At 42.0% G+C, this 144,179-nt stretch overlaps 3 protein-coding genes and 1 pseudogene across 7 annotated transcripts in view; 3 read left to right on the top strand and 1 right to left on the bottom strand.

Moving 5' to 3' along the window:
• The window catches only part of zcchc7 (zinc finger, CCHC domain containing 7), a 51,627-nt gene extending 31,870 nt beyond the window's left edge, over positions 1-19,757 (top strand). The window contains exons 7-10 of the mRNA XM_084003629.1: positions 2,822-2,857; positions 16,541-16,636; positions 16,752-16,869; positions 18,002-19,757. Coding sequence (XP_083859755.1) covers positions 2,822-2,857; positions 16,541-16,636; positions 16,752-16,869; positions 18,002-18,609 — 858 coding nt within the window. The 3' untranslated portion in view covers positions 18,610-19,757. The remainder of the gene's footprint in view (positions 1-2,821; positions 2,858-16,540; positions 16,637-16,751; positions 16,870-18,001) is intronic.
• Positions 19,758-29,986: 10,229 nt separating this feature from the next.
• On the bottom strand, positions 29,987-50,372 carry LOC311011446 (tubulin beta-1 chain-like; annotated as a pseudogene). The gene is made up of 5 exons (XR_014599429.1): positions 50,316-50,372; positions 32,004-32,039; positions 31,357-31,429; positions 31,132-31,241; positions 29,987-31,038 (listed from the first exon to the last, which is right to left on the bottom strand). The product of XR_014599429.1 is annotated as a tubulin beta-1 chain-like (transcript).
• A 9,986-nt stretch (positions 50,373-60,358) lies between these two features.
• pgm2 (phosphoglucomutase 2) lies at positions 60,359-69,685 on the top strand. 2 transcript variants are annotated; one of them, XR_014596771.1, is made up of 14 exons: positions 60,359-60,552; positions 61,542-61,709; positions 61,886-62,077; positions 63,412-63,495; positions 63,667-63,860; positions 63,989-64,178; positions 64,276-64,373; positions 64,792-64,972; positions 65,295-65,388; positions 66,491-66,620; positions 66,718-66,910; positions 68,067-68,200; positions 68,582-69,336; positions 69,383-69,685. XR_014596771.1 is itself a non-coding variant. In XM_084004846.1 (13 exons), the coding sequence occupies exons 1-13, from the start codon at positions 60,430-60,432 to the stop codon at positions 68,682-68,684; spliced, it is 1,884 nt and encodes a 627-aa protein (XP_083860972.1). In that variant the 5' UTR covers positions 60,359-60,429; the 3' UTR covers positions 68,685-69,685. The 2 variants fall into 2 exon arrangements, 1 of the variants encoding a protein (XP_083860972.1); XM_084004846.1 differs by having other exon boundaries at positions 68,582-69,685.
• Positions 69,686-70,300: 615 nt separating this feature from the next.
• Positions 70,301-141,700, top strand: tbc1d1 (TBC1 (tre-2/USP6, BUB2, cdc16) domain family, member 1). 3 transcript variants are annotated; one of them, XM_084004843.1, is made up of 23 exons: positions 70,301-70,458; positions 70,908-71,557; positions 103,786-104,370; positions 108,519-108,608; positions 108,709-108,813; positions 110,760-110,892; positions 111,529-111,620; positions 113,417-113,533; positions 113,778-113,900; positions 114,148-114,296; positions 114,885-115,142; positions 118,710-118,826; positions 119,043-119,156; positions 119,342-119,475; positions 127,342-127,524; positions 130,466-130,627; positions 131,493-131,651; positions 133,909-134,009; positions 134,177-134,320; positions 135,345-135,504; positions 136,615-136,784; positions 140,091-140,267; positions 140,357-141,700. In XM_084004843.1, exons 2-23 carry the CDS (start codon positions 70,952-70,954, stop codon positions 140,645-140,647), a joined length of 4,170 nt encoding a protein of 1,389 aa, XP_083860969.1. In that variant the 5' UTR covers positions 70,301-70,458; positions 70,908-70,951; the 3' UTR covers positions 140,648-141,700. The 3 variants fall into 3 exon arrangements, with proteins under 3 accessions (XP_083860969.1, XP_083860970.1, XP_083860971.1); XM_084004845.1 differs by lacking the exons at positions 70,301-70,458; positions 70,908-71,557 and adding an exon at positions 79,834-80,012; XM_084004844.1 differs by lacking the exons at positions 118,710-118,826; positions 119,043-119,156 and having other exon boundaries at positions 70,304-70,458.
• The last annotated feature ends 2,479 nt before the right edge of the window (positions 141,701-144,179 follow it).

The raw sequence follows: 144,179 nt of genomic DNA, 5'->3' as shown, positions 1-144,179 counted from the left end.
TCCGGTCAAGCTCCGTCTCTTCTTCTCCGTTTTTGGTGTATTTTTGTAGCAGAAACAGCGCCACATATAGGCCTGGAATATGTACTGCCTCACGCGGAGTCCTTTACAGTGGAATCGTGTGGACGCAGATTTTCCTGAAGCGCCGCTAATGAAAAACGGAGAAAAAAATAACGTTTTGGTAGGTGTGGGCGGCCCCTTAGCCTGGCTGGCTTCATGGCTACATCCGCTATAATCAGCAAACACACGAGTCATGGCGCATTCTCTGTTCTCAATAAGACCAAACTCCATATAACTGTTGTAATGTTTTCTCAATTTAGCTGTTTTGGCTCTGATCCAAGTATTTCACCTTGCTGGCCAGCTAGCTAGGTGGCTAAAAATCCAAGCTTAGCAGCAACAGGAAAGGTCTGAAGTAACTGATTCATGACAGATTATGTGTCACAAGCATATCAGAGTTTCTATTGGTCCAAGTCTAAGGTGGGAGCAATGGACACATTATTCTTCTTTCATTGTTTTATTAGAAGGTCCCCATCCGTAGACATGTACTTTTAAATGATCCAGAACACTTTTATAATTTAAACATTATTTCACGGACCGCTGGCAGAGTGCCACCCCCAACTTTGAGAATCACGGGTCTATTTGAGAACAAGTGAATGCAACACATTCTAATGGGGCCACAAAACACACCTATGATATGTCATGAGTTGGGTAATGTAGTTACACGTTTAATGCACATGTGCAAAATACATATAGGAAACCCATGAAATACAACTCAATCATTACTAAAAGCAATTAGTCAATCATGATATGAAGACATAGTGTCCATAGTAAAAAGGAGGGAAGGAAGCATTACGTGAGAGTAAGACGGCTTTGAATGGATCAGCTTCGTGCTGCTGTTTCAGCGAGGACGGAGATTGTATGTGTGTCCGACTTTGGTGAGTAAGAACTGAATTAGTGCTGAATGTAAACATGATGCAGCATCAACCACTGTTATAACTGAATTATACTGTATGTACTTTTATGACGCCACCCCTCTTTTCTCCCCCGTTTCCTCTCCCCCACTTTCTCTCTCAGTAATAATGAGTGACCAGGGGTCAGCACACGCTGCTGTTCACATTAATTGATACACTTCAGCAATTACAGCTTAGTTATGTCTCTGCCATGCTGCATATTCCAGCTGTGGGCTTGCGCACGCGTGTGTGTGTGTTTGTGTGTGTGTGTGTTGATGTGTGTTGATGTGTGTTGATGTGTGTATGTTGGCATTGAAGGGTGAATCTAATGACCATCAATGACAATTATCCCACCGCAACGTTCATTACCTTGCCCATTTACACTAATGCCATAGAAAACCCTGTGTGCATGTAAGCGCTTGCCTGTGTCCCCCTCCTCACCCCCCCTCTCTCTCTCTCTCTCTCTCTCTCTCTTTTTCTCTCTCTCTCTCTCTCTCTCTCTCTCCCTCTCTCCCTCTCCCTCTCCTCTCTCTCTCTCTCTCTCTCTCTCTCTCTCTCTCTCCCTCTCTCTCCCCGCCAGTCAGTCATGTACTGTGCTCTGTGTAATGGATGAGTAACCAGGTGAACACCAGAGGGAGAGGGGAGACCAGGACACACACCCCCACCCCCCTCCCCCCGCTCTCTCTTGTCCGTTCTTCCTCCAGATCTTCATGTTCATCTTGTTCTTCCTCTCTCTTTTGCATATTGTTTTGAACAGCAAACAGAAGGGCAAAGTTGTGTTGTGTTATTGTAATTACCCTTTTCTTGGAACGCACAACTTTTATTTTTTTCCTCACACTCACAAATTATACTGTATGTGTTGCTGTGTGTGTGTGTTTGAGAGAGAAAGAGAGTCAGGTCTCTGTCCCCTGGGCCTTTCTGTGTCTCTCATTAAAGACAGACGGTTGACGGAGCGCGAGTGTGTCGCTCGCCTCGCCTGTCGCCCTCGACAACAACACACTACCCCGGCGGTCTGGAGGGAGAGAGCTGGTGTGGGTTTGGGGGGGGGGGGTTGAAGAAAAGAAAGCTAGATGAGAGGTGGAGTAGGATACAGCTATCGAAATTTATATTCGCCCAGCTCTGTATTCAAATCTAAACAGCTCAGATTAAGCCAGAAGAAGTGCCTAACGTTCTTTAGAGGCTTAAAGATCGGGGCCTGAACAAGCACTTTCGGCCAAATAGTCACTTTTTTATGTGACAAGAATTTGCATATCATGCAAATATTAATAAGGACTTTAACGTATGCACGGGAAAACTAAACGTAGCCTTCCTCACAGGACAGGCTTAAATCTCCCTCTCCTTCTTCCTCCTCCTCTCTCTTGTCTCTCTCACTCAGTAGGTGTGTAAGTAGATAAATCGTGTTGCCTGCGGCGACTGCGGCATTTTCAATTTCCCAGTGGGAAGTGGCGGTGGTTGGGGAAGGATGTCGGAACGCTTAAGGAACAGCGTGGCGAAGCTCCGGAGATAATGCTTTAGCCACACCGGGACAAAACAACTGACTGCCTCACTTACTGACTGTTTGAGTGACTGACTGACTTCAGAGAGACACATGGAAGGGAAACAGGCTGTGGCTGAAGGTTTAGGGTAGGCAGAGAAAGAGAGGTGGCCTGTTCTCTTTTAGCCCTCTCTCTGTCCTCTCTTTGTTAGTCAGCATCCGCCTCAATGTTTTTCTCTTTATTAAAGAAGAAATATCCTGTGTCTCTGAGAAAACATACACACTGCAGGTTGATTTTAGACATTTTTATTCCCCTTCTTTTTAACCTGCTTCATTCCTTTGATGTGTGTGTGTCTGTGTATTTGATGACCATATCATGTGTTTTCTTCTCCCTCCTCAGGCTTGTCCAGAGATCTGGAGACAGTACCACATCACGGTGAGTGTCTCACCATACAGCTCACACTTTCTGCTTATCAGTGTGTGTAGGGACAGGTGAATGCTAGATGGAAACACAGGGTCCTCCAAAATTAATATGCCAATAAAAGGCCCTTGTTTTAAAGTTATTTTGAGCCTTTTATGTCAGTATTTGGACACGTGTTGAACTCTATTGAGCAGGACCGCAAATAGTTTATTGGGTTGGGACAGATAATGTTACGGGTGGCAGATATAAAATATCTATTAAAACAAACTTGATGTTTGATTCCTTTAAGATATCTACATATGTCCTAGTGGAGGAGCAAGTGGTCTTTACTTTATAATACATACTCATAGTAACTTTTTAACATTAGGATGTGAAAGGTTTAAGGGTTCAGTAACGGGCAGATCTGGATGAAGGGCCTTCTGTAGGTGGATCAGGTACCTCTGATTGGACAGGAGGAGGTACCCAGAACACTGCATAGGTTGTAACACCAAAGTATATCTCCATGATAATGTATGTGTAAACAGGGCAAAGGAGGGCAAAAGAGAGATGACAAAAGGGTCACCTCAGCTTGTAATGTAAAAGCTCCATTATAGATTCATGGTAAATGATGCACATTCATGATAGCATAGTATGACATTAACCCTGATACAAACTTAAAGTTTACCACTGAGTTTACAAACAGTTTGTACACAACCTGTGTCAAATTTAGCAAATCCCCAGCGGACGTAGTAGTTCTGCTCAGAGTCCCAATTAAAAGCAGAGAAATGTAAAAGACGAAGGTGGTAGTGGAGGTTGGAGGGGGGGGTGACTAAGCCAGCAGCACACTCGCCCTGCCCCACTTACAGCCGGGGACGCTTCTTAAATCTTTTTCATGCAGAACCTGCCTCATCAGAACGGAAATATCTTACAGAATAACCAAAAGTATATCCAACAACATTTTTGTCTGAACTGAGAAATTACCTTTTTAATTATTCACTCAGTGAACAGTGTTGTAATTTTCAGATTATGGTCCACTTGTGTGCTAGCCCACACACACACACACACACACACACACACACGGTGGTGTATTCGTAGGTTTAGGCTGCATTCATCAAACCAATCTCTGATGACACCAGGATGTTGGCTGATGACCTTCACATCACTTTCTCCTCATGCTTTCTGAACCAATTAAGAACCACCATCATTTTTACTTTACGCATGTGGATTTTCCAAAAAAGCTTCCAGAAAGAAAGTATTTTCCATGAGCATTGTGAAGGCACCACACGATCACTCAGAATCAATAAGTCAGTTGTGATTGGTATTGACATTGCCCTGTAGCAGATGAGTGAACCATGGTGGAAAAAAACATCTCAAAAGATTAAGGAAGTGCCCTGAGTGATGGGAGCCTTTATTTTATTATTTGGTTTCATTTTTAATCTGTGTGTGTGTGTGTGTGTGTGTGTGTGCAGAAACAATGTGTCAAAGAGTAGAAACTGTGTGACAGTCACATGGGCCATATGTCAGCGGGGATGCATTTGCTTATTTGTGTGTGTGTGTGTGTGTGTTTATCCAAAATCTGAAAATATAACTAGTTTCCTTGGGTTTGTGTGTGTGTGTGTGTGTGTGTGTGTGTGCATTTGAGCGAGGGGGTGATATAGACCTCAGCCTAAGAGAAAAGAGCAGCTTGTTTGTCAATTAAAAGACGTGATAAAGCATGAAATGGGCTGCCAACGCCACTCGGGACGAGGGAGCGAGAGAGAGAGGGAAGAAGAGTGTGTGTTTGCATATATCTTGGCGTGTACTTTGTGTGTGTGTGTGTGTGTGTTGGGGGAGGTCTGTCACTCTCCTCTATGGAGATTAATTAGCAGGGGCTGTCTAATGAAAAGGCAGCATCGTTAGCGCTGGGGTAGCACGGCGGGAGAGACGGAGGGAGGAGGAGGGAACAGGACAGAGAAGTTCCAGGGGAGACGCTGGCAGAGAGGATGGAAGTTAAGTTTAATACTTGCTTGTGTGCTGCTGGGAGACGCTGTATATTTTATCGTAGAGTTCTGCTTTTAACCATAAAAGAAAGGAAAAGATTCTGATGAAAGTGCGCCGGGAAAATTCTTTGGTCGCCTCGCAAGATGATGAAACCTTTTCTCTTTTTGTGTGTGTGTGTGTGTGTGTGTGTGTGTGTGTTTGCATGTGACAGCGTGCTTTAACGGGTGGAGGATTGTGACCCAGGTCTAATTGAAGTATTTAAGCCATTTAAGCACTGGGAACAGAAGGTCGTTACAGATCCAAACCGGCATGGGGGTTAGGGGCTCGCATAGACACAAACACACATGCATACACAGGGCTCCTTCTGTTTAAGACAGCCTCATTTTATTCATGATGCTGCTTATGACCCTGAACTCCCCAATGTGAGAGTGTGTGTGTGTGTGTGTGTGTGTGTGTGTGTGTGTGTGTGTGTGTGTGTGTGTGTGTGTGTGTGTGTGTGTGTGTGTGTGTGTGTGTGTGTGTGTGTGTGTGTGTGTGTGTGTGTGTGTGTGTGTGTGTGTGTGTTTGCTTTGGGAGATGTGACTCTGTCACCTTCCGCTGGGCTCAGCCAGGTGTGAAAAGGCATTCTGTCAGACCTCCCTGCTACTGGGTCCATTTATCCTTCGTGTGTGTGTGTGCGTGTGCGTGCGCTGGGTCCGTTTATCTTATGTGAGTGTATGTGTTGTCTGCTTGCACCTGGCCCTCAACTAACAAACTCCTCCAAACCACACTGTATAGACCACAAAGCCCCGGGGTATTTACTGAGAAAGTAAGATACTGACACACATGGGCACACAAATACCCACACATACTCCAACAAATATATATAGTGGGAAGTAAATGGCGTAAAAAGCCATCCACAACATTTTCATCTGGTCTGTGTCATATGGTTTTGAAGACATTTCTTACATTTTAACAGTAATATTTACACCAACGAGATTTGCTTGGAGGAGCAGGTTTACCTCAGCACCTCTTCCTCTGTCTCTTTCTCTTTCGCTCACCCACTCAAACGTCTACGACTTCTTTCTTTTACATACAGTTCCTGCCTACGTACTTCCATCTTTGTGTTTCTTATATTTCTCTCTCAGTGCTACACAAAATCTAATTTACCCCCACATCACTGTTCGTGGGTGTGTTTTTAATACATTCTGGCTGGTGTTTTTTGGAGAGTGAAAATGTTTTGATGTACATATTTCTACCAACACGATGCTGATCTACCTAAAACCTGCATTCTCTCTACTGGGCATCAGGAGGCGACTCCTTTGGTTGAAAAAGAAGTCTGATTGCATGGAAGTCTATGAGAAAATGACCCTTCTTCTCTCTTGATTTATTATCTCAGTAAACATTGTAAGCATGAGTTTATGGACTCAATCTAGTTTCAAGTCTTCTTCAATCCAGCATGATGTTCATTTAGACAATGATGGTCCATTTAGAGTCAAATAGACCAGAAAGCAGGGGATGCTTTAGGGGTGGGACTAGGGTTGTCACAAGAACCGATACTTCGGTACCAATTCGATGCCGACACGAAAAAAATAATTCGATACTTGCTTTTTTCTGGTAACGTCAGAACCGAATATACAACTATTCACTCGGCGAGCCGTGTCGATTCTTGGCGGAACTGACGGGGGCAGTATACGTGTGTGAGCAGCACAGAGCAGTAAGCGGCGCTGAAGAAGAAAACTTGCCGTCTTCGAAAAAAATGGCTTCAGCAGGTGGGAGCGAAAGCACAACACGTCGGCTCGTCGACAAGACAGGTGCGAAGAGTCGCGTGTGGAAATATTTTGCGTTCGAGGCGGATGAATCCGGAGCAATTCTTGATTCAAACAAGCCGACATGCAAAAAGTGCCTCAGAAGTTTTCAGACCAAAGGAGGAAGTACGTCAAACCTGGCCAAACATCTCGGCTATAGACCACTGCTGTTCTTTTTTTAATGTAAAATAGTTGACTATTGTTATTTATGACCATATTTATAAGCACAGTATTGTTTGTTTTTATACTGGATGGCTATAGGTCTGTTGGCAGCTGGTACAGCAATTTAAATTCTGTGCAAAAAGATCTTAAAGCACAGTGGTGTTAAATACTTGACAGTTTGAAGCAGTTTTCAATAAATTAGTGAATTTAAAAGTACATGGGTCCTGTTGTTTTTTTTTTTAAATTGTGGTATCGAATTAGTATCGAGAATCGTGGAAATTCACAGGTATTGGTATCGACTACTGAAATTCTGGTATCGTGACAACCCTAGGTGGGACTACCTGGTGATTGACTGGTCGCTACCAATGCAATTAGTTACTAAGATACTTTAACACGTAGCTGTAAAGTTGACCTTGAATTATGAAGCTAACTTTGTCACAGCTTCACACCAGAAACCAGATGGATCCAGATCCAGTAAAGTTGCCCTTCTGATGCTGATCAGAAATCCCCCATTGCTCCTCTGCAGTCCAAATATGGTCTATTCAGTTCACTGACCAAAATTGCCAAACTCCAGGCTTCAAAACCGTAATCCACAAACCAATGGATGACATCAGGATGACTACATCCACTTCTTATCTCCTATGATTTCTGCCAGCCAACCTCATCAGCCAACTGTTAGCATTTTCCGTCATTTCCAAGAATACTTTTCAGCACGCCCAAACTCACACTTTCCATCTGAGATGGGTATGTGCATTGCATCCTCCTCCTCTGCTTTAGATTTCTACTGATTATCATTAAGCCAGGCCTCTTTGACTTCTTTAATTGTCGTGTTAGAGATGGCTCAAAATGTTTCTGCTCTTGCAGCATTGCACGTGAGAGTGACGTCATGTTGGCTACATTAAACCAATCAATAGCAGGACTACAAAAGAGAAACTGACACCAAAGTGTAGCATAGGGCTGCATTCAACTATTATTTTCATTATTGACTCATCTTTTTTTCAATTAGTGGTTTTGCCTGTAAAATATTAGAAACGATTGTAAAATACCCATTTCATGTTCCCAGTGTCCACGGTGACATCTTCAAATTGGCTGCCCAACAAACAGTCCAATCCCCAAAGGGATTCAATGAAATTCAACTGAGAAAAGCAGCAAGTGATTGACGTTTCTGCTTGACAGAAGACTTTTTAGACGAAGCATTGAAAGGCAAAGATAACTACTTTTATTATTACCAGCCAACAACACAGGAAAGAGAACGGTGACAGAGGACAGAGGGAGAAAGCAGAAATGGAGGACTAGAAAGGAGCAGTAGAATGAAGTGTGAATGGATGGATGGAGGACGCTGAGTAGAGGAAGGCTGAGTGACCTGCTGTCCCCACACAGGCTGCATAAATGTGTGCATTAAATCGTACAACACACACAAGTCACAGTGACTTTTTCCTCCTGTTGTGTTGTCAGGACCCCGCTGTAGTGGCTTAATACCAGAGCGCCACCCTGTGGCTGCAGCAGGAAGTGTGGGTGCTCTGTTTGATTAGCATGGATGTTTTTAAAGTGAGAGTTTAACTCCTTTTGGTCCTTAAAACATTGAACATCTAATCCAATGTTTTAGACATGCCAGCAGTACGTAGGAGAGCGAGGAGGAGCCATGTGACGGACTTAGGAGTAAGGTGCTCCTCTTGTGTGGACCGGAGACAGAGAGGGGAGGACAGCTGGGGAGGGGTGTTGTTGTAAGAGATTCAGAAGGATGGGAGGGAGGGAGGGAGGGAGAGAGAGAGAGAGAGGGACAGAGAGAGAGAGAGGGACAGAGAGAGAGAGAGAGAGAGAGAGAGAGAGAGAGAGAGGGGGGGGCGGTGGGTGGGGAGGGGGACAAGGAGGGGATGAGTGTATTAAAAAGGGTGAACGAGTGAATCGGACACACAGCAGCTGATTGGTACAGGTATATCAGTGTGTGAGCATTGATTGGCCTCTCTTTAGATAGTAGTGGTGACACCTGTACGTGTGTGTTTATTGATCGGCCCAGAGTGTGTGTGTGTGTGTGTGTGTGTGTGTGTGTGTGTGTGTGTGTGTGTGTGTGTGTGTGTGTGTGTGTGTGTGTGTGTGTGTGTGTGTGTGTGTGTGTGTGTGTGTGTGTGTGTGTGTGTGTGTGTGTGTGTGTGTGTGTGTGTGTGTGTGTGTGTGTGTGTGTGTGTGTGTGTGTGCGCGCGCCGAGCGGATTCTCCTCTCCATGGTATTAGTGTGTGTATCGATCTTTTCCTCAGGGACAGGTGTGTGTGTGTGTGTGTGTCTATGAAAAATAGCCCGTGACCTTTTTGTTCACCACAGAATTAAGCCGTTTTAAACTCCTACTTTCGGTCGCCCTCTTTCTCAGCTCACTGCGCTTTTCCCTCCCTTTTCATTTAGTATGTTTTATACCTTTTTGTCTCGCCGTCTTTCTCCAGTAGGTTTTTTTGCCTGTATGCTCAATTCGCACATGCCTTTGTTAGCCCAAGGTTAGGACATTTAGTTCCTCAAAATCCTCCTCTTTTCCTGTAAGAAAATACATTACCATTTTTCTTTAGAAACATAAAATAAGAATGACTTAAAAATGTTTCAACAAAGTAGGCCTCTTGATTTTGTCCATGTTCGTTAAAGCTCATGCATTCTGTGCTTAAAAGTATTAGAATATTTATTCTAAAATTGGGTTAGGGTTAGGGGTTATGACCTTTGCAAATAGTCATTGAGTATCACAACAAAATAATTTGCAATGTCGAGCAACGTTCACGTTCTTTTGTAAAATGTACCGTCCTCAGATAAAGACACTTTCAGACCTTTTTGCCTGATATATTTAGTCTAACTGAGATGTAATTTAATTTTAAAGGGATCGACATTCATTAGAACGGTTTATATTTGGGATATTTTTGAGAAATTGTTTTTTTCTGAAATTTCAATTATTTGGATTATTTCCTTAAATACATCCTGGATGTTCGGAGTAATATTGTGATATGAAGTATTTGCATATGTATTTGTTAAAAACAACAAAAAATACAACCCTGTATCAGAGCATGCTCTCTCCCATGCTGTTGACATTTTTACGATTTTAATTCACTCAGAGAAACTTTTTAATGTTTCTTTTAAAATGTTGGGTTTTCTGTGTGAAAGTATCATATTGTGGATGAATTAGGTTTAGCTGCTGGATGTTCTTTTGCTTAACTGGCATGGGAATAGAGAGGAGTTTGTTTTATTGGTACTAGATAAATATTCCCTGCATTATAGGATAGTTTGATATCAGGAACAGTAAATTATTTGTGACATTAAGTTTAATTGTTAAATGTTTGATTCTTTGTACGGAAGATCTCTGTGAATGTGTCTGTGGAGCGCATTGTGTTCCAGTTTCATTCAATGACCGGCTGCAAAATAATAGCTCTGAGTCCAGTTCTGGTGTCATATTGAAGCTGAAAATGTCCGTCCTCTGCAGGACGAAGTGTTAAACTCACTGGATACTTAAAAAAGAAATGTGAATTCCAATAGAAACAATTAGAGTTTGTCCAGCTGTTTTATTGTGTTAAATACAAGTTAATGTTAATGACAGAGGGCATCTTTTCTTGCCTGAACTAGTCTGACAAGCAGTCGGAATCGACCACAGGTGAGGGTGTTGTAGGTCCCTTTCAGAACGCTGTGTCAGGGTGCCCCTCAGTGGTCAAACATGGAACTGCACGCTGATCACACCATGATCAGAGTTTGCTATGCACATACATGGTAACTGTACATCTGCAGGAGGCTTTATGGTTTGTAAGCTGCAGTCTCACGTGGATGTTAAAGAAGCTTCATCCCTTTAGAATAACAGCAGTGGTGTCATTTAGAAAGTGGCTGAATAATATGGCAGTAGTTGTGGATTTAAAGTGATGTGCTGTTTGTATGCATCAATCATCAGGAGGCACACACATTGATACAGTCCTTCCATTTAGAGGGGATTATTTGCAGAAAAAGATTTGGAAAAAAAACATCACAGTGCTGTCTTGTTTCTCGTATATTTTCCTACTACATAGACATAAAATAAAAGTAAAAAGTAATGTAAAAAGCAAAATTGGAAATGAAACAGCAGCATGTGTGTGTTTTGTTGTCTACTAGTAGTGATGTCATCATACAATCATACTAATACTATCAACAACAAAACAGAATACTGCAGCTGAATGAGGAACCAAAAAAGAACAACCACATAATGTATAAACAGAAATAAACGAATTGACTAAATTGACACAATCCATGGAGCCGTGATCAAAATCAAGATTGGAATGAAACTCGTCCGTCCGGTGACATCTGTGTTGAGAGCCAATCAAGCTTATTCACATCTCCTTCCCTTTTCTTTCTGACAAAACCTCCAAAAATGACCCATAATTCAAAGAGTAATGATTAACACCACTCGTAACTCTTCTGTTCTTTCTGCTGAACTTGAAATCAGGTTTAAGGTTGAGCCTTTTATTCCACTTCTTGTTCTGTCCTTCCTTCTGTCTGCCTGACCTCTTTTTTTCCCTCTCTTACAAGAATGGGCTCAATTCAAACAGCGCTCTGTAAAAATAATTTAAATCCACATCTATTCAGCGGGCTGTTTTTGCTGTCTCATCATTGTACAGCGCCGACTCTGCGGTCTCCTCACCTCGGCCATGTCAAAAGGCTCTCGTCTCTTTATTCTCCCTCAGACTGAGACACTGAGGCGAAGGAGGCAGGCCGGTACACTCGTAACAAGACATGGCTTTTGTATGTTTTCAAGCTCGCTCTATTAACGACGAGCAGCCATCAAGAAAGAGAGTCTTGCAGGTGAAGGAGAGGTGGAGTGCAGAGCGTGGCACGTAATGACACTTAATTTGTACTCGCACATTAAACTCAAAATAGTGAGTTCAGGTCTTTAATGTCTCTTGTTGTGGCATGAAATAAAAACAAACTCAACAGAGACAAAAAAAATGAACTAGTGCTGAGAATTAGTTTTAATCAGCAACTATTTTGATTATCAATTGATAATTTTTCAAGCAAAAATGCCAAACATTTGCTGGAACCAGTTTCTTTCTTTCTTTCTTTCTTTCTTTCTTTCTTTCTTTCTTTCTTTCTTTCTTCTGAATATGTTGTTTTTGAACAGTTGATCGGACAAAACAAGCAATTTGACAATTACACTGATTAATCTGCAGATTATTTCCTTGACTGATTATTTAATCAAAGATGAAAGTAATCATTCGTTCCGTCGCTATACCAAATAATTGCGTATTAAAAAAAAAAAAAACTGCAACCATAATAAAAACTATATATAAGAGCGCTTTAAGAAAAAGCTAAGAGGAAACAAAAAGAAAAGAAAACTGAAATGTTCATTTAGGGGTTTTGGTACAGGTGTCTGTCGACACGAACTATATGCAAAACCATAGGAATGTACTTACAAATGCGCATGCACACACACACACACACACACACACACACTCACACTCACAGGTGCAGTGTTATCAGAGGTCTTGCAGGCTTTGCTGCTCTTTGTGTCTTTCCGCTTAGCTGGATGGTGTCGATTTTTGTGTGTGTGTGTGTGTGTGTGGGGGGGAGATGTGATTTGTTGGCTGAGATGTAAAATCAGGCTTAACATCCTGACCAGAGCATGAAAGTCCATCTGTGTACAGTATGGCTAAATCCCCGTCTCTCATGTCCGTATGCATTGTCTCTGTCTAATTGCTGGATGACACATTTCCATGAACCCCACCGGCGACAACAGAAAGGAGTCTGAACTCTGCAGCGAGCCCGAAGAATAGCACTTGAATAACTTAGACCTAGATTTGAATAGATTAGCTTGTATCCTCTGTTCCGCCTTCCACGGTGTGACCAGATTACCTCCAGTCGCTGCCCTAAAAGGGGGATTTTCCTGGAGAGGTGGCAACCCACTGCTGTTCACCCCTGCATCACATTATCATTGCATTCCAGGAGCATTTTCTCTCTCTAAAGAGAAAATCAGGACTCCTGCTGATTGTCTCCAGACTGATTGACTGACTGACGGGAGGAGATAGGAAGCGCCTCTGGGAATTACGCCGTGTGTGAGTGTGAGTGCTTGCAGGGCGCGGGGTTAGGGCTTCGGTCTGAGTCTTTGTGAACTGGCAGACACAAAGGGGGCAGGAATCACATCTGGTTATTTGGAGGACCCTCCCTCCTCCACTAAGTGCACACATGCACACTTCCAACTTAAAGAACGATTGATTTCTCTCTCGTTCCCGTTCAAGCAACGTGTTTGTGACCGCCAACGCTGTAATGAAACTCTTTACAAATTCTTTCTTTTTGGACATTGCACAATTCAAATCCCATGGATTCTCCTTGAGAAGATGTTCACCTTACAGCCTTTTCTAATCAACCCCCCTCCCTTCCCGTTAACCTCATGTGTACACACTGGCATGTTGCACACCCACACACCACCAGGGTTTGTTTGTTTTGGTATGAGCCCAGTAGTCTTGTGTTTTGTTCCTCGGCTGTTTTTTATGATAAAGCATGCAGAGTTGGTCCCCTGTGGTTCCAGTAACATATGCAAACCTCTCCCCATTGCTGCAATAACATATGCAAAACAGCGCCGCTGGCCCCGGCCCCCACCGGCTCCCACCACCCGTTACTGTTCAGGTCCCACTCCCTCTCCTCTAACACACACACACACACACACACACACACACACACACACACACACACACACACACACACACACAAGCCTGTTTGCTTCTCGGATTGTGTTTGATAACTGTGTGTGTGTGTGTGTGTGTGTGTGTGTGTGTGTGTGTGTGTGTGTGTGTGTGTGTGTGTGTGTGTGTGTGTGTGTGTGTGTGTGTGTGTGTTCCTTCAGATTGTAGTCTGTAACAGTCTGAGCTTTGTGTTGGCCAAAGGATTATCACAGCTTTGCCACCAGCAGCTAAGGCAAGGAGCAGAGGAGAGCGGGGCTTAGAGAAACACAGTGTATGTGTCGGGACAACTGTGGGAAAACACGTGTGTGTGTGTGTCTGTGTGTGTGTGTTTGACAGAGAGAGAGTGAGAGAGAGAGCGCTCATGTGACTGTGTGTGCATGCATGAGAGGCCACGGATGGCTGGTTGTCTGTGTCCACCCAGCGAAGCCCTTAGGACCTTCTCAAATACCCTCCTACACACACACACACACACACACACACACACACACATCCTAAACCGTCAGTCCTCTTCCAGCTTCAGCCCCATTCTTTTTGTCTGACTGGCAAAGTGTCTCTGAACGGCTCCTGCTCCTCTTCATGTCACATCAGCAGGAAGTGGATCAGACTCGGATCCCTCCTGCTGTCTCTGCACTCAGAGGGCCCTTAGTTAAACACAGACCGATGCTTTAACGCAGCCTCCCGTGCTGGGATTTGTCTGTGGAGCAGCTTTATGAATGGAGAGGTTAGCAACTTTTGGGACAGCAGGAAAGCATGTCAGTGGTCATAAACTAGTTAGAAAAAGTATGTAATATATAGTAAAGGTTTGTAGAAGAGGTTTACAGAGGCAAACATGCAAATGGATAAAAGTCCAATTGGTAAGCTTTATATGTAATCTATGCATGTATATATTACCGTAATGTTTCAGTGCACTTCAATCAAAATGCTTCTCTTTTTCTTCTCCAAACAAAATTGGGTTGTGATAAGTTATTAAGTATGGAAAATAAGAATTTTCCAAAAGGGTTGGTGTGTTTTCTGCCTGCAAAAAAAAGCAATAAATATCTGAATGTTCCAGTCCAGCCAAACTGCTTCTGTCCCTTTTAATGTTTACCAAACATGTGCAACGCTTTGAATTCCTTCCAGGAATAATGTAACGGGGCATGTTTGAACAATCATCACATCTGGGGCCTCTATTTCCCCAACACTTTGCCCCCACCTTTACGTGCGGGCGTTTCAAACGGCTATAAACACTTATGCTTTGAGAGGTGGTCGGACCTAGTTTCATGCATAATAGAAGGAACATTAGAGATGATGACAACAAACGTAACAAGAGGAGCATTACTGATCTGCAAACCGCAGGGTGCTCTCCAGCAAGAGAACATGTGATAGTAGAAGTGATCCCATCAGATCTCAGATCTACAATGTTGAACATTTGATGCCTTGCAACTTTGAGTGAAAAGACTTCAATGACAGAATCATCTGGAAGCTCAGCCAGCCAGCAGCTCATCCACATGATGACGTTACATGTCCAAGCTTCTTAATGGTGTCAACGACTTGCTGTAAAAATACAGTAAAGTGATGCGTTCACTTCACAAATATAATGAGAAACTGATTGCGTTGGATATTTAAGGAGATGCAGTTGCGATGTTTTAGTGCCATGAGAGTCAAAGCTAAACCTCAAGGATAAAGATTATTTAAAAACCATCTAATAACATACTTGTGTTGACTTTCTCTGCACAGACTCTGGGACTCGTCTCAGAGAAAGAAAGCGAAAGACACCAAACTGATAGGATCCCACAGGCCCCTCGCCCTGTTTGCAATTTAGATGTCTCCGATAGGAAGCGGCGGATGAAAACAGAAAGCGGGAACGAGAGAGGGATGAAGGTTCATCCAGTTAATTAATATCGTAGGAGGCAAACAGCTCCTCCTCACACGCGTACAGATGCACGTTCACGCCAGGTTTTCAGACAACCATCACAGGTTGATGGGATTTCATTCCTTTTCTTTCTTTTTTTCACCTCGTGTGCTTTTATCCCGTCTATGTGCTGGATCAGAGTAGGTGGAGATAACACAAGCCCAAGGTCAGGGAGGGAGAGACAGAGGGAGACCTACAGCCAATTTACATGAAAGATGAATGGGGGGGGGGGTCTAGAGAGGGGGACTGTGATCTCCTTAGGGTGCACGTGTGTGTTTGTTAGTGTGTGTGTGTGTGTGTGTGTGTGTGTGTGTGTGTGTGTGTGTGTGTGTGTGTGTGTGTGTGTGTGTGTGTGTGTGTGTGTGTGTGTGTGTGTGTGTGTGTGTGTGTGTGTGCACGCACGCACGCTTGCAAGAGGTCTGTGATCTCCTGGCCTTTGTGATGGAGATGGGCCCGGCCGGCCTGACCCGATAATGACGCGATGCTCTAATAGCATTCATCCTTTCTGCTGCAAAACTACTCAAGCGGAAAAGAGAGAGAGAGAGCGAGGGAGGGAGGGGGGACGAGTGTGAGGGGTGGAAGGGTGTGAACAGAGAAGAGAGGGAAGAAGGGAGAGGAGAAGAAAAGGAGGGGAGGGGAGCTAAGCTATGTTTAAGAAATGACGTGGGGCACAAATCATTTGTAATCTCAGAATCAGGGTTGAGAGAGGAAGGAGGGTCCCTTAGGTGTGTGTGTGTGTGTGTGTGTGTGTGTGTGTGTGTGTGTGTGTGTGTGTGTGTGTGTGTGTGTGTGTGTGTGTGTGTGTGTGTGTGTGTGTGTGTGTGTGTGTGTGTGTGTGTGTGTGTGTGTGTGTGTGTGTAACATTAGCAGTAAATGCACTGTGCCTGTGTCTCCTCTCTCTTTATCAGTGTATATTTGCTGTGGGTGCTGGAGCATGGAAGGCTTTCAGAACACTGGCCCAGAGGGGACGGGAACCTGCGTCCAACACACACACACACACACACGGTTACTTATCATACAGGGTCATTACAGGCCTCTAACTGTAGCCCCAGTAATCACCGGTTTATATCAGCACCCATATTCTCCGTACAATACGCTGCAGCTCGTATCGACAGAGAGCATGGGAATGAGAAGAGAGAGAATGTGAGACAAACGGGAGGTTAAACCGCCACATTTTTTAAAGGGAAAAAAACCCATTTGATTTTCTTGTAACAAGCTCTCTGTCTGTATTCAGACGGAGGAGGGTACTCCTGTAAGGCAGCAGAGAGAAGACTGGCCTCGAACCAACGGCTACTGCTACAACTGCTCCAGGAGAGGACACTTTGGTCACGTGAGTACCTCACTCTGTCTTATTGTTATTTAAGTGCCCTTCATTCAAACGCCCTCTGGTCTCAGAATAAAACTGGAAATAAAAATGCTATCATGCCTTTGTGTGTTTTCTTCAGGCGTGTAAATATCCAAGGATGTTCAACGGGACGTATGCCAGCACCCCGTTCATCAACCACTACGACACCAGGAAGGACATCAAATCCAGAGATCACTGGGCAACGTCAAAGGTTAAAGGTAAGTAACACGTAAGACACAAGTATGTGTCCACTTCTCTCTGATCTGTGGCCACTGTAATGGGAATTTTGGATGTTTGTAATTTATAATCAGAATATTTGTCAGGCTGACTCGATCCGCATCTCCTCATCTGACTGTTATGCTATGACGAAAATGAATGTCTGTTTGTAGATGATATGAACATGAGTGCCACATTGACATAAGATAATTTCAGGACTATGACGCCTGTGTTCTGTAAATCTTGACCTTGCCTGTACATCTTGTCTTTGTAAGATAGGACATGATCCGTCCTTTGGTTCCTCCTCCTTAAAAGGGAGACTGTTGTTGGACTCAGGGTCGTTCCTGCTGATTCTGAACCTTTGTATCAGAAGGCAGGGGTGAACAGTCCCTCCTCTGCAGATTAGAATACTTAGTGGAATAAACCTCGGAGAAAAAGCTGATCCTGGTTGTTGATCTTTATTGGGCAGATTTATTTTTCCACAACACCTTCTAGCTGTATGAAAAGCTGTTTGTGAAGTACAGTCGTGGAAGAAGTATTCACATCATTTACTTGAGTAAATATCCCAATACATTCATGCAAACATACTCTCATTGCAAGTAAAACCACTGCATTTAAAGTCCTATTTAAGTCAAAGCACAGCATCATCAGCAAAAACCCTATTCGAAATGTGTTTTCCTTACATTAATGTTCCCTTAAATATGAAACCTAAACTTCTGCTGACTGTATTTGTGTCACATTCCTCTGTCTGTCTGCTTCTGAGATTAATGTTATAGATTTGGTACGGCACAAATTCAAAAGCAAATGTCTTCGACGTAAATGGTAAAACGTATTGAAGGGGAAATAGTCTTTGACAAAACACAGCAAAGACACGTGAACCCTCCACTGCAGAGTACGGTTGGGTGGGTGTTCCTATTTGCATATCGTCCAAAAGAGATTTCTAATCTCAATGAGTCTTTTTCCTGGTTAAATAAAGGTTAAATAAAAAAAATAAAAAAATACTTTATAGCAAACACTCCTGAAATATAACATTACCAGCTTTGCGTTAACTATCGATATGGCTTTTGCCATACATGACTTCATGACTGAAAACTGACGAGGTAATTAAAGTCTTTGTGTTTCTGTTTTCCCCAGAACTGAAGAGACGTGGCTTATTTCCTGCCAGTTCTCAGACCTTTCTCACTCCGGGACCGCCAAAGAAGAAACAAAAGATCAGCCATCACAAAAGCAACCATCATCCCAACCACACACCTCACCAGAGCCATAGCAACCACAAACGCAGCCACATCTTTTTTCATGACGAAGACGTCGTCTTCAGGCCCGCAGCACCCAAAACAAATAGGTACAACAAGCACCGGCAACAGGAAGGCAGTGGCAATGTGAAACCCTGGAAGCCCAAGAGACCAGTTCCCAGCTCCAAAGACCCTCTTCCCCCAACCAAAGTCATCGTGGATGAAGCAGCCGACTTCCCCAGAGGAGGCAAAGGAGAGGATGTAGAGAGGAAGAGGAAGAGGATGGGGAAGAGGAAGGGAGTTCCTTTAGCGCTACCAGAAGGACACAGAGAGAGCAGACCAGACCGTCTCTGCTGGACTGTAACTGGAGAGATGAAGGGCTCAACGTCGAAGCAGCAGAAGAACAGGAGAAACCGAGCCTGGAAGACGGCCAACAAAAAGCTCGCTGCACAAATGTACCCAACGGATGAGAACCTGTTTATCATCAAACAGAAGAAACGCAAAAGATAGCATCGGTTGGTGTGAGGTGTAGGCGTCCTGGTTGTTGACTCAAACAGCTGACTGCTGCTTTATGGGGTCGCAGGCCTTTTTGACTGAAGACGCTTTGACATGTCACAGTAGGAAGAGCAAAGATGTAAGTCGTTAAGCGAGTGAAGGCTGACTTTTTTCTGCTTCTTCTCACTGGGACTGTGGTGAAGAACTTTGTGTAAAGAGACGTTCAGGTTTTTCAAGTCTGTTTTTAAGTGATAGTTAGGTGAACATTGTTAAAGGAAGGGTTCAAATTTGTCCAATCTGGTTCCAGGCACTAATCAAGTGAACGCTGGAACTGGTTTTTCTCGCTCCTGTTCACACTGATCCCACGTTGAGATCTCTTCTTAAAACACTCTAAGTGGAAGTGATGGGAGGCAGACTTCATAGTCTGCAAATATGTATTCAACAGTTTATCCGAAAGTTATGCTGGGCTTCAGCAGTACTGGATGTTTTTCAAAATGACAGTCTTTTTAGTACAAATCCCTCTCTAGGATATCTCCACATGAGCTATGCAGGGATTCAAAGAAGAGGGGATTTTGTCCTAAGAAGAACTTTAAGATATCCACTTGATTTGCACAAACCGACATCGGCAGTGCTTTAGAAAGAGATATTTAAATGTCCAGGAGGGACCATTATAAAAAAGCTAAATCTGTTTTAATTTTCATATGGTCAGCTACCTGTCAATAATCCTGACAAACTAGGAATATTGTGTTTATAATTGTCAGTTATCCATGTGATTTTCCTACTGTGACGAGTCAAAATGTCAGCCGATTAAAAAAGTGTTTATTATTTGATGCAGGAGTCTGGGCACCTTTTCCCCCACAGATTCGCCTTGTGGTCAGTGTGAGAATTAAAGGCCATACTCAAACCGAGGCATCATTTTCACATCTAAGTCACTCTTAATATATTTGGAGATTTTTAATGAAGAGCCTATAGTTAATACGATCACTTTAGTGGTTTTTCAAGGCAACGTGTTTTCTCCACAGGTCTGAGCATTCTCTCTTAAATATTACAGGATGACTTGCATTACTAATGGGAATACAGAAATAATAAACTCATCGATTTTATTTTGGCACATTGCAAAATTCAATAAAAAAACAGGCTCTGCCCTTTGAAGTACAATTAGATTCATGTCTCATGCCTCTGACAATAATTGTTGCTGCTGTTTGCAGATGGAACCAAAGGAGGTTTTTTAATCTTGGAAATGGTCCTTTTTTCATTTAGAACTGAAAAAATTAACTTTTATCTACACTTATAATTATCTAAATGAAATGTAAAACTACTGTAAATACCTCTATAACACACGCTTGAAGATAATCTGTGGATTATTATCAAACACCAGTTTGTTGGTTTCTAGATAGAATGCATCACTGACAGTATTAAAACCCCTTTGACCATCCACTATTTAAATTCAGTTCTGGTTACAATGTGATGAGGTAACAACAAGAATCTGAAACTCTTACTTGCTACATGAATACTGAAGGCTCTTAGACTAATACAACTTGAACGTTGATTCAGGAAGAGAAATCAGATTTGTGCTTAATTTCAGACCTGTTCACGCTGATTTATTCAGTAACTCTTCCGTAGTCATTCACATTGCTTTTCTGGTGCAATTTATGTGGATGATAGATTAAAATCATTTGGTTCCACTCCCTAAATGTCTCTTTTTCTCCCTCCAACTAGAACTAGAAGAATAAGGTGTACTTTCAAGAACAAGTGGAAGTTCTGTGCTGACAGCAGCACCTTAATTAAGAACTTTATTAGAAGCAACCTTCAAAGTAAAGTCAGGAAACTGTCCAAAGTCAGTGTGGCTCCTACTGTTCAGGAGCAGCGGTTACGGCACGGTGACGATCAAGAGGATTCATTTCTCACATTGTAAAGGCCAAATAAGAAAATCAGCAAATAAGTCCTTATTTAATGAAAAAAAAAATCCATAACAGTTTTGTTGAGAAACACAATGAATCTGCTTATAATGACCATAAGCAAGTAGAAGTATTTTACTGTACAGTGAATTCCAGCTCAAATAATGGAAACATTGAAAATATCCTTCAAATGCAATACATGTTTTCCTGTTGACATTTTCAATGTATCTTGTTCAGATGACCCGGACTAAGGTCATGTCAAATTCGATGCGTTCATATACATTGCAACTCGTGGTAAATATCCTCATAACCTCATCCATCTCACTCCAAACTAAATTGAAAAGTTGGCTGCCCTGTAGTATTAAGTGGCATAGAATGGACATTTCACAGAAATACCATGAATTATGAACTATGAAAATGAAATACCGGTACTGTGTAAATACAGTACTTTAATGGGGGAACACGGGGTGACCCTGCTATAATACATTACCATGATAAAATAAAATTAAACATTATATATAACACTGCACCTGCAATTTGCTCAGCAGAGTGAATTTCTATAGTAAAAAAATATCAGTCAGCGTCGTTATGTGTGGAGTTAGATTTGTGTCTTTATTACATGCGAGAAAATAAATTATCTGAGAAAAAAAAATGTTTGAGAGAAAAAATTATCACACTGAGAGCAAAAAAAGCATTTGATGAGAGAAAAAAAAATATTTGAGAGAAAAAGTTTTCATACCAATAGCAAAAGATAATATTTGAGACTAAAAAAAGTTTTGAGAGAAAGTATTTTCTCATAGAACATAAAAAAATATTAATTTTTAAAATTATTTCTGAGAAAAAAAAAATCTCTCTAAAAATATTTGTTTTAACTCTCCAATATAGATTTTTTGCTATCAGTGTGAACATATTTTCTCTCAAAACGTTTTTCTTCTCGCTCTCAAAACCTTTGCTCTCGAAGCAATTTCTTGCTCTCGAAGCAATTTCTTGCTCTCGTGTCAGGATTTTGCTCTCGCTGTGAAAATGATGTCAGGGGCGGGGCCACGTTCCTATTGGCCGGTCGGGTGAGCCCCGTCTTGGGAGTCTTGGGAGATCTACTCAACTTCCCCAAAATGCATTGCGGCTCGTCTGACTTCTGAAAAGTTTTGGATAATGGCCGACGATTGCGACAGCCCGACACAAACCGCAACACGATTTTTATGTTTCCAGCTGACTTTTAAATCGTATTGATAATGAACGTTACTTTATTGTTGTTGGAATTGTACGTTAACGTTACGAATCGAAGGTCCTGCTAGCCGGCTAGCCTACAGACGGTAATTTACCATAGAGGTTAGCGAGCGTAACCGAAGCGGCAAATGTGCCGTTTTTGAAACCTTTATTTATAACTTTTCCATTTTTATACAGACATAAAAAAAATTGCGTGAATCATAGTTTCAAGTGTATCAGGTAACTTTAACAAGCCGTGCTGAACAGTAGCACGTTGGGCATGTTTGTACAAAGAAAATCTGAATAGAGCATGATAAATGGAGAATGCATATAATAAATAAACTAAATAACCCCCCCCCCCCCCCCCCCCCCCAAAAAAAAGGAAAAGAAACACAGATAGACACAAAGGCTGCAGTTTACATATCACCAGTGTTGTATAAAGTACCCAAAAGCCATACTTGAGTAAAAGTAAAAGTACCTTACTGGAAAATTACTCAAGTAAAAGTGAAAGTTGCCTGCTAGAATATTACTTGAGTAAAAGTAAAAAAGTAGCTTGTATTTACTGTACTTAAGTATCAAAAGTAAAAAGTACTGTTAATAAAACGCAATCAGAAATTTGCCCACTCACACACTCCTTCGTGGCCACAGGTAATACTAAACATAGCGATTTCAGCTGCATGATTTAAAAGCTAACTTATTAATAACACTACCACTATGTAAATTAGTCTGACTGTCATCATCAGCTGGTTTGCTATATCAAAACTCGGACTCTCCAAACACAGGTACGGTCTCCAATAACACCAGAAAAAGACAGACAGATCATTCAATAACCCAGGAGTTCAGTTTTTGGCTAGCAGAGGCCAAGCCCACTCACGTTAGACCACGGAGACGCTCAGGGGCCGAGGGGCAGTAAAAAACAAAAACAAACAAACAAAAACGTAATCCTCGACTGTATAGTTTCACTGCGTGGAACAACACACTCTTTGCTTCACCATTAAAGTCTATTGACAGCAGGGCCGGAGTGGGACTCATTTTCAGCCCTGGAGTTTCATACCTCAGACCGGCCCACTTTAGATCACGACCTATTATATTAAAATAATGTAATTATAACTTTACATGTTAAGCATACAATAGCGCACTGTTCTCTAAAGCCTTGTAATTCCGTGTATTTTCACACAGCCTTGTGGGCACAAGTGCCCATAGTTCGGCCGTGTTCAGCTGTCTGTTTCCCGGCTGGTTTGCGTGCGGCGCGTCTTGGCGTTTCGCGTTCGACGGAGAGTCCGCCTGTGTGGACTCTTGTGGACCTGGGCGGGCCTGTGTTTTAGTGAGGACCGCGGGCTTTTCACCATGGTCTGGGGGCATCAGGGCCGAGAGTTCGGCTGGGTTCTTGTGTCTATTTACCTGCGGGAATCCCCGCGACGCATACACGTGATACCCACTCCACTCAGTGCCATGACTGAACACCGGCACAAAAATAAATAAAAATAATAATTGAACACCGGCCCTCGCGGCCCAAAAGTCAGACCGGCCCACTGGGAATTGTCCCGGTCCTCCCGATTAGCCACTCCGGGCCTGATTGACAGTAACACTATGCTGGTTGTTTCAGCAGCAGGTTCAGTCACCGATTCAGTCACCTCCTCCATCTCTGACATTTTGCTTCTCTGTCTTCCTCCTTCTCTTCAAGTAGGCTAACATTAGAGACCCGACTTGTCTGAGACTACTACTAGCATGACAATGCGACCATTAATTTGAAATTTGGCCGCTGATTTCATCCGCAGTACAACGGGGTAAACCAATGATAACGTCTTGCGGTCTGTATCTCCCAACATCATTGGCTACTAGTCCCACTACAACAAAACAAAGATTGTCCATTGGCTGTCACGTTCCTTCTTATTTTGTAACGAGTAACGAGGATGCTCAGGTAAATGTAACGGAGTAAAAGTACTGATTTTTTTCGGAAAATGTAGTGAAGTAAAAGTAAAAGTCGTCAGAAATAGAAGTAGTAAAGTAAAGTACAAATATAAAAAAATACTACTTAAGTAAAGTAACAAAGTATTTTTACTTCGTTACTATACAACACTGCATATCACATATGCGTACTATTGCACAGAATAACAAGCAATCGGGACTAGCAATACGAGATCAAACCGTGGCAAACGACAATTTCTTAACATATTCCACAAAGGATGACCATGTCTTATAGTATCTTTTTTGTGAGCCCTGTAAACTATATCTTAAGTTTTCCATCTGTAAACACATCATGACTTCTCTCACCCACTGGATAAAAGAAGGAGGCTGCGCATCTTTCCATTTTAAGAGTATTAACCTTCGGGCCAGAAGAGATGAGAAGGCAACTGCATTTGCCCGATATGAAGTTATGCCGTGTTGGTTTGGGATAACACCAAACACTGCCGTTATTGGATTAGGATCAATTGTCTTGTTGCAGACAAAAGAGAAGGCTTCAAAAATTAAGTTCCAGAGCCTATTTAAGGCACTACAGGACCAAAACATATGACTCATAGTGGCAGGGGACTGTCCGCACCTCGGGCACCCGTCATCAGAAGTATTGTATATATTTGCCAATTTAGCTTTGGTTAGATAAGAACGATGAAAGACTTTGAACTGTATTAAACAGTGCCGTATACAGATGGATGTGGAGTGAATGCGGTGGATACTAAGGTCCCACACATCATCTGAGATCTGTAAGTTCAAGTCTAGTTCCCATACATCTTTGAGCTTGTCCAGGGATTCAGGTCTTATATGGTGCAGTAAGTTGTATATTTGAGAGATTTGACCTCTGGCAAAAGGTCGAGGGTGCAGACCATCTTCAAGAGGACAAGAGGGAGGTAGGGTTGGATAAGTTTTAAAGTGTTTCATTGCAAAGCTACGGGCCTGTAAATACCTAAAGAAGTGAGATTTGGGAATATCAAAGTCTTTAGTTAACATTTCAAATGATAAAAATGACCCTTTAACAAACAAATCAGAGAAAAATACAATTCCCTTCTCATACCATGTTTTGAAACCAGAATCACTCAGAGCCGGCAGAAAAAGTGGATTTGACATGATAGGAGAACAAGTAAGAGACTGTTTAAAGCCAAAATTCCGACGACATTGAAACCAAATATTAAGAGAGCTCTTAACCACCGGGTTTTTAGGACTTACATTATTGGTAATTGGTAAATGTGCCGTTTTTACCGACGTTAACTAAGAATATAGTGCTTATGTTAAACCGTGGTTATATATTTACTAACGGTGGTAAATAACGCGGTGCACCGTTCGTTAAAGGGACGGATGCAGACACCGAGCGCCTCATCCGGTGGAGGGAACGATGAGGAGACGTTCACTGGCAGGAGGGATGCTGCTCTGAGAGGCTTCACTTAAAAAATGTGGTGTTAAATGTTATAATTCTCATATGCAGGGCTTAACTACTACTGTTGCATATTAAGCTACTCAATGATATAAGGTTGAACACCAGCGTATATAGATGGGAGATGTCCTGCTCTCCTGAGATGTCTACCTGAAACGTTCTGTTGAACATGAATGAAGTTGTCTTTCTTATTAATAATCAGGCAAAGTCAGTGCTGGGTAATATCTACAATGTGTTAAAACATCAGAGTCCATTAAGTTTATCCCATGTGGAACAGTATTACTGTCCATATTCTAATATATGAGTGAATACACTGTAAATTATTTCCCCGTTAATTTACAGTAAAATACTGGCAGCTACAGTTGCCAGCATGATACTGTTATTCTACAGTGTACCTACCGTAATCTAAAACAACAGTTTATTACCGTAAAAAATATTACGGTAGTGTACTGTAGAGTATACTATACTATACTGATATTTTTACAGTAATAAACTGTTGTTGCAGTTTTGATCTAAACAATGATTACGATAAGTGTTTGTATGTAGTATATGTTGTTTATAGGAACTGACAGTGTCAGCACTGAGGGAGGAGAGGTCACTGCTGCACACTGGAAGTGTTTATGGTCATCGATGAGGTGATGGAGCAAAGACCTGCTATTACCCCACTACACCCCATCTCCTCAGCCATGATGCCAACCACTGCAGCAGGCTCTCTCCTCCAGAGCAGGAGGGAAATAGACCTGCAGGCCTAAAACATGAGTCAACAATTATATATATTCAGATATTTATTATTTAGATTTGTACACAACCTAATAATTGTAAAACATTTAACAGGAAACATTTGTCTGTAAGAACTACTGTGTGGTATTACTTATAAACTGCACTACTGATAAACACAAATAAAACCTCAACAATAATCATGTTCTTGCAACACAGGGATCTGGACATTTGGAGCGGACACCGCAGCTACGAGCCTCTGAGGATGTCCCAGGACTGCTGGAGTGGCTCGTTGACTTCGTCGCTGTCACCCCCATCACCACCGTGGAACTATGGACATGGAACCCATCTGTTCTGTTAGTAAGCAGTGGACGAGGTTCTCCGTGGAACACCTTGAAAGACAGAAGTCCTTCCTTAAATCCCCTTCCCAAAGTAGAGGCCCATCGGGGGAACATGAGGATTGACCTGCAGTACGGCCGTCTGGCACCAACCTGTAACAGAAAACATCAGATATTACATTTATTCTGAATGCTTTCCTATTCATTTGTTGATAAACTACTTATTTCTTCTTATCATACACGTATTGCAACCTGTATATATAACATGGATTATTTGTCTAATAAATTATTCACTAATATCCAAATATTTTTACTATCAATAGAAATCATAACGGAATAGAAATAACTTTGTCCCCGAGGGGAAATTTGCCTTGGGCACAGTGCTATATTTGTTGCTTCACAGAAACAACACAAAAAACAATTATAAAAACATCTCCAAATATGGAACACAATACATTTTAACAGTTTAGTTGTTCAACAGCTTGGTTGAAGTCAGGAAAAATGATAACTTCAGTCAGTATGATTTCTATTGATAGTAAAAATATTTGTCAGACAAAATAATTATTTTTACATTGATTCAGCACAGTGTTGCCAACACAATGAGAAAAGGGAGAAGGTGTTTTAAATGTACAACTACTCCAAAGACCACTCGGTAAGACAACAGGCAGATGACAAGGACCACAAGACAGACCAGTGTCTTTAGCGCCCCTAGTGGTTGTGACCACTGGCCGTGCCAGAGACCAGCTGGTCCCGACCACACGGATCTTCATAATCAATAATAATAACAATATTAATCATAATAATTCTATTTTATAGACAAAAGATTATGATCTCTGACATTTATCCAGCTGACAGTGCTGCCAAAACGAGTGTAAAGGGGAGAAAATACTAAAGCTGCTTCACAGACCACAGGTACCACAGGGCAGATCACTGAGGAGCTGGTCGGGACCAGTATCTTTAGCGCCCCTAGTGGTTGTGACCACTGGCCGTGCCAGAGACCAGCTGGTCCGTGCCACAGAGCTACTGGTCGCGACCACTGAGGAGCTGGTCGGGACCAGTGTCTTTAGCGCCCCTAGTGGTTGTGACCACTGGCCGTGCCAGAGACCATGGTCCCTGGACAGACCACGGAATCGGCTACAACCCCTGGTGCGATTCAGTTACGTGAGAGAAGATGAGGACGAGATGTCAATAAAGTTAAAAATAAAAAAAATGTAGTATGATATGTGTAAACTTCCATGTGAACAGCAGCATACTCAAACGGTCATTTAGTAGGCAGTATGCAGTACATACACGTTGAGTATGTAGTAGGCAGTACGTTAGTATGGCATTTCAAACACAGCCCATGCCTGTGAATCGACAATGGCGTAATGATTCAGTTCGACTCCCAAGACGGGGCTCACCCGACCGGCCAATAGGAGGCTCGTCGGGCTCACCCGACCGGCCAATAGGAACGTGGCCCCGCCCCTGACATCATTTTCACGGCGAGAGCAAAATCCTGACACAAGAGCAAGAAATTGCTTCGAGAGCAAAGGTTTTGAGAGCAAGAAGAAAAACGTTTTGAGAGAAAATGTGTTCACACTGATAGCAAAAAATCTATTTTGGAGAGTTAAAAAAATATATTTTGAGAGAGATTTTTTTTTTTCTCAGAAATAATTTTAAAAATTAATATTTTTTTATGTTCTATGAGAAAATACTTTCTCTCAAAACTTTTTTTAGTCTCAAATATTATTATCTTTTGCTATTGGTACGAAAACTTTTTTTCTCAAATATTTTTTTTTTCTCTCATCAAATGCTTTTTTTGCTATCAGTGTGATAATTTTTTCTCTCAAACATTTTTTTTTCTCTCAGATCATTTATTTTCTCGCATGTAATAAAGACACAAATCTAACTCCATAGATTGTTATATGCACCTTCAAAAGAGAGAAAGAGACAGTGTCATAAATCTAAGTTTAATAAACACACTGGACAACACACACACACAAACACACACACAAACACACACAATATTTGGTTTAATGTCACAGACAGTGCCAACGTTGACCTACACATAGGTTACTTAGTTTTATTTCTGTATTCTGTTTAATTTAATGTATTAAAAGTATCAGTTTCATTAAAAACAAAATTTGCCGGCCAAGAGAGCTTCAAGCAGAAAAATGCGAAGCTTGGTTCACCTAAATATTATGTTGCATTTGACGTGCATAAGGCTAATTGTAAACGTATTATAAGTCAAAAGTTTGTAACGGGGGTTTGTTTTTTCTGTTTGTAGCCTATTGTTGTCTGCTGCAAATCTCTTTTCAATCAAGACTGAAGAGTCGCGTATGGCGTTGCCTGTCTCTGTGTGCTCATGCTCGATGACGCTACGCTCACTTCTATACGACACCAAGGCCCGCCCTACACGCGTCAGCTCAGCCGTTTATTGGGTCGTTTTTGGAAACATCATTTGCTGACACAGTTTTGAACCAATCAAGTGTTGACATGCCTATGCACTATTGGTCTGATCCGCCTGTCAATCACGTTTATTTTAACATGTAATATTAATTTTGAGCAAGTTTAAAGTTCAATACAACAGGATTTAAAATACAATAATCCTTTATTTATTCCACAACAGGGACATTTGTGGGATTACAGCCGCAGGGAAAGGGTAAATAATAAATAATTAAACACGCAAGAAATACAGACCATAACATCAAACAAACAATATGAACACATTTAAACATACATTCAGGTTTAAACTGGTTTTAAAATTAATCCTTGTCGGAGCCACCCAGCCAGTCTTCATCTTGAAAAACTGCTCCATGGAGTTGAGTGGCGAATACAATTTACAAGCAAGCACACACGCACACATACACAGATAAATGAGAGGTAGTGCCTCCATTAATACTTTACTGCTCCAATGTGGTGAAAGACAGAAAGTCTGGCAGCATTTTCAAAGGTCCAGTTTACCCAAATAGGAAAAAGGACGTTCAGGTTTCTCTCCATGCAGACCAGCCAGCCTCCACCCAACTACAACGGAAGCCAATGGCCTTTTGTTCGTGGCACACACTAGCTATTAAATGTTAAAACGGCCACTTTAACATTTTAAGGATATCTTCAAACTGAACTTTGACTGGAAGAAATAACATTTTAGATATCTAGAAATACGATTTATACTGGCAATAATGTGTTTCTCTATTGACATTCTAACTAGACGACAATTTTGACAGGGGAAATGTCATTATATCTAAAACTAAGTATATGTAGTATCCAGATTAGAGCAGACTGGCATGTACTCCATATCTGGGTCCATTAAGACACGTCAGACTAATTATCAACATCTGTATGGTTTTTTGGGGGAAGGTGTTGTAGACTCCAGTACAAAAAAACACTTAATTTTAGCATTAATGCTCAAATACAGCACACCATACCAGCTCATGCACTGATTGTGTACATTTCAGTATAAGAGCTGCATATTGTTCAAGATAGGAACACGTACAGCTGCCTGGGGCACAGCTGCATTTAGGCTTTCATTACATGGTTATGTTCCCATGCATTTTCTTGTCTGCATGACTTTGCTTTATTGTTTATTCTTTTTAACTATTGTGCACACTTACTAAGGAAACGTTTTGGATAAGAAGACATACCTGGGGATAAACTCCTTTTGGATTCTAGTTCTGGCATTTTACAGAAAATCTCACCTGACAAAAAAAAAAAAAAAAAAGTTAAACATATTCTCTGGGTGGAGTCTATCACATAGGATTATCTTTACATTAAATTAGTAAGCATCTTCATATATGCAGTCATAAAAACCAGGACGGCAGACTCAAATATGCAGAATTTTAATAAAACAGAAATATAACAAGAACATTAAAACAGATTTAGTCAAACACATTTAGACCAGCTCATCGTCACCCTCTTCATCGAACTCGCCCTCCTCCTCGGCGGTGGCATCCTGGTACTGCTGGGACTCGGACACCAGGTCGTTCATGTTGCTCTCCGCCTCGGTGAACTCCATCTCGTCCATGCCCTCACCGGTGTACCAGTGGAGGAAAGCCTGGCACCTGAACATGGCTGTGAACTGCTCAGAGATGCGCTTGAACAGCTCCTGGATGGCGGTGCTGTTTCCAATGAAAGTGGCGGCCATCTTGAGACCACGGGGAGGAATGTCGCAGACGGCGGTCTTCACATTGTTGGGGATCCATTCAACAAAGTAGCTGCTGTTCTTGTTCTGCACATTCAGCATCTGCTCGTCTACCTCCTTCATGGACATGCGACCACGGAAGATGGCGGCCACGGTCAGGTAGTGGCCGTGGCGTGGGTCACAGGCAGCCATCATGTTCTTGGAGTCGAACATCTGCTGGGTGAGCTCTGGCACGGTGAGTGCTCGGTACTGCTGGCTGCCTCGGCTTGTGGGGGGGGCAAAGCCCGGCATGAAGAAGTGCAGACGGGGGAATGGCACCATGTTGACAGCAAGCTTACGCAGATCGGCGTTGAGCTGACCTGGGAACCTGAGGCAGGTGGTGACGCCGCTGGCTGAGGTGGTTGAGGTCTCCGTATGAGGGGGTCGTGAGCTTGAGGGTACGGAAACAGATGTCATAAAGGGCCTCGTTGTCGATGCAGAAGGTCTCGTCTGTGTTTTCTACCAGCTGGTGGACCGACAGTGTGGCGTTGTAGAGCTCAACAACTGTGTCCGATACTTTTGGGGAAGGCACCACACTGAAGGTGTTCATGATGCGGTCGGGGTACTCTTCACGGATCTTGCTGATGAGCAGGGTGCCCATACGGGAGCCGGTACCTCCACCCAGGGAATGTGTGAGCTGGAAACCCTGAAGGCAGTCGCAGCTCTCTGCCTCCTTCCTCACCACATCCAGGACAGAGTCCACCAGCTCTGCACCCTCTGTGTAGTGACCCTTAGCCCAGTTGCTGCCAGCTCCACTCTGGCCTGCAAGAGACGAATCAGGTTAAGCTTCACACAAATGCAAATTATGGGTAGCAGATTCAACAGTCTCCAAAGATGCAGAAAAAAAAAAGTTACCCAATACAATTTGTCTGGTCTGAAGAGCTGGCCGAAAGGACCAGACCTCACGGAGTCCATGGTACCCGGCTCCAGATCAACCAGCACAGCACGGGGCACATATTTGCCACCTACACAAGAGAAGTTATGGTGAGCAAATCTCTCAGAAAATATCATGTAGTTCATGAAACTCAAAAAAAAATATTTCATAATTAAAAAAAAAAAAAAAAAAAAGCATTTACGGACCTGAGGCTTCATTGTAGAAGACATTGATCCGGTCCAGCTGCAGGTCGCTGTCACCAGTGGCGCCGCCAGCCGGAATCCTGTACGTACTGTGCGTACTTTTTTTGAAGGTGGGCTGGATATTTAAATTTCAGCGGTGACACCAAACAACGTCTGCCCAAGCAAGTCAGAGCTTTTCTTTCGCTCACACAGTGACCTGGAGAGACGCAGCCGCATTTGAGAGGACGATCGCGCGTGTGTGCGCAATTGCGCATAGCGTGTGTTGGCCCCTCTCCACTACACAATACAGCTCGGCTCTAGTCTCGTCACCTCTCTGCTGCTGAGCACTGTGGGCCGAGCCGATGCATGTCTCTCTCCCCGGGCTGAGTTATCATACCCTACTGTGCGTGTGTCCAAGCGTGTGTGTGCGTGTGTGGAGTGCTCACAAGCGTGCGCTTGTGTTTAGGGCGGGGATGGAGGGCACAAAAAAAATATTTGCACCGGGGCCTATCACCATGATATACACTACTGATTTCACTGATACTGAAAACATTCGATTTTGTCTTAAAAAAGTATTTTTCCATTTGTTGTTGTATTTTGCCGTTTCTGTGCGTACATTGAAATTGAATCCTTGCGGCGCCACTGGCTGTCACCATGGTAAGTGCAGTTGGATCAATACCATGCTCGTCACTTATCACCTCCCAGAACTGTCAGAGAGAGAATGCAAACGTTAGCTCTTCACTCCAACAGGCAATGTTCAAAGCAGGGCATGAATAAGTCTATATGTCCAGTTACTTTAACTAAATTGCTAAAGTGCTAAGAGAATATGGCAGTTAGCACTTTAGTTAAAGTAAGAGAATATGGCAGTTTGTGGAGAGAACGCACTTTAACAGACAACACTATAATTTAAAGCATATTCCCGCTGTGCTGCTTCGGCGCGCGCGGCCAGGCCCCCTATTGGCTGGAGGTCACGGGTTACGATTTGAAACATCTTACGTCGCTAAGCGCCAAACGGGTAGGCCCCGACTGACAACCGCCATTTACCGGTCTAAACACGGTGTTTCTTCTCATTACTGTCATATAACGTGAAAAATCGTAACGAACCCGTTTTCCTTCCACTGAAAATGCTCACTTCTCTTTTTCGCATTGCTGCAACGTTACTGGACGAACAACGGTTATCAAGCTAAATCCGTTAACAGTTTCATATTTTACATTGCTACAACAAAAGGATAGACGTTAATGAAGAAATACATACAACGTTTTTATTCGTATTTAATTCCGACACATGACCGGATTGAAGACTAAATGTGTCCTCCTTTCCCCCGTATTCGGAGGATGCACCGCTACTATCCTTCGCGGCCTCCCATATCCCAAGATGCTTTGCGCGCCGCTGTTCAACCAACAATGGCGGCCAACAACGGCAGCAGCACCGGCACCAGCAGCAGTGCCGAGTACCATATTTAAATGTAAGTAACGGGTTTTTGCTTAACGCCGGACATTCAAGGGGCCTTAAAACATATTTGAGTGTTAAAATGCGTGAAGTTAATAATGCTAATACGTGTAGCCACCGGAATGTAGGGCCAGCTACGTGATGTAGCTGAAGGCTGTTGATACGAGGAGCTCAGTTAACGTTAGCCTTTAAATGTAACTTAAGCCTAAAACCCTTCACTTTCAAATGTTACAAGCTCCGATGGTAACTTATATCTTATTGTAACCGTGGAGCTGTTAAGTTAATTAGGATCATTATTACTGTTAATATCGTTATTATATCGTACAATCATTTTGCATGTTGACATAACTGGAAATGTGCTTCACATGTCGTTTTGTTGTAGGGAGCAAGGAGCAGACTGAGGATTTGATCAAACTCCAGGATGAGAACGACCACCTGTTGAGGCCAAGAACACAGGGCCACCGACAGCAGCAAGAAAGAGGAAAAGAGATGAATGCTGGATTTGATCAGGGAGGACATGAAGTTACAGAGGGAGAGCGAGGAAACGAGAGAAAGAGAGAGGATGGAGAGACTTTTTAGTTTATTGGAGAGAATGGTTGAGGGGCGTTGATTTTTTTGGGGGGTGGTGGATGTTTTTTTTCTGTTCTGTGTAAGTTATCGTCAAGGAAATAACTGGCAATGTTGCTTCTTGTTGACGCTCTTTATTTCCCGCTCCGCTGTCACCAACAGTAGTAACTTTCAACTCTCCGACGGAACTCAGATCAGTGCGCGGTGCGCATACACAAAACAGTCCCCTGGATACCACACTCATATGACATCTCCTCTCTTTTGAGTCATAGACATAAATGTACACAAACAATAACCAAGAAAACCTGCAGTGTCTCTTCTCCTAAGAATTATACAACTGAGGCAGGTAATGATGAGAGAAAATAGCAATTAACCTAAGTATGATTACAGTGTAGGTTAGTGGAACACTCTGTAACTTAACATGTTTCACTTGTCAGCCACTTATAAACAAGGCAAAAGTGCTGTAACACAACAGGAAGAATAACATTAACAGTGCACATCTGCATTCAGTCCCTTCTTTCATTCTTTCTCTATTTCCCTGAGGTTATGGGGTAGACTGCCCATTCACCTCCATAGCTGCCGGAGATTATTCTGCTCCATTGTTGGCAAGCTATGTGTTAAGTACATACAAAGTCTTTAAATCTGTCAGGTGGACGGATGACTCTGCCACTGGAAGTCACCCGAGCCTGATCATGTCCCCCAGGCTCCGCTGGAACAGTCTCTCTGACAGGTGAATCTGGATGTGAGCACAGGGGTGATGATGGTTGTTCACTCGCCTGCATGCTCTCTGTCTCGTCTGGCTGTTGAACTGGGTGAAAGGTTGGGCGAAGGTGGCGCCTGTTCCTCCGCAGTGTTCCACGGTCTGTCTGGATCAGGTAGGACCTTGGTGTTGTGTGTGGTTGTTGGACTGTCCCTGTTGTCTCCCATTTTGACTCCCTGTCGAGTTTAACCACTACTCTCTCCCCTTTTCTGAGAGGTGGGAGTGCTCTGACACCGTGGCGCCTGTTGTAAGTGAGTCTGCAGTTCTCCTTCGCCTTGGCGTCAGCTTTACGCACCTTTGTGAAGTCAGGCCACTTTGGGGTGAGGACTTTGTCAACTGTGGGCACAGTTGTCTTAATCTGACGGCCCAACATGAGCTGTGCAGGGCTGGCACCTGTGGCTTGTAGCAGTGTGGCTCTATAGCTCATAAGAGCCAGGAATGGGTCGGCCTGTTGAATAATCTTTTTCGCCGTCTGAACTGCCCTCTCAGCCTCACCGTTGGACTGAGGGTAGTAAGGGCTGGAGGTGATGTGTTTAAAATCATATGTAACAGAAAAGCTTTGAAACTCCTTACTAGAAAACTGTCGTCCGTTGTCTGTGTGTAGCTCATCTGGACACCCCCACCTGGCAAAGATGTTCTTCAGTCGCGCACAGGTGGTTCCTACTGGTCATGTTGGGTAAGTGTGCTATTTCCAATAGCGAGAGAAATAGTCAACGACAATCAGGTAGTTTCTCTTTTCATACTCACAGATGTCGGCTCCGACCTTCTGCCCTTTGAGGTAGCTGTGTTGTCATCAGAGGCTCCTTCCTCTGCGTCGGTCTGATTTGCATGCATTTAGGGCACTTTGTCATCGGTTCTTGGATCTCCTTCTCTAGTCCGGGCCACCACACACTCATTCGTGCCCTCTCGCGACACTTAGTGATGCCCTGGTGCCCATCATGCAAACGGTGGAGTATGTCACCTCTCATACTGTGTGGGATAACAATTCCAATCTCCATACAACAGAAGTCCCTTTGAGGTTGACAGGCTGTTACCCCATTGGTGGTATGCTTTGGCCTGTACTGGGACGCTGCTCACATGCTTTGGCCACCCATGTGTCACCAGTTTACTCACCACCTGCAGGTCATGGTCAGTGCTCGTTTTCTCCGGCACGTACTCTGCAGTGGTGTTGTACCTCATCAGACGCATGAGCAGGCGTTGGCACCTCAGGGGAACCATGTCAAGGTCTTTGTTGTTGATAAGTGGGGCTAGTGGTTTGTGGTCTGTGTGCACTGTGAAGCTGTCTAATCCATACAGGTAAGTGGAGAATCTCTTACAGGCCCAAACGACTGACAAACACTCCTTCTCTATCTGCACGTAGCGCCGTTTTGCATCGGTCAATGTTCTGGAGCAAAAAGCTACTGGTTTCAGTCCCTCGACATGGCGCTGTAGCAGCACGCCACCCAGCCCGAAGCTACTTGCATCTGTGCTCACTATTGTGGGTTTGTTTAAATCGTAGAATGCAAGTGTGGGTGCTGTAGAGATGAGTTGTTTCACCTGGTTGAAAGCGTCGACTTGTGCTGCGTCCCAGGTCCATACCGCGTCAATTTTCAGCAGGTCGTTGAGGGGTTTTATCACTTCTGACAGGTTGGGCAGGTATCTACCCAAATAGTGAACCATACCCAGGAACCTCCGGAGGCCTTGCATGTCATCTGGTGGCTGTAGCTCTGTGATGGCACTTACTTTTGAGGGGTCGGGGCGGATGCCCTCTTCATCGATGAGGTGCCCCAGGTAGTTCAGCTGCTTTTGGCGCAGGCGGCACTTTCTGTCATTGAGCTTCAAGCCTGCACTCTCCAGGATCTGCAGGACATTCTGGAGTCTCTCTTCGTGCTCGTTCTCATCCCTACCGTGGACGAGAATATCATCCATGTACACCTCAACCCCTTCCTGGCCTCTGAACAGCACCGACATCTCCCTCTGAAAAATCTCCGGTGCACTGGAGATCCCAAACGGGAGCCGCTTGAAGAAGTACCTCCCCATGGGAGTGATGAATGTGGTCAGCTAAGCCGTTTCCTTCTCCAGCAGGATTTGCCAGAAGCCACTAGCTGCATCGAGCAGGGAGAACACATGGGACTCTGCCAGCCGTGGCAGTATGTCATCTATAGTAGGTAAGACATATCTCTCCCTTTTAACTGCCATATTCAGTTTCTTTAAGTCAACACAGATTCTCACATCAGCTGTTCTTTTGGGGACCGGGACCATCAGGGCACACCGCTCTGTTGGTTCTGTTACTTCCTCAATGACGCCGCACTTCACCATTCTCTCCAGTTCAGCTTTAACTTTGGGGAGCATGGGTGCAGATACTCTCCTCGCAGTGTTCACGCTGTACGGTACAGCATCGTCTCGCAGGCATATTTTAACAGGTTTTATCTTCAAGAGGCCCAAATCTGTATCAAACGTGCTTTGGACTTCGTCCACTCTTTTCACCAGCCCCATGGCCACTGCGACTGCTCGGCCTAAGAGGTTACTGCAGTTTTGTTTTTTTTACCACATGTATGATGAACTTGTATTGCCGGCCTTTGTACTTTGTTAAAGCTGTGAGCTGTCCTAGACCATCAAGTTTTCCCCCTGGGCTGTCAAAGTCCATGTCATCGCTTGCTAACTAGGGCAGGTGATTGAGCTTGTGGTAAGTTTCATCTGATATCACACTGGTATCAGCGCCCGTATCAATCTTGAAGGTCACAGGAGTGTTTCTGATGGCTAGTTTAACAGTCCATGGCATATTAGTGTCTGCAATGTAGGTGTACTTTGTTTTGATCTCACCTCGAAAATGTCTGCCACTGTGGTCAGCCTCCTGCCCCACTGTGGTTACCTCGTTCACTCTGGCGGAACGACACACAACAGCGAAGTGTCCAGTTTTACATAACGTTCACTTTAGGTATGAAGTAGGTGTTTAGTTTTTTCCAACACAGTCTCATAGTCCTTATCATCTTCATCCTCCGCGAACACAAACGTGTTGAACACTTGCTCGGCCTCTTTGCCGAGCGCATAGAGCAGCGTGCTAACCTGCACGTCCCCATCTTCCAGGTTTAGCTTTGTAGCCATACGGTACCTTTGAAACCGCTGCCGCCACTCCGGCCACTGCTCCGGTCGAGTAAAGTCCAGTTTCTCGGGAGGATGAAACTTTGCCATGATCCACGTCCTAGTCGCTTTACTTCTGACACCATGTGTAAGTTATCGTCAATGAAATAACTGGCAACGTTGCTTCTTGTTGATGCTCTTTATTTCCCGCTCCGCCATCACCAACAGTAGTAACTTACAACTCTCCGACGGAACTCAGATCAGTGCGCAGTGCGCATACACAAAACAGTCCCCTGGATACCACACTCATATGACATGTTCGATTAAGTTCTGTGTTGATTTGTAATTTAAATTGTTAATTAAAAATATTGTATTGTTCCATTTTCTTTTCCAAATATTGTATATAGGTAAATTAAAATCTTATAACCTTGTAACATTATCTGTTCCATTTCTTATTTACAACAAAAGTCAACTTTTGAACTGCTTTTCAGTGACAAAAAAAAATATTTTTTGTGTAATTAACAAATATTTACAAAGTAACAATAACTATTGACAAGTGGGTGTTCTTAACATGTAGAACTATTTACAAAAGATCAGCAGAAATAACTATTTACAGAGAACATATATACAGTATCGACTGAGCAGGAGTCCCTGGTGGTGCTGCTGGACTGGATGGGATGCCACAATAAGGACCCTGGACTCTTCTGGCTCTGAGTGGGACATCATCTGGAAGGTGGGGGGTGTGGGATGCATGTCTCCACTGTCCACCACATCGTCCATCATCGGGGTTATTTACAGGGTTCGTACACATTTTACTATTCAATTTAATCACTTTATAAGCCAAGCATTTCAACTAAAATTCAAGCACTTTTTAGACCTTGAAAAACAGCATTAAAGTTACAGCATTTTCAAAGATTTTACATTTTAAGCACCTGTACGAACCCTGTATTAAGTCTTATGGTTAAATGACATTATCCATGTCAATCTATACTTAATATGGCTTGTCACTTAGCGGTATCATTTATTAACGGGTATATTAATTACCACGTACTACGCTAGCTATATATGAACATTAATATGGGTTAAAATAACAGCTTTAACGTTACCTCCCCACGGCTCTCCCAGCCGGAGATAAACAAGCCGCCGGTGTCGCCGCAGCCGCTTCTCCTCTTGCTCAAAAAAAAAAAAAAAAAATTATATATATATATATATATATATATATATATATATATATATATATATATATATATGTTAAAACTCTGGCTCCATCATGTTCGTCTGTTGTATTTTTGTTTTGACCGGTGTTTTTCCCGGGCTTGGCCGGCAGAAGTGATGACGTCGCGACGCAATCAGGAAATGCTCCGTAGGTTAGACCGTCCCATTTACCGACGGTTGACTCAGCCTTCCGAAGGTGTTGCCTCCGTAGACCGCGTAGGCTGGGTCCTCCGAAGGCTGCAGACCCTGAATTGGGACACAGCTACTTTCGGAATTAAACGAGTCTGTTAGATTGTGTGTTCTCATATATTTGTGTTCTATGCTTTTATTTTGAAGCTGCATGTTCAGTGAAGGTCATGTGAGCCTCTAAAGCAAATTAAAGTTAAGGGCGCGTTTTTGTGTCTGTCTCTTCCGCCCTGTTATTTACGGACTTTGGCTGATATGATGAGATGTAAATAAATGAACGAAAGAAGAGATGGTGTTGATTTTTCCCTCCTAAGATGACAGAAGCGGCAGAAAACTTAACAGGTTATGGGCCCAGGCGCAGTACGGGAGGATGGCAACAGAGACTAGTTTTCGACGAAGACGAAGACAAATACGAACTTTGGGAGGTAAAGTTCCTCGGCCACATGAGAATACTAGGGCTGAAAAACGTGATTGTCGGCACTGATAACGTCGACGCAGAGACTATGCAGAATGCTACGCAGAGCTAATACAGTTCCTCGACGACCGCAGCCTGTCGTTGGTGATGAGAGAAGCCTCAGACGACGGCAGAAAAGCACTACAAATATTACGGAACCACTACGCCAGTCAAGGTAAACCCAGATTATCGCCTTGTACACAGAATTAACGTTGCTGAAAAAGGAACCAGAAGAAAGTGTGACAGACTATATAATCCGGACTAAAAAGATAATAACGTCATTTCGAAGTGCAAAAGAAGCGATTAGTGACGGGTTTATAATCGCCATGATATTGAAAGGACTCCCAGAGTCATATAAGCCATTCGTTGTACACACAACACAAAGCAGTCAAGCGATGACTTTTATGCAGTTCAAACGTAAACTAAGAAGCTATCAAGAAACAGAGAAATTTGAAACAAAGATAAGTCTGACAATGTAATGAAAGTGGACGTGTCGTCCGTGACTTGCTATGGATGTGGAAAACGCGGCCATTTTGCACGAGACTGCCGCCAAAAAGCAGCCGCAACTCCGATCTCCGTGGTCAAATCAGCCGTACTTAAATTTCGAGTGTACAAGTATTCTCAGCATTGCGGTAAATGCGGAGAAACATCGCATAACTTCCGGTTTTCAAAATAAATGTATTAAGAACAGTAAGCTATATATCGAACTTAAGAACCATTGAAAATAAAATGTTACATTAAAGTGTTTCATGCGCCTATGATGAATAAAAAACACTTGTTATCATGTGTTTAACTGTACCAATAAAAATAAAAATGCTTGATTTAAAGTATAGTTGTAGTCCTCTATGTGTAGAAGTCAAATATACCACCCATAGCCAGGAATTATTGAGCAAAGTGTTTTTACAGTAGCTCAAATATGGGCAAAGATGCAATCTCAGGTATAAATATGGGACTTTTATTTTGGCATTTCTCCACATTGGTGCAGTAAAACAAATGATAACAAGTGTTTTTTATTCATCATAGGTGCATGAAACACTTTAATGTAACATTTTATTTTCAATGGTTGGTAGGTTCGATATATAGCTTACTGTTCCTAATACCTTTATATACCCAATGTTTCTCCGCATTTACCGCAACGCTGAGAATACTTGTACACTCGAAATTTAAGTGTGGCTGATTTGACCACGGAGATCGGAGTTGCGGCTGGCTTGACCACGGTAAATATTCATACCTCTACCTATTATTCGTTAAATGTAGGACTTTTACTTTGTAATTTCTCTTAATTGGTAGAGTAAAAATGCTTCATGTTTGGTATGTATGTAGTCAGAGATGTCCTCAACTCAAATCAATCAGTGTCATTCTGGAATTATTGAGCAAAGTCCTTTTACAGTAGCTCAAATGTGGTCAAATATGCAATCTGCATGTATAAATATGGGAATTTTATATTTGAATTTCTCCACATTGGTACAGTAAAAATGCTTAATAATAAACATACTTGTAGTCAATTATGTATAGAAGTCAAATATACCACCCATAGCCAGGAATTATTGAGCAAAGTGTTTTCACAGTAGCTCAAATATGGGCAAAAATGCAATCTCCAGGTATAAATATGGGACTTTGTTGTTTAATTTCTCCACATTGGTACAGTAAAAAGGCTTGATTTAAAGTATAGTTGAAGTCCTCTATGTGTAGAAGTCAAATATACCACCCATAGCCAGGAATTATTGAACAAAGTGTTTTTACAGAAGCTCAAATATGGGCAAATATGCAATTCTCCAGGTATAAATATGGGACTTTTATACTTGAATTTCTCCACATTGGTACAGTAAGAATGCTTGATTTCCAGTATGTATGTAGTCAGAGATGTCCTCAACACAAATCAATCAGTGTCATTCTGGAATTATTGAGAAAAGTATTCTTATAGCACCTCAAATATTCATAATTTAACTTATTTTTTGTTAAATGTAGGACATTTAATTTGTAATTTCTCTTAATTGGTACAGTAAAAATGCTTGATTTTCAGTGTGTATGTAGTCAGAGATGTCCTCAACACAAATATATCAGTGTCATTCTGGAATTATTGACAAAGGTGTTTTTATAGCACCCCAGACATTGATAAATCAACGTATTCTGTAAAAATGTAGGACATTTACTTTGTAATATACCTTAATTGGTACGGTAAAAATGCTTGATTTCCAGTATATACAGTAGCTGTGCAAGCGCTTTAAATTTGTCCAAACATAGAATCTATTGGACTCTAAACACATGGATCAGCGCATGAAAAGAGGAGCGAGGGAGTTGGACACCCTAATTAATTTTTTTCCCTCTTTCTCTCTGACAGTATATAGGGAGTCTGAGATGTCCTGAACACAAATCTATCAGGCATTTTCTGAAAAAAATATTAAATTATCTTTTCAGCAACACACATAATGAAGAATTTGCTCACAATGAAGTGCCAATTTCCTGTGAATTTATAAGAGACATAGACAATATGTTTATAGTTAATGTGAATAAAACCTTAAATTCATATATAAAAATATATTTGCTTCTTATACAGTTTGTTTGGCTTAATTTTGAAACCGGAAGTTGTTATTTTTCTTCTTTTAATATACGATTTGTTTAGCTTTTATTTTGAAACCGGAAGTTGTCGCTCTTGGTTCCTTCCGCTAACTTTGTAAAGTTCGACGCTCACTCCCGATCTGGGCAATCTGCATGCGTCTACCGTCAATGTGAGTATATGGGGGCACTTCCATTTTAGTGTCGGCTGGCTTGACAACGGAGATTTAAGTGTCGGCTGGCTTGACCGCAGTAAAGTGGTGCAGCTACCACAAAAGCTCAACACACAGCGATTAGATGTGCAGGATGAAAAATATGCACAAAGATGATGCAAAACAATCAGCAGAGAAACAAGAAGGCCATGAAGGAGAACAAACCTACGTATTCAAGATTAGTAAAGAGCTCCTCCCATCTCCAAATGGACTGATGGTGGACTGTGGAGCAACATCCCACATCATAACAGAGGAAAGTAAATTTACGAGATTTGACAAGAGTTCATTCAAGTTCATTCATTATTAGTTTGTGAAGCTTGAATTACTTTTAAACTTTTAAAAAAATCTTTTGGACTAAATAAATAAATAAAATCCAAATAAAACACCAAAATCTAATTGTTTGTGAGGCTTGGAACACTTTTAAACTTTTTTGGGCTAAATAAATAATTAGCCTCCAATGAAATGACATGCTTTTAAATGTTCTATTGCATGGGGTTATAATGACAAAACAATCTTAACATAGCCTACAATGAAATGAAATGGTTTCAAATGTTTTATTGCACAGGCTTTCACTTTCTGCCTTTCAAGCCTCCTGAAGAACTCGTCCATTTCACTGAAACAGACAAAAATGATACTACTGGAATAATAATACTGGAATAGAAGAACCATCAATGTATTTAGAAATTCCTACTTCTCTCCTCTTACCTTTGATGGATAACAGGCCCTGCCAGGAAGACCTGCTCTGTATATCCTTAAACAAAAGAACATATTTGAATTGAATTACTAGTCAGTCCTTGCTGACATATTTTCCTGAGACATTATTCTTTCATTTGGTATGCTGTTTTTAAAAATATAATGCACTGATCCTACAATATATAAAAAGAGTCTGAAAAGTGTGACAACATGACCTGGGCTTCCCTATCAGGTAAGAAGACAAGAAGTCAAGAATGTCCTACAAGAATGTGTTCAGACTTTACCTTGATAATTAACAGCTCTGTTAAAATGGGACTGTAGGTGGGATTCTACATTTGCTCACCTTTGTTGGCTGAAACGAAGTTGAGCTGCAGAATGGGCAATGGACCCGTTTGCAGCATGTCCTGCATTGCTCCAGTTGGGGCAAATTTTGCCCATGCTGGATTGTTATATGCACCTTCAAAAGAGAGAAAGAGACAGTGTCATAAATCTAAGTTTAATAAACACACTGGACAACACACACACACACAAACACACACAATATTTGGTTTAATGTCACAGACAGTGCCAACGTTGACCTACACATAGGTTACTTAGTTTTATTTCTGTTTAATTTAATGTCTTAAAAGTATCAGTTTCATTAAAAACAAAATGTGCCGGCCAAGAGAGCTTCAAGCAGAAAAATGCGAAGCTTGGTTCACCTAAATATTATGTTGCATTTGACGTGCATAAGGCTAATTGTAAACGTATTATAAGTCAAAAGTTTGTTTTTGCTGTTTGTATTGTTGTCTGCTGCAAATCTCTTTTCAATCAAGACTGAAGAGGCGAAGACGCTGTATGACGTTGCCTGTCTCTGTGTGCTCGTGCTCGATGACGCTACGCTCACTTTTATACGACACCAAGGCCCGCCCTACACGCGTCAGCTCAGCCGTTTATTGGGTCGTTTTTGGAAACATCATTTGCTGACACAGTTTTGAACCAATCAAGTGTTGACATGCCTATGCACTATTGGTCTGATCCGCCTGTCAATCACGTTTATTTTAACATGTAATATTAATTTTGAGCAAGTTTAAAGTTCAATACAACAGGATTTAAAATACAATTAAAACTGCATAGCAGTGTCGTGACGGGCCCTCGCTCATATGCGGTCGCGGACACTACCCATGGCGCGGCCGCCTCTCGTGGCTCAAGTCGAGACACAAGCGGTTGACACCGAAAGGCATCCGTCTCTCACGTGCGGTCGTGGAGTGCCTGCATTCACACGGCAGCGTGGCAGCCGCCTACCTGTGCAGCAGCCACCTCCTCGTGGCGTAAGTTTAGACACAAGCGATTGACATTCAAAGCCATCTGTCTGTCACGTGCAGTCGTGTCGTGGCTGCATTCACAAGTGAAACTACATTTCAGTCACAGAGCTCACACACATGTCTATGCCTTTCTGACATCTCTCCTCCTCCCCCTAGTGTGACCTCTCCTCCTCCCCCTGTGTCCTCCTTACAGGCTGAAATGAAAGGAATTAGTTAAAAAAAATCAGGTGTGGCTTTTACTTGGAAAAAGTCACAGAATCAATGACATTTCCTGTTGCCAGTAGGTGGCGCTCTGACTGTGAGTGAATATCAAAGTGCAGATGTGTTCAGGAAGGAATTCTTATCAAGTGTGCACAGTTTGGAGCAGATCAGAGAAGAAACACTGAAGTTATAATAGTTTGGATGTTTATGGCAGAGTTCAACTGACAGCTGTGTGAGGTGCATGTGAAGTGTGGCATCTGTCCTCCTCCCTTTGTGTCCAGGCTGAAATGAGAGGAATTAAAAAAAAGGAATTAAAAGTGGCATGACTGTTGATCTGGTGTAAAGCAGACTGCAACTGCATGTGAGATTCACAGATTCTCCATGTGTCACTGATAGATCTCTGACTTCCCCTGGTGGTCGCTGGCCCCCTGTTCTCTCCCACCTATGTTCCTGAGTGAGGATTGAGTGAGAAACTGGGCTGATTTACACACCTGGCTAAAAACATTTTTTTACCTACTTTATGATGAATTTAGGCGGTGGGTCCAAGAGGCTTTTTTGTACATCTCCACTTGGGCTATCTAGGAAAAAATATTTCATGCGTCTACGCCCAACCTAGAGGGGGGGCTGTTGCTCAGAAAAAGGGCATAAAATTGGTCACATTTCATTTTGCCATTAGGTGGCGCTCTACCTGTGAGTTAAAATTGCAGTGCAGTTGTGTTCAGGACGTGACTCTTAACAAGCATGAATATTTTGGAGCAGATCGGAGTAGAAACGGTGTTATAACAGCTTTAATGCCAATGGCAAATGTTGAAAATAGTAGCGCAGTCATGGCGCCGCCGTGGCCACGCCCCTAGACTTTTGGAGCATTTTGATGAAACTTGACATGTATGTTCTTTGTCAGCTATGACAACATAGGTTTCGGGTTTCGTAATTTTTGGGGCAAAGGTTATAGAGTTATGCTAATTGCATTTTTGTAGCCCAACCCTCTGATGTTCATTGGCCAATATCTTCTGATTAAATGCATGTTTTCAAAAGTTTTTTTTACCCCAGCTAGGTCTAACGAGTATGCGTACCAAATTTCGTCCAAATCGGACGAAATTCAGGCCCCCAAAACGCAGGTTGAAGGCGTGAAAGAATGATAAAAAAAACACTGGAATAACAATAGGGCTTCGCAGCCCGACGTTGTCGGCGCTCGGGCCCTAATAATCCTTTATTTATTCCACAACAGGGACGTTTGTGGGATTACAGCCGCAGGGAAAGGGTAAATAATAAATAATTAAACACGCAAGAAATACAGACCATAACATCAAACAAACAATATGAACACATTTAAACATACATTCAGGTTTAAACTGGTTTTAAAATGAATCCTTGTCGGAGCCACCCAGCCAGTCTTCATCTTGAAAAACTGCTCCATGGAGTTGAGTGGCGAATACAATTTACAAGCAAGCACACACGCACACATACACAGATAAATGAGAGGTAGTGCCTCCATTAATACTTTACTGCTCCAATGTGGTGAAAGACAGAAAGTCTGGCAGCATTTTCAAAGGTCCAGTTTACCCAAATAGGAAAAAGGACGTTCAGGTTTGTCTCCATGCAGACCAGCCAGCCTCCACCCAACTACAACGGAAGCCAATGGCCTTTTGTTCGTGGCACACAATATCTATTAAATGTTAAAACGGCCACTTTAACATTTTAAGGATATCTTCAAACTGAACTTTGACTGGAAGAAATAACATTTTAGATATCTAGAAATACGATTTATACCGGCAATAATGTGTTTCTCTATTGACATTCTAACTAGACGACAATTTTGACAGGGGAAATGTCATTATATCTAAAACTAAGTATATGTAGTATCCAGATTAGAGCAGACTGGCATGTACTCCATATCTGGGTCCATTAAGACACGTCAGACTAATTATCAACATCTGTATGGTTTTTTGGGGGAAGGTGTTGTAGACTCCAGTACAAAAAAAAGACTTAATTTTAGCATTAATGCTCAAATACAGCACAACATACCAGCTCATGCACTGATTGTGTACATTTCAGTATAAGAGCTGCATATTGTTCAAGATAGGAACACGTACAGCTGCCTGGGGCACAGCTGCATTTAGGCTTTCATTACATGGTTATGTTCCAATGCATTTTCTTGTCTGCATGACTTTGCTTTATTGTTTATTCTTTTTAACTATTGTGCACACTTACTAAGGAAACGTTTTGGATAAGAAGACATACCTGGGGATAAACTCATTTTGGATTCTAGTTCTGGCATTTTACAGAAAATCTCACCTGACAAAAAAAAAGAAAAAAAAAAAAAGTTAAACATATTCTCTGGGTGGAGTCTATCACATAGGATTATCTTTACATTAAATTAGTAAGCATCTTCATATATGCAGTCATAAAAACCAGGACGGCAGACTCAAATATGCAGAACTTTAATAAAACAGAAATATAACAAGAACTAGAGCTGTGTTGAAAAAATCGATTTTCCGATTTTTAATCGATTCGCATATTAATGACCGATTATCGATTCGTACGTCCAAAGATCGATTTTTTTTAATTAAAATTATTTTCTACATTTCCCTCAGTGAACTTTTACCCCCGCCGCATCACTAAATGCACGCAGGCGCGCTCACTAAATTCACGCAGGCGAGCTCGGTCTAAAAATAACTCGAAAACAATCATGGCGTCGGACAGTGATGGTGACGTTAGCCGAACACTTAAGACACCTGAGACACTGAAGGCGCCGATTTGGAGGAATTTCGGGTTCCGGGAAATAGAAGGGACCAACGAGCTGGACAAAAGTAAAGCGGTCTGCAAAAAGTGCGGAATTGAGGTAAAGCACTGTGGTAATACCACCAACTTAAAGAATCATCTGCGGCGGCATCACCCTAACCTGTCCTCCTTGGGGCCGCAGCAGACGAAGCTGGACATGCTGTCACTACCAATCAATTCGGCACGTTCCCAGAAAATAACTGAGGCGATTGCGGGCTTCATTTGTAAAGATATGCAGCCGTATTCCGTCGTTGAAAACGACGGCTTCAGGCAGTTGATGAAAGTCGCGGAACCTCATTACCAAATGGTGTCTCGCAAGCGAATATCAGAAAATGTGATACCAAACATGTACCAGTCCGTGAGGGAGAAAGTCAAGACACACATTCAGTCAGCAGAGAGGGTGGGGGTTACCACTGACACGTGGACATCTGTAGCTACGGAGTCGTACATGAGTGTCACCACACACTTTATTGACGCCGATTGGAATTTGACCTCATATGTGCTACAGACAACCGAAGTGCAAACGGACCACCGCTCAACTAGCCTGGCCGAGATGCTGACAGGTGCGATTGAAGAATGGGGGCTGATGAGCAAAGATCCGGCTATCGTAACAGACAACGCCTTCAACATGGTGCGTGCTGTTGAGATCATGGGGCTAACGCACGTTGGCTGCTTTGCACATATCATCAACCTCGCCTCACAAGCCGGCCTGAAACTCCCAAATGTCGCACGCCTGCTTGCGAGAGTGAGACACATTGCGAAGTTCTTTCATCGCAGCACCACAGCCACCCGCGTCCTCAAAGAAAAACAGAAACTACTTCAACTCAAACAGCACAAACTAACAATTGATGAGATAACCAGATGGAATAGCGCACTTGAAATGCTGGAGAGATTTCTCGAGCAGCAGCCTGCGATATCTGCCGCCCTGCTCCCCCCCGAGGTTCGCCGTAATGAGAGAGACCTCTGCACTTTGAAGGAGGACGATATCACAGATGCGGAGGATGTGGTTAAAGCTTTAAAACCCATGAAAAGAGCGACGCAGGTGATGTCGGAGGAGAAGACTCCAACGCTGTCAGTAATTGCACCTCTGCATTCTCTGCTTATCATGGAGATGACGAGCCAGCCAGAGGACTCCATGCTTATTAAGGAGATGAAGGAGGAGATAAAGAAAAACCTGCAAACGAGGTAAGCCTATGCTATGGGTGTGGGAGAGAAAACTTATGAATTGTGTGAGTGAGAGGAAAGTGACAACTTGTGTGTGTGTGTGTGTGCTGACCACTAGTGTGTGTGTGTGTGTGTGTGTGTGTGTAGTGACAACTAGTGTGTGCGTGTGTGTGTGTGTAGTGACAACTATGTGTGTGTGTAGTGACAACTTGTGTGTGTGTGAGAGAGAGAGAGAGAGAGAGAGAGACTGTATTAAAGGAAACCTAATGTAAAAAAAAAAAAAAACATTGTCCTGTGATGGCATAGATTGAATTATGTGTGAAATGTACATTTCAGATATGTGAACCAGAAGGATCTGTTGCATATCGCCACCGCTATTGATCCACGCTTCAAAGCCCTTCCATTTCTCAATGAAGAGGAGCGAGAGAGCACCTTTTCCAAGCTCAGGACTGAAGCAGTCAGTTACCTAGAATGTAAGTAACAAGATGAATTGTAATTGAATAATTTATTTTGTACTAATTGTATACTGCTGTAGGCTACATTCCACCACACTCAGTAATTTGCTATGCATGCCCTCTTTGTATGTTGCCCTGAATAAAGCTGTCTGTAATGCTAAACGTAATATAAAAGAAGCAGAACCCCTGTGAAAAAAATATGAAGCAACTCCTCTCTTACTGACACAGCTCTGTCTGTACATTTTCTCTCTACTCTCTTCTATGATGTCCTCCATTTATTGTCCTGAATTATCTTTCTTGAAGGTAGATTGACCCTTAACCTTTTCATCAGTCTTCCAGCCATCAGTAACTACCAATACTTGTAAGATTTGCTGTTTAATATTGATATAATACTAGTTTTAATATGTTGCTTCTCTACACAGTCATGAAGTGAAGGAAACGGTTCAAATACATTTTTCATTTTTAATAACATTAACCCTCGGATCGAATCGAAATCGGATAGAATCGGAAATCAGATCAAAATCGGATCGAATCGGATGGAATCTGAGAAAATCTGAAAAAATCGATTCTGAAACTTAAAAATCGGAATCGAATCGATTCTTGAAATTTGAATCGAAACCCAGCTCTAACAAGAACATTAAAAAAGATTTAGTCAAACACATTTAGACCAGCTCCTCGTAGCCCTTTTCATCAAACTCACCCGCCTCCTCCACGGTGGCATCCTGGCACTGCTGGTACTCTTGCAAGAGCAGGTCGTTCATGTTGCTCTCCGCCTCGGTGAACTGAATTAAGTCACAGCAATTTACTGTAATTTCAGCATGTGATATTACAATGCATTGTTGTAAAAGCACAACTGTATACTGTAACTTTACAGCTTCCATGGCAACGCAATAACTGTGATATTACAGTACATTACTGGGGAATTACAACCTTTTGCTGTACATCATTTCAACAAGGCCCTGTACTTTTACAGTGTGTACTGTGAATTCACAATAAATTATTGGATAATTTTTGCATGACTTTCACAGTAAGGATTAAAGCAATATACTGTGATTTCAGTATTGTGATATTACAATGCATTGTTGTAAAGCACCCCCCCAACAAACAACTCTGAGGTAAAGTCAGTGTTAGCCCAATGGCATATTTATTAACAAATAAATATTTTTCAACGTACAGCAAATGTCAAGAAATTCAACTTCCTAGTCAAACTTTCCAAAGCCATCTTAAAATGCAGAGAAATTGTGCAGAAACAGGAGGGTCTTGCCCCCCCCGCACGCCGTCACTGAGTTAAAGTAAGAGAATATGGCAGTTTGTGGAGAGAACGCACTTTAACGGACAACACTATAAGTTAAAGCATATTCCCGCCGTGCTGCTTCGGCGCACGCGGCCTGGCCCCCTATTGGCTGGAGGTCACGGGTTACGATTTGAAACGTCTCGCTAACCGCCAAGCGGGTAGGCCCCAACTGACAACCCTTACAAACCGGCCCATTTACCGGTCTAAACACGGTGTTTCATCTCATTACTGTCATATAACGTGAAAAATCGTAATGAACCCGTTTTCCTTCCACCGAAAATGCTCACTTCTCTTTTTCGCATTGCTGCAACGTTAACGGTTATCAAGCTAAATCCGTTAACAGTTTCATATTTTACATTGCTACAACAAAAGGATAGACGTTAATGAAGAAATACATACAACGTTTTTATTCGTATTTAATTACGACACATGACCGGATTGAAGACTAGCCGAAAGAGAAGTCGTTCAAATGTGAACGTTCACAAAGGGGCGCATTGATATTCATGGGTGTGGTTCCTGGGGTTCTGTGGCACGTACGGGAACTAAACGCCGGTCCGGAGAGAAGAAACTCGGTGTTTCGGAATTAAACGAGTCCATTAATAAATAAAAATGCTAAGAGAATTTTACTGACCTTAGCTCCGATGGAATTGCCGCATTGGCCAACTTGCAGAGTCACTAGCTCCCTCATTTTTTTCCAGCTTGAATGACGTTGGCGGACGTTGACGCACTGGCCGACTTGAACGTTCACAATCTCCCTCATCTTAGGTCCAATAATGGCGTTGCCTGTCTCTGTGTGTACTCGACTCGGTCTCGACGCTCATTTTTATATGACAGAAGGTCCCACCTTCTTTCTTGTCAGCTCGAATGTTTATTGACTTATTTTCGGAGGCATCTTTCACTGACCAATCAAGTCTTGACAAACGTCGCCGTGGCTTTTTTGGGGGGTTCTGCCAAAGGGCAATTTCATTTTTTATCTACTGGGAACATTTTTTCTCTTCAATTGTTTTGCACCCTGTTGCGTGGCCCGCGGGCCGTTTTGCACTAGTTTCGCATTCATTCCGTTTAATCGCATATTATTTTGAATGAGTATCCGTCATATTATACATAATTTGAAAACTGAGATGTGTCGCCGGCATGACAAGTACACTGCAAAATTTTACGCTGTGAATTCACAATAAATTATTGGATACATTTTGCATGACTTTCACAGTAAGGATTACAGCAATATACTGTGAGAGGTAGTGCCTCCATTAATACTTTACTGCTCCAATGTGGTGAAAGACAGAAAGTCTGGCAGCATTTTCAAAGGTCCAGTTTACCCAAATAGGAAAAAGGACGTTCAGGTTTCTCTCCATGCAGACCAGCCAGCCTCCACCCAACTACAACGGAAGCCAATGGCCTTTTGTTCGTGGCACACACTAGCTATTAAATGTTAAAACGGCCACTTTAACATTTTAAGGATATCTTCAAACTGAACTTTGACTGGAAGAAATAACATTTTAGATATCTAGAAATACGATTTATACTGACAATAATGTGTTTCTCTATTGACATTCTAACTAGACGACAATTTTGACAGGGGAAATGTCATTATATCTAAAACTAAGTATATGTAGTATCCAGATTAGAGCAGACTGGCATGTACTCCATATCTGGGTCCATTAAGACACGTCAGACTAATTATCAACATCTGTATGGTTTTTTGGGGGAAGGTGTTGTAGACTCCAGTACAAAAAAAAGACTTAATTTTAGCATTAATGCTCAAATACAGCACACCATACCAGCTCATGCACTGATTGTGTACATTTCAGTATAATAGCTGCATATTGTTCAAGATAGGAACACGTACAGCTGCCTGGGGCACAGCTGCATTTAGGCTTTCATTACATGGTTATGTTCCCATGCATTTTCTTGTCTGCATGACTTTGCTTTATTGTTTATTCTTTTTAACTATTGTGCACACTTACTAAGGAAACGTTTTGGATAAGAAGACATACCTGGGGATAAACTCATTTTGGATTCTAGTTCTGGCATTTTACAGAAAATCTCACCTGACAAAAAAAAAGAAAAAAAAAAAAGTTAAACATATTCTCTGGGTGGAGTCTATCACATAGGATTATCTTTACATTAAATTAGTAAGCATCTTCATATATGCAGTCATAAAAACCAGGACGGCAGACTCAAATATGCAGAACTTTAATAAAACAGAAATATAACAAGAACATTAAAAAAGATTTAGTCAAACACATTTAGACCAGCTCCTCGTAGCCCTCTTCATCAAACTCACCCGCCTCCTCCACGGTGGCATCCTGGCACTGCTGGTACTCTTGCAAGAGCAAGATGAACGACCTGGTGGACACCAGGTCGTTCATGTTGCTCTCCGCCTCGGTGAACTGAATTAAGTCACAGCAATTTACTGTAATTTCAGTATTGTGATACTACAATGCATTGTTGTAAAAGCACAACTGTATACTGTAACTTTACAGCTTCCATGGCAACGCAATAACTGTGATATTACAGTACATTACTGGGGAATTACAACCTTTTGCTGTACATCATTTCAACAAGGCCCTGTACTTTTACAGTGTGTACTGTGAATTCACAATAAATTATTGGATAATATTTGCATGACTTTCACAGTAAGGATTAAAGCAATATACTGTGATTTCAGTATTGTGATATTACAATGCATTGTTGTAAAGCACCCCCCCAACAAACAACTCTGAGGTAAAGTCAGTGTTAGCCCAATGGCATATTTATTAACAAATAAATATTTTTCAACATACAGCAAATGTCAAGAAATTCAACTTCCTAGTCAAACTTTCCAAAGCCATCTTAAAATGCAGCGAAATTGTGCAGAAACTTGCGAGTCAACTACCTGTCTCACTATGATGGCCAGTCAATAGGTTTCCTCAAAAGGGCTCACATGAGGGTTCATTGTTGTCCGCTCCTTGGTCTTTGAGCCTCTTCCAGGATTGATGCCCAGGAAGCACCTGTTAATAAGCAAAGATAGTTTCAGTTTTAAATAGATTTATGGATGAGTTCGCGAGATCAGGATGGTCTCACCAGGCTAGCCTCAGGTACCTCCATTGTCAGCAATTTAGACCTCAAGACAATCATTGAGTTGGAAGCCTGTACTATAATGTGAATTACAAGGTTAAATGAGATCTTTATACAATACCTTTGAATGAACTCCAGTGTCGCGATCCAGCAGCAGGATACTCGAGGTTGAAGACTTAATAGCTGCTGAAGAAAGCAGCTACTCCGTGTAAAAACAAAAGGTGTGGGCCCATCACGACATGTCCCTCGATGGATATCAGCCATCCAGAGGGCTTCATCATGTCACCTGAAAATGAATAGATACAACATCATGTGTTATGAGCACTTTGAGATCTGCTTCAGATACAAAGGGCTATACAAATGTAATTTGTTATCATTATTATTATTTATTGTGGTGATGTAGATTTCTAGAATCAAAACAAAATACTGAGTTAGAAATGTCGATACTAGATCCAAGTAACGTTACCTTGAATGATCAAGCAGGAGGTGCTGGGGCGTTCTGGAGTACTAATGTCCACAGCAGTGGCACATGGCTGTAACATAGTAACACAATAGCATGGATTTAACATTAAAGGATAAATATTGTTCATTGTCAGAGGTAGTAAATCATAAAGGGTCATAAATGGCGTCTAATGTAATCACTCATTTTACATTTTAAATATTTGAATAAAAAATCTTTACATTTCAAGGATGTGTCAGGGGGTAGAGCTGATGGGTCAGGTGGTAGAGCTGATGGGTCAGGTGGTATAGGCCCAGCAGCCTGCAGGTAGGACCTATGCTGCCTAAACATATGAATTAGCAGTCCTGTGTGTTTTCTGTAGCAGTCAGGCACCCCACACTGGTAGTAATAATAGGGGGCGTTAGTATGCTGTTTGCTGAACAAAGTTATACACATTCTCATACACATGCTCACATCCAACCAATTTACAGTGGAACATTGTGGGGCATTATATGTCGTCACCGACCTAAACTATTTCTCCTCACTCATAGCCTGACACTGAACAGGATAGTTAGCCTCACCATCTGATGACCTAGAAAAAAAAACATCTGATGACCTAGAAAAAAAAGAAACTAGTGCAAAAAAAAAGAAACTGCGTCAGTAAATCACCACCACAATCGTCCACTCTTATTTGCTTTTTGGCTATCACAAATAGCACAATAACACATTTCGCTCTGTTGACACAATCGCTAACTAGCCGCTATGCATCAACCACCGCTAATGTGAACGTCAAATTCAGCCTGCCGTCTGCGTGCGCACGACACAGGGAAAAAAAAAAAAACCCAATCACCATAGGAACGTTATAAACAATATTTCTTCAGATGATTGATTGTTAATGTCTTAGTGTCTTGATTTGTTCTATATTTGTTATAGTTTTTAATCCATAAATATTTCGAGGGGAGGGGGGGCAAAAGGGGGGGCGCAGCCTTTGACAGGAGGGTCTTGAGACCCTGCTTGCCCCCCCCGCACGCCGTCACTGAGTTAAAGTAAGAGAATATGGCAGTTTGTGGAGAGAACGCACTTTAACGGACAACACTATAAGTTAAAGCATATTCCCGCCGTGCTGCTTCCGCGCACGCGGCCTGGCCCCCTATTGGCTAGAGGTCACGGGTTACGATTTGAAACGTCTCGCTAACCGCCAAGCGGGTAGGCCCCAACTGACAACCCTTACAAACCGGCCCATTTACCGGTCTAAACACGGTGTTTCATCTCATTACTGTCATATAACGTGAAAAATAGTAATGAACCCGTTTTCCTTCCACCGAAAATGCTCACTTCTCTTCTCTGCAACGTTACCGGACGAACAACGGTTATCAAGCTAAATCCGTTAACAGTTTCATATTTTACATTGCTACAACAAAAGGATAGACGTTAATGAAGAAATACATACAACGTTTTTATTCGTATTTAATTACGACACATGACCGGATTGAAGACTAGCCGAAAGAGAAGTCGTTCAAATGTGAACGTTCACAAAGGGGTGCATTGATATTCATGGGTGTGGTTCCTGGGGTTCTGTGGCACGTACGGGAACTAAGCGCCGGTCCGGAGAGAAGAAACTCGGTGTTTCGGAATTAAACGAGTCCATTAATAAATAAAAATGCTAAGAGAATTTTACTGACCTTAGCTCCGATGGAATTGCCGCATTGGCCAACTTGCAGAGTCACTAGCTCCCTCATTTTTTTCCAGCTTGAATGACGTTGGCGGACGTTGACGCACTGGCCGACTTGAACGTTCACAATCTCCCTCATCTTAGGTCCAATAATGGCGTTGCCTGTCTCTGTGTGTACTCGACTCGGTCTCGACGCTCATTTTTATATGACAGAAGGTCCCACCTTCTTTCTTGTCAGCTCGAATGTTTATTGGCTTATTTTCGGAGGCATCTTTCACTGACCAATCAAGTGTTGACAAACGTCGCCGTGGCTTTTTTGGGGGGTTCTGCCAAAGCGCAATTTCATTTTTTATCTACTGGGAACATTTTTTCTCTTCAATTGTTTTGCACCCTGTTGCGTGGCCCGCGGGCCGTTTTGCACTAGTTTCGCATTCATTCCGTTTAATCGCATATTATTTTGAATGAGTATCCGTCATATTATACATCATTTGAAAACCTGAGATGTGTCGCCGGCATGACAAGTACACTGCAAAATTTTACGCTGTGAATTCACAATAAATTATTGGATACATTTTGCATGACTTTCACAGTAAGGATTACAGCAATATACTGTGAGAGGTAGTGCCTCCATTAATACTTTACTGCTCCAATGTGGTGAAAGACAGAAAGTCTGGCAGCATTTTCAAAGGTCCAGTTTACCCAAATAGGAAAAAGGACGTTCAGGTTTCTCTCCATGCAGACCAGCCAGCCTCCACCCAACTACAACGGAAGCCAATGGCCTTTTGTTCGTGGCACACACTAGCTATTAAATGTTAAAACGGCCACTTTAACATTTTAAGGATATCTTCAAACTGAACTTTGACTGGAAGAAATAACATTTTAGATATCTAGAAATACGATTTATACTGGCAATAATGTGTTTCTCTATTGACATTCTAACTAGACGACAATTTTGACAGGGGAAATGTCATTATATCTAAAACTAAGTATATGTAGTATCCAGATTAGAGCAGACTGGCATGTACTCCATATCTGGGTCCATTAAGACACGTCAAACTAATTATCAACATCTGTATGGTTTTTTGGGGGAAGGTGTTGTAGACTCCAGTACAAAAAAAAGACTTAATTTTAGCATTAATGCTCAAATACAGCACACCATACCAGCTCATGCACTGATTGTGTACATTTCAGTATAATAGCTGCATATTGTTCAAGATAGGAACACGTACAGCTTGCCTAAATGGGGCACAGCTGCATTTAGGCAAGACTAGCCGAAAGAGAAGTCGTTCAAATGTGAACGTTCACAAAGGGGCGCATTGATATTCATGGGTGTGGTTCCTGGGGTTCTGTGGCACGTACGGGAACTAAACGCCGGTCCGGACAAGAAACTCGGTGTTTCGGAATTAAACGAGTCCATTAATAAATAAAAAGGCGAAGAGAATTTTACTGACCTTAACGCCAACGTAATTGCCGCATTGGCCCACTTGTACGTTAACAAGCTAACTCATGTTTTCCAGTTTGCGAATGACGTTGGCGGGCTCAACGCTCATTTTTATATGGCAGAAAGTCCCGCCTTCTTTCTTGTCAGCGCGAATGTTTATTGGCTTATTTTCGGAGGCATCTTTCACTGACCAATCAAGTGTTGACAAACGTCGCCGTGGCTTCTGTCTAAAGGCAATTTCATTTTTTATCTACTGGGAACATTTTTTATCTTTAATTGTTTTGCAACCTGTTGCGTGGCCACGGCCCGCCGTTTTGCACTAGTTTTGCATTCATTCCGTTTAATCGCATATTATTTTATCTTTTTTTGAATGCGTATCCATATTATACATCATTTGCAAGCTGAGATGCGTCGCCGGCATGACAAGTAATAGCAAATGAGTTGCTTATTATGTCCTTTATAAAAAGCTGTTTATTTATTAGTATATGTCAGATAACAAATATCGAATACCCAAGAATGCTTGGTCAAATGGAATTCCCATCTTTTCCCAAAGTATTTTGACTGTTCTTATACCTGATAATAACCTGATCATTCTCTATGTAATATGACATTTTTTATGCAAAACTATTTTCAATCAATTGAATAGGTAAATTTACTATTGAAATTGGTGAAATTGTGTTGTTATATAGCTATCAGCAATAGCTGGATGTAAACAGTGGGGAAACCTGTGGCGAAAATCTTATGAGAATAAGAAAAAAATAACTATAATGCTGTTATGAAACTTTTATATCGTACAGTATTTATGCTCCTTCCTCTCACCTTCCCTGACATGTTCTGGTAGGCATGTTTCTCCGCCCCTCTGTTGTGAAAGGCCGCTTTGATGATATTTTCATGAAACTGGAAGTCAAGACAATGCAAGATTATTACTGCAAAGAAAGTCAGTTTGTCTGTTGCTTTGTTTGAGATAAGTTAACACAGAAAAGAAACAACAGAAATGAGGACGTTGCCTCTATTTCAGGGGACTTAGAGCATTAACTTCTGCAACGTTACTGCGGAGCGCCTCGTTCTCCTGCCTCAACTGCCGGATGGTCTCTCTGTTTTTTATCATGCTGGACTGAGAACATTCATTCTGTGCAGTCCTGTCGTCCTCTGGTGGACACATTTAATACATAGAATAATACGTCTCATATTTACTAAACAAGACAGCTAACTGCCGTTTCTAGTTACAAGTCTACAGTGGCTAGTTACGTGGTAGCCTAAAAATGGGCACAAGCTAGCGCCTTTAGCATGAACTGAAACCAACGCGTCAGGTGAAGAAACTCACCCAAAAGTTGGATTTTACGCTGCATCGCCGTTGTTTGGTCATGAAGCAAAGGTTTCGTTGCGTCGGCACTGGTACTGGCTTACTGGCACTTGTGCGCAAAGAGCAAAGAAAGTGTGCCAACCGTCGGTGTTAGCTTGACCTGAACGAAGACTTGTGGTATGCTCCAGTGTTGCCTAGAAACATGTACGCTCGCACCAATGCGAGACTCACAATTTCACATGTATGTGCTTTATTATATAGAATAAACTATAGCAGTAACGTAGGGCCATGTAACGATTCTTGGTTACAAAATATTTCCTTTCACCGCTAAACGCAGTAGGCTACATTTATTTCAGAAATATGTTTCAAAACTACCAACGTATATTGCTTTTATATAGACAGTACAGGAAGAATGAGTAGATCAAATTATTTTATATTATATTATTTTATATTAAATATTAAAATGTAGAGATTTGTCAACCTGGAAACGGCTCAAATCATGTGTAGAAAATGTATTTTGAAATGACCTGAAAGTATCCAGAGGTTACTAAGCTATTAAGCTATTACGATCTGAGAGGAATTTGCATGTTAAAAGATACGTGAGGATCAATGTAATACAAAATAGTTCAGTTAAAGGTACATTTATGGAATAAATGAATGAATGTGGAGTTTCACGCTAAATTTCACACAAATACCATAAAATGCAACTGTTTTCATTGTCTTTATTCCATGAATAAGCTGATGTTTGTAGATATTGTTATATTAATATAAGTTATTGATTGTCTTTTATATTATTTTCTGATTTTTATTTATTTTTTTATTTTACTCTTTTCTTTATTTAAAAACACTACGGTAACAAAAAAGAATTAAGATGTGATTCCAAATCTCAAACTGACAGAGAACCTTTAGGTACCACAGGATTAACAACACAGAAATCTCTTAACAGATGGATATAGTAGATTTTTAAACATCAAGTCTCAGGTTTACATGTTTATTCATAAGATCACATGATAACACTAAGTGTACAACTCCATTCAGAATAGATGCATATAGATGTTTGAAATAGATGTTTTCCTCTTGAGCAGAGCGTAATTATCTACCACCCTGCCAGTGGCGTCAATTCAGCCAAAGCTATGGCAAGGTTACTAGTCACATGACTTAACTACTGTAGAAGAAAATGTGTTACCTTACAATTCTTATTTGTATCTCATATAATGTTCCTTTCTCTCGGAACATCAAATGTCCTGCTGAGCTGTTTTTCTATTGTGTTAACCCTTGCCGTCTTGATGAAAGGACTCTTTGATCTTTCCCTGTTCCTGGACTGTCTCCGTAACATTTGTCTCACATACATTGATCAAGGCCCGATGAGTGACCCCTGTAGTGACATCGTCTAGCTGTCCCGAGAACGGTCACACCTTGTAGACATCCACAGATGTCTCTTCCTCTGCAGAGAGACATGTGTTGATTCAGTGCAAATCCACTCATGACGCCTTCCCTTTTGTTCCCCCGAATGTTCTGTATAAATCCACCTCGGCCAGGCCATTCGACAGACGGGATCTTCATGGATACACTGTGAATTTCTTTTCTCCACTGTCAGTGATTAAACCTCATTTGAACCAGCCACAGAATTGGACCTGAAGAGTTTTCTTCTACACTACAGTATCAATCAATATACATGCCCAGCATCATAACAAAAGTGACAAGTCTGCTATGTAGCTTATCTGTGTGGTTAGGAAAATTGGAACTTTTTCAAATGCAGTCTCACTCACATTCCGCTAACATAACTATGGACACAAACACTTAACTTTGCACGTTAATCAATCAATTCAGTCAAATGCGCCATTACGCATCCAGCGGCAGGGTTAGAGAGCAGTAATAGCCTTTCTGACAAACACAATTTCACTCATTCTGTTCACTTCATTCACTATTTAATTGCAACAATATCACGTGAACATACCAGGTCAACTTAAAACTGTTAAAGTCCAAATGCAAAGAGGAGAGGGAGGGAGGGAGAAGAGGGTGCTGAGTGGCTAACAGCCTCGTTAACAGCCTGAATCCCGCCTTCACTACCTGGTCCTCCTCCCTCCCCTGCTGGGGAAACATTGGACCCATCACCTGCCTTTTTTTTGATAAAAAAGATTCTAAAGTTATCTGCTTCCTTTTCATGTTAGTTAATTAGCAAAACAAAAACGCAATAACAATAATGACCCAGCTCTGACCTCCGTCGTCTCGTCAGGGGGGGCTGGGAGATACCACATTTCAAGATATGGAGGGGGGATACAAGTGTTGGGAAAGATAATATCTAGAGAAATCGATTGTGTTGTTCTGATTTTCACTTGTAGTTAATTTATATGTATTAAATAATAGATTAATCAATACAAATTGACACAGAGTAATTCCATAAATGTATGAAAAAAAAACGAATATTTACATTTTCCCCTGGAGCCAAGGTGTGGCAGCTGCCATACCTTGGCATACCCAATTGACGCCCCTGACGGGGGGGAAAGGAGGCCAACTGGGGAGGGATCGCTCTCTCGGGACACAGAGTAGACCTACATAATACAATTACAACAAGGACATAGCAGGCGCGTCGCTGCATGCACGCTTCCATCGCTACTAGACGTTAATAAACCTTTGGCTATACTTCCACTTGTTGAAACTCTTCTTATTCAACTTAACACATTTACGGCAACCCGTGAAGGCAACAAGCTGAGCAGCTGGTGACGCGTTACGTCGCCCCGCCCCACGGACAGCCAAGCGGTCACAACTACAGCTGCATTTCCTCTCGTGTGTTGTGACTCAGACGTGTCAGTGTGCGAAGTCTCCTCGCATGACCACCGTTACCGAGCCGGCAGCGTCTTCACTTCAGAGAAGGGACATGGAGAAGGACTCGTCCGCCGCGGGGGACCCGGAGCTGGACCAGGCTGTCAGGCTGTGGCTGCTCTACGACAAGGTAGGCGGACAGCTAGCGAGCTAGCTTACTGCGCCGCGGCAGTTTGTTACCTGGCGATGTGGAAGTGAGTCAGTGTTGGGTCAACAGCTTCCCCTCATTATGACAGTGTCATAACGTAGGAAGGGTACTTTATGCAAACTATAATGTCTTTTCTAGAGCTACAAATACATTTGGGAATTCGTCGCCAATAACTAATGCCAATTAATTTCTAGTGTGACCAGGAAAGTCTGTTCACTCGAACATGCAAAATGTGAGATTTCTCTCCAGGCGAGTCTCAGATGAATACACTCATAATGAATATTTGCTTGTTTTGAAAGGGAGCAGTTCTTCAAGTCTGGTGACCTTCTTAGCTCATGATTAATACCAAATATTATTGTTCTCTCCAGGGTGCTATTTGGCTGTAGCCTGTAAAATAAAGCATTAAAGGGCGAGCGGTTTGTCTTGTATTTACATTAAACACACATAAAAGCTTCACACGCCTCCACATTTCCTCTGCCATCCATCTAAAGGACGATGGACGTCCTCCATATAGACTGACATACTACTGATCATTTGTAATTTATCGCCCTGTAAGCAGACTAACATGCATCCGGCCACCTGACCAACAAGTCATTCATGGTCCTAAAGAGACATGGGATGCCACTAATCAGGTCACATTGGAAAAGGGACCCTGTTCATTAGTCTTCACATAATTGCATTAGGATGGTTTTCTCAGTGGCTTATCTGAAAAGGAAGCCTCATGGACCCACTTGCTGTAGTCATTAAGTCATTTTAAAATGTCAAACAGCTAAAACGTCACTTAATAACAGACAAAAAACTAGAACCACTAAGAAGTGACGTAAACGTTAAAAAAAAAAAAAAAATCATGTTGCCTTTGCTTACATGATTTCCAGTTGTAAACTCCACATTACATTTTTTTAATAAATGTATCTAAATGTTGACTTTATTCCTGTGTATAACAATGAGGGTGTGTTTTTTTTCTCCCCCAGAACCCCAAAACCCTGTCCATGGTCCAGGACCTGGTGAGAGAGGGAGGTGTGGAGGCTCTAAAGAAATGCTTCTCCTCCAGGATGGAGTTTGGTACGGCAGGTCTGAGAGCAGCCATGGGCCCTGGCACCTCCTGTATGAATGACCTCACTATCATCCAGACCACACAGGTGCGTTATTAGATCATAAACTACCTCGTGTTAAGCACAAAGTCACATGCAACATTACTGATAGACAGCAGTAGGATCCCTATGTAGATCGACTTCCTGTAACTACCGTTAAATGTCCTACACCTCATGTTAAACACTATTTCCTTTTATTTCCTTAAATCTTTTCACCCTGACAGGGTTTCTGTCACTACTTGGAGGAGAGTTTTGATAACTTAAAGGACCGAGGGGTGGTCATTGGCTACGACGCCCGGGCCCACCCTCCCAGTGGGGGCAGCAGCAAGCGCTTCGCCAGCCTGGCCGCAGCTGTGTTCGTCGGCCGAGGCGTGCCAGTCCACCTCTTCTCTGACATAACCCCAACTCCGTTTGTGGTAATCACTTTAACTTCTGTGTCCTTTTATTCCTTACAATTACATTTTAAACAGGCTTAATATCACATTTGTTGGGCAAATTTGTGACAGAAACTACATTCTTAAGTCTGATCAGTTGAATGGTGAAGCAGGTGATAGAAGCTAAAGTGCAAATTCACACTTTGTATGTCGTAAGTTGCATAACGCTTGTAGGATTCACCGGGTTACCCTCAGTTTAAAACCTTGACCGTTCACACGTCTTAGTCTGTACACATGGACCACATCGGGTATTCTTTAGGGCTGTATCATTTAATGAAGCATCAAATGTCTCATATTTTATGATGCCATCATGCTAAAGAGAGAGAGATTTTGTGTTATTGTGGTTATATAAATGTAATATATGGTGATAGACTGCTCCGTTAAAACAGGTACGTGCCTCACTTTGAGATGTTTTTTTTTTTACCACAGTGGAAATGTTGTTTTTGAACGTCTAAACGCCAACAAATACAGACTGAAGCTGAATATTCAATTCGATAAAATGCGTTGTGGATTATATTTATATTTCTCTTTTTCTCAGTACATTTTGAATTTTCGACTTTGATATGCTCTTGAGTTATTGGAAATGTTTGTAAGTCTGTACCAATTTAATTCTACAAATAATATAATACTTATAATATTTGTGTAGCCTAATCTATCTGCCGGGTTTGAACATAATTAATACAATAATGTTATGAATTAATTTTCCAAGCTACAAACTCGGCTCTAATATTTTTTACAAAGATTTGATCTTGACACCAGGTACTTAGTCACACATCCACGTAAAAGTAGTTTCCACGACAGTGGGGACACAACTTTTTAGGAATGAATGCGTGCCGTTTTTTTCTGGCCATTTTGAACCTGGCGTGAGCCACAGCCACAAACTGAAAAATCCATTCTGAGGCCATTTAGGATTACTGCTGGCCTCTTTCATCACTTTCATTGCTCATTTTGGTTGTGCAATCGCCAGGATGCTGAGTAAGACTGACCAGATTTTATTTTAGTTCCCCACTCATGTCCTGCTGCAAGAAGGTATTCACCAGTTTATGGTAACTAAAAAGGCTGGTTTATGCTTCCGCTAACAGAAGGTGAAAAGAAGTATAGGAAAATATATATATGCCACACTAACCTCCATTTCAAGGTAGTTTGTGGCAAAAACACATTCAACTGAAACGATAGCTATAATACTGTTCCTCAAGGAGTTTTCTAAACATTTGTCAACAATTCTTTGTATTTTTTTCTAACCTTGCACTGTACTGTATATTATATATGGTCTAATGTGCTGGAAAGGTGACATGTTTCTCTCCTGCTCCCTGCAGCCTTTCACAGTTTCACACCTGGGTCTGTGTGCTGGCATCATGGTGACGGCGTCTCACAACCCCAAACAGGACAATGGCTACAAGGTAACACATTTGTCTTCCTTGCTTCCTATAAAAACATTACATCAATACAAATATAGTTAAATGAAGCATCATTTTCAGATTTCTGGATATTGAAAGTAATAGTTAGTTACAGCCCTCATTCCTTCAGACTGCTGTCATATCCGTCCTCGTGCTGCTTTGTCTATGTCTCAGGTGTACTGGGAGAACGGAGCCCAGATTGTGTCTCCTCATGACAAAGGCATCGCTAAGGCCATAGAGGAGAACCTGGAGCCCTGGCCTGAGTCCTGGAGTGCAGAGGAGGCCCTGAAGAGCCCCCTGGTCAAAGATCCCTATCAGGACATCCACACACAATACTTCAAAGCAATCCAGAAACACTGCTATCACAGGTGATCCATAAATAACTACCTGCTGAGTAGAATACACCACTTAAACTACCAGAGGCATGATGTAGATCTACTAGACTAGACTAGTAGGCCATGTGTGTCGGTGCTTACCTCTATCTTTCTCTTCACAGGGACATAAACAAGAGTTCAGAAGTGAAGATTGTGCATACATCAGTGCACGGCGTTGGCCACACATTTGTTCAGTCAGCTTTCAAGGCCTTTGACCTTCACCCTCCGTACGCTGTAGAGGAACAGAAAGACCCAGACCCTGAATTCCCCACCGTCAAGTATCCTAATCCTGAAGAGGGAGAGGGAGTCTTGGTATGACCTTACATCCACATCACATGCAGTCATTCATATATATACATACATCGGGGGTAGGTTTTGGTTGAAGGTGTAATGTGAGTATGTTTTGCAGACACTGTCATTTGCACTGGCAGAGAGGGAGGGCGCCACTGTTGTGTTGGCCAACGACCCCGATGCTGATCGACTGGCCGCTGCTGAGAAGCAGGAGAGGTCTGTGTTCGCTTGTATACAGTGATTGGGTTTTGACGCTTATTCCACCCTCAAACATTTTATCACAACATGAGCTCATTTGTTCTTGGAGCGGGTCTGGAGGGCTGCCAGGCAGGTGACCGGATTTCTACTTTAAAATAAAGAAAAGAGAGAAAACACCTTTTTATTGAAATGTTATTCATTCTTTGCCAGAAACCGCCAACTTTAAAATATGTTGAGTCCAAATATATTACAATCATCCTTAAAAACCTGTGATATGTAATTTTTGTGTAACTGCAGTTTGTGAACTCCTTATCACAACAATAAAACCCTCAAATTTACAGAACCAATCCTGAAGAAATGCTTTGAATAACGCATCCTCGCTGTACAAAAGGTTCTTTGTTTCCATAACCTCTATGTCTGTCTCTCTCTGTGGCAGTGGACAGTGGCGAGTGTTCACTGGTAATGAATTGGGAGCGTTGCTTGGCTGGTGGATGTTCCGCTGCTGGAAACGGCAAAACTCTGACGCCGCTGCTGTGAAAAACCTCTACATGCTGTCGAGCACCGTCTCATCCAAGATACTGCGGGCCATTGCTCTCAAGGAAGGCTTCCACTTTGAGGTAAAGCTCATCAAGTTCAAGGCTGTCATTTGTTACCACTGTGAAACGTGGAGGCAGCCAAATATAGAGCAGAAACCAAACGTCACTTCATTTCTTTTTAAGATCACAGCTAAACAGATCTGATTGGTTTGTCCTCCGGCATCCACAAGTTGCTGCACTTCCTGCGCTTACAGCAAAGCTAATTTAAGGGAGAAATGTGGCCAATGAATGTTAATGTTAATTAAGTTGAATCCATTCTATTAGACTTCACTGTTGCAAATGTTGCAATTGAATTAATAGTTGAAACCACGCTTGACGGTTACTGTCACCACTGTTTGTACAGGAAACACTAACAGGGTTCAAGTGGATGGGAAACAGAGCCAGAGACCTTTTGGACCAGGGGAAGACTGTTCTGTTTGCCTTTGAGGAGGCCATAGGTATGTGCACACACACACACACACACACACACACACACACAGACAGACAGACAGACAGACACAGATGTTGTCCACAGGTATAGTCGTAGGAAATAGGTTCTGATTAATTATCGGTGGCATGGCATTACAAGAGTTTGCTCTTGTAACGATCTCCACATCGTCACAGGGTAAGTTAATTTGATCTGCCTAAATGTCTTCATCTGCTTTAAAGTTATCTTGGATCAGTTGACGGCTGACTCACAAGATATACACTGGGTTGAGGGCTTTCTTAATAATAGGAACTGGCAAAGAATAGTATGCATAGAGGTAAATGCATAAAACACGTGTGACGCCATGCTTAAGTGACTTAAACTTGCATTCTTTCTACCGGCCATCAGGTGGCGACTCCTCTGGTTACAAAAAGATGTCTGATTTTAAGTAAAGTAAATGAGAAAATGACCCAACTTCTACTTGGACTACATCCACTTCTTATTTCCAGTCTATGGTAGAATGGTATATTTTCTTAAAGGGACAGTTCACTCCAAAATTAAAAATGCATATTTCCACAGTTATCTGTAGTACTATTTATCAATATAGATTGTTTTGGTGTGATTCACCTAGTTTTGGATATCGGCTGTAGGGATATCTGCCATCTCTCCAATATAGCTGAACTATATGACACTCTGCTTTTAAAACAATTTTTTTTTTAACCCAACAGCAGTGTCTCTTTCCAGAAATCATGACCCAGTTCCCCAGGATAATGTGAAGCAGTTTCAAGCAGGAACCACGGTTGGAAGAAAAACATTTACACTCAGTTCTAACTCCAGTTGAACTGTTAATATCAGACGTGTCAGCTGAGGACGTTGGACTTAAGTTAGTTAGCAGCCAAACACCACGCATTGGGTCGAAGGTCATGTTGGGTTAATATGAAGGATGGTCACTCAACACAAGCATGCCACATTCCTTACGTTAGAGCATTCCAATATAACACGATTATGAGGCTGTAATTAGAATCGCATGCCTCTGCACGCACTGTTAATAACAGAAGCAAGTTTACGCATACTGGGATGAATTTAAAGTGTGTGTGTGTGTGTGTGTGTGTGTGTGTGTGTGTGTGTTGCAGGGTACATGTGTAGTCCTTCTGTACTGGACAAGGATGGAGTGAGTGCTGCAGCCATAGCAGGAGAGATGATTTCCTATCTGGCCACAAAGAGCTCAAGCCTGTCTCAACAAGTCACTGCCATCTATGAAGAGTAATGCACACACATTACATACAGTCTGCACATCATTTGATTTGTATGACTCGTACAATACAGATTTGAACTCCATCTCTCTGCTCCTCATCGTCAGGTACGGCTACCACATCAGTAAGAACTCCTATTTCATCTGCCATGACCAGGACGTGATCCGCAGCTTGTTTGAGCGCCTGCGCAACCACGGCGGCCAGAAGGACTCGTACCCCACTGAATGCGGTCGCTTCTCCATCTCTGCTGTTCGAGACCTGACCACCGGCTATGACAGCAACCAGCCCAGTAACAAGGCTGTAAGTTGGTGTACACATGTACAGTACATCCACTCAGAGCAGGACAAACACTTGCTGTAACCAGCAGATTTTGCCAAAGGTATATTTACAACAAGAATGTTATGTTGTGTGCCAAGAGATACAGCTGTTTCAAGAAATATCTATGAAAAATCATAAACAAGATTTGATCTCAAGAGATATTTGATTTCATTTGGTTTTACCAAGTTAAATGAAAATAACATAAGCATCTATTTTCTAGTTTGCCGTTGCCCCTTCTCCACAGTAGAAGGGTCTGGCGACAGTATATCGCTGTATATCTCTAGGATCGGGGGGGGGGGGGGGAACTGACTCGTTTGTATTTCTTTCAACCAATCACAATGGTCTTTGGCAGTGCTAAGCTTTGGAAGCCGCTGTGGTGCTGTAGCAAAATAGTGGGAGGTAACTTGTTTTGATAGAACGTCGAGCCCCGTCATTAAAATGGCTGATTCCCTGCAAAAGAAAACTCCACATCAAACCTGAAAAAACGTATGTCGACTGTGTGACGAGACGTTTATTAAAACAAAAGAAAAACATAATTTGATCGTCGGGAGTTTGAAAACAGAAACACAGAAAGCGGAAGGGGAGGAGTAAAGTCTGACTTCCTTCCTCCGGGTGTTGATCCTGAGCTTTCATTTCCTGTTATCTAGACTAATGTGAAAATGATTTATTATCTCCCCCTGTTCAACTTTCTACCACTAGCTCTAAGCAGCTTATAATACATCATTAAAAATACTAGCGCCGAGGAATGCATTTTGAGTCTTTACTCTGACTTTGGGGCGGTTTGATTCTTTTTCGGGACAATGGGGGAAAAATAACTGCTATAAGGGGACCACAACAAAAATGTATCGGCCAACATGGTTCAACGATCGGCAGCTGAAAAGAACGTGATCAGAGCAAAATGTATATTTTCTCCCCTTTTATTTTTCTTATTCGATACCCAACTCTCAACCGTGATACAATCTGAACTGTGAGGTTTTATGATCTGTTGCACCCCTACTGTAACTATGTATGCATGTGCATATGTGTGTGTGTATGTATGAATTTATATGGACGGTTTCCCTTTAGCCATCCTCCCAAACACAGGTTCCTTTTGGATGTTGCGTTTTCTTATCCTCCAATCCTTCCTCTTGTGTCCCAGGTCCTTCCCACCTCCAGGTCCAGTCAGATGATCACCTTTACCTTCACCAACGGGGGTGTGGCCACCATGAGGACCAGTGGCACTGAGCCAAAAATCAAATACTATACTGAGCTCTGTGCTGCACCTGGCAACAGGTAGTCACCATAGAGGAAGTCACAGGTGTCTTGAGGGCTAATGATTATTTTGATGATTTATTCATCATTTATACTTTAAAATTTCAGAAAATAGCAAGCTAATCAATAAGCCATCCCAAGTTGATGGATTTGGATGTATTTTCCCGTTATACTCAAAGCTATTAAATGTGCAACGATGGGAGAGCAGCAAAACCTAAAGTTGGTGAAGCTAAAAAAAAGAATTGTTCCATTTTCTTTCTTGAACAATTTACAGATTAATGAAATAGCTGCCATATGGATGGGCTAAATGTTTTAGCTCTAAATGCCTTAATCCCCCCCAACTTATCTCAACACATTCACCTCATTGTCATCATTTCCGACTCTTTGTGTGTTTTCAAACAGTGACGTGAAGCACCTGAAGAAGGAGCTGGATGACCTGGTGGATGCCATTGTTGCGAACTTCTTCGAGCCAGAGAAGAACAAGCTGCAGCCCAAACCGGAGTAGCACCGACAGACATACGCTCACATGCAGGACCAGCTGTGACTTTAATACCTTCGACCAGAATTTCACACAATGAAGGGACTCTTGGTTAACACCAGATGTTATACCTCCTGATTATTTCAATTATCTGCAGGGTTAATGGCAACCTCTGACCTCTGCTTTGAGTTTTTTCAGCCGTCACAATGGTGCATTCCACAAGTGTATGAATGAGAACAGCTATATTGTAAACTTTGAATGTGTAATATCTTTAATGAGGGTAAGACATGACATTGAAAGTTACAGTTGAGTATATTCTTAAGTTGTTAGAGTGTCATTGCAAAGTTGCTAGTTTGTAAAAAGACCAAGCCTTAAATCTTCAAGCACCACCAAGTGGAGATACTGTATGTTCATTTTCAAATTTACATTTACATTTAGGGCATTAAGCAGACGCTTTTGTCCAAAGCGACTTACAATAAAAGTACATTTGTCAAAAGAAAGAAAGAAACTAAAACATATTGCCAATAAAGTAAGAGCTAAAAATAGAAACAAGTGTTAGGTCCGTCTGAGTAAAGTAGTAGCTGTTCAGCAAACATACCTTAAGAACAACAGTGCTATGATCAAAGTGCTATAGGTAAGACTTTTTATTTGGGGGTGTTAGTGGGTCATGCTATGTAGAGTCGAGGTGAAGTCTGAACAGGTGAGTCTTGAGCCTTTTTCGGAAGATGGCAAATGACTCTGCTGTCCTGACATTAGTCGGGAGTTCGTTCCACCACTGAGGACCAGAACAGAGAAGAGTCTGGACTTTGCTGAGCGACGTTAACAATCAAAGGGACTCTTGACACCACAACATCAAATCTACATGGATGACATTTTTGCTTCCCAGGTTATAGATGATGTGAAGAAATGTGTGCACAATGAGCAGCTCACCTTTCCTCGTGTGCCCAAATGCTGTGCTGAAAATTCAATTTGACGCAATAAAACTGTGTGCGAGACGAGAGAACTCCGACCAGCACCCGCTGCATTTACAGCGATAATGTTTCATCATTCATGGTAGTAATAAACACTATTACTGCTTTGTACATGAGGAAGTCCCGGACACACCGGGAAACTAAACGGCGTACTGTCTGAGGTCATACCCGGAGGGGAATGTTCCCATTCATTGTCTATGTAAGAAGCCGTGCAATGCCGTCGGGGAGTGGCGAGTTTTTGTAAAATTCGTAAAATTATCTTAAGTAAAAGATAATTAAGTAAAATGATCTTGCTTCACTGGCAGATCATTTGACTTCAATCAAATATTTTCTACTGAAATTCAGTAATATCTTATTTTTGACTAAAATATCACACATGCATGCAGCACGCACTTGTCATGCTCCATCAGGGCTCTGCCCTGGCTGCTATATTTAACTCAAACCAGAGACCGACGGGGCTGCGCGAAGCCTCTCTTCCTCTACGTATGTAGCTGCTCTGAAATGCACCACAACGTTGCGCTTTACGCGTCGGACAAGACTCCTGTGAAGGTGAGACTATCTGCGTGAGATCAGCGGAGACAAACTTTGTTACCTTCATTAAAATCCACTAACACGCATGAACCTGCGCAACTTCGCGCGTAAAAAACAACTTGTGCCGTGCGTAAAACGACACGAAGCGACGAAAGGAAGCGTGTGGCGCTGTGCTCTTCGGAAGGCTCATTCTAACTTCCGTTGCTGTCCCAGTGCAGCAGACCGACCCGCACTGCTGCCGCACTGTCCCAGCTGAGTTATGTCGGGAGATTTATTTATATTGCAAGGTCAAATCTGAGGTACGTAAACAGGCGCTTCCGCGCTTCCGTCTTTTTTAACTTGTGTGGATGTTTTTACACACCTGTCTATCAGTGATCACACTGGTTAGAATGTAATGTTTTTGCTTACATTCAGATCAGCTGGATCTCCCCTCCATTCTCTCTCTCTCTCTCTCTCTCTCTCTCTCTCTCTCTCTCTGACACACACGACTGGCCAAGTTTTGCCATAGTTCATCTGTCATGTTTATGTGCGTGTCCTTGAGGCAGTAAAAGTGTAGGTCAGTAGTCAAGTCACGTGTTGCGGTATGCGTAAACAACACCAGGTGGTCAGTTAATAGTACCCTCCACATGACCCTATGCTGCCATGAGACCTGGCTGATTCGTGATTCCGTGCAGATGGCAAAGTGGAGCAAAGCAAATGTTCCCACTTGAATTGAAATGCCTCTGTCCTCTTGACTGGTGTCTTGCAGGTGAACGCACAGGCAGACAGCAGCTGTCTCCGGCCCCAGCAGCCATGGAGGGACTCTACTTTGAAGTGAAGCCCAGAAGAGATGAACCCTCCAGGCCAGGGAGCTCTGAGAACCCCCCTCTTAACATAACTTCAAACCACAGCTCATGTCCATCACTTTCACGCCTCACCTCCTCCATGCCGTGTCCTCAGAAACTCTCGTCTGCGTGGAAGAGGACTGCAACGCGGCGGGGCAAGGTAGAGGAAGATGGAGAGGAGGAGGTGCGATACAGACTGACGTTGATTGGTTCTCTGCCGGTCCACCACCTGACCACCATGACCATGCTGCCCTGGGTGGTGGCTCAGATCAGCACGTCTCCGCCTGCAGAGAAGAGTCTGGGTGCCGGGTCTCGGTCCGGAGGACGGTCGGACCCTGTAACCGGTAATCAGACGGTCTGTCTGTGTGTGTCGGCATCATGGGTGCGATGTGTGTCCGTCCTGGGAGAGGGCCTTGTCTGGGACCCTCTGACGCACACAGTGCTGTTTGAATGTCGTCCCCACCGAGTCACTAAGCTAATCCACAACAGTCAGGAGCCCAGCAGCTTTGGCTGCCTGGTCAGAGACGCACCCAACTGCTCCTGCTATGTGTTCCAGTGCCAGGACCGCACCAAGGTAAGTGTGTGTGTGTGTGTGTGTGTGTTTGATGCTAAACTAGTGTCTCGGGCTTCAGCCACAAATATACGTGCATAAGTATGCAAGGTTACCAAGAGTAATGGATAAGGTATACTCTATAATCACAATTGTATCAGGCACACACAGAAGGAAAGAGCCACAGGTGGGCAGTCAGCGAGGGCGACAGTACAAAAACACAGAGGAGGTCAAGGCACAAGCAAACACATGAGGAAGGATTATATTTACACTTAGAAAACAGCTTCAAAGCAACGCGAAAGGGACCAAATCTTCTGGAGTCTAAACGGCAACTTCACTGCTCAAACAAAATGCAAAAATGATGTCACAAGTCAAGGGGAAGAGTCTCATTAGGCTCAGAGTATTAATGTTGACAGAGATTTGGCATGTTAGATTAGAATGACATGGTTAATTCCTGTATAGTGTGACAGCATCAGCATTATGGAAGTCCACGTACACTGCCTTTACTTGAACAACACAAACAGATTCACACGCTCCTGACCTCTAAATCCTTTCAACTCTCCTCCACATGGCGGCCTTTGCCAGCGGCCCCTGCACTGTAAAGTCGCAGCTGGCGTCTGAGTCAAGCCAGAGATATTTGATAGTATCTCCATCGCCTGTCATGCCCAACATACCAAAGGGTTAAAAGAGATGTCCAAATTAGAGAGATGGAGACAGTGGAGGATACAAAAATGTTTGACCTTGATCTAGGACTGTTTTTCTTGCTCGCACAAGTCTGGGCTCACATAACAAATACCCGCTCTCTTATGCTTCAAATATATGAGCAGCAGCCAGCATGTACTGTAAATATAACGTGTGTGTGTGTGTGTGTATATATATATCACTGCATGTACTGTTACATTAACCAAGCAGGATGTAGAACCACGTTGCCACGGAGACCACTTCCTGGGGCTCAGCGCTTGTTTTTGTTGCAGAGTTTGTGTGTGTCTGTGTGTGCGCTTGTTGTTCTCTCTCTTTTTTCAAGAATGCAATGATGTCAGACCACCTGTTGCTCGGGCTCTGTCACATGGACACACACACACACACACACACACACACACATACACACACACACACACACACACACACACACACACACACACACACACACACATACACACACACACACACACACAATAACAGATAACATGCACACAAAATATTGTACTTTGCAAGATTAATTCACCAAGTTCTTATTTACTGACACTTGGGAGGTGATGGTACATTTATTTGCATTGCAAATGTATGGAGAGCAAACAACCGGAAGTGTGCATGGGCTCGCATCCAAAAATACAGCTGCAGAAGCTGCAGGAGAAAATGGTATTCTGTACTGTATCATAACAAGCACATTATGAGCTTTTGTGATATTAAATGTGTGCCTTTCTGTCTACCATGAAGTTAAAAGTAATTTCTGAAAGTTAAATGTACAGATTTGTGCCTGTACAGAACTTAAAGTTACTGTAGGATTACGTTCAGGATATTCCCGATGCAATTCATTGACTGTATTGATATATTCTGTGCAGTGATTTATTTTCATGCAGAGATGTGGGATGGACAGGATACCTGTTACAAGCATTTGTCGTGAAAAACGATGCAGGACACTGTATATCATTAATACACAATTTAAATCTTGCAGAGAAGAAGAACTGCCGGGTCATTCTGTGTCATTTCATCAAATGCCTCCCACCTGACCATCTCAGAATGTCCTGTAAAAATTCTAGGAAAAAGACACTTGTTCATGGGATAAATCCAAAGTATTAGGTCTCTGCTATTTTTAAACAGCAATATCTGGAAAACTATCTCACCTGTGGCCTTCAAATTTTCTACAGTGTATATCTGTTACTAATAGCCTCCAGACATGAAATATCAGGGGTGTAGCTCAATGATAACCTAGTATGGTAGGTACTTAAAATGTGGCTTGTTGAAATAAAGTAGTACATTTGAAGAGTGACTGAGCTCCCATTTTTACAGATAAAAGACTTCTATCACTTCTGCCTCTATCTCTGGTGTTAGCTTAAACATTCTACAAAATATGGTTTCTCTTAGATTATTAGTTTCACAGATATTAAGGCTCAAAAATGGAAGTAAACACATCTTTGCCCAACTTCAGAGTCATATTCCAAAAAACTGACAACACGTATCAGGTCCAAACTTACTTATTTTGAAAGATCATATTCTTGTTAAAATCATATTAAAGAATCGGGAGCGTGTTTTGCCTCATTTTGTCGCAGTGATTTTTTAAAATCCTGATATTGGTGGGGTTTTGTGGCCGGTTTTGGTACTGCATGTCCTAACAGCCTACCAGTACACATCACAGGAGGGCAATTCAATTGTGTTCTTTACCATTTACCAAAGACTTACATGTGACTAAATGCTACTGATAAATTTAGCCTTACGAAAACATTCAAATGTAGCACAGTTGTAGAGGCAATAAGTCCTTGAATGTGAGTTAAACAGGCTGAAAGCAGCTTTTAATGTCTTAAATGAACAAACAGCATAATATTGAAGACTGTACTTTTTGTCATACTTTAAGTATATAAATAACACAACCAAATCAAATAATAATCTTAATTTCATAATAAAGATTTTACATTACAGTAAAAAAGTCTCCATTTAATAACAGTTTGTCTCTATGCTCACTATGAGACAATATGTGAGTTGTGTGTATGATCAGAAATGGTGGATAGGAAGTATCAGAGATGTTTCAGATGAAGATGTACTGGTTCAGTTCATGCACCCACATGGCCCTGCCAAGAGTTTCTACTGGCCAAGAAGAGAAGACGTTTGCAATGTCCCACTGCAGCATAGAATTGCAAGGATTGACGTTCCCTCTACAGAAACTGGGCACATGTATGCCATCAAAAAAGATGAGCACAACAGAGCAGAGATGTACATTAGACAATTTGTAAAGTCACTGCCAAATTAATGAATGTGACGAAGGAATTGGATCTAAAAGATGAAAAATGTGTGATCCCTCATAGTGAGCATAGAGACAAACTGTTATTCAATGTGAAACTTTGGAGACTTTTCTACTGGAATGTAAAATCTTTATGCTAAGATTATTATTTGATTTGGTTGTGTAATCTTTGTGTATGTTTATACTTAACGGATGACAAAATGTACAGTCTTCAATATTATGCTATGTTTGTTCATGGTTTAAGACATTAAAAGCTGCTTTCAGCATGTTTAACTCACATTCAAGGACTTATTGCCTCTGTAACTACAACTGTGATCCATTTTAATGTTTTCGTAAGGCTAAATTTATCAGTACCATTTAGTCACATGTAAGTCTTTGGTAAATGGTAAAAGATGTGTTTACTTCCATTTTTGAGCATTAATATCTGTGAAACTAATCATCTTAAGAGAAACCATATTTTGTAGAATGTGAATGTAGAATATGCAAATTTGCTACTTCATTTTGACAAGTTTACGTACCTACCATACTAGGTTATCATTGAGCTACACCCCTGATATTTCATGTCTGGAGGCTATTAGTAACAGATATACACTGTAGACATTTTGAAGCCCACAGGTGAGATAGTTTTCCAGATATTGCTGTTTAAAAATGGCTTTTCAGAGTACATTTACATTTACATTTAGGTCATTTAGCAGACGCTTTTGTCCAAAGCGACTTACAATAAGTACATTTGTCAAAAGAAGGAAACAAAGAAACCACAACGTATCATTGCCGATAAAGTAAGAGCTAAAAATAGAACAAGTGTTAGGTCCTCATCTGAGTAAAGTAAAGAGCAACAGTGCTACGATCAGAGTGCTATAGGTAAGGTTTTTTTTTGGGGGGGGGGGGGTTAGTGGGTCATGCTATGTAGAGTCGAGGTGAAGTCTGAACAGGTGAGTCTTGAGCCTTTTTTGGAAGATGGCAAATGACTCTGCTGTCCTGACATTGGTCGGGAGTTCGTTCCACCACTGAGGCGGCAGAACAGAGAAGAGTCTGGATTTGCTGAGCAACATTTGTTTGATTTCAGCGATGGTGGTACCAGCCGGCCAGCTGAAGTAGAGGAGCGAAGTGCTCGCTTCGGGGCATGAGGTTTGACCAGTGTTTGAAGGTAGATGGGTGTCGTTCCATTGGTGGCCCCGAAGGCCAGTGTCATCGTCTTAAATTGGATGCGTGCTGCAACAGGGAGCCAGTGGAGGTCACGGAGGAGGGGGGTCACATGGGAGAATTTGGGTAGATTGAAGATAAGGCGTGCTGCAGTGTTCTGGATACGCTGCAATGGTTTAATCACAGAGGCCGGGAGTCCGGCCAGGAGAGAGTTGCAGTAGTCAAGGCGGCAGATGACCAGTGCTTGGACCAGGAGTTGCGTTGCATCCTTTGTGAGGAAGGTCCGAATCCTGCGGATATTGTAGAGGGCAAATCTGCAGGATCGGGCCACAGCAGTGATGTTGGGGGTGTAGGATAGTTGGTCCTCGAGGATTACACCCAGGTTCCTCGCAGTTGACGACGGCAATACTGTGATGCCCTCGACAGTGACCGACAGGTCCATGCGAGGGCAGTCTTTCCCTGGGATGAAGAGGAGTTCGGTTTTATTCAGGTTAAGCTTGAGGTGATGTGCAGTTGTCCAGACAGAGATGTCAGCCAGACAGTTTGAGATGCGAGTTGCAATGTGAGTGTCAGAGGACGGGGGAAAATAGAGGAACAGCTGGGTGTCATCTGCGTAGCAATGGTAGGAGAATCCATGCGATGTGATAACAGAACCTAGTGATCTGGTGTATAGTGAGAACAGAAGCGGTCCTAATACTGAGCCTTGAGGGACACCCGTGTCCAGAGAACAGGGTTTGGACATAGAGCCATTCCATGTGACCTGAAAAGTGCGATTTGTCAGGTATGATGTAAACCAGGTGAGAGCAGAGTCAGTTATGCCAAGTTCAGCCAGAGTGGAGAGGAGGATTTGGTGGTTGACTGTGTCGAATGCAGCAGATAGGTCGAGGAGAACGAGAACGGAGGAGTGGGACGAGGCTCTGGCGTCTCGCAGGGACTCGGTCACTGTGAGGAGGGCCGTCTCAGTGGAGTGAGCAGTCCTGAATCCTGATTGATTAGGGTCTAGGAGGTTGTTCTGCGAGAGATAGGATGACAGTTGGTTGTAGGCGGCACGTTCCAAGGTTTTAGAGGGGAATGAAAGAAGAGATACAGGTCTGTAGCTTTGGATGTCAGTAGCGTCTAGGGTGGGTTTTTTAAGGAGAGGCTTCACAGTAGCTGTCTTAAAATCCGCTGGAATGACACCTGAGGTGAGGGAGGAGTTGATCAGGGTGGTGAGGAATGGCAAGATGTCTTGTGAGATGTCCTGGAGAAGAGAGGAGGGAATCGGGTCGAGGGAGCAGGTGGTGGCACGGTTAGATGTAACAAGTGCGTGAACATCTTCAGAGGTGAGGGGGGTAAAGCTGGTAAGACCATCCGAGTTGAGAGTTGGGGGAGATGTCTTCTGGGAGGGAATAGGCGTAAATGAGGAGCTGATGTCATTTACTTTCTTGGTAAAGTAAGTAGCAAAGTCATCGGCAGTAAGGAAGGAAGGGGGCGGAGGGGTAGGAGGGGTGAGGAGGGAGGAGAACATGGAGAAGAGTTTCCTGGGGTTGGAGGCAGAAGAGTTGATCTTTGTCAGGTAGAAGGCAGATTTAGCTGCTGAAACAGTTGAGGTGAAGTTAGAGAGGAGGTGGTGGTAGTGAGCAAGGTCCTCGTGCTGGCCCGATTTCTTCCATTTTCTCTCAGACGCTCGCAACAATGATCTGTTGGTTCGCAGAGGTTCAGACAGTCAGGGAGGGGGGGGAGATGATCGCGCAGGTCGTGAGATTGGGGGACAGAGAGTGTCCAAAGAAGAGAGTATGATGCCCAAAACCGTCTTAGCTACCCTTCATTTAATGATGTTTCATGAGAAAACTAGTAGAGACCTAACATTTTGGATTTGTCCTATTAACAAGTGTACTATCTTTGTACTAGATTTTTTTCAAGAAATTCTGTGATGGTCAGGTGGGAAGATTTTCAGAAATGTGATGAAATGACACGGAGTGACCCTTCCCCCTCTGTGTCTTAGGGGGTCTTTTGTTGGGTTTCGCCTGCTGCTCCTGGAGTGGCCACCAGGTGTCGCCACTGAAGTGTACAAAGTTCACTATGTTTCAGTGTAAAATATTTTAAATTAATGTTTGTTTTGTTTATTTCATTTCAGTTGAATTAAATGTATCTTTCTTATTACTATTAATTAAAATTCTGCGAGTGAACAGATAGTAATGATTAAATATTCCATATTTCGTTCTTAGCACTTGTATTTTTTATCGTTATCTACTCCGAATCAGAATGCACTGGTTCATTCAATTTAGTTGCGTGTAGTAATTTACTAGTATTATAGATCATTAATTTCATCACTAGTGCTCACAAGTGACCTCAGATTAATTGTCCTATCAGATACCAGTTTTGACCATTGGTGATTAATTCACGGTGACTGAATTCAACATGAAAATAACTATTCTCTTTTAGATATCAACATGCGATTAAGGAAGTAAACACATCGTCAACTTTGTATATCACATTAATCACGATATTAGATTTTTATTCTATGTAAATGTGAGGCAGGTTTTGCTTGTGCCAGTAAAGTTCAGAGGAATCTGACAATAAAGTCTGATCTAATATAATCCTAATAACTACTTAAATCCAAACCCGCTGCTTCATCTTCGTTAATGAGAGTAAATATTAAACAAAGACTTATGTGGTATCCCATTCTCCAGTATCAACTCTATCACTGTTTCTAATTGCTATCAAATGTTTCACAATGTTTTTTCATTAAGTCCTATGTAGAGGTAGAAAGTAACAAAGTATAAATACTTTGTTACTTTACTGAAGTAGAATTTCCACAGGGTTCCTCGCAGGTCAGGGAATTTCTGGAACATCAGGGAATTTTCCAGACAGGCAAAGTCAGTGAATTTGATACATTTTTGGGCCAATTCATGTTTAAAATATGCATGTTTACATATAGTTGCCATTGATCAAAATGTAATGTTTCTCATGCTCCTCTCCTACAGAGTTATTTCACAAGTTGCCCACATTTTGTGAGTGGTTGTTATCGCTACTTGTTTTTTCAGCACCAACTCATCAACAACAAATAACAATAAATGTGCTCTGTTCAAGCAGTGAAAACTTTAAGATTTTCTTATAGCTCACAAGTAAATGGGTTTTAAATACATTGGCTGTTTTTGTTGCTGCAAGGAAAGTCAGCTTTTCAGTCAGTGAAAGTCAGGGAATTTGACTTAGTGTGGGAACCCTGTTTTCAAGTATCTGTACTTTACTTGAGTATTTATTTTTCTCTTTTTACTTTTACTCCCTACATTTTAAAACAAATATCTGTACTTTATACTCTACATATTTTCAAAAAAAGCTTGTTACTTACATTTGAGGGGAATTATTGTTATTTTTTATTAGTTAGCGAGTAAAGAAGTATCAGTACTTTTACTTCTAAGTATCTGTACTTTAATATGGAATGTCTGTACTTTTGACACAACGGTCTACTTTGAGGTTTGTTAAGTCCGGTGTTATAAAAAAAAATCTATAGAGGTAAATTAATTCAATCAATGGTCATTAATTTCAACTGGTGGTTAAACAACAATAACAAGAATCAAACGCTGATTATATATGGTGCAGTAGTATTTATATTGCTTCATTTGAAGACATGGACATTAGACAGTACTGGATGTTACACTGTCGAAGTAATCAAAAGACGGTTTGAAACTTCTGCTCCATGACGTTAACAATTCATCCCCGTTATCAGTAGCATTGCATCCCAAGGGCGTTCATTCTGGGGTCTGCTCTGCTTCCAGACCGGAAATATTGTTTACATGCAGTCATACCAACGAAGATAATACACACACACACACACACACACACACACACACACACACACACACACACACACACACACACACACACACACACACACACACACACACACACACAGTCCTAATTATGTAACGGTGAAGGGAAAACCCCCCAAAAGTCTACCGCCTAAAGTTTGACTACCCCGGGACAGGAACTGTGTCCACCCCATGCTCCAAACGTATTGGCGGATCTATTTGCCACAAGGTAACAACAATCAGTTGGAATAAAGTCGGAAGTTGAACAACTGGCCTTCACAATAATAGCCGAGCAATGCATTGTGTAGAGGATGTACATGTGAAGTAATTGGAATCCTCTTACTTTGGAATTTCTAAACCGGATGTGTTGGCCAACTTGATGGTTAACCGCAGGATCCTCGGCTTCGGGGAGCAAAATCAACTTTCCAATGAAATGATATTGAAGTGTCCCGCACACTGTCAGAGAGCAGTCCCGGAGAGGTAGCGTCCACCGCGCAGCTCTCGCTTTTACGAGGAGTTCATGGCCGATGGGATGAAAGCGCGACTCCAGCGACTCAACCTGTTCAACCTCAGACAGGAGCAGAAAGATGTGAGTTTGACGTCGGCGCGGCGCTGTTTTAATTACGCGTGCTAAGTGGAGAGTTAGCTAGCGTTTTACCGGGCTGGTTGGCGAGCTGTCGCGGCGGTGAAATGAGCGCAACCTGTTGTTAGCCGAGTTCGACGAGTTAGCTAAGTTACACGACTTGTGGCGTGACACAACTCCGGCGGTCGTTACGTGTCTAATAACATGTCCTTTACTCACAAGTTCCCCATAACTTATATTATATGTTCTTTATTAAGCTAGCTAACGTTACACGGGCTGTTCTTCATGTCAAATGTCTGTATGTTTGTCAGTGTACATAACAAGTGACCTTTGACATGGACTAACTACCTGATATCTGGCTACTGTAGTTAAGTGGTCCATATCTGGTCAGTGACCTCACTAAATGGTTGTAAATACTGGGGCTCACTTCCTTTTCAGCTGTCAGCAGTTTGATTTGAATGTACTGTAGGCGCTAAACAAAAATGTATCCACATTAGATATTCCTGAAACTATCTGCTGAGATTTCATTTTAACTTTGGTACTTTCTATGGATGTGTGTTTGAAGTTTTTTTTTATTTATTACAGCATGCACTATAAATCTGGGTAATTACTTTTTATCTGCTGCAAATCATAATGTGTGCCTGCTTTTGGTGATATATTTTAAAGTACAGCCTATTAGTACTTTAGTTACAAGTCATTTTTAGTTACAAGTTACAGTTTCCCCAAAAGAGGGCCACAGTCTTCTGTCACAGTAAATGGACCAGACTGCATTCAGGTTTTCAGGTTATTCAGCCAAACACATCACCTTTGGCTCTTGGAACATGTGATGGGAATCTTTAAAAAAAAATATTTCTGACAAATTAATTTGTAAATTGATGGAGAAAATAATGTGCATATTAATTGATAAGGGAAAATTATAATTAGTTCTTTATGCATCATGCTCTTAGCTCACAGTGTCGCTCGACATGGTTTGGAAACGATGGATAAACATTCAAGTTTTTAAATGTGGCATATTCCTTTAACTGCGTGTTGTCAAAGCTGCCAGTTCTGTAAGACTGTCAGACCATCTTTAAAAGTTGACTACATGAAAATCCAGTCTGCTCAGCTGCTAAACACAGGCCAAATGTAGGTGTATGTGAGTGAGTGAGTCATGGGGATATCACCTGCTGAACCATTGTTCCTATGCCAGGACTTCAATCCTGGAAGAGCAGGCAAGTTGTTTCTTATGAACTATTAGTCTGTAGTCACATAGTCTCTCTCTCTCTCTCTCTCTCTCTCTCTCTCTCTCTCTCTCTCTCTCTCTCTCTCTCTCTCTTATGTCTGGTTTCACACAGACACCTTCTCCTAAAGGGAGACACAGTATCACCATGTCAACTGCAGAATATTGAGGAGTGTTTTTTTTGCAGCTGTTTTTTGGTTTTCTGATGAAGCGATTGTGATGTGGTTTTGCGTTGTGGCGGTGGGGATGCTAATGAGTGATATTTACTTGGTGTGGATAAAAGGTATTGCTTGTCAGAGATTCTCCTCCATCTCCAGAATGACTTGACATGACTTGAAAGAGCTGATCTGTAACTTCCTCAGATAAAACAACTGCCTTCTATCTCCACTAATACAATTCCATATAGGCAGTAATTTGAGTTTGACCAATAAAAAAAATAACCTTAAAAAAAACACAGTGAATGGGGTTAATGATTAGCCAAATTATCCAAGAGAGACGAGTGCTCGGAATCTCCTTTTCCTGTCTGTGCCATGCCTTCTTCTTGTAATCCCTTTGGTGTCACATGCTTTTCCCTCCCTCTTCTTGTGACTTAGTCGGTGTAATTTCAAACAAGCTTGTAAACTGGAGGCACCTTCTCGTCGTTATATAATTTACCATCTGTCTAGCAGTCAGTAACTGACAATCTTCTTAGATTATTTTATATGCGAGCCTTACTGACCTCATTTATTCTTACCCAAGAGTTAATTCTGACTCAGCACTTTGAAACAAGCCCCTCCATTGTGTCCCTGCTATCACGTTTGAATGAGTCCGTCATCTCTGCCTTGCTTGTCTTTGTGCCGTGAAGTAGCTCCTTAATCCCAATGGAGTGATGTCAATGTGTTGGACTCTTGTGGCTAACCCAGTGGCACTTCCTGCTCCACCACTATCCCCCACCCTTCAAACCTTTTTCCCCTTTCCCTCCCTTATGCTTCACTTTCTGTCTGTAGTGTTTCACATCTGCTGTATGGCTCCTCTGTACTTTGAACTTCTGCGAGCTCTGGCTCCGCTCCACAAGACCCAGGCACATGACCATGGGAAGTGCCGAAGTGGGACTTTTCGCTGGCTCGTCAGCGTTGTTGTTTTTTCTAGGCTGGCTGGTGTGTGTGTGGTTTTCAGTGAAACTCCTCTTGTTACTTCTAATGTTGACCTCCTGGTACCTCCAGTCATGCTTGTATGAGTAAAATATCCATGAGGCTCTTGTGGTAAATTTGACTTTCAGTGCTTCTTGCAAATTATTGTGATTAAGGTGGTGATTAAAATAGTCTCTTTGTGTATATTTATTCATTAATGGATCATTTACCTAGGTTAAATCTAGAAACTAAGTTACTTTTAAACAACAAAGTTGGTGATTCTACTAATTCTGTAAGTAGAAAGGTTTGATGGGCAATTGAAGTTGTAATGTTGTGTTTTTATCTTTAATCTTTGTTGGGCAAAATGTCTTGTCATAACAGCCTGCTGCTGTTTAATAAATAATAAAGCCTTGTGAGAGGTACACAAGTTATAATCTGAATGTAACCAAAGATTAGAGACTGTTGGAGGGATGTAAACAAAACCATGTTTTTTTTTGTTTTTTTTATAAATCTGTTTATTGAAACACATCACATCATGTTACATGACCTTTACTAATAGATGCGTGATTTTTTTTTCAAATAAATAAACAAACATACAAACAAGTAGAAAACATACAAAACATTATCCCACCCCCCACCCCAGTTGGTCTTCCCTTTTCAAACAGAATATCTCATCAACCACCTTACATTTGTACATTCATATTGATGAAAGAGCACAGCTGGACAGAAAAACAGAATGTGTTGTTCACTCCTACACTGTAGGAGTTGTAGCTACATTATCGAAAAACCATGTTTTTCTAATAATTTTCAGTCCCGGTAAGTCCCGACTATGCCGTCCATATGATTGACCTTTTTGGAAAGTTCACGTTGTTTATTGCACTGAATTGCAGCTTCTCTTTTACCGGCGCAACTTGTGTAACTTCCTTCTTTTCAAGGTCAGCACAACAGTAGTTCTATTTAATTTTGGTTCTGTGAAAGACAACATGCTTGGTCAATGTCGTTTCCCTGTGAGAGGCCAGGTCTGTGGGTCACAGCTTGAGGCTGTGTCCGACTGCCTTCCTGTCTGGGAACTTGTACATGTTACTCTGAACAAGTTGCTGTGTGTCTACAGCCAACGCTGCCCTCAGAGGGGCAGACTCTCTCTCCGACCTTTAATCCTTTTAATCCACAACTCCGAATCAGATGTTTGAGGGTCAGTCAAGAAGAGGGAAGGATTAGAATGAGAAAGCTAAGAATGGATGACATATGATTCATCAAGCCTGGAGAGATCCCAGGATGCTGTTAGAGACTGCTGTTTTTCCCTCTCGCGTGATCACAGAAACTGATGTACAAAACTGTAAACATTCCTTTAAGGCTGCGACACACTATTATTTTCATTATACTTATGATTTTTGCTGGAACCCAAGGGCTGGCCTATATTTGTCTCGGGGGCAGAGTGAGTGAGTGAGTGAGTGAGTGAGTGAGTGAGTGAGTGAGTGAGTGAGTGAGTCCCCACTATTGAAACATGCATAGATGAATGTTGAACAGTGGCTGCGGAGGAAGGCTTAAGGGTCATTCTGTGTCATTTCATCAAATGCCTCCCACCTGACCATCTCAGAATGTCCTGTAAAAATTCTAGGAAAAAGACACTTGTTAATAGGAAAAATCCAAAATATTAGGTCCCTTCTGTTAACAGTTTTCTCATGAAACATCATTAAATGAAGGGTAGTTTAGACGGTTTTTGGCATCATACTCTGAAAAGCCATTTTCCATTTTACCTGTGACCTTCAAACAGTGTATATCTGTTACTAATAGCCTCCAGACATGGAATGTCCAGACTGATCTCATGAAGTGGTGTATGTATGACACGCCAACTCGTATGCCATTATGGCGTGTTATCACTACACACAATCGCCTTTTTGCGTGTTTATCAACGCTGAACCCTAACCCTAACCCTAAAGGGCTTTTACATACACGCAGATGTGATGAGTCGTTTCACTAGAGGGCCCTGACAAACACGCGGATAGCCGGAATTGCGTACAGATAATATATATATATTTAAGTAGCTCAAGTATAACCTAGTATGGTAGGTACTTAACTGCTCCCAAAATGTGGCTTGTTGAAATGAAATAGTAAATTTGAAGAGTGGCTGAGCTCCCATTTTTGCAGATAAAAGACTTCTATCTGTTCTGCCTCCATCTATGGTGTTAGCTTAAACATTCTACAAAATATGGTTTCTCTCAGATGATTAGTTTCACAGATATTAAGGCCCTCGATCCGCTGGACTTGCCGACTGGGACTTTAATGCTCAAAAATGGAAGTAGACACATCTTTGCCCAACTTCAGAGTCATATTCCAAAAAACTGACAACAAGTATCAGGTCCAAACTTACTTTTTTGGAAAGATCAAATTCTTGTTAAAATCATATTAAAAAATTCGGGTGGGTGTTTTGCCTCATTCTGTCGAAGTGATTTTTAAAAATCCTGATATTGGTGGGGTTTTTGTGGCACTTTTTGGTACTACATGCCCTAATAAACTACTAGTAAACATCACAGCAGTTCAATTGTGTTTTTTTACCAAATTATTGTTGATAATTACTATCATGCTGAGCAGTTAAGGAGCCGTTATCAGTCAAGCAAAGCAGAGGGAGTGAAGCTGATGTAGGTGGGCTGAAATGAGAAGAGACTAGACCAGCATAACTACGAAAACAAATCCCCCTCCTCTCCGACGCTGTGAAGGAGTGAGAGGAGAGGACTTAATGTATCTGTTGGTTGATGTGTTTCGGAGGATCAAGTAGTGAAAACAGAAGGAGGTAGATGGAGGGGGAAGCAAAACAGAGAGAGGTCTGTTGTTCGTGGACAGATAGCAGACTCCTGTCTCATGCCAGGATGATTAAAACAAGTCAGCTCGAGGGTGAGAAACACGGTGTCTGGATGCTGATGATGTTGGGAGAGAGGAAATGAACAGTGAGTCAAACACTGATAGTAGGAAATTATATGGTGTCTGAGGCAAAGCTATTTTAAATGACAGAACATGAACAATATGTGTTTTAATAAAAAGTAGGTTTGGGGAACAGAATGAACCTATCGGGAATTGGTCATGGGCAGAATCTGTCATTGGTTTCTGTTTTTTGCTCCGTCTTCCAGCTTTTATTGATGTGATTTAAGTATCTGCCACCTCAAGCATTAAAGACATTGGGATTGACGGAAATAAAAAGTAGCTGTGTTATGCAGTACTCAGTACTCTACAGTTTTGATGTCATTGTTTGGTATGTTGTCTGTAGATTAGAGATGGTCCGATCAGGTTTTTTGGGACCGATACCGATCACCGATCACCTAAAGCCTCACCGATCCGATTACCGATCAGAACCGATCGATCACGTGGAACGATATTATTAATATTTATATTATTTGACTCTTTTTCCCCATTAATTCATCCACTCATGCAAAGGCCTATAGTCTTTCATTTATGTTATTCATGCAAAGTACTGGCGGCCTGGGACAACGTACCGGGGGTCGAGTTTAGCGACTAGTCTCTGAAATCCGAAACCTTCCACCGCGCTGGAAGGCTGGTCGTCCAGGCAGATGAATTCCATCACTGTTCTAGTGATTCCCATGGCCTTTTCATTGCGAGGGTTGTAGGGCTGCGTGCTCTCCAATGTCTTTTGCAGCAGTGCCCGTGGGGGCGGCGTTGTCTTTTTCTTTTCACTTGTCAGTTGCAGGAAATCGTTATGTTCTCTGCCGTGAAATGACTTCAAGTGCCGAATTAAATTTGTAGTATTAAAACTACTGGCTTTATTTCCCCCACGAGGCACTAAACGCTTGCATGCGTTACAGCTAGCGTGTGGAATATCTGTCTCACATATTTAAAAAAACTGCCATATAGCTGACATGTTAGTAGTGCATGCAGGCAGTGTGACCACAACACAACACTTCTTCTTTGTTTTGAAGCGGCAGCGGTTTGGCGCACTACCGCCCCCTTTGGATCCGGAATGTAACAAACACAAGCACATGTATAATATATATATATATAATGCGATCGGATCGGTGATTTTAACCTTTTATCGGATTTCGGATCGATCGTTTTTTTACCATATCGGCCCGATCCGATCAGTTACCGATCGATCGGCACCATCTCTACTGTAGATGCAGTGTTTCTCACAGGATTTTTGGAGACTATGGTGATGGCTCGCGATCCTCTAGGGGGGTTTGGGGGCATGCCCCCGGGAGAACATTTTGAATAGATTTTATTTTAATGCATCAATTTGGTGAATTTTGAGAATCAAAATATGACATATCAATTACTGACCAATTTCTTACAAACTGCTGTTACTGATACAAATGTTGACATACTAAATGGGGTTGAGGAGAAAAGATGAGCCTATACTATTAGTTTATTATGACTATTATTATTATTAATATTAATATAAGTGGGTGACTATTCCTCAGCGTTCCTTGGTGTTTTGGTTTTGACGCACTGTCAAACTGGCACAGCTGAGGGGGGTGGGTAGGTGCGGGGGACGCCTTGCCATGGCGACGGGGGAAAACAGAACGTTGGTGAACCAAACCAGCTGCGAGGATTTCCCCTTATAATAAGCGCTGCTGCCCTCCTGTTTAAGCCTATCATTAGAGCTGCTAGTTAAGTCCATTTGCCTTGATAAAATAATTTTTGGCGAGCATTGAGACTATGGCGGCCGAAATTTGACTATGGCGGTACACCATAGTCTCGTCAATGTTTGGGAAACACTGGGTAGCTAGCAGGAATGCTTCTGCTATCCAGGATAAACTGTGCATAATTTGGGGAGATTGCAATTTTTTTTAGCAGATTCCAGTTTTCTTTCAAAACTATAATTTACAGCAAGGCTAGTTTTTATTTTACCGCTGTCTCAACAAATAATTTCAACCGTCCTAAATTCAGTGTAAACTGGAAAATATGAAAAGTGTCATCTTTATACTTTATTATTGTTTTCTATAGTGGCTATGTTCATAAAACACAATTTTTATTTAAATACTTGAAAACAATGGCATTAGTAGTTTAAATGACATCACCTATTCAGAGCTCTTGTTCTCTCTGCAATATCTATTTCGTATTGTTGTTAAAACATCTCCTTCAAACAACAGCTGTTTTCTCACATGGTCTTATCTCTGATTATGGTGGAATCACTATGTAACAACAGGTAATCGAGGGATGGGAAAAGGCCAAGGAAAATTAATCTGCATTCCTGCCTAGCAGGGCATATCTTTGATGTCTTTTTGGATCACAGATATACTTGCAAAAGAAATTTTTTACTTGCAATTGTGCAGATTATTTTATTAATGAGCAGTTACAATATTAATAATTAATTTATTCATACAATTTTAAATAAACAAACATTTGTTTCTTGTTAAAGTGTTACCAGTATGTATAAGTGCCAATTTTTTTATAGCAGATTTTGATGATTATCTGGATATCATGAATCTTAATTATTCCAGCCAGCGTGTCATAAAATGTTCCCATGCCTACTTCCAAAGCGTCAAAACAATTACCTACAAAAATATGATTTACACAGATTTGAAATAGAATCGGCAATATAGCCTGTGCCTGTATGCTTTGTTCATTTTTATAGGATTATTTGGGAATTAAATGAGCCTCAAGTTTAATTGAGGATACCATGTAATGTGTTTTTAAAATATAGTCATGCTATTTATGATTTTCACTTATTGATACAGATTTTATTTGAAATATAAGTCAGCATACCCAGTATGAGTATGTGATCTAAGTTTTTGTGTCCATATTCAACAAGGAAAGTAACCAGCAGAACAGTAAATCCAAGTCTGTGTTTATGTCTGGTGCCATGTCTCCTCTGGGAGTATGGGCCTTATCTTCAAAACATGGACAGTTTATGAAAGCAGCATGCTGCACAGTTGCGTCATAATGCAAAGTAAGATTTGGAGACTGTAAAAGTTCCTTCTTATCCCGGGATGTTTAGGCCAACCGTATTTCCTGAATATAAATATACAGAGGCAAAAGAAGCAGAGGGAGTACTTTGGTAGATTATTTAAGGGCACAGAAACGAACGCAGGCCACACTTCAAACACATGGAGTTGGTAAATGCAGTCACAGCGTTGTCGGTCAGAAAACACATTCATTGGCTGAATGGTCATCGTTTGTCAATAAACTGCTATAGAGTGGCGAACCCCACCTTTCTATTTCTGGTACATGGGACCTCAATATGAATTTCTGATGCATGTATTCCTATGGAATACATGCCCTAGATATGCCCAATACCCTAGATCGAAATTATTTTCTTGTCCCGTTTGAATTGTGCCATGAATTTCACATAATGTTGTCTGTGGTTTTTAAAGATAATTTTTAATGCGAAAAAAAAGATATGATTTATTGCGTAGAAGTTTGATAATGGTAGGTTTTGTGTTTGTGAACTCCAGCTCTTCGCTGCTCTCGGCGTGAATGATATCCGTCAGTTTGAGCCAGCGATTCCTCGTCTTCTCATCGGAGGGGAACCGAAAGCATGAACAGTCGTACCTGCTGGAACGGAACATTCAGGAACAAAACACACCGGCATCTTTGTTTGATCGGCACTGAATCGCTGTGACGTGACGTCACATACGCGTCATGTAGTCTTTCTCATTGTGTTTTCTCTACAGCTTTAAACTGAACAATTGCACAATAAATGGTCAAACTCTTGACATGAAAAAATATAATTTAAATCCACAAACAACATATTTCTAATTCGGGGCATATAACGACTGGGACCAGCAAATAATTTGATTATCTGCATTGAGAAACATACATTTTTTACGATCTCAGGGGTCCCATGGGAGTCTAGCGGAAGGGGCGGGGCTTCGCCACTTTATAACGCCCCCAAGTAAAAATGTTTGTGATTTAGATTCATATTGGAACTGAGTGCAATCTTTCTCTTTTCCTTTTTTGTCTAATTTTCTGTGTATCTTTTCTCCATCACTCTTTTTCCTTGCAGTTGAATATTTAATGTACTGACAGTAGAGGTGTAACGATTCATTCGATTAATGGATGAATCGATTGTCAGTCCTACCGATTCAACTAAATCGATCTGCTAAAATAAATAAATAGAATGAATCGTTTTGGCTTCACCAATAATGGATATAAATGTGTTAAATCGTGATTCTTGATTATGATTAATGTTTTAATACGTTTAAGACACTCTCTCCCCTGCCAGCATGTAGTCTATTGAATAATGTTAAAAATAACTGAGCATTAGATTTTTGTATTAAGCATAAAATATTATGCAGGACTACTTTATGTTAAATAAGTAGTTCTGTGGTCTGTTTATTTTTTCACCTTTCAGAAGAAAACCAATAGTCTCACTCGCATTATTGCATGTTATCATGGATATAGAAATTTGGTTACAAGTTACTGAATCGAATCGTGGTTTACAGAAATGAATCGAATCTTTCCAAAAAAAAAAAAAAAAGGTTGTTGAATCGAATCGCCAACTACTGTATCGTTAATCAAATCAATCGCTGTGAATCCAAAGATTCACACCCCTAACCGACAGTAGCTCATAACTAGGGTTGGGTACCGAAACCCAGTAGTAAATGCTAAATTAGTAAAGAGCAGCTCTGTCATCATTACTTTTAAACACTTCGTTGTAATTTATTATCACACTGCAGTCTCTTTCTCTCTCTCTGCTCTCTGTGTTGGGGCTGAACACAGAGCGGAAGTCAGCTAACAACAAAGCTAATGCACACACAAAATAATTTAGTAATTACAAGGAAACGATGACTATCAGTGAGATGAGTTGTAATGTTGATTAAGTCCTAATGATACCCATCCCTACTTATATCTTCATGTAGAGAGCAGAAGAGAGAGCGTTAGTCACTTGCTAACCAAGCAACCACCGAACCAGGCTACATGACTGTTTATTTTAATAATTTAAAATGCTCATTACACAACATAATCATGAAGTAACGTAACACTAAAACATGTTTTTAAGCTATGAACTAAATTTTATGACTGTATTTTGGTGAAACGCATTAGTACTGGTGTTGATATTGATGTTTCTTCCCAAATTTATGAAAATTGGCATTTCCTGTTTGAAAATGGTTCAGAAGGCCATCATCAGCCCTAATGTAGCAATGGCCAATTCTGAGATAGAGTTGGGACTAATCTACGTCATGAAATAAAATGCTAACGCCCTAACCACACGCCTGTCCTCGCCTCTCCCCACAGTGTCTGTCATTGTTACGTTTTCCGTAACCACTGTCTAGCAGTGACAGCACATACCAAGCCTGTTCTGGCTTTCTGTGGACTGGAAAATAAGATATCAGCCCAATCAGTGCTAATGACTGATTAGCTGGCGCAAGCAATTTGCTTTCCTACGCTGTGACAAGAGTGTCTAGATGAAGCATTAAGTTGTTCCATTTTTTCAAATTTAGCTGCTGGCTAGTTCGCTAGCTAACTTTAGCTTGCAAATTCCACCATGTTTTCACTCTGTGAACGTTACACTGGTTATGGAAACATTTTACAAGTTACTGTAGCTGTTGCTTTTTGACGTGAGGTTTGCGACATACAGAAGTATGTCCCTTGCTCACTTTTTAAAAATGTTTTCAAATGATGCAGTAGGTGGACGTGGGCGTGAAGTTACACTTTAAATAGTTGCCGGGACATTTAACAGATCTGAGTCATTGTTATTGTTTATTACACCTGTGCTCTTCCTGCTATGACGAGTCAAAACATTGTGTTGTGAAAAAGCTCTATTGATTTACTAACATAAGCAACACTACACCTGTCACCTGTGTGAGTCTGCAGAGCCTTTCAATGACTGCAGCATTGTTACCAGTAGGGATGGGATGATATATGATTTGATCCAATCGCAATAAAAAAACACTCACTATAAGTTGATTACGGTGTATTACCATTATCCGGATAATCTTAAATGTCTCAGCAAGTTACTTGAAAAAGCTCTCTAGCTGCTTTCCTTATAGAGACGTGACTTATTTGTGACGCTATAAAAATATTTCTTTCTTATCAACATGAAAAGTGATGCCAATCTTTTTTAGTGCCATTTTAACACAATTATTTTGGCCGGGATAGTCGTTCCATGAATCTTCATATCATCCAATGCCCAGTTACCAGTCCATTAATGTGGAAGAAGCATTTTAATGTTGCATCCGGTTGAGGTGGATTTTTACTGTAGGATATACAGTTGGTTCATTTAATCTTTAGGAATGATGTAACATCTAAATCTGCAAAGCAAATACAGGTAAAGGTAGCGGAGTAAAAAAATAAAAACAGGTTGTCAAGTGTAGTACTTCAAAATTGTACTCAAATTGACTGCTTGGGTAAATGTACCTCCTTACTTTTCACTACTGTCCTGCTGTTTTGATGTCTTTTGAGAAAGTTAAAGGGCCAAACCCATTCATGAGAGCTGACGCACACACAGCTGAGACGGAACAAAATGAGGCAGGTATTGTTTTGATAAATGAACAGGAGTGAACACATCTCATGCCGAGGCAAGATGCAGCAGGACCTGGCGTGAACCGTCAGTCTGTGAGACTGCACATTCAGTAGCTCTCATCACACAACAATGGCATCACTGATCTGACTCAACCACTGTTTCTGCTTTGCTCATCTACTTCCTCATTTTTGTTCCTTGGCTTGCTTTACAGGCAATGTGGTGTAGCAAAGTTGGCCCACAATACACTGCTGCAGGGATGACATATTTCTGTGGGCCAACCCTGGAAGTTAGCATCGCTCAGCGTATGTACTCACATATTTTATATCATAGAACATAACGTACTCTTAAGGCCCCCACACACCGCCCAGACGTCCAACTGCCTTATCCGACCACTCTCCGCCCACTCTGTTGCCTCTCGTCTGACCCGTTCGGCAGAAAAGTTGCGTTGTACACACCGCTTCGACGTGCTTCCGATGACACAGCAGCGTGCACGTTCTGCGCTTGCGCGAGATGCAATAAGCCTCCTTAACAGCGGGTGGCGCTAGTCTCGTGCCAGTACTCCAAAACAGGAAAACAGGAAACAGAGCTGCAAAGTTGTCGCTTTTCGGCGACAATCGCCGTTTTCTTGGTCAATTTGGTCATTCACGTGGATCGTGTAGAACCGGAGAGTTTTCTTTTGGGGGGGGGGGGGGGGGGGGGTCCAGAATTGCGAACAATTATTGGATCATTCTTATTGTTGTGTTTTCTGTGCAGTAATGTCATTTGTGTAGTTTATTTTTTATTTTTGTGTATGTTAATCCAGAGCTAAAATCCCGCAAGTAATATTCATTGAGAACCGTTCGAGGTTCAGCAGCCCAATGGTGTAGTTCCTCTTTAAGAGATGGGTGAATGTGGGTCCATGTGACCGGTGTTTACTCCGTGAAAAGGAAGCGCAAGAGTAGTTTCTTTGTACTGACTTTCAACCCGGTATGCAGCCACTTGGTAAGCTCTCTTAAGTTCTTATTTTCTTGTGTGCTTTCATGTTGTACGCTTCATGTTGTCTGCTAACGCTATGCTGTATCGTCGCTCTGTATTTTGTCCGCTCCCCTGTATTGTACGTTAAAGCAAATGCGATAACGCTATGCTCCGGTAGATCCAAGCAGTTAAGTTACTGACAATAGAAGTTAAAAGTTAATGAAATGGTGAAGCTGTGGCACATAAAGATAATATTTGGATTTATAACGTTGTTGTTCCATCCGTGTTTATCCATACTTGTTTGTTTAGTTTTGATGAGTGAATCACAGGGACTGGCACTTGACGTGGGGGCTGCACTTCCTGGTTTGCCGCGGGGCATCATGGGAGCTGTAGTTTTTGTTCACGGAGAAAGGTTGAATGCACTTTTGCATGGTTTTTCGTTATTGAACAATAATAATTGACATTTCTCTGGGCCAATCGGAATCTCAGCACTTGCTTCAGAATCTTTCTTATAATTGACATTTCTCTGAGCCAATCGGAATCTTGAAGCACACAGCGCCAACTGAGCTCGCCATTCGATGAGACGGTCGCCTGGCTACCGCGCAAATCCCTCAATGACAATGATTTTTGAGAAAGTATGCTGAGTTTTGTTAAGTCACGCTCAGACTAGTGTCATTTAGTGCTGGGCGGTATACCGGTTCATACCGAATACCGGTGTTTTTTTTGTTTATGATATGCATTTTTCATATACCCCAATACCGGTGAGTGTGTAGCGTATGAACGTCGGGAACGCAGAGCGGCGGAACGTTGCGCCGCCGGACATTGTTTGAGAGGGGGCTGTTTAGCAGCTGCACCAAACAAGCAGCATGCGAGAGCACAGCCTGTGTTGAGCGTAAGATGCGGTGAAAAAATAGATAAACACGGCGAAAGTTTCTTTTTGCCGAAACTTTCGCCGTGTTTATCCATTTCTTTTTTTCGCCGAAACTTTCGCCGAAAGTTCCGAACGAGCAAGCAATGAAACAGAAGAACTTGTGCCGAAAAGAGGAGCCGTGTCTGTTGTTTGGAAATTCTTCGGCTTTAAAAAATCGACGTCGAACAAACAACAATATTCTGCAAATGCCGTCGGGCTAAAGTTGTAGCCGCTGTTCGCACTGCGGGAGAAGAGACGAGTCAAATGTCACTCAAAGACGCGTTTGCTAGGGGGACTGCCTACGACAAGAAAAGCAAACTGTGGAACTATTTATTTTTTTAATTTATTTGTTTCAATATTATTTATGGATGTTGCCTTAATTGATGTCCAGTGGATAAAGAAGTCTTCATATTGCAGTTACAGGAGACGTATTGTTTACATTGTGTAGCCAGTTGGTTTACAAAAGATGTTTTTTCAAGTTGCAAAACAATAAAGGGTTCTGTATTTTGACTGCAACAGTCATGCATTCTGATTCCTTCACATCATTAATGCTAGTGTGGACATTAATGTTTTTCTACAATATTCACTCCTTATGACATTAAAATATGTCAGTCCAAGCCAATTTACTGCAGTAATTATTCTCTAAATTATTAGAAAATTAGGTTAACACCCAGTCGTGCTTGAAAAAAAAAATACCGTGAAACCGATATCATTTTGAAAAATACCGTGATATACATTTTTGGTCATACCGCCCAGCACTAGTGTCATTTGCATAGTACCATCAAAAAAAAAAATCCCCCCGTGACACTGTCACCTTTTTTCCTCTGAGGAGTTTGCAGGTCTGAGGAAATGACGGAACGGAGTGCAGATAAAAACAATGCACACACGTCTTGGTTCAGTATTCGTTCGACTCGAGAAGACCTTTGTGGACTAAATACTTGGCATTTCTGGAAAGATGACTCTGGCTAGGGTGACACTCGCGTTGTGTGCTCTCGGGCTCATTATTTTACGAAGACGTCGTCTCAGTAGGGAACGAGTAATACGGAGTTTACCATCGTCACTTCCGCCCCGCCCACACACCGCCATTGGATACTCTGATTCGCTAGCACACCGCCAATCAGAGTATCCAATGGCTCAGACGTCCAACAGCCCTCCTCCTCAGACTTCGCATGCTCAGTCTGATCAGACAACGTCCGCGCGGCTCCGAAAGCTTCCGACGCAGCTGTACACACCAAACATATGTGTTCCCGACCTCGTCCGAGCCTCTCCAAACGCTTCGGACGTCCAACGGTTGGGCCGGTGTGTTCCTGCCTTTAAGCTTGTGTTAACTAAAGAAGATATTTTAGGCATCTAACCAAAAACCAGTTGACTTTGAGATGAGTGAACCGGAAGTGCAGAAACTCCTTACCAGGACTTATTTTGGACTTATTCCTGCAGCACTCCAGAAGCAGAAATTCTAATGTCCCACAAAATTCTTACCAATCACAAAACACTTTGCAAGCGCATGCCGTTTAGGGTGTTTACCTTTGCATTGTCCTGATTGCAGTCTGAACACACTTCGAACCAATCTCTGCAACATGTATATAATAGGGATGCAACAATACAGTGAGCCCACGGTTCAATACATACCTCGGTTCTTGGGTTACGATTTTGGTTCTGTTTCGGTACACATTTTGTGCGCAAGGAGAAAAAATTTGCTATTTATATATTCAAAAATTATTCTTTATTTTGCTTATAAGCTAACACTTTCAAATGCAAAAGTGCTTCTTAGCCTATGATGACTGGTATATTTACATATTTCAAATGTGTACATATTTAAAACATAAAGTCACTGTTTGAAATAAATAAACCTGTAAACATAAAGTCACCGATTTAAATAAAAATACCTGTACTTCAGAAGCCTTTATATGACTTTCATACAGGGGGCGGGTTTGGAGTACTGCTCTTCATGTGAACACATGCTGCGTTCAAGTGCTCCTCTAAAGCTCCGACATAGCCAATTCAGAGAGAAATACAAGGATGGAAACATGAAATCACGCAAAATTTTATTGCAAAACCCAAAATACCTCAATTCACAAGTGCGTATTGAACCTTGCATGGCGTACTGTACGGTTAAATATTATTTTGAGAACCGTTTCATCCCTAGTATATACATATTTCTCTCTGAATACGCCTTATAATACGTCTGACCCTGATTTTTTATTTTTTTTTTATAAAAGTCTGGGTGTTACAGGTGTGTGTGTGTGTTTGTGTGTATTTATATAGAGGAAGTTGTTGTAAACAGAACCCTAGGAAATGTAAAATTTATTTGTGAAGACATAAGTCCTGTTTGTCAAAGTAGGAAATACATGAACCAAGTAAAGGTACACATTAAGTTTGATACTTGAGTAGTCCGCGTCACTGAATTTAATCAGTTATTTTGACACAGTAGGATGAGTAGGGACTTTTTCCTGTATAGCATCCTTTTAGTTACAGTATTGGTTTTGCAACTGCTGCAATTATCAGCACAAGGTTACAAGTTAATAACACAATATCACTGCTGTATCATCACCTAGTCATTGTGTTGTAACAAAATCTTGGTGTCAATAATCTTAAATCGTCATTAAGTAGTATTAAGTATTCAAGGGTCCAGGTTAAAAACACTTGAGTCTCTGCAGTACTGACTCCTCGTCTGTGGAACAGCCTTCCACTGAGCATCAGATCAGCTGACTACATTTAAATCTCGTCTGTAAACTGACTATAGAACAGTGTTTCCCAATAGCTGAAATTAAGAGTACATTTTTATGTGCGCGTGTGGATGTATATGTGATCGTCTTGTGTATTTGGATGTGTATGGATATATATTTCCATATGGATGTATGTAATAAGAACGGGACGATATAAGATCACCGATCGGGGAAAAAACATACAATAAGTTGATTGTGGTGAATTTCCATTATCGGGGGAATCGTGAATATCATCACGAGTCACTTGGAAAAAAAATTCACGATCATGGAGGCTATTTAAAAAAAATACAGGATACTAAAATATTAATTAATTTATCCTTTATTGGTGCAGGGAGACCTTATGTTTTATGATTATCTTCTTTACGATGATTTGATTGTTTTTCACTTAAAAGAATGTGACGCAATAAAAATATTTGTTTCTAAACAAAAAGGAAAGTGTTTAAAAGCTCAAAGCATGTTTTGATAATTATCACATTAATATTGTGAATCGCAATCATTTTGGCCAGAGTGACATGTCTGGTGTGTAACACGTTTCATTGTTTGCCCTTTCTCGTGCCTATGTTTTGACATTTCTTTGAAAGCACAGTGTAGTTGTTATGGCTTGTTTCTGATATTTGATTTTGGTTCACAATGAACAGTAACAGAACAATAGACATTTCTTTTCTTTATGTGTATCCATGTTGAGTTGGGAGTGAGCCAAGGTTGTGGTCATTCATGCACACTTGCACCTTTTTAGCAGGTTTTTGCTTTGTTCTGTTGTACTGACTCAGTGATTCAGCTTAAACCAGGATTTAAGGTTTAAACAGGCATTTGTTATCAAACCAATATTGATAGTGGATTGGAATGACCCACAAGTGTTGCAACAACTGCTTGTTAGTGAATGATAAATGTAAGCTTTGTACTAAGTCATATGTTACTGGGACTGTGATTGTGTCCCAATTCAGCAGTTGTACGGAGCATGCTGCCTTCGTGGTCTACGTCGGCCGGGTCCTTTGAAAGCGCTGAAGGCTGAAACGAGCGGACTCCAAAATCAGACAATCAGACAAGATTTGCTTGACATTATTGATTTTATTTTTATTTATTTATTTAAGGTTGGCTGTTGTTTAGCTTTTGACTCAAGCCTGTTTATCAAAACTTATCTGGCCTCTTTTTTTCTTGACCATTCTTGTTCTTCTGTTTGTCCGGCGCTTGTCTCCCTTTAAAAGTGACACAAGCAATGTGTCAGACTGTTAATGTCCATGGAAATCCTCTGTGTTAGTCATGGAAAGAGTGGTTACAAAAAAGATTTTGTGTGAATGGGAGCCCTGAATTATGGTTCATTGGTTCTCGGCTGTCCTCATTCAACCCTCACTCGACTTGTGGGCAGACATTTAGCCCAACAGAATAGCAACACGTCTGTGTCACGAAACGAAGAAATAATCTTGTTGCAAATACTTTTGCCTAGGGCTGGGCGATATATAGATATTTTTTCAAACGAGATATGGAACGCGACGTTATCCTCAACATTGATATAAAATAATTTGCGTTTAAAGTACTGCACATTTGGTCCAAATTTAATTTTGTGCCGTGCCTGCCGCCTGCTCTTTCGCAACTCTCTCTTCTCTCTTTCTCTCTCTCTCTCGCTCTCTCTCCTGCTGCCTCCGGCACACACTGTCCCGCCCCCGCTCTTCCACTCACCTCACTTTTTTTTAAAAATCCGCTCCAGCGTGGAGTCCGGCGACGCTGTCTGTACCGCCTGTTGCATAGTTGTTTCGCCAGGGTTATGAACTTTGCAATTATTTACGAAACCAGAACCTTCTTCTAGTGTTGTCACGATACCAACATTTTGGTACCGGTACCGGTACCAACATGTGTTTCGGTACTTTTCGATACTTTTTCATATAAAAAGTGAACGCAAAAAATGTCATTACTGACTTTATTTTAATAGAAAATCTTAGAACAATAACATATTAATCAGAAAATAAAATAAAATACCACAAAGACAAGCTTTTCTAATGCACACAATTTAAAAAATGTTAAAATATAAATACAATAATATAATATAAAATATAATAATATAAATAAACCAGCTCTATTTTTTTTCTTCCAGAGCTACTTTTGTTAAGAGTGAAGGGGGGTGGCGCTTGCTTTTAGCACTGAATGTGGCTTTTCTTCCTGAGTAAATGACCTGTCGTTCCCTGAGCTCAGTGTGCAGGTCTGGGTGCTGGTTTCCGCCGTTAGCCATGCACGTTTTAAACACCGTTTACACAGTGGTGCATCAGCGTTAACTACTCGCCTTGCGCATTTGTTTTAAGCTAAAGTACGGCCATATCGCACTTCGCGGCGCTGGTTTGTCCGCAAGTTGCGGCGTGGTGACGGTTGCAGCAGCCATTCTCCTCTCCGTGCTTCGCTCACGCTCTCTCTCTCTCGCGCTCTCTCTCTCGCGCGCTCTCTCCAAGCTTTCCTCCTGCTCCGTTTGTTGCTCCAGTCTAGCTGCTCGCTAACTTGCTAGCGGTTTCCTCCGGCTTGCTTGCTTTTTCCTTTTATCTCCCCAAGCTGCGGCTCGCTCCTCGTCCTCTCAGCTGTAGTTACAACGCGGTGACGTCACGTGGCGAGTTCGCCGCGCTGTTGCGGGCGCTGCCGGCGGCGCTGCAAGTACCGGTCCCGTCCAAATGCAATATAGTACCGTTTTAAATGCCTCAGTACCCCGGTACCAAATTAGTACCGGTATACCGTGCAACCCTACCTTCTTCTATAAGTTACACACTAAAAAAAATGTTTCATGATGCATCGGAGCGGCCGGTACACGTCCCGTTTGTCTCCAAAAGATTCGCTCACATCGAATGCAGCATTTTGCCTTTTATTCAACCACTGTTTCTACCACATTCAAAGTAGACAGGCAGACACATGATGTCCATTAGCAACTTGCGCGAGCGGCCCCGCGCCGTTTAACGGGAACAGGACACACAAGGAGTTCTTGGTGGATGGCAACAAGTCCCGGTTCCAGCCGGACTCACATTGAACCCTCCGAGCTCAGCGCTGAGTCTGCCGCAGTCACAACAACAGAGCGGGCTCTGTCAGCGAACTTTCCCCGATGCGTCCCTCCACAACACACACACACACACACGCACGCCCGCGCACTCGCATCCCAGTTGCAGCAGTGACACGAAAAATAAACAGCTGCAAGAACACAGCTCAACTTTTTCATTTTACAAATTGAGGTTGAGTTTGCAGTCAGCCGGTTACGAGCACAAGGACGCAGGCAGGCTGGAAATGAATGCACAGTGGTGCTTGATGTAGAATGGCGAGTTGGAACGTGGCAACGCCATCTATGTTATTGCGTCAACAAATATTTAATATTTGTCAATATTTATCTTATATCGACATCTTGCTTGAAAATATCGAGATAAGACTTTTGGTCCATATCGCCCAGCCCTACTTTTGCCATTAGATTTTGCTTGATCATCTACAAACTCGGAGAACATATGTTGTGGCCAGGGAATGTTCTTTGTCTTACAGAGCAATTATTTGGTATAGGAAGAATGAATGGTCCGGTCTGAATATAAATATCTATGAATCTGGACAAGAGAAACAGAGATTTTTCTGCCGTTCTGCTCTGTATGGAAAATTAGTGTTTATTTGGTTTATATAAACTACATTAACAGCAAAGTCATGCAAAATCTATGTAGACTGGATAAGTAGGGATGGGAATTGATAAGATTTTTACGATTCCGATTCCATTATCGATATTGCTTATCGATTCGATTCTTTATCGATTCTCTTATCGATTCTAATTTGGGGAAAAAGAACAAACATTTTGATTGGCATCAAGTTTGTTTAATAAGAACTCACAACCTTAACTCACAATGAGGTCAAAAGAGGCCAGACTGCAACGCACGTGCGAAACCAGCGTAACTGAACCGTGCAGTCGTACTTACTGAATCGAGCGTGCGTAACATGCGTAAGTTACGTGACGTCATTCGTGCTGGTTGGAATTGATAAGAGAATCGTTAGATAAACTGCCAAACGATTCCATGGAATTGAAACACACGGAACCGGTTCTCTATAGGAACCGGTTCTCGATTCCCATCCCTATGGATAAGTTTATGGATGTCAGTGATTGTGTATAATTGCTCATAAAAAATATATATGTTTTCTACCCATCATGCTCCATTTCTTTTAATAACAAACTGCTACATCCTGACTGCTGGATCCATTTGGGATTCCAGGACAGACAGAGAGGCAGGTCTGTGGCTCCGTGGTCTCTCTACTGTATCAATGAAGTTGATATTAAAAGACACGTTCAGCTGCTGACTAAACATAACATAAAACTAACCGTGGTGAACAAACAGTGCTGGCTGTGTCCTACTGTTTATTTCTTCCATATATCCCAAGATGAAAGAGACTTTAGCCCTGGACAACTGTGACTTGTACTGCTCATGCCAACACACAAGCAGTTCCATTCATACTAAAATGGAGTCCACGTCGGTCATGCACATTTCCTGATAGGGACTCCATTCCGTCTGTTTTCCAGACACCTTCGCAGACATTGCTTTGTGGACTACGGTTTTGAGGCCTATAGTTCAGTTTGGTCATAAAAAAAATATTCCATGCAATCAGACTTCTTTTTGCAACCAGGAGTCGCCTCCTGATGGTCAGTAAAGAGAATGCCGGTTTAATGCACTTCTGCACTGGCTTCACTTTTTAGAACTGGAAGTTGCCCCCCTGTAATGGCGGATCCTCCTGTTGTTATCTTTTTCTCTTTCTTCTTGGCAAACCAGCTAGAGGTGCATGCGCCACCAAAGGACTTTAGCGTGGAACAGTCTATGTGGACCTCCTGGTCTTAAAAGTGAAGCCACTGTGGAAATGCCTTAAACTTGCTTTCTTTCTAATGGCCAGCAGGGGTTCCGGTTGTATGGAAGGCTATGAGAAAATGTCATGAGGTCACTTGCTTATTATGAACCACTCAGTTCCTTTTTTAAGGTTTGGGAGATAGTGACTCATGTCCTAATGATGGTATGAATGGGGATATACCCTGAAGTGGAACTTTTTCTTAAATTCTTATGTATTTTTTTGAAAGAAGAGAAATGAAACTACCCACGTAAACATTTAAAAATTTCTTATCGAGTCAAGATGGTGACGGCCAAAATGCCAAACTCAAGGCTTCAAAATGGTTGTCTACAATGCAATGGGTAAAATCGCAATGACTATGTCCACTTCTTATAGAGTCAGTATTGTGGACACTTGTGGACATCTACACAAGCCAAGTGAAGCAATCAGTGTGTTAAACTGATGTCCTGGTGCTGATTCCAAACAGTAGGTAATATCTGTTTCACAAGGATGCTGTAGACTGATCCCTTTCAGAGGCAGATTTTCTTTAATGAATTTAGCAAAAGTACGACCTACACCTTCAGGTCAGCTGGTCGATATTATGCCATAAGAAATCCGCTTTAATCTGCGTCACAACGTGTGACAACACCTCGTTAAGGTCCGTAGGATGATGGCTGTGTATGGTTATGGGTGGTTTTATTTAAATAATGGACAAATTGTCATCCTATGGGTGTTTATTGATCGGATCAAAATTGCTTTTTTACAACAGGGGCCCTAATACACCGTCGTACCTCTGCGCTGAGCTAAAAAGGATTACGGACAGCTCGTTAACAGCGTGCAAGCTTTATTCATGCTGCGTCTCTTCTCCTCCATTTTTGGTGTATTGTTGTAGCATGAACGCGCCACATAGGGACCAGGAACATGCACTATTTATATTTATGTCTTGTTCTGTTTGTTTCTATTCTACTTTTCATGTTTATTAGAATGTTACATACTGCTACCTCAAAAGACAAAGTGAATAGACTGGTTTTGCTGAGGATCTGTGTCTAATAAGCTACCTGATTGTTAGAATTCCTCCCAATGTTAGATTTTCTTTTAATGTTATATAGCAAGAGTGCACTTTACTTGAGTGTTGTTGTTTACCTTTTGAAACCAATGTTCATTTTGGGAGTTATGCAAAGGTCTCTGAGTACAAATGTAAACCTTGTCAACATTCTTGTTGAATGTTCATACTTTGCAGAATTGCACTTGCACATTTGATTAAAATTTGTTCGAAATGGTACTTTCACAAATACGCTTCTGGAAGAATGGTCAAAAACTCATATAAACACACTCCTAAACCTTGTGGAAAGCCTTCCAGAAGAGTTGAAGCTGTTATAGCTGCAAAGGGTGGACCAACGTCATATTAAACCCTATGGATTAAGAATGGGATGTCACTTAAGTACATATGCGAGTCAAGGCAGGTGATCGAATACTTTTGGGAAATATAGTGTACATTGCACCATATGGTGGGTTAGATCTGCGGTTTGTACCGTCTGTATTTAAGTGTTTATCCACTATTTCTATTGTAGGAAGCAACCTGCTTCTGGCTGTGAGCCATCGGAGCTGGGGCAGTGCGATCTCCAGGCAAAAACATCTTTTAGAATTGAAGAGGGCAGTTCATGTTTATTAAGTTCCTGAAGACAGTTTGGTACACCCAACAAATTAGATTGGACTTTGATCTTCTATCAAAGTTGCAAACAATGACATTTTTTTATTTGAAGAATTTAACTCTACTTTTCCAAAGCTTCAGATACCTGTACATGGTTTGGCAAAAATAGAAAATAGTGTTTTGGTGCCATTTCTATCATGTTGCTTTAAAGTTATGGTTCGGAGTCAAATGCACCCTAGGTAATTTCCACCATGACATCCAGCCAAACACCCCCTCGGAAGCATTTTTAGCGATGGTCAGCATTGGTCAAGATAGGGCGATCAGCCGAATGGCTTAGTAATAGCGCGATGGTGCATAGTGTATATCTCGTAAATTTCCCCACTAATAATGCATGGAATGTTACCAAGAAGCTGGGTAAACATGGAAGTGCCGTCTACGCAACAGCGGTAGCTTTAGCAGTAGAAGCTATCAGGCAAGTGTTCTTTTAAATAAAATCCTGGTGTACTTACAAACTTTAAATGCCTGGTTTTGTGAGTACAGACCCTATGTGTACTACTGCAGACGTTTGGTAACATTCCACGCATTATTAGTGGGGTAATTTACGAGATATACACTATGCTCCATCGCGCTAGTACTAAGCCATTCGGCTGATCGCCCTATCTTGACCAATGCTGACCATCGCTAAAAATGCTTCCGAGGGGGTATTTGGCTGGATGTCATGGTGGAAATTACCTAGGGTGCATTTCACTCCGAACCATCACTTTAAGCAGAGAGACTCGCTGCATTGATGAGTTTGGAAACATTCCTTTTTGTTGATGAGAATAAAAGACAAAGCAGATCTGATGTAGTTTCACCTTTTACTTTGGGTTTCATTGTTGCATCATGGGCTCAAAAAGTTTTCCAGGCTGTTTGTATTTTCTTATGTTAAATCATGTTCATTAGGTCAACTGTTATGTAACTGTATTTCCTGGCTGCTGTCTCTTCAGGTTCCTGAGATCATCAGTACGTTGAGGCAGGCTGGCAAGAGCTCAGCACGCAGCGATGACATCACCACCATTTCCAACAAGACTTCCTCTGGAGGCAACGATTCCTCTGAAACCGGGTTTTCTTCTCTCTCCACATTGGCAACCTCCGTGGCACCCTCTGCTGCCATGTCTCCGACAGCCTTCTCCAAGAAGTTTGAGGTGCTGTTTTGTGGCCGCGTAAGTGTTGCTCACAAGAAAGCCCCTCCTGCACTGATTGATGAGTGCATCGAGAAGTTCAGCCAGTTGCATGGCTCAGGGGCGAGCGACAAAGGAGGAAATAGTGGGGGGTTAGTAGGTGGGCTGAGGAGGGCATTAAGCTTTCAATCCTACGGACCCACGAGTGCTGACGTTGGTAATGGTGCAGCAGGGAGCCCAACCGCCAGCATGCGTCGTGTCCTGTTTAACAGAGACCCCAGCTTTCCCTGTCTGGAGGCCTTGGATGAGAATGGACTCTCACCTGAGATGTCTCACAGCAACACTACTGATGCTCAGTCCACTGGAGTACAGCCCACCAGCCTGCAGGAGAACAGGACGTTGCTGTTTACGGTAATTTTCATGAATGGAAATGCACACAGACACTAGCACTTATGCTCTAATTACTCCCATTTAATACAATTAGAGCCCATTGACATAATTGTTTACAAGAATAAATTCTTTATAACTATATCTGTCTGCAGATATTACCATGTGCCAATCATTTGGACCATACACACTGTATATACTCCACTAACATCAGCTCTTTATGCATTGTCTGCAAAAGAATGCAACGTGCAAGAAAGTATCAAATATTCACTCACACAAACTTTTTACAATCTCACTCACACTATAGTGCACAGGACCTTGGCTTTTGGATACAGAAGGAAAAATTGCACATTGTCAGCCGTGAGTTTGTTAGAAAGTCATGGGCCTTCATCAAGTCGCCTCACCTGGGACTGAAACATTGCATTTCTAATAAACTTGGTGCTGACGGTGTCTGAGTTACATAATGAACTAGAACGCTGCACTCTCACTCAACTGCTGTATTGTTTGATTGAATGAACACAACCCACAATTGGCTAACCCCCAAGGCTATCCCAAACCTTGCCTTAACCCCTACTATTGTTTAGTCCTCAAACCTTATATCCTCTGTTTTTATCGCAAACTTCCGTTTGAGTTAATAGCAATATAATTCAATTTTATTTATAGTGTCATATCACAACAGAAGTCATCTCAGGACACTTAAAGGAGAAATCCGGTCATTTTTGACCCCATGTCCGTTGTCCTCAGGGTCATCCCGACTTATTAGAAGCAAAAAACCCGACAAAAATGGACGTTGCTTAGCCCGAGATCTGTACCTGCCTGGCAGCCTTCCAGACTCGCTACAATGCTAACCCATTGGGGCACCGTTGTATCTGCTTTCCTGGGCCACAGAAAACAATTCCAAGACCTATGCAACACAGGTTGTGTCCGTACGAGACACCACGGCGCTCGTTTAGCACAAATAGTGTGGCAAAACGACATAAATGTGTGTTTTAGCATGAAGTTACTCACCTCAAATCACCCCGTAGAGTAGACATTAGCAGTAGACAGCCGAGCGCCTGTCGTCCCTCCCAGTCACCGCAGAAACGAAGACGTTTTCCTCGTAGTTTTGATTTTGTATCCATAAAGAAACGACCGAGCAGTGCAGTCGTCATGTCCGTAATAAATCCATGAAGCTGTTACATCCATATGTATGACTGTTACAACATAGCAACATAGCTTCAGCTAGTAACGTGCCGGGCGCTCGTCCGTCCCAGTCACCGCAGAAACGAAGACGTTTTTCACGTAGTTTTGATTTTGTATCCATAAAGAAACGACCGAGCAGTGCAGTCGTCCTGTCCGTAATAAATCCATGAAGCCGTTATGTCCATATGTGCGACTATGTTACAACATAGCAACGATAGCTTACAGCTAAACAGTAGCTGGGAGCCAAAACAATGCAAGTCTCGCGCAAGTTCCCGTCTGCCGTCCTCACTCTGGAGCTGTTTTCAAGCCAGTACAGTGAAACATCTTGGACAGTCGCGCGAGGGTCACTTTGTTCTCACTGTGTTGATGAGAGACTGCAGTCTGCAGTCTGCACGCGCGACACGCTACACGCGACACGCGACTCCCACTCATGCCGTCAACACAACTAGCCTACTGAGACTGCGTGAGATTTGTTGTCTTTGTAGCAGGTTCAACTGTCACAAAGGCTAAGCAATCTTACTATGTAGGCTAGCGCCAGTTACACTGTCATATGGACATGACGGCACTACTCGATGGAAAGAAGTTTGTCACTAGTAGCTTGAAAACAGCTCCAGAGTGAGGACGTCGGGAGACGGGAACTTGCGCGAGTCTTCCATTGTTTTGGCTCCCGGCTACTGTTTAGCTGTAAGCTATCGTTGCTATGTTTCTGCGGTGACTGGGACGGACGAGCGCCCGGAACGTTACTAGCTGAAGCTATGTTGCTATGTTGTAACAGTCATACATATGGATGTAACAGCTTCATGGATTTATTACGGACATGACGACTGCACTGCTCGGTCGTTTCTTTATGGATACAAAATCAAAACTACGTGAAAAACGTTTTCGTTTCTGCGGTGACTGGGAGGGACGACAGGCGCTCGGCTGTCTACTGCTAATGTCTACTCTACGGGGTGATTTGAGGTGAGTAACTTCATGCTAAAACACACATTTATGTCGTTTTGCAACACTATTTGTGCTAAACGAGCGCCGTGGTGTCTCGTACGGACACAACCTGTGTTGCATAGGTCTTGGAATTGTTTTCTGTGGCCCAGGAAAGCAGATACAACGGTGCCCCAATGGGTTAGCATTGTAGCGAGTCTGGAAGGCTGCCAGGCAGGTACAGATCTCGGGCTAAGCAACGTCCATTTTTGTCGGGTTTTTTGCTTCTAATAAGTCGGGATGACCCTGAGGACAACGGACATGGGGTCAAAAATGACCGGATTTCTCCTTTAAGGCTATCGTCCACATTCTGAAAATCAGTTGAGCCTCTGAGACAGAGAAAGCATCCCGCCCCCCCAACCAAACCCCTCCCCTTAGTGTTCCACGATTAGACGAGGCGGGATGACGAGGAGCAGGGGAGACGAGGGGATTGGATGGAGGTTACGAGCCAATGGGAGCCCTCCGAAGCAATGGCTCCCATTGGTCAATTTCTATGCAGGCCTACGGCTGATAGACTGAACTGATTTTTTTTATTCCAAATCATAGACCATAGCTTTAACACAGTCAATACGATTTCAAAGCCCCAACATCACCCAGGGGCAAGCGCTACAGCGACAGTGGCGAGAAAAAACTGCTTTAATGGGCTTTTAGTCACAAATCTTGTGCAGCCCAGGCCCTTGGGTTCCTACTGCATTTGGTGTTGGTAGTAGTATATTAGTAGTAGTAGTAGCATTAACAGTAGTGGTGGTATTAACAGAAGCAATAGTATCAACAGTAGTAGTCCATGGCAGCAGGCACTGCCACACCGAGATAGCACGATGTTACGTGCATTGTCATGGACACATACTGCCACTTCTTCAGCAAGTCTCCAAATAAGCTGTGAGGTTGCCAATCTGTCAGGTTTTCTGCTAACCTTATCCAGTATCAGTGTCAGTGTAATGAGAGTATGAACTTAGTAACGGTAGTGAGCTGTGAACGTAGCAGTGCGGTTTGAGCTTATTGTCTGTGAACAAATGCTACTACTCCTCCAGGCCCTTTAGGACTGATGACTTGAGTTCCTGTGAGAATTTTGGATACCCGTACAAGACCTCATATTTGCTCATCAATCAGAAGGAAAGAACAAAGAGGGGGAGACATATTTAAATCTTCTAATGACTCAACCAAAGTGAATGCTGACTGCTGCTCAAAATGAGCACAGTCATGCTTCCTAATTCACCTTCATGTGACCTCAGTGACCTGCTGCCATTGTTTTCCTGTTTGTCCTCCAGACAGGAAATGCCGACCACTGGCACAGGAACCTCAGGGCATGTTGCTGTCGCTCTCAGCAAATACATGCATTTTATTGACAATGATGATACATCCTGCTACTGACAAGGGTCTTAAACGGAATGAGCTCATCATGGTGAAATCATCACCTACATTTTGAAGACACAGATTGAATCCCCCCTTTCTCTTGAAAGAGTCTGATCATGTAAATTCATATTTGATACAGAAGAACAACCAAGGGCAACGTGTTCATGGAAAGAATAGCTGTGCTCAGAGTGTGAAGAGTTGAGATTTAACAGACATGAGGTCACTTGCTTATTACGAACCACTCAGTTCCCTTTTAAGGTTTGGGAGTGATAGTGACTCATGTCCTAATGATGGTATGAATGGGGATATACCCTGAAGTGGAACTGTTCTAAAATTAATTTGTATTTTTTTTAAAGGGAAGAAATGAAACTTCCTTTTATACCCCCCTTTATTTCACACTTGTAATTCAGTCTCAGAATACAAGCTTTCTTGCCATCAAATATATCTATATGTGAGACAAAGATTTGCTGAACTTTCAGTGTGAGAAAGTGGGACTTGGGCAATAAGTAGTCAAGTCTGCCAGGCTCATTATTTCTGTCACAACCACATCTCAAACTTCACCACACACCAAAGTACACGCCCATGAAACCACATGCACACACAGAGATGCTGTGATCCGAGAGTCTAAATGTTTTGTCTTTGTGTTTTCCTTGTTTTAGGTGGGGATGTCCCAGATCTTCTTGGTTAGTCCAGACACAAAGAAAGTTGCCATAGAGAAGAGTTTCAAAGAAATCTCCTTCTGCTCACAGGTATGAAGCACTGCGAATCCACGCGTGATTGCCTGTTGAGGCCTGGTGTTGATATTTAAACATATCCCGAATCCTGAAACACCTGCTCTTTCCTTTCCAGGGTATTCGTCACGTGGATCACTTCGGCTTCATTTGCAGGGAGACGGTGGAAGGAGGAAGCTGCCACTTTGTTTGCTACGTCTTCCAGTGCACCGACGAATCACTGGTGAGAGACCGATAATAAAAGGCGAGCGTAGTAGGACATGGCAAGAAACGGATGGGGGATAAAAAATAAAAAAAACATTGACATGTTTTTTGCCCTTTTTATGCCTTGGCGACAGTCATGGCCAGAAGCGTTATTTTTTTCCGTTCAACTGTCCATTCTCGTGAACGCCTGCAGGCTCGACTCCAACTCAAGAATGAGATGATTTGAATGTGGAGGTCAAGGGTAATTGTTTTAGGCCATAACTCAAGAATTAATATGCAACAATTAACATTACAACAATTTAACACCAATGTCTAATAGGATAAAATGATTACCTGATGCCATTTTGGCCAGACGTATATGTAAACTGGAATGAAATTGAGGATTACAACCATTTTCTGTGGAAATCCAAACAGGCACATTTCTACATCTACAAACCTAGAAACATATTTTTTTTATAATGCAAACACAATGCACAGTAGAGCATTATGTGTATTTCCTGTGAATAATTTCACATATCCTCATATTTCTATATCAGCACTTTGGTCAACCCACTCAGTTTAATTGAACGGCTGTCAAGTTTGCATTGGATATGGATTTGATTAGATTCTGCTCTAATTCTTTAGACCTGTGACTCACTACATCTGTGCTCCACTGAGTCATGCTGTGCCAAATGGACTATCAGTTTCATCAAAAGCCTTTGTTGTCAGATGGAGGTACTCTGTGGTATATTTGTCAGCTAATGCTGCAGTGTGATTAGCTTATACTAGATACTGTAATTCTCTGGGCCAGTATTTGACAGCTGCCAGAGAAAACTGAACAACCTGTGGGAAACACAGCATATCCTGTTTACACAACATATTATACCATCAAAGACCCAGAATCCCCCACACATAGTGGGACAGACCAGAATACATTTACAGCATTTATTTTCAGAAAATGACAACTTGTCAAAATAACAAAAAAGATCCAGTGTTTTCAGACCATGAATAATGCAAAGAAAACAAGTTCACAATTATTTTTAAACAACACAATATTAATAGTGTATCAATTAATATAATTAATTAAATAATTAATATAATTATTAATAGAAATCAATATTTGGTAGAATAAACCTGATTTTACATCCCAGCTTTCATGCATCTTGGCTTCTCCACCAGTCTCTCACATTGCTCTAGGGAGACTTTATGTCACTCCTGGTTCAAACATGACATCAGCCTGGCTTTGTTTGATGCTTATGACCATCCATCTTTCTCTTGATCACATTCCAGAGGTTTTCAATGGGGTTCAGGTCTGGAGATTGGCCTGGCCATGACAGGGTCTTGATCTGGTGGTCCTCCATCCACACATTGATTGACCTGGCAGTGTGGCATGGAGCATTGTCCTGCCGGAAGAACCAATCTTGAGTGTTGGGGAACCTTTTCAGAGCAGAAGGAAGCAGCTTTTCTTCCAGGATGACCTTATACTGGGTTTGATTCAAGCCTCCTTCACAAAGGCAAATCTGCCTGATTCCAGTCTTCCTGAGGCACCCCAAGATCATCACTATCCTTCACCAAATTTCACAGTGTGTGCGATACCCTGGGCTTGTAGGCCTCTCCAGGTCTCCATCTAACCCAGTGATCCTCACTATTTTTTCAAGTAGAGCCGCACTTACAAAACAAAGTTCACAGGAGAGCCACCTCGACTGCAAAATACCAAAAGCCATCCAACTAAGCATATCTGCTTACTTATTTATCATCCCACTTAACATGCAGTATATGTAATGTACTGTATGTTAATATGTAATCCTTTTTGTAGGTGACTTGATGTCCTTGATGTGTTTATACTTTTCCTACCTAACCAGTACCTCATTAACTAGAATGAGGTGTGCCTGTGTTGGAATTAAACAGACACTGGAATTGAATATCTGCCATACATGTAGAGATGATGATATAATAAATAAATGTAAACTGTATTTGCTCTTGTAGGTGGATGAGATCATGCTGACTATGAAGCAGGCGTTCTCTGTGGCAGCCCTGCAGCAGAATGCAAAGACCCAGAGCCAGCAGTGTGACAGTTGCCCCATGCAGCAGCTCCACAGACTGTGTGAGAGGCTAGAAGGTAAACAACTCTTCCCTGGGCTCCTTTTCAAATGATTATTGGTTGGATTAACGTTGCCAGGTCACGTTTATACAGTTGTATGCCATTTTAATATATGCCTAGAAGAGCACATCACTCTTACCTCTTTAAATAATTTAAATACTGTGGCAAAAGCCAGAACCTAGTAGTGGATTTCATAAATATTTCATATTTCTATCAAATGTGTTCACGCTTCATGTGACTGTGATGGACAAAACAGGAGATGGAGTGATCAGAGCTTCTGTGTGAAGGACAAACGTAACAAAACATTCACAAAGAAAATGTTTCAAAGCTTTTGCAATAGAGCAAAAGATAATATTTTACGTTACATGCCCACGGTTATAACAAGCCCTTCAATGCAATCCTTGTTTAATTGTCACAAGTGTTTGTATTTGTTTATCTATTTAGATAACTGCATTCCAAATGGGTATAAGGGCATATGATGCTCCACTATTATTTGACTAATAAACTAGAACTAGAAGATATACAATATAAGACAATTGGCCTTCAAAACCCTACATACGCTGTAAACATACACCAACTGTATGTAAAACAAATCTGATGTGAGACTAGTCCTGTCTGCACTGTGTTTTACATCTGCATTGACATATTTTTCAGGTCTACACCCATATAAAACCAAGCTGGATCTTCAGACACACTTGGCCACTCTGGACAACGAGGAGCAAGCATCAATCTTTGAAAGCACCATGGTAAAGTGTCGGTTCCGTCTGTGCACCTGCAGGCCGAAGTGTTCCCTCTAAGGCGACTGTTGCGAGAAACAAACCAGTCAATCTGCAATTTGATCTCAGTGTCCCAGTGAAACGGAAGTTGGAGCGTCATTATCGTCTGCCGTGACGCATTTCACAGTGAAGAGAAATATTTGAGTGGTGTACAGTTGCAAGAGTGATTTAAATCAAAGCCTTTGCATTTGATTGGGTTGCTAAAAAAAGTGGGTGGGCTTAAAGTTTAGAGCAATTCCGAGCTACAGAGGACTGCTGCCTCCACACACACATACTCACACACACTCTCACACACACACACACGCACTCACACACTCCCTCACCTATTGTTAGATCAGGAGGAGGACGAGATGAAACTTTGCTGAGCTCCAGATGCCGTTCACCTACCTGTACTCCCCCACGCTGCAATGACTCCCTTAAATTAGTGGACCTTAGGAGCATTATTTTGGGAGTAAAAACAAAGTTGTTGCCCACTGATATCCAAACACACATCTATCACCTATCTGCCTCCATATTGCTCTTTTTTTTTTATTGCTCGATGATCCACAAAAATGGCGATGAAAAATATCTCAAGTTGAATCGCTACAGAGCTTCCGATTAGAACCGGCAGAGTCACTGTTTCTTTGTTGAGGGCTTGAGTCACACACTTGGTTGTTCCACTTGAGCATTATTGTAACTTCGTATTGAAGGTGTGTAAGGATAGCTTGTGTTGATCTGAAACAAATATGAAGGAAATAAACAACTTATTGACAGACGACAGCAAATAATTATACACATTGTGGAAGAAATTATCATTATTATACGTTGTTACTAACAGTGGTTGTAATCAAACTATTCTTTCATCACTTCAACTATTACCCAAATTATCCAAATGGACTATAATGGCTCCTCTGCACAGCATGAACGGGACTCGCCGTGAGTTATATCTCTTAATAACAGGTAATTAACAAAGGTATTCCATTTAACTCCAAATTAGGGTTACATGCACATTAACACCAGCACAGTTCTTTGCCACCATACAGAGTGCATGACGGTAGCTCAGTTCAATTTATGGCTGCTAATATCTGCATCCTTGTGTAAAGTACTTTCAAAAAAGTTACTAGCAAAAAGCTATGAGTGAGGAAAAGCTTATAACGTTATGTTTAACCAAAACTGGTAGTTAACTCCATCTCGCTCTTAAACTAAAAAGAAACAACATTATTTAATCTGGAAACTGGATTCCCAAACTACCTAAGGTTGCCTTCCTCTGCCTGAATCTCTTCATTGGCAATAATTAAATCTGTGAAGCATCACCTTCCCTGCACATGATTGGTAGAACAAACGCCAATAAAACAACCAATCAGAGCCGTAGAACATAAAACAGCCTGCCTTCTTATTCAGTGGCCTTTTCTACTGGTGGTTTTATATAAGCGGTGAGGCTAGCTAGTCACCATCTGATTCAGTCTGATTGGATAACTTTTGTAAACGTCCCTGAGTGCAGGATGAGTGGACTAGTGGACTGTTTGAACTGTTGGAAATTGATCCTTAAGACTGTTAGATATCCGTCAATGTGCCCACAAACATTTCTCTATGACACAGCTGACATCTGCTGGTGATGAAGCTGTACTGCAACACCACAACAGTGCTGAACTGTCAATTCATGAGATCAGGCTTTTCTAACAACTATTTTAATGTAATTTAGCTATTCCACTGTCTATTTTTATGACAACATTTGCAAACTGTTTCTCACATATCATTTATTTGCGTTTCTTGTGTGTGTGTTTCAGAGGGCTCATCCTAAGACGGATCAGGAAGAGAACGAGTTGGTGATGGCCTCTTTGAGGAATCTGTATGAGGAGAGGCAGAAGAGCCATCAGCACACCCTGCTTGGAGACAACAAACAGGTCTCTTTTGCACATCTTATACACATATATACACAACCATACCTCCTCTTCTCTCATTGTCTGTATTCCAAATATGTCCTACATTTTCCTCCTCAAGTGTTTATAGTTCTATGGCAGAATAATTCACCAAGGAAAGATAACTGTAAACATTTGATCCACATTCACTAACACAAACATAGTTATATACACTCTCACTCACTGACTGTCTTGCTTTCTGTCTCCCCATCGCTCCATGTGTCTGTAGGCGTGTGAAGAGGCAGCTCCAGTCCCAGTTGATTCACAGCAGAGTAGCAGTCGGCAGCGACTTGAGCAGTTCAAGAGCCGAGCCAAGCGCTCCCTCACCGAGTCCCTGGAGGGGATCTGGAAGGTAAAAATGCTCTTTCTTTCTTGGTTTTGTCTTCAATAATGTTCAAGTATTCACGTGTATATATGCTATATTGTCAACATCTTGTGTTTGTGGTCTAACATAGAAGAACAGGCTTTTGAACTATTGTGCTGGTTTGTGATCTTTGGTTAATGTAAATTGTCTTTGAGTCCCCAAAAAAGCGCTATAGTCCTAATTATTATTAAAAACCATCTACTGTATTAGTGCTGACGAGTGTGTTTTTTGGCAGGGGAGCAACAAGGCCAGAGCTCAGAGGGACAACAGTGTAGGAAGTGACAGCAGCTCTTCCATTTCTACGGTCAACAGCAGCCAGGACCAGTCCTTTCTAGATGACCCCTTGCCTGCCTCCGCCCAGCTGCCACCCACCAGCCCCCTCAGGTGAACACACCGAAACACACACACTGACTCGCATCTTTGGCCGGAACTGTCAGTAATTTATAGGTCCATGCAGTTCTACTTGGTTTTACTGAGATTTCATGAATATTGTGGTTTATGCTACTCTGAGCTCAAAGTTTCTAGACTTATGTTGATGAAAGTTTTAACCCATGCATGTGGTGCATGAATCATGCATTAGAAGGAATATAAACAACAGCAACAAAAACAATATCTGGCCAGCATCTTTCAACAACTTTGACTATATTTGAGCACCAGATTTCAGAGAGAAGCAGACAAAAGGTCTACAATATGTTTGAAGACTATATCCAGATTGTCAAACTGATTCATATGTGATTAAAAAGATTACAATAGGTAGAAGCTAGAGCTACAGTTCACAGTGTAAGTGAACAAACGCATCACCTGATGTAGGACTTTACTCACGGTTACAATCATTAAAAAGCAAAAGCAGCATGTGTATAACTCTAGCATACATTTAGTAGCGAATGCAGCATGGATGTACTAAAACAGTACATGTGGTCATGGTATTGTGGACACCATGTATTTCTCCTCACAATTTGCTGTCGTCTTCAGGTGCCACAACTCCACAGGAGACCTGAAGCGCCTCGGCTCCTCTCTCCTTACTCCCTCTGCCTGCTCTTTACCCGGTGACGCTCAGCCTCAGTGCATCCGTCGACGGGCCAGCACCTTCAGCCACTCTCCCGGCCCTCCTTCAGCGGAGTACTCACCGGTGCACGCACTAACTCACACACATCAGGACCTAACTGCAGCGACCAAGCCCAAGCTCGTACGACACTACTCCGTCAGCACGGACACTCCACACCAGAGCAAGTACGCACAGTGTTTCTGGTTTCTATGTGTTTGTGTGTCTGTACATGTACATGTAGACATGTGCATAGCTAATCATTGTGAGTTTGGTGACAGCACAAACCATGAAATAATAGAGGATTTCATAATTGTATTCATTAGAAGGCCAGTAATTTAATATTGGGAGATGTCATAAGTTGATGTGAGTTACAGTTCATGCAAGTGTTGCACACAAGTATCTCCACATAATTTCCAATTTCCAATGTGCACATTACAACATGTCACATATTAATCACGTCTAGTATGCAAGAGATATTAAGTTGAGCTGGAGCACAAAGAGAGAGGTTTGTTTGCAGCAGCATTATGGTGCTTGTCCTCGCAGGCTTCATGGTTGTCCTTCATGGTGGCTTGGGGACCGCCAGTTGACCAGCCTCCCGATAAGTTCTGTTTACAAATAAATTTGTTAAATTCAGCAAATAACATTTTGCCACAATAAAGCCTTCATTTTCTGGTGCAGTGAAAAACAAATTCATAATGGTGTGAAAAAAAGGACAGTGACCGTGTACGGATCATAGATATAGAACAGGATGAAATGGCCAGACAAAGTGAGAAATATACACAAATCTATTATATCGTAATTTACTTGCATGCATGCGGACCAGAGTAATCTCAGCCAGCATCTCTACCTCTCCTCTGACACCCCACACACGCATGCAGGAGTGACAGTGAGTTGCTATGGTTACATGTACGCTCTGTGCCTTGGTTTTCCTAGTACCCTCAGTCTAACTGATCAACACTAGTGCAGTTGGCTGTTTCTTGACTTTATCGAAAAGCTGTAGGTGGTGTAGAATTACAGGAAATTAGTTTTTTATTAACAATATTTTTTTAGTATTCCTTATATTTGTTCCCACATTTTAAAACATAACCAGGCTCCCAGGGTGAGGCGCAATATCTTTATGATATTGAAGTATATGTCAGAAATGGTACCCAATAAACAATTGCAAAAAGACAGAAAAGGGGCCAAATGGGTCAATGTTTAACCCCCGGTCCCTTAGCCTTTTGAAAATGTGGCCCCCTGAAGTTGAAGATCCGTGCTTCATGGTGTTAACTTTTGTCCTCTTCCTGGGTCAACTGAGGCACATAGTTTTGAACTGCTGGTATCTGGTGACACTGAGCCTGGTACAGCAGCCTACTGCATGTTGAGAAGGGCGTGCTGCACACAGAGTTCCTCTATGACGGCAGGTGTGTCTGTAAACAAGAGTGTGTAGAACATCTATAAATAACTACAAATGGAAGATTGCAGCCATCTTAATGCATGAAGTAGTCCATTTCCTGTCAGATAAGTGACAGTTTCCTCCGTCCTAGAACCAAACATCTTCTCCTTTATTTTTTTGTCATAAACCAAATTTAATATATCTTTGTATATTTATATGAACCGGTGTGGGTGGCGTATATATTGCCAAAAGTATTCACTCACCCATCCAAATAAATGAAATCAGGTGTTCACTTCCATGGCCACAGGTGTATAAAAGCGAGCACCAAGGCATGCAGACTGTTTCTACAAACATGTGTGAAAGAATGGGTCGCTCTCAGGAGCTCAGTGTATTCCAGCGTGGTACTGTGATAGCATGCCACCTGTGCAACAAGTCCAGTCGTGAAATGTCCTCGCTCCTAAATATTCCACAGTCAACTGTCAGTGGGATTATAACTAAGTGGAAGCGATTGGGAACGACAGCAACTCAGCCAAGAAGTGGTAGACCACGTAAAATGACAGAGGGGGGTCAGCGGATGCTGAGGCACATAGTGCACAGAGGTCACCAACTTTCTGCAGAGTCAATCGCTACAGAGCTCCAAACTTCATGTGGCCTTCAGATTAGCTCAAGAACTTGTAGAGAGCTTCATGGAATGGGTTTCCATGGCGATCAGCTGCATCCAACGCTTTGCATTGCACTTGCTGATGTATGGAGTGGATGCAGTGGTGTAAAGCACGCCGTCACTGGACTCTAGAGCAGTGGAGACGTTCTCTGGAGTGACCAATCACGCTTCTCCATCTGGCAGTCTGATGGACGAGTCTGGGTTTGGTGCTTGCCAGGACAACGGTACTTGTCTGACTGCATTGTGCCACGTGTAAAGTTTGGTGGAGGGGGATCATGGTGTGGGGTGTTTTTCAGGAGCTGGTCTTGGCCCCTTAGTTCCACATGTATGTATGTATGTATATTTCCCTAACATTAGTTATTTGTAGTTATTTATGAGTCTTCACTAAAATAATATGATAATGCAGTTTAAAAATTAACTTGCTTATTTTATTGTCACAACGGAACAGAGGAACATCAAAATATATTAAAGTTCTGATAAATAAAATTATAAAAATACAAACTTAAGATATATAACTTAAAGTCCTTTGAACAAAAACACAATAACAACAACAACCAAACACAAAGTTACCAGTATTAAAAGACTTCATAAACATAACTGCGAACAAGACTGGAGACAAATTCTGTTAAGTTCTATAAGGGTGTTTCGTCCGTTTTTATTTTATTTTTAAAATATTCATTTATCGGCCATTATAAATGCCGATACCGATAGTTTGGAAAATGCCTAATATCGGTCGGGCTCTAATATATATATGTATATACAGTGTATGTATATATATATATAGCCCTAATATATATATATATATATATATATATATATATATATATATATATATATATATATATATATATATATATATATTAGGGCTGTTCGATTTTGCCCAAAAATGAAATCCCAATTTTCTTCTCTCAAAATGACAAAAGGTAAAGAAATTATTTCAAATATGCTGTTTTTTATTGAACATTTTGCAAATAATTTCCCCATTGGGATTTGAGTGCAAACCTTGCTCTTATTTAAAAAAAATCCCTCAAGGGATTAATATAAAGAACAATTAATGAACTTTTGCCATCTGGCTTTGCTCCATGTTATCTTCTTGTAAACCTCACTTTCACATGTATCTTAAGGTGTGTCCATTTAACAAAAATGAATGAATAAAGTGCAGAACTTTAACTTAGTTAGTTAGTTATATATAGTTATATATAATATGTATATGTGAATAGGATGATGAAGCAGGTTCACAGTTAAAGGGGAATTCAACCAATTTTACCCATCAAAGTGTGTTTACAGGTGTAGAAGGGAGAACTATTACATTTTGTGAAAAATGTATTACACCTTTTGTAGCTCCAGAGGGAGCTGTGTGATAGCTAATCATTTTCTCAGGTGAGCCAATAGCAATGCTAAATCTGTGGAGAACTCTTTTAAGTCAAATACAGATTTAATATTAAATGGCATCAGTTCTACTTATAGTAATGTTGCCTTTTAAATCAGGAAAAGACTACTGAATAAAACATTTTTACCAAGGAGTTTGATTTCTTGGTAGAACATCTGTATCTAGTCAGATAAACTATATCTCCCAGCAATACCTTCAAAAATCTATTTTCTCTAATTTCCCTGCTCTTTCTCTTCAACCATTTTTCAGTTTCCATACTGTTTTCAGTTTCTTCCTTTGCTCCCCTTCTCTTTGCTCTGTCCCTCCACATTTGCACCGTTTCTCAGACTTGTGCCGACTGAGTCCACCCTTCCTCCTGTTCCTCCCTGCCCTTCATCTCCCTCCCCTCTCCTCCCTCATCACCCTTCCTCACCTTCTAGTGGAGCCCGGCTCAATAAAAGACGGTGAGAATCCTGCATTGCTTTTTGTTACTATGTAAGGCCTTGTTCAGACAGAGAAACGCTCAATGCGTGATTCATTGGTTGACAGTTTGAAGAGACATCCACACGGTGTCTCTTCAAAACCATTTGTCATAAGCCATGTGCGTCTGTGTGTGAACAGGGCCTACGGCTCTCCTTTTTTTATCTGATTTTCACCTCCTTTTTCCACCTCCATCTCAGCCCTCTGGGTGGTCTACGTGCTCGTCTCCACTCATCCTCTTCTGTCCCTAATTTTCTGAAATTTCCATTTCTGGCCCCTGTCCGAGAGAATGATTGCCCCGAGCCAAAGAGCAGGTACACAGCCGTACACCAACTAGTCACGTCCATGTTAGTCTGTCCAGCATCATTCTAATCTGTGCTTGTTTCATGGATCACTTTAACTGATTTATCTGTACGTTCACACATGTATGTATCTATATCAGTGCATATTATCTAACCGTGTGTGTGTGTGTGTGTGTGTGTGTGTGTGTGTGTTTCAGTGATGTAGCAGCTCTGTCTTCACCGAGGACAACATCTAAAGTAGGGGAAAGCCCTCTGCGCAGCCACCGCCACTCATGGAGGCAGCAGATCTTCCTACGGGTCGCCACCCCTCAGAAGAACACTGAAACCAACGGTAAGAATGGACACACTCACACACTGATTGAACTCTATCCAAGGTCCCTCATAAGGACTACCTTGTAGTAAAGCATTGACATTGTCTGTCAATGTTTTTCTTCATCAGGAGAGATGCACCAATCAATGGAAACTGACTGTTTTTACTTGATTGGCCGTGACAGGTGATTAGTGTTGCAAAATTCCGGGAATTTTCCGGGAAGTGGAAACTTTCCATGGGAATTTATGGGAATTAATGGGAATTTATGGGAATAAACAGGAATAAACTGTGAATTTTTAAAATCGATGGTTGGCTCTTCAAAGAGCCAAAAGGACTTAAATAAAGCTGAGGAAAGTTATTTTGTAGCATAATCTTGACTAAAACAAACAGATGCCATTCAAATACACTTGAATATCCATGCCATTCCTCAACCACATGCACAGAGCACACTGCTTAGTGCATGGCTATTGAGACCACGCCCCCTACTGGCACTGTGCATGCCGCCATCACATGTACAGAAGATCACTAGAAGACTGGACCACACTTTTGAGCCTGAAGCACAAAGACTATTGAAGGCACACATTTGAGCTTCTGGACTAAACAAAGTGAAGTAAGTTTTGATGCTATTATGGGGAAATATATTTATTAAAGCTCTAGTCTACGATTTGAAAGGTTTGAAAAAAGTATGTGTATGGATGTTTTCTTATGACTTCTGTTCATATTTATGCTTGGATATAATATATTCCCAGTTAGTTCCCCTAAATTCCTATTAATTCCCATAATTCCCATTATTCCCATGGAAAGTTTCCAAATATGGAATATTTCCAAAGTTCCCAAACTTAAGTTCCCGTGGAAATTTAATGGAAATTTTCCATAAATTTACCGGGAATTTTCCGCCCCTTTGCAACCCTACAGGGGATCAGCCAATCAGTTTTTTTGTGGGTCACATTAGGCACGCGGCTGCAAGGTGGTGTAGTGGGTAGCACTGTCGCCTCACAACGAGAGGGTCCCAGGGTCGATTCCCGGGTAGGGTTCAGGTTCCTTCTGTGTGGAGTTTGCATGTAAGCGTGGGTTCTCTCCGGGTTCTCCGGCTTCCTCCCACAGTCCAAAGACATGCAGGATGGGGATAGGTTCATTGATGACTCTAAATGTCCCTTAGGTGTGAATGTGAGTGTGAATGGTTGTTTGTCTCTACATGTTGGCCCTGTGAAAGACTGGTTACCTGTCCAGGGTGTACCCCTCCTGCGACCCTGAATTCAGGATAAAGCGGTAGATGATGGATGGATAAGGCATGCGTATCTCCGCCACATGATAGTTTTATATCAGCACACAGACGCTAATGTCACAGCCACACACACAATGTGTTGTCAGTGAAGAAGACATAAAGCTCACAACTTTAAGTCCAAAATAAGCCGAAGAACTAACTTAATCAGATCCTTATTATACTGTATATAATACATTCCCATTATGATGCTGTTCAGAGTAATGACTGGCTCATTTACCGACAGCAGGGACTCTCTCCCAATCACAGTCCGGCTTATACCAGAGCTAACAAAGTTAACAGAGGTTGCATAGACTTGCATTATGATTTGTTCAAGCTATTCAGTAAAAATGAGTATTGGTCAAAGCTATCATGATGTGTTCAAATTAGGGCCGGGACTTTAACGCATTAATTAAGATGAATTAATTACACAAACATTAACGCGTAAAAAAAAATGGACGCATTTTAAATGCACTTATTTTTGCACCGCGGAACGTTTCTCACTGGATGAGTTTCAGGCGGACCGATTATACTGGAGCACCAACTAGCGTTCATGACTTCAGACAACAAACAACAAACCACAGTGAACATGAACGAAGTAGCTGATGAGACCGCTTTGGTTGGCCCCGTGGATGGGAAATTTTGTTATAAAAAACGAACGGATTTAAGCATCAATAAGAGCATGGTTGTGTGTCAGCGATGCAACAAGGAATTTGCATATCACCGCAGCACATCGAGCCTCAAGTAACACCTCAATGCAAAACATATAGCAGCTAGCGTGGACGCTAGCGTGGTAGCTTGCGTCAGAGGGTTAACCCTCGCCAACAGAGAGATGTTTTCTAATAGTCAGGGTTTCCAATGTTCTGAATGTACTTGAAAGTATTGTGTTTTACTTAAAAAAACAAAGTGTTATAGTTTACAGAAGGTCTACCTACCTATAGGCTACCTGAATTTCTGAAATGTACTATATTTCTAAATATGCTATTGCTACACTTAATGGCAAAAATTGCACTGGTCTGTTGGACTTGGTTGAACAAAAATAAACAATATTTTGTTGCTTAAGCTTATGTATTCAGTCATTATTCAATGGTATACTAAAAATCCACGTGAAAAAATTTACTTCTCACTGTTCTCAGGTCAAATATTTATATGTGATTAAAATGCTATTAATTTCGATTAATTAATTACAAAGCCTCTTATTAATTAGATTTTTTTTTTAATCGAGTCCCGGCCCTAGTTCAAATGTAATCTTGTAAAATTTAGTTTTTGATGAAACTTGAATGAATACAGTTGTTTGGAATTTGTTTTCACAGCATTATAAAATAGATGTTAGAGAGGGAATTATGATCACTTCCTAACAGTAGCTATACGCAGTTTATGATACATAATTAAAACTACTTGTGCCAAAATTGTTTTAATCAAAGCAAGTACTGAATACAATCATTGGTTTCCTAATAGTTTGTATGCAAATAACCACTATGGATGACAATAACAATGTTGAAGACCTTTGATGAAGGTTCACACCGACTTCGGGATGATTGAAATTCTTTTTCAGTTTGGTGGTTAAAAAAAGGTTAGTCTGAATTGTTGCTGTCAATTATAGTTCTCAGGAAAAAATTGGAATCAGCAAAAATTGGGATTGGCAATTTGACTCAAAAGGAGGACACTCATACCCCTTTTCCACCAACGCGAACCTAGTTCAAGAACCGGGCCGGTGCCCGTGCTGGTTCGCAGTTGGTTCAACCTGCGAACCTTCTGAGAACCTGTTTGCGTTTCCACCGGCTAGAGAGCCCAGAGAGCCACGTCATTACGTCACTGTATACGTCTGAGGTTTCCCCGCAGCGCTAATTTCAAGCATAGCAGACATGTCTCTTCAGAAAAAGTGTTTATTAAATTAAAGTTATAAAACTTCAAATAAGTATTCAGCAACAAGAACTTTGAGAAAGAGCTTAATTTAAAAATATATATTTTCAAATTGTACAAATTGGGTCTGTACATATGCAAATATGTTTATCCCTCATATTGTATATTAGTAGTATTCCCTTTGTACTAATATGCTGTAGATTAAATATTTGCTTTTCATCCTGAGCAGAATTGATTCAAATCCTAGAATCAACATATTCTTTTTTTTACATGACAAATGAGAGAATTAAGCCATTGAAACACTATTCCAGCTGATCAGGAACAAGGATGTTAGTAATACAGAATGCAGTGGATAGTTCTGTGGTATTATTTCATCTCACTGAAGACGTACGTCTCTCAGCAAATGAACAGAAATACCTGCTTCGTGCAGCTTTGGCAGGTGAGATCACTACGCTTAGATTACTTTGCAACGCTCCAGTTGTACAACGTCAACATGTCTTCTTTCAAGGAAGTGGGCAGGTCCAGGTCAAGACACTTGTTGAAACAGAAATGTTCATACGCGCACGTACATGCTTAATATCCTAGCCCAATAAGAGCACGAGCGAGACACCTCACATATGCTTCGTAACCGGGGCTATTTTTTACACGACCGGGGTCCCGACATGTACTTTTCTATTGAAATCACCAGTCCAGAAATAAAGCATATATTATGATGAAGTAGACATTATTTTTGTTTTTTTGTTAACAGAAAATGTTGTCCTCGGAACTCAAAAAACTTTGCTGGTAATTTCTATTTGTTTGCTGTGAGAGAATTGATATCGGGCACACAATATGGCCATATTGCTCATTGTCAACCACTGGTTGGAGTGTCTAAAGTTAAGAATTAAATAACCAGACGCTCATACCTCTCCATTATCACACTGTGATTGATTGACATGTTGTTGCATCTTCAGCTTGTTTTTGGAGCTTTGAATCCTGCATGATGAGCTTACGTTGCTCCGACTGTAATCAGTTGATATTTTCTTTCACAGGGCTTAAATTTGACACTGAAGGCTTGGTCTGCCTTGAGTTCACATTACTGTCAAATATTTGAGAGGCGTGGAGGAAGTAGAAAATAGTGTTTCTACGTTTAGTGAAATATTGCTCACCTCAGTCTCATCTCTGTGTGTTTACACAAAATTGCGTGTCTGCAGACGTGAGAATCATGCATGTGCTTGCTTGTCTTCATATCCTGTATTTTGATAATTATATGTACTGTGTGTGTGCGTGTGTGTGAAAGAAGTGTTGACAGTAGTCTTGGTCACACTGTAGCTCTACTCCTGTAGAAAAAAAACACCTCCTTGAGCCAATTATATCAGAGAGCATGTTCATTAATGTACCTTTAAGTTAGCCGGGTCTGCATACTTTGATTAGAAAAGGTAGAAGACAATCAGTCATTTGGTCTTTAAAATATCAGAAAATGGAGTGGTGGATGATGTCTTCAAATGTCTTGTTTTGTGACCAACAGTCCAAAACCCTCACATTTGAGAAGCTGTTTTTGTTTTCTTTACATACGGCTTCATCCAGAGGTTCTCAACCTTTTGGAAGGCGGACTTCTGAATGTTGTCCCAAATAAATCAGAAAAAAACACGGAAGGAGAAAAAATTAATTGGGCTCTAAATAATAATGAATAACTCTAAGGACCAATGTAAACATTCTGCACTCCCTAACATAATCAATCCAGATATAATGTATTCAGATTTTTCCTTACCACAAGCTTTGGAGTTTTTGCTGGTGCTGGGTTGTCTCCCACATCTCTTTTTTACGTTTAGTGTCACTGGATCAGGGGGAACTGGAATTACAGTGACCCACTTTATCGTGTTGTGCAATGTGGTTGAACACAATATGGCTGCAATAAATATGTGATGTTAATATAATTTTGATTGGTGTAAGAGTGTTAGTGGTAACCGCTAACGTTTTTCTACAGCTTGAGCGTCTTGTCTATGTGTTAACACGTAACATGGTATTTACGGTTTTGTCAGCAAAGCACCTGCAAACTGCCTTACATTCTTGCGCAGATAAAACACACCCAGGCAAGACGAATGGAGTGTTTGCTTATTATTTCAAGTGCTATCACCAGAGTAGAGACACGAAGGTGAGATTAAGAATCAGATGAAAAATGTGCTGCTCTGAAGAATCAACGGGCATTGATCCTGAAACAATGACACATTGTCCCATTGGGTGGTGGACACGCCTACAGCGATCCGACTGTAATATCCATTTCAGTTGTGACGTTTTACCAGAGAACAGACTAAAAAGCAAAGCAAAAGAAGAAAATACTCACTTTTAAGGACTACTTTAATTACACTTACAAAGGCAGCTGTACAAATGATTGTTGTTAAGCTCACCAAAATCATGTGGTGAACCACAAGGAGACTCTTAAGACTGTAGCAAAGATGAAGAGCAGGGGTTCCCAAAAGGGGGGGGGGGGGGGGGGGTCACGAGATGATTTTCATTACTTTGACTGAGATATTCTTCTGGTAACATGGAAATGATATGATGATATTGTGTCAAAATTTACACATGACAACATCAATGTTGTTCACTCATAAATTACATGGAGATTACTTTGACTTAGTTATTCTGCTTTTATCTAATAGTAAATTGTTTATATAAAATCATATGTTTGTCAGGCTGTTCTGTTTTTTGTGTTGTCGTAATGCCGTGTTTAGATACGCCTTTTAGTGTGTGCGTCCTGTGTACATACTTTCTTATGTTTCAGTCACCTCCAGGGATAGTGGGGGTCGCCGGTCTCTTTTGGGGGTTGCAGGCTGAACAGTTTGGGATCCCCTGCACTACAGGATATAGGCAGTGTGTCGAAAACCCTTGTCTTTTTTTATGCTACCACTGGAGGGAGCCAAAGTAAAAATGTACAATGTGTGTACACACAGTGGTACATATTTCCATACGGTTCAATTATCACCTCCTCTGACGCAGTTGCAACAACAACAACTCAGTATTATATCCTTCACAAAGGCTGTATTGGATTAATGTATTATGTTGCCCTTCTGCACACACCCCTCTGGATTCTGTGTTCGGGTCTAATAAATGCAACAGGAATGTGGGACCAATGTGTTTGATCCAACCTTCCCACCGAACATGCCTCTCATAAGAGATTAGTGAGGTTTAGGCCTGTCATTGTGTACTAAGTTTCCCTTTCAAACAAAACGGACATTTCTCTTCACCATTAATTAAAACTGCTCACATTTATTTTGACAATCAAATGCCATGAAGTAAAGGAAAAAACAGTGCAGGTCAGTGTGACGGGCTTTGTGCTGGCTGAATGCAATGCTAAGTTTGGTTGAGTTGGGCGTGTATTTATGTGTGTGCTTACATACGTGTGTGTGTGTGTGTGTGTGTGTGTGTGTGTGTGTGTGTGTGTGTGTGTGTGTGTGTGTGTGTGTGTGTGTGTGTGTGTGTGTGTGTGTGTGTGTGTGTGTGTGAGGGGATGGCGGTGGCTCAAGGTCATGTTGACAGTCCACACAGACAGCGCCAGCGGAAAGCGCCAGCCTTGTTGACCCACTTTGCATACTGTGTGTGGTGCGTGCGTGTGTGTCCCGGGACATGGGTCTGGTGAAATGTTTGCTCAGGGAGTGGATCGTGCCACTTTGTGCAAGAGGGTGTGTGTGTGGTTATCTTGGCATTAAGAAATGCCTTCCGCATTAAGATTAGGCGTATACGGTGCGGGAGCTCTTACGGTTAAGGTGAGAGGCTAGGGAGTTAAAGCAGTCAGTGGAGAGTCTCCACAGGGCTCACAGGATAGGTTTGTGCATGCACGTTTTTGCAGAAGTGTGCTGCACTTTTCACACCTAAAAGCTAACTCTTCAGCTGTTTTCTTTTCAAGCAGTGTAGGAGTCTGTGTTTGTCTAACAAATACATGAGACTCTTAGGAGTGTGTGTGTGTGTGTGTGTCTGTGTGTGTGTGTGTGTAACACTTAGAACTTAAGAGCCATGTGTTTGTATAGTGACTGCTGGTTTCAGCACGTCTTGGATAGTCTCCCCGTTACAGACACAAAGGCGTACATGGATGTTAACCTCACCTGGCACAAAGAACACTATTTTGTGTGCGTGTGCGTGTGTGTGTGTGTCTACAGTACGTAGTTGTCTTTGTCTCCTGACATGTTGACCTATCTTGGTGGCTTCTAAACCTCATCAGAAGAGTCTTTAGAACAATGAGCATCAGTCTGACTTACCCAAGCCAAGCTAAGGAGCTGAAAGAGAGTGCTATCTGGATGGTTGTTATGTCCTTCCTCTAAACAACACGGTATTTTGAGGTTTGGGATCCACCCTGTACTTTGGGGTGGAGTCACACAAACACTTTTTTTTTATTCCGCACGTGTTGCACCCAACTGTGTCAAATACATGTTTTTTTTTTGTTTTTTTTGTGTGTGTGTGTTTTTCGTTTTATTTTGTCCGAGGGATTGTTGCAAATTTAACTGACTTTTTTTTTATGGTTCTACTATCAACTACTATGGTTCAAATGGTTCAGTTTAAATTTCCCCCCCAGATAAAATCATTTTCATCCCTTGAATATAGAAATTTCCTTTCTCCTCTCTACCGTTTCATAGAACCTGATAAATACTTATTATGATTTAAACTTCTATTATTTCATAATGTATCACTGTTTTATAGTGTTCTCTCTGTTGTTATTTCTTTGCTGTATCTTGCTGCTGCAGTGGACACCTAATATAGCATGATCTGATATAATATAATGTGTTCTTCAGAGCGGGGCGATCCCTGCCTCGAGGGCCATGTGGGAGTTGGAGGGAGTGGGGACTTGTCCATAAGGGCAGTGCCTGAGGAGAGGACGAAGAGGAGCAAAGAAGAGCTGAGGGAACTCTGGAGGAAGGCCATCCTGCAGCAGATCCTGCTGCAGAGGATGGAGATGGAGAACCAGAAACTACAGGGTGAGTTGGATAGATGAAGGGCATTGAATATGCCCTGTGAATATGTTTGAGGATGTTTACATCCTCAAACATATTCACGAAACAAACAAGTGTAAATAAGATCCACTGCAAAGAGTAGTATAATCTCCTATAATCCTATAATTAGCATTACAGTGTGCCGTGCCATGCCTGTCAAAGTGAATTAAAGACTTGAATGTTTTTTTCATCCTGGAAAACAAAATATGACACAAGCTTACATTAGCGTGACTATTTCAACCAATGATATCGTGACATCCATTCATCAATCAGAGCTACAAAAGGTCGTGAGTTCATCTTTTCAACGATCAAATTCTTCTCAACGTGAGGTCACACGGATGATGGATGCTCTGGAAATGCTGTTCCAGACTTTAAGGTTTTTAAAAACCAAAAATGGCAGCAAGAACAGCAAAAACGTAAATACAGATTATACACATCTATAATACTCCTTATATAAGCCACTATCATTGATGTTACTGAATCCCAATACATTTCATTGCCTCTTCCTGCAAAGTAGGATTGGATGTGATGTCTGTCAGCATGATGACAAGAACAGCAGTCAGTTTTGTTTTATTAAGTGCCGTTGGTATGACTACCTTGGTAACGCTGTTGAATTAAATGACGAGTTTGTCTCTCTGGAGGCTGAAGCAAGACAAGTCGTCTTTCTTAAATCCGTTTCTGGCAGCGTGCCTGTCCAGATGTGTTCACACCCACAGGTGAGGGAATCAAGTGCCCACCTGTTTCTTTTAATATTTAGTCCCATCACAAATGAACAGGTTATATAATATATAGCTGTGTGTGCGTGCGCTTGCTGGGAGGCTTATGTAAGGGTTTGCCAAGCACACCGCCTCTTTCCTGACCCAGTTGGCACGTATCAACACACACACACCTACCCAGGCACCACACCCCTAACTACCCGCACTGTATACAAACCATTATTTCACACACACAACACTTCATCCATCACACAGATAGAAATCATTGCCTACATAACAGGGTGTGGATGGCGAGAATGTGGGTCAATATTGATGAAAGAAAAACAAGTCCGTGCATGGACCTTACACGCGCTGCACTCACACATACATGTCTGCAGCGTGTGGCATCATTCTATAAGTTTAATATTGTTTTATCTCTCCCACAGACTGTGCCCCACCTTTTCTATCCGTTATTTGTCTGGGTAGGGCTCAACTCCCTGTCTTCTATTCTTTGTGTTTATCTCTCACACTGCTGCCTGTTTTATGGGTCAACTGTGAAAGTGTGTGTGTGTGTGTGTGTGTGTGTGTGTGTGTGTGTGTGTGTGTGTGTGTGTGTGTGTGTGTGTGTGTGTGTGTGTGTGTGTGTGTGTGTGTGTGTGTGTGTGTGTGTGTGTGTGTGTGTGTGTCTTTGTCAGCTCCAGGGTGGGGTATCCTATCTTGTTGTGTGTTATCATGGGCGGAGAATGGGAGAGAAATGGAGAGCGGGAGGAGAGGTTGGAGAGTGGGGAGAATAGCGCGCTCGCTGTCTGCTCCAGACAGCTGATAAGACAGACAGCAGAGCCATGGCTCTCCAGCGGCATCTATTCTTACTCCAGGCGTGTCAGCTATCTGCTCCGTCCAAGTTTTCTTTTTTATTATCCAGGTTACGCCCTCCAGGTCGCTCCCCGCTACTTCTCTGACTTTGATTGCTGGGGTCATGATGTTTAGCATTCCATAAAACTCTAGAGATGTTCTCAATTTGTCTTGTGCCAAGTTATTTTAAAAATGTTTTTCTCCTGGGTTGTCTACTTTTGTCTACAGTAGACTATTGTATATCTGCTTCCATCCAGCCGAGTGCACCCAAAGGCTTCTGTCAGGCTGAGAGCACCCAAAGGGCACCTGAGCAGACACCATCCCTTTACTTCTAGCACCGTCTGCTGTAACCCCCCAACATCGCAGCTCCAGTAACACCGCGTCATACCACATAAGTCAAGACTGAGCCTCCATTCAGTAGACTAGGAAGGTGTCGGTTCAGATTGAACCAGGAAACGGACCCCTGTGTCTTTCCTGTCCGGCAGTGATGATGTCACTCCCCCCTAGCTCTGCCGGGGTTGCAGCTGGTCACTGGGTGGACACCACAGATGAGCGGAAGGGGTGGGGAAGTCCACAAGGGAGGGAGAGTGTGGCTGACGGATGAGACAAATGTGGGAATGAATGAGACGAAAGAGTTGAGCGTAGGCAGAAAAGAGAGAGAAAAAGGAAGGGCTGTGGGTGAAGAGATTAGGGAGGAAAGAGAGGAAGGGTGTTGTCAGAAAGAGAGGAACAGATGAGGGGCGCTGGGTGTGCCCTCACCTTCTTTGATCACTGTTAACATGTTGCAACGGTTTGTGCCTTTCTGTTTAATTTATGTGTGAATGTCACATTTGGTTGCACAAAAGGAAAAAAAAGCCAGCATAATATTGCCATATTGCCTCAGATATTCGTTGATTTACTCAAACTTCCAAATTACAATGTGATTGGATATAACAAATACTTGTTATATGTGTTACCCTCTCAGCCCCAAACTGCAGCCAGTTAGGTGAACTTAGTGAAACAGCAGATAGTCACAGAGCCAAACGAAAGTGAATGTTGGACTCACAGTAATGTTCTCAAACTACTGATGTAACTGAAATGGCAGCTGTTTGCTAAACAAGTTGCATCGATCAACTTAAAAGGAGATTGCGTCAATGCTGTGTTCACAACTTGTTTCTGCTGCATGAAAATAGTTGGAAGAAAAATTCAGTAATTGCAGGACAACTGAAAAGTTAAACATGGTGCTCAACCAGCAGCGTTGCTCCTGCAGTTATTCCTTCCACATTCCCTGTTGACGACTGTTCTCACAACCTGAGAAAAAAGGTTTTCTGTGCCTGAGAATGCTGCTTATTTAGAGTGTGTGTGCGTGTGTGTGTGTGTGTGTGTGTGTGGGTTTGTAGCCTCAGAGAGCGATCTGCAGAACAAGCGTCTGAAGCTGGACTACGAGGAAATCACCCCGTGTCTGAAGGAGGTCACTCTGGTCTGGGAGAAGATGCTGGGTACTCCTGCAAGGGCAAAGGTCAAATTTGACACAGAGTCCATACATGCTGCCGTTGCACAAGGTACATATTTGGCTCCACAAATACATATCAGTGCCTCTTGGAAAGTTTTTCTTTTTTTAATCACCAGGTATTAGCAAATATTGACCAAAGCTTTATATGTAAAGCTCCAAAATTGAAAAAAAATGTTTTGTAACTTCTCTCCTTTTTCAGCCGAGGTTCTTTTGCCAAATAAAGCTAAATAAAATTTGTGCACAGTAAAGTCAGAGGCTTTACCTTCTGTGTGTGTTCCAGTATCAGCATGTTCTGCACAGAGAGCAGGAAGGTTATCTCCTCTGCCCTGGACTCAAACGCAACAGGGGAGAGCTCAAAGTTCAAACACACAGAAAGGCTACTGGCCAATGAAAAGCTGTGTTAAAGCTGAAGTAGCATCAAGGGCTTGATTGAGATATACGGTGATGACATCACATTAAAACAGTGGTTGCACAGGAGTAAAGCTGCAAGGTTGCATGTTCAAACATCTTCCCCCGTGGTGTTGCACGGTCTAGAAATGGAACGCCCTGCCGTCCACGGCTCGTCGACTCTCACAACCAAATATGGCACTACAGATTTGAAGATAAACCTTCTAAATGCAAGGCTTACCTTCTGAACTATTGCACACATCCATATTTGCGTTTTCTAAATCAAGACTGAGTTCTACTATCAAGGGAACATACTACCGAATGACTTGACTGACAGGTATTTTTACAGGCAAGATATGACTTCTTTGACTAGACTCTGAAATGAACCACATTTTTCAAGTCATGACCTCAGATCTCCTCAAGATTTGCATACTGCTGGTAAAAATCCATTTTCCAGCGACAGCTTGTTAACATGTCATTCCACCATTCTACTACCCCTCCCTCATCCTCCTTCGCCTCTCCGACAGGTGTCCCAAGGCAACATCGAGGCGAGATCTGGAAGTTTCTGTCTGAACAATACCTGCTCAGGCAGACGGTCCCGTCCCGACCCCCTGCCAATCAAGGTCCATACAAAGAGCTATTGAAACAGCTCACCTCGCAGCAACATGCCATCCTCATAGATCTGGGTAACACACACACACACACACACACACACACACACATGTGGGAAAACGGCATAGACAATAGCACTAGTTATCGCTGTTTTTGTATCTGGTTGCTGGGAGACATTACACAATCTGCATACGGCTAGCCACAGCGGCTAGGCAGCTCATTGACTCGTTTTTAGCAAAAGCTTTGAACTAAATTATTATTTAACAAGGTTAAACTATCCTTAACTATTGTATCTGGAAATGATTATGTAAAGCTGAGAAGTACTGACAAATAGGTGGTATACATGTCACCACATCAATGTACTGCTTCTCTAAATAATTGCAGACCTCATTGTCTCTACTGGTTTTTCTGTTCTTGTTTGCCGAGTGTGATTGTGAAAGAGGTAGTACATTGTGGTATTAAAAGTAGCCTGATCCGGCAGATGGTTTGTTTCACCGAACCATCTCAGAAGCTGTCACTGAAAACACATTTAAAAACACTTGGCAGGTGATTGGACTGAAGCCAGTCGGCGAGAAGAACATCTTCCATTGAGCAAAGCCTTCCGTGCCGTCTTTGCTCTTCTTTCAATGAAGAACTACTTAACAGTTCTGGTATAACTGATGTACTGTAGCCTCTATGCTAACCTCTACAGTGTAATCACACACTCACACACCTAAGCCACGCCCCTACTGCCAGTAGCTTCTCACAAGATGCTGATTGGTCCATGCTTCGGCTTACTGTGATCCCGTGCTTGTTGTGTTTACCCGTGACATTGTGACACACTGCTGCCTTGGAAGGTAAAAAAAAAATGTATTTGGTGAACTCTGCAGAAACCCTGCACAGAGTACATTACAAAGGTTTCAACGCTTTCACCCTCAAATGTATCCAACACCTCCCACCCAAAAACCCACACACGGCACCTACACCCCACCCACATAACACCCACATATATACACACCCACCCACACATCCATCTCGGTAGCACTTAACCTCCCCTGTTTTTGCTGTTGACCCTGTGACCCTGCATCTTCCATCTATCATGTTATTCACATCAAATAGGGTGGGGAGGTAACAAGATACACGCCGACGGTTTGCTGACATGGCCAGATGTAAAGGTGTCATGTGCCGTGAGATAAAAGCACACAGTGTTCACGACACTGAAGCAGCAAAGCGGTTCGCAGGTAGAAACTGCACGGCAACCAAAGGCTGTCTACTTCACATAACATGCAAATGTTTGAATGCAAATATCTAGAAAGGAGAATTTGTAACGTTCAGCACTCCCACACCTTACATTTCAATGCACACTTTCCTTCAGGCAGGGGAGGGGCTCCCCAAACATAGAGCCCCTACAGCACATTCCACGCATACGCGCTCATGCAGATCGCCATTGTCTTCTCCAAAGCCTCACTGTCACAAACTAGAAGTCAAGAAGCGCTCGTTCCCAAAACACACACCTGCCAATTACCAGGCCGTCCACATTAACAATGTTCTTATACAGATCACAGGTCATTATGTTGTCAGGGTGCTCGTCCTGTCCATCGCTACGTCTTGTGTTCCTGAAGGCGGGTATGCGAACTTCGCTTAAGGCTGGGTGTTTTCAGGAACGTGTTTGTAAGCGCGAGTACTTGGAAATGGGTCAGCACATGTTCATGCTCCTTTTCATACATCAACTGTAAAGTGTGAAGTCTAGGGCAAAGTTTAGCGGAGTTTATACTTCATTCAAACTAGGCATGGGACGATATGAAAATGACCCTGGTCAAAATAAATACGATATTATCCCGGCAATTATTCAAATATGCTTCAAACTTTTAAACATGGCACTAAAACATACTGGAATCACTTTGCCTTTCATTTTGTTCAGAAACAAATGTTTTTATTGAATCACGAAGAAATCACTTGTTTTTTAGTGGAAAAAAATTATCAAATAATCTTTAATAAGTTCATTATAAGTTCTGTGACTCTATTTTTTTATGACATGATACAAGACAGCTTTTTCAATTCGATTATCCAGATAACGAAAACTTCCCATGATTAGTGTTTTTTTTTTAATCCAATTCTTGATAAAATCTTCTATTGTAGCATCCCTTATTATTATCAAACACCTGTACACACCCAGAGGCTTCAGTCTCTTGTAGATAGTTCCCTCATATTCTTTCCAGGAATATGTCAGACAAAAACAAATCATCGTTTCATCAGGTTGATCTCAGACCTGGAGTGGATACTTTCTCTGGTGCAGCACTTGCAGATGTTTTTGCAATATAGATTATATCTTGCTCTTTTCTTCTGTCCCAGGTCGCACTTTTCCCACTCATCCGTATTTCCAAGCACAGCTGGGGGCAGGACAGCTGTCTCTGTATAATTTACTGAAAGCCTACTCGCTGCTGGACCCTGAGGTATCATTTAGTTCTTTTTATATCGTATTCTTTCTTTCACTTTCTCTTTGGGCGTCTCTCTCCTCCTCCGTCGATGAATGACTAAATGGAACTGTCACCTATCTTTTAAGCCTTTTTCCTCTTCCTTGTCTGTGTAGATGTCAAGTTTGTTATTGTTGTAATTGTAGGTGGGCTACTGCCAAGGCCTGTCCTTCATTGCGGGAGTGCTGCTGCTACACCTGGGTGAAGAGGACGCCTTTAACATGCTCAAATTTCTAATGTATGACGTGGGGCTCCGCAAACAATACCGACCTGACATGATTATCCTGCAGGTAAAACGCATACATACACACATACGCACACATACGCACACACACACACACACACACACACACACACATATGCACATACACACACATACGCACATACACACACACACACACACACACACACATATGCACATACACACATATACGCACATACACACACACACACACACACAGTCTCTTTGTCCCACATATATTGCACACTTAGAGGCGCTGTCAGTGTCCCCTGCACACTTTAATCTTGATCTGTTACTCACATACTTCAATTACATCAAAGAGACAACTGCAGCTCTTATTGTATGTCCATTCATCACTCAGTCTTTTCATTTGAGATATATATATATATATATATATATATATATACTTAATGGGTGAGCGATTTACCAGTTTCATCATACCATGTTTAGCATGTGATAAACACACACATGCGTACGTTTTGTTTTTCTGCACAGACACAAGAATGAGGGAGTAACGACACCCAATGTACTACGTCACTATCACGCAGTTTATTATGTCTACGGTTACGCCGCCGTTCGGTTTCGTTGCTTTTCATATGGGCGCCCATGCAAACAGGTCAGAGCAGCCACATGCCCGGTCAACACAGCATTGCTACTGCGGCGCTGCGACTGCTAGCCCTCATTCGGGATCTTTTTCAAAACAAAATAGTATATCAGTAGTAAAAAGTTTTCTTTTTTTTCTAAGTAGAACACGTCTTTTATTGCTGAAATCGAGTTGCTCAGTAGTACCGTTCACTACCATTTCAAAATAACTGAATGAATCACATTCCATTTACATTCTGAGGCAGGCTACTCCTCTAACACAAGTCGGTCTGCACCTCTTTTTCATTCTTATTTTGAGCCAATAAACACTTTTTATATATATGTGTGTGTGTGTGTGAGCTCTACTTTAGTCCCTTAATGTGCGACAAATCCAACTTTGAGTGAAATAGTTTAAGTAAAATCTTAACATAATGTACTCAAAACCGCATTCCAGTCAACCAAAACAATATCTGGTTTGCCGTTTGTATCAGATTCAGATGTACCAGTTGTCCAGGCTGCTCCACGACTACCACAGGGATCTTTACAGCCACCTCGAGCAGCACGAGATCGGACCCAGCTTGTATGCCACCCCCTGGTTTCTCACCGCCTTCGCCTCACACTTCCCCCTCGGCTTCGTGGCCAGAGTCTTCGGTAAGCTTTGAGATCTGCACTCAGAGACCACACTCTTGTTTGACTTCGTCACCACGCTTTTTCTTCTCCCTGAGAAAACACTCTGCAACATAGATGTAGGATAGAATCGGGATGGGGGGGGGAGAGGTTGTTTCCACTCCCCAGTCAACATTTCGATTTAGATCTTGGACCCAGAGTGATGGAAGGGGTGAGGAAAGTGGCTGAGTAGTACAGGAGGAAATAGAAGTTGTAGAAAGTAAAGTACAAACAAGTTATGTAATAAGTTTTGCAGAGGGGAAAAGAAGATGGGAGTGGCATTTTATGTTGTCAGTCTAAACTGAAAATGTATGACAGTGATTCTTTGGGATAAAGTCTCAGGGAGGCACGTACAGACACATTTGAGATAAAGTTTTTTGTCAGTGTTTGTCAGGTACAGGCAGTTGTTTTCCTGTGACCTTTTACAATATATATATATATATATATATATATATATATACATATATATTCACACACACACACACACATTCCTTTCTTACTTTTGTTTTCATGCCTAATTTCTTACATGGTGCTCAGTCAGTGATCCAGACTCTCTGTCTCCTTGTGCTCATCAGAGCATAACTCTCTGTGTGTGTGTGTGTGTGTGTGTGTGTGTGTGTGTGTGTGTGTGTGTGTGTGTGTGTGTGTGTGTGTGTGTGTGTGTGTGTGTGTGTGTGTGTGTGTGTGTGTGTGTGTGTGTGTGTGTGTGTGTGTGTGTGTGTGTGTGTGGTGAGAGGGTATCTTCATAGCTCTGTGAACTCTTTGATATCATACAGTATGTGGGGCTCCACAGCTCCGCTCCCATTCCATAATCTGTTGTGTGATCTCATGCAATCCTGCCAAACCCTCACCCCACCCTGATACATTCAAAGCACGCACACAAATGCACACACCTACTCAGTCTCTGGCCTGTATTTATGTTTGCTTTAGAGCTTTTTATTGACGTCAAAGCATCTATCATTTAAAATAACAACCTTTAAGTCACCAATCAACACAGTAAAGCTGTGCTGTAAGCGTTTGCATTATTTATTTTACTGTTGCCTAATAAATGAACTTCTTCTGTAACCTTTTGACCCCTCTTTGTCCTCTGTCCAGATATGTTGTTCCTGCAGGGGTCAGAGGTCATCTTTAAGGTGGCATTGAGCCTGCTAGGGAGCCACAAGCCTCTGATCCTTCAGCATGACAGCCTGGAGTCCATAGTGGACTTCATCAAGACCACGCTGCCCAACCTGGGCCTGGTGCAGATGGAGAAAACCATCAACCAGGTTAGAATCACAAGTTATCAGATCAACTTCTTCTTTATTCACTCATCTGCCAAACTGAAATACAGTATGAGGTTGTGATGACCCTGATCTTATTTATTGTCATTTTGTGGATTGTAGTTATTTGAATTGCATTTGCTGAAGAAATAGTCTGCGTTACTTTTATATGTTTTATATATATACTTTGTAGTCAGTATTTTCCAAAGTGTGTGTGTGTGTGTGTGTGTGTGTGTGTGTGTGTGTGTGTGTGTGTGTGTGTGTGTGTGTGTGTGTGTGTGTGTGTGTGTGTGTGTGTGTGTGTGTGTGTGTGTGTGTGTGTGTGGCGTCAGAATCGTTTCATATTACTTGCGCAACTATCAACTGAGCGCGTCACACCCGCGTGCTTTGACGCCTGTGCAGCACACAGCGCCTGACGTGTAATGTAGTTTCCTCATTGACTTATAATGGTCACGCGTTCACGCGCACGTTCACGCGTGATGGCTGCTGCACGCCTGTGATCACATTACGCGGAGTAATTACGCGTAACATTCATGCGTTTTTTAGCGTACATATGAAGCAGCGTGCGCACGTCTGTCTCTCACTGTTTGACAAATGTTGTTACGCGTTCACACGCACGTGCGGTCGCAGATTCTGATGCTGCGCGGCCAGAATTGATCTGCTGTGCGCACCTACTCCGCGTAACTTGAACGCGTAATGTAGTTGCCTCCCCTGGTTGACTGAAATGAACAGGCCAACTACATTACGCGTTCAAGTTACGCGGAGTAGGTGCGCACAGCAGATCAATTCCGGCCGCGCAGCATCAGAATCTGCGACCGCACGTGCGTGTGAACGCGTAACAACATTTGTCAAACAGTGACAGACAGACGTGCGCACGCTGCTTCATATGTACACAGCTTCTTGTTACGCGTGACATACAACCTGCGCACGACAACGCACGCACGCACGCACGCATAACAAATAACCATGCGTTCACACACACGCTGCTGCGCATTTTTCTAAGTGTTTTGACATCGATTTACCTTCATAGTGTGTGTAGTGTGTGTAGTGTGTGTGTGTGTGTAGTGTGTGTAGTGTGTGTAGTGTCCACCACCTGGAGTGAATTGGCCTCTTGTAGCTACTCTGATCTTGTACGTCTGTGTGTGACCGCGTAGTGTCACAAAATGTGATCAAGAAAGAGTTTACAACTCACGGCGGTGATAAAGAGACGACGTACAGTAATCGCTTTCCAACAGAAGGACAAAAATGGAGAATGGTGTTGTGTGTAAGTGGCGGGTGTGCTCTGCGTGAACCTCACCCTCTCCTTAAAGCAGAGATCACCGACGTGGTTTTAACCTACACCTCATACGACAGTGTTTGCAGTAGAAAAAACAGGAAAGCTACCACATGTCAACAACATCAGGCACAGGCGTTGAATGACTCCCATAACTGAAGAGTCGCCATCAGACTTTAATTATTTCTTTCTTACTTTATTTCAAACTATATATATAAATATTATAAAAAGCAATTTCAACATAATACATATTAGACTCGTTTGAAAAGGGATAGGAAGAAGCCTCGGCTTGTCAAGTCTTACCCTTGCCATCCTTATGTTATATCGCTTTCATGAGTTGGATGCATGTAAACTGATGTCAAGACGGAGCGTTTAATCTTTACAGTAAGAGAAGTGACCTTGAGATGAAAGCAGCTGGCATGAGTTTGCGAGGAGACATGTAGAGAGATGTTATCAAGGTACTCTATAGTTTAGAAAGTATGCATTTACCATGTAATTTGCATGAGATAGCAAACGGGTGTTGAGTCACGCTCTAGCTTGCCGGTACTTTCCCTCGAGTGCCACTTATCCAGGGTGTCTGTATGTTAACGGTGGTGTGACTCACAGTTTCACTCACCAAAAAAAAACGGGGAGTGTGTTTACAAGATTTCTTCGGAGCTATGTATGCAAAACAGACTCCTTTGTTGATCTTCTCTTATGCAGGCCACTAATCTGTGATTTGTGACATAAACAGGAAACACCTTCAGGGGAAGTTCTGTAATTACTCTCATGATAAAACATTTACTCACCAAGTTTAGACATTGCTGTAATGAATTTAGACAATTGTATTTTTTAACCAGCCTGCAGATTAGCCAAACTAAAGAAAAATGCTTTCCTAACTACCTCATTATTATTATTATTATTATTATTATTATTATTATTATTATTGTTGTTGTTATTATTATTGTTATTGTCATTACTATTATTTGTATTATTATTACTACTATCAGGTTGTTTTAAAGACCTTGACCTTTTTAACTTCCCACAGTTGTAAAACAACCGTTACTGACATTTCTGGTCCGTTCATGATCAAATAATAAGTTAATAAGCCAAAACGCCTTGTTTTGAATCTTCTTTAAATCAAATCCTTTCGTGATTACAACCTTTCTGCCCTGACAGACTTTATTGTAGCTTTGTTGCGTTGTTAGATCTCAGAAATGTTATTGGTAGAATATAATAATTTGATCAAAACAGATAGAAATGATGGCCAAACTACAAAAAAAGACTAGTTAAGGAGTACTTAACCCCCCAAATCAATCCCTCATCCCGTTACCTTGAGTTCTGACATGCCTCTGGGGTGAGCAGATAATCCAAAAACAGAGGACATTCTTGATGAATTGAAGTAAACGTGGCCTATTTAAAGCCCGTCTGCATGAACAGTCTCACGCTGGCACAGATTGGACGACGCTACACGAATTGTGTGAGTTTTAAAGGGACCTCATTTACATCAGTTCATCGAGTCTTTTCTCCGTTTTCGGATTCTTTTGCTCACTGTGGATGCATGTGAGAAAAACACATTTTTCCTCAAGCATTCAACATGTGGTGAGTAACCGATATGCAAATTCTCATTTTTGGGGATGAAGTACATCAGTGTTAAGCAAACCTGTGTTTCAAACACATTTCTTGGGGTCATATAAAAAAAACGATTTTCAAGCTGTCCACACAATCAATCAGTAAGTGACAAAAACCCTGAATCAAGATAACCCAACCCTGTCAGCCCAACGTGTCCAAATTCCTTTCAGATCTAATTTACATTCTTGTAAAAGATAAAGATCTGCTTCTCATTTGAAGCTGCAAGGTAATTAATGAGGGGTTAGCAAAAGTTCGTGTTTTAAATAGTCTGTGAATCTTAAGTGTTAAAGTAACCCAGCCACACTTTAGTGGTTGGGAGAGTAAAGTCATTTTCTTCCCATGTTCTTCCAATGTGCAAGTTTTCATTTATTTAATAGGATGTAAGAGGATTTTTAGATTGCAGCTTTAAACCTTTCTGCGTTCATTAGGTCTGTCAGATGGACCTGTCCAAGCAGCTCCAGGCCTACGAGGTGGAGTACCACGTCCTGCAGGATGAGCTGCTGGACACCTCCCCGACCCTCAACGAACACCAGCGAGCCGCACAGCTGGAGAGGACCAATCAGAGCCTCCGACAGCAGAACCTCGACCTGCTTGAGGAGCTGCAGGTAAACGCACACACACACACACACACACAAATGGAGACAAAAGTCATCTTGCCTTTTTCTTCCATCTCAAGCATCATTCTCCCCCTCAGGTGTCCCAGGCTCGCGTCTGCAGCCTGGTGAGCCGAGTGGATGCTCTGGCCCAGTCGGAGGGCCGGCTGCTGCAGCACGTTTCCGCTCTGCAGGAGGAGAAGCAGCAGCTGGTGAGCACCGTCACGCGCCTCCAGGACCTCCTCGCCAGCCTCGGCATACACACCAGCCCTGACGGACAGGCGCTCCCCCCGCCCGTCACAGCCACGGCAAAGATGGAAGACGGAGATGGGCTGGCCAACAGGACTGTGGACTCCCTTCCCCACCCTATGGTTCTTCCAGAAGGTTCATAGCTGCATCATCAGCTCATTATTTTTCCGAATGGTTAGGGTCGACTGGAGAAGCAGGCGGGCGAGCAAGACCTTTAAATGCCTCCCTACTCCCTTGACCTTTATCCTCTTCCCGGCGGCTGAATGATAGAAGGACAATAAAGGATAGACTTAGAGTGTTATCCCAAAAACAGCACAAGTGGCCACAAATGTAAATGTGATTGGAACAACCATCCCCAAAGGAAGCACTGTCCACTGGGCCTCTACTGTAACAACAAAGCAGTTACATTTGCACCTGTACTTCTATGTTTGTTTGTGTCTCTGAATGTCTGTGTGAGTGCTTTCACTCGTGTGTTTTATGTTCCTGTGTTGGATGCAACAAGGCTAAACGAGCCAAAGAATGTCCTTATTAATATAAAACAAGCTCGAACAAAGAGTCGGACCCTGAAACCTGAAGTCATTAATACAAAGATGAAAAGTTTCCAAAGAAGAAATGGCAAGGAAGTGAGATGAAGGGACGGGTGAAGAACTAAACTTAATGACAGTGTTTTTTTTCCCCCTCTAGAACAAGTTAAATATGACATAAGCTAAATGATGTTAGATCCTGGATGGTGGTGCTCGTACTCGTATTTCTGGTCCTCCGCGGTTGTGTTTCCTGGTTCTTTACTTTTTAACGTTAGCGTAGCTTGCAGGAAGAGTGCCACAATAAATCCAGTCCATTTCACATCCTGTTTTTTCACCTTTGAATACACGTCGATCCGTCTCGCTACAAAGGGCAGCAGATGTGGTTTCAGCAGAAGACGTTCCAACAGCAGCCGTGCCGTGCCGACCTTGTGAAGCGAAGCGCTGACTTTTTACAGATTAATTGATTTAAATTGCTTCTAAACACACATCTGTGAAACTTCAAACAGGAAACCTCTGCCGTTGAGACAATCTGTCAGCTGTGAGTCATTTACTGTATCCAACACACTGAATTCCTTCAACCTGAACCTGGTGCGTTCGTATCTAAATCTGTATTCACTGGCTGCAACAAATCTTTTGATTTACGCTGTAAACATATTTTGCTTTTACTCCTGACTCTCCTTGCACATGTGTTTTGTTTTAATAGATTTATTGCTATTATTATTATTATCATCCTGTACTTTAAAATACATTTCATATTCTTTCAGCACTGTGTGTGTGTACGTGTGTGTGTACGTACGTGTACGTACGTGTGTGTGTGTGTACGTGTGTGTACGTACATGTGTGTACGTACGTGTGTGTGTGTACGTGTGTGCGTGTGTACCTGCGTACTTGCATACTGTCTGGACCCACGTGTGTCAGACAGTTAAAGATGGTGTAGATTGTCCCACCTCCTGTCCAAACACGCCAGTTACTTTGAATGTCATGGGCTTGATATAAGGTTTCAAGCATATGGTAAAAAAGCGTACACAGTATTTAAAGCACAGACGTGCAGGAACTCCTCCTGAAGTTTAGAGGAAGAAAAGGGCTTGTTGTGGCAAGTTGTGTCTGCCTGTACATAACAATAAGAACCTCAGTTTAAAGAAATAATCTGGAAAATACAAAGTGAAACAGAATTTGGCAAAAAACAACACCTCAGGTTTATTTATTACAAACTCCAGAAGCATTAGGAAAAGTTTTCTGTGCATGTGAACACCGCTGTGCTGGTTTTTCAAGGTGACTGAGTGCTGTATGTTTTCTGTACGACTGCATTTCCTCGAAGTCCAGCTCAGAGTAACTATATGATTACACAGAGCTCCCAGCGAGATCTTTTCCCCTCACATTCCTAAACCTTTGAGAAGCTCTGAGTGTGCCCATTAATCAACCAGCTGGTCAGGGTGGAGCCGCTTATTTACCAGGAGCTTTCGGTGTGAGCGCATGATCATAACTAACAAAAGTCCCTATGAAGAAGGCCATTACAGGTATATTATACAGTTTATTGTGCCCTTAAAATCTGGTAATGCACCCAGCTTGCATTTCTGAAAACAAAACACTGAAGCGGTGACATTCACAACATTTCTAATAGATGCTGTAAACGGTTGTCTCTATTGACTCATTTCCACCCTGCTGTGTCCCAATCCTAGACCCACTGTAGTGTTTTTACAGTTACTATCAATCAATCACCGTACCAAGCTGCTCAGATCAATGTTTTTATGTCAACAATGGCTTAAATGACGCTTTCATCGGCTAGATGTCTCATTTGCATGCAAACGTAACATTATCTTACATGTGTCTTTATCTGACCTGGTACCAAACACAGGCATCGCAGCTTCAGGGAGGGACTAGTTTCAACTTCAACAGTTATGACAAAACGTGACTGTTTGACCTGCAAACTCGTCTTTTTTTCAGCATAACAGAATTATGCAAACATGCATCAATCATACTGTGATTTGACATCACACTCATTTTCAGGTTCAGACCTTTTACGTTACATTTTTGGTTTCTATTAGAACATGTTAACATGCTTCAAGATGCATGATTTTTCTCATGAAGTCCTCCTGAAGCGCTCGTCTCTTTACGCCTCCCTGAAAAGCCCCGTCTGCTCTGATTGGCTTGTGAAGAACACATGCACCTTTGCAAATGTATACTCAGATGGGGTGGCAGTATATTGTAATGAGCCTGCAGGTCACATAGGCAGATGAAATCTGAATGGCTTGTTGAATCCCATGTTTTGATCTCGGCGGCCCACAAAAAACATGACTGGCTTATTCCAGTGGGTGGCTTGGTAAGCCCTCCAGCACCCAAATGCTTGTGCAAAAGCACTGAAAACGTGAGTTTCTCATAATAGCTTCCCTTTAATGTTTTGCAGGTGTGAGTCTTGCCTCCTTTTTGCTTTATTATGAATCCCATTGTTTTTCTTGGAAAGAGCGATCAAGCCTAGGATTGGCTCGGCGTCCGTGCTCGACAAGGAACCGGCAACCTGATTTGCTCAAGTCTCGAACAATGGGTTATTGTGACCCGTACTCGTCAAGGTCAATGCCTAACCTTAACCCACTCTCTGCTTTGCAGGGCGGGTATCGTCAAGACGAGCAGTGGGATTCATAATCACCCGCTGTGTACGGTGTGCATTGCATTGTGGGTCAGAAATGTCAATTTTGTTGTTTTCCAGTAAAGTGTCACACATTTGCACATCCATTGTCACAATCGCACGAAGCAAACACGCATGTTGGCTACCGACTGACAGCTCCAGTAATGTTGCTGTGTAAACAACCTTTGTCCTGCAGCCCGCTGCCCTTTGGGCGAAGGGCGAGGCAGAAGACTCTCCCTACAATAGAACCAAGTTGTTGTAGTTATTAACCATAAACAATAATTAGTGCCGTCATGAACTCTTGCACCGATGGCTCTGCTGTAAAGACGTGGCTCAAGTCTTGATCCAAACCAAACACTCCGGCCGAATGGAGATTTCCATACAGCAGCAGCAACAAAAGGGAGTGGAGTTCTTCACGTAACGCCCAGAAGCTGGCCTCACCTTCCTCCAGTAATGAGACCGATCAGCAGGCAGACTGCATGATCGCTCCACACCCTGCAGATCACCAGCCTCGCTGAGGCATAATGC

This window comes from Eutrigla gurnardus (genome assembly GCF_963514095.1).
Source record: "Eutrigla gurnardus genome assembly, chromosome: 3".
NCBI lineage: Eukaryota > Metazoa > Chordata > Actinopteri > Perciformes > Triglidae > Eutrigla > Eutrigla gurnardus.
This window is presented reverse-complemented; position numbering and strand designations above follow the sequence as displayed.

Bases quoted from the DNA above. Each gene is read 5' to 3' on its own strand.
- pgm2 (XM_084004846.1), top strand. From the start codon at position 60,430: ATGACCACCGTTACCGAGCCGGCAGCGTCTTCACTTCAGAGAAGGGAC. The intron at 63,496-63,666 runs GTAACACATTTG...TCTATGTCTCAG, and splicing joins AACAGGACAATGGCTACAAG to GTGTACTGGGAGAACGGAGC. The intron at 64,973-65,294 runs GTAAAGCTCATC...CTGTTTGTACAG, and splicing joins AGGAAGGCTTCCACTTTGAG to GAAACACTAACAGGGTTCAA.
- tbc1d1 (XM_084004843.1), top strand. From the start codon at position 70,952: ATGGAGGGACTCTACTTTGAAGTGAAGCCCAGAAGAGATGAACCCTCC. The intron at 104,371-108,518 runs GTAATTTTCATG...TCCTTGTTTTAG, and splicing joins ACAGGACGTTGCTGTTTACG to GTGGGGATGTCCCAGATCTT. The intron at 136,785-140,090 runs GTTAGAATCACA...TGCGTTCATTAG, and splicing joins TGGAGAAAACCATCAACCAG to GTCTGTCAGATGGACCTGTC.